Source organism: Ascaphus truei, chromosome 3 (genome assembly GCF_040206685.1).
Source record: "Ascaphus truei isolate aAscTru1 chromosome 3, aAscTru1.hap1, whole genome shotgun sequence".
Taxonomy (NCBI): Eukaryota; Metazoa; Chordata; class Amphibia; order Anura; family Ascaphidae; genus Ascaphus; species Ascaphus truei.
Window position 1 is genome coordinate 42,961,343 of NC_134485.1, and position 144,179 is coordinate 43,105,521.

The 144,179-nt window shown below is 42.9% G+C and overlaps 1 protein-coding gene across 2 annotated transcripts; it reads left to right on the forward strand.

Moving 5' to 3' along the window:
• The first annotated feature begins 24,785 nt into the window (after positions 1 to 24,785).
• Positions 24,786 to 95,170, forward strand: NRIP1 (nuclear receptor interacting protein 1). Of its 2 annotated transcripts, none has more exons than XM_075593966.1 (2): positions 24,786 to 25,113; positions 86,185 to 95,170. In XM_075593966.1, exon 2 carries the CDS (start codon positions 86,515 to 86,517, stop codon positions 89,908 to 89,910), a length of 3,396 nt encoding a protein of 1,131 aa, XP_075450081.1. In that variant the 5' UTR covers positions 24,786 to 25,113; positions 86,185 to 86,514; the 3' UTR covers positions 89,911 to 95,170. The 2 variants fall into 2 exon arrangements, with proteins under 2 accessions (XP_075450081.1, XP_075450082.1); XM_075593967.1 differs by lacking the exon at positions 24,786 to 25,113 and adding an exon at positions 80,131 to 80,605.
• The last annotated feature ends 49,009 nt before the right edge of the window (positions 95,171 to 144,179 follow it).

A 144,179-nucleotide genomic window follows, 5' to 3' on the forward strand; every position in this document is an offset into this window, starting at 1 on the left:
TATTTCTCTTACCTGCGGCATCTTCTCCCGATGCAAGGTCCAGTCAGCATGGCTCTGTGACGTCAAATTGTGCACGTTGCCATGACAACGTGATATCATGGCGTCACGAGGCATCAAGTTGCCATGACGAGATGCCTTATGGCGCTGAGGTATCACATTACACCCCGTTGTCATGGCAGGGATAAACCTCGTCACCGTGACATCACGTCCCATTGTCATGGCAACAGGTATCACGTGACATTGTGATGTCACGTAGCATCCCAATGTCATGGCAACGCAGCACCATTTGTGGTTGCGCAGCCATGTTGATGGGATTTACAGGGGGAGATGCCAGGAGAGTCGGCCGCCCATAAATTTTGCAGATAAACCTGTAGCCCGGAGATACGAGGCCGAAACCCGTAGTCTCCAGGTCAAACCTGGAGTGGCGCTACCCTGGGGAGAGTAAATAGGGAAGTATTCATAAAGTAATAGAACAGACCAGGCCCCCCTTATTTATTATGTTGTAGATAGGGACAGCACCCTTTAAGTTAGGATCCCAGAAGATGATTAGTGGAATCCAGTAGGTCCCAGACATGGGAAAGCGATACGCCATGGAGGGCCTCAGACAGATTGTTCCCAGGAGTCATAGGATCGGCTCTACCAGAAGATCCATAGCAGTTTTCGTTTCGACCTGTATGGAAGTGGCAGTTCTCAGACAGAACAAAGGAATAATCTTCACCTTCATAGGACCCGCCAGGATCGCAGTAAGGGCCCAGCTTAAATGGGTATAACATGGGGTATAACAGAAGTTACTGCGAAAGACAAGGGGGGCCAGGTCCAATACTACTAAAGCAACTAAGCAGACATACCTCCCTCTAAATGTTAAGAGTGGGCACTGAGAAAGCACAGTATTCATGAATAAGCATGAGAAAATAGTACAACGTTGTCATATATGTTTGGTGTGGCCCCATACATGGGGACATGAATAAAGACTGGTGCTGTACTACAAAAGTTCCTGGTGCCCATTATTTTCACCCTTGCTACAGTACCTCATCACCCAGCCCCCTGAATATAGCATCCTGAGCCAAGGAAACCTATACTGAGTAGCCAAATAATGTACACCGATGTTATCTCCCTAGAAGCCGAGCAGGGAGGGTTACATAACTATAACGGCTGTTAGTGATAATGACATGCAAAAAAAGAGTTATCATAACATCGCATATCCACAAATGTCTGCTAAGGCAGCAACCCCCAGAAACCTATACGAGTTGAACTCATACACTCTGAGTATCTTGCCCCCTGGGCATTTTTTTTTATAACAGTAAAAAACATGATTTTTTTAATCTCTAGCTTTTTGAGTTACCATGTAACCTTAAAACTGCAATGGACTCTGTGGAGCGCTTCATTTTAACCTCTGGGACACTTACAGTACAGTAGGCCCAGTTGCAATAAGTTCAATAGGGTATTTAAACTAACGCTAACCTAAATTAACGTTAGGTTAATAGTAGCACCTATCCACGAAAGGGAGTAACCCAACATTAACCCAGTGTAACTCCTTCCAATAGCATATGCTTACATTTGGCCGGCCGTTGGTGCTAATGATATGCGGAAGAGCTGTTCCCCCTAAAATTGCATATCCACCAAAGGTCATTTAGGTTAACACAGGGAATTAACATTAGCTTTAACATAAAAATGGTATTATTCCAAGAGAAATATGGGTTTGAAATATTAAGGGGGTAATTCATAATATAGTCTGTATCGGCCATTATCGGACAAAAATTTCCAATGACATTGATCGACCACTTCAGAAAAAATTGTGTAAAGATCAGATACACTAACCTCCTTTAAATTAGCAAACGTTAAGCTACCTACTGTACATTTGTAACGGACATTATTTTCCGTGAGTTATATATATATAACGGTTCCTATATGCAACAATAACAGCCTTTGTTTAACTCATTAGCATAGGCCTGTTGTCAGGTTAAATAAGTACTGCCTTGCGTTAGCTTCAAATAATGCCGTCTAACCTATAAGAGGTGTTATCCCCATCAAGACCCTGAAATATGGGTTTTACTGGCGAGAGGGAGGGACTATTTTACTAGAGTACCAAGTAACTTGTATACCTCCTCAAACACACCTATATCCAAACTGGCGATCAGGGCAGATTGCTGCTGTAAAGTTAACGCATGGACATACATTATGTTAGTTAGGTCTTCCCTAACTTGGTGTTCCTCCGATTCAAACCCTGAAAATGTAGTGTCACACTTGGGTTAACATGAGTAACAGTGTTATTTTCAGCATTATTTCCCTGTCCTCTCCTCTTCTTCTCCACTTCAGCTAAGGCTGCGGCCCCGCTGCCTGCGTTGCATGCGCGCCTGCGAGACAGGGGGAGCGTGTAGCCGAGTCGTCCCCCCGGTCTGCAGGGGGAAAGACAGGTGGGGGGGAGGGGGGGACGTGACGGGGGCACTGCCGTAACGTCACCCGGCAGGCTTGCACTCATTGGCCTAGTAGCCCTCCGTCGCGACTCTTGCTCTCAATTTTCTTGAGAGCAGGAGTTTCTGTCAGTGCGGCGGCCCCTCCTTGCAGCGGGCCCGGCCCCATTGTGGGGCGGCCTTACCCTGTATCGTCCGCCACAGCGGGCACTGCAGTAGCCAGTGGGGACCTGGCCTTAGACCCTATTTCAGGGACTGGATCAGGGTAACGCTTAGATGTACTTCACATCACGTTATTGGAAGATAACCTAACATTATGCTACAATAATGTGACTTTATTGCTAATGAGATGTACAACAGTCATTGCTTTTGAACATAGTTAGATTTGAAAATACTCGTTAAACTCAGGAAACATAACTTCCGTTCCTGTTTTAGTCCAGTAAATAAAAATACCACTTGTGGTGCATTTGCATGTCTCAGACAGGTCTGCGACCCTGTCTTTTGTCATAATCTCTTAGCAAACAGTGCTTCCACTGCAGCTAGGGATTCTGGGTAATGATCATTTTAGGTAACGTCACGTTATGAGCCCTGCTTTATTGGAGCTTTGTCGATCTAGCCCTATGAAAGGGGCAGTCTCACCAGATTGAACTAATGACAGTAATATGTTGTAGAAGTTGAAACTACATAATCAATGGTTAAAAAAACAAAAAAAAAAATCATAAATGAACCTGCAAATTCTAGGAAAAAATTATAAACTCAAATTACAATAAATCCAGAACAAACAAAAAAAAACCTTTTGTAGAGAATGTAACAATTGAATTGGCTTTTTCAGTTGCTGTTGCTTTTGTTCCCGTACAAAAAACACTGCTTCAGTTTATTCCATGAACTCTTCACTATGACCCTCTACACACTGCCGTCCTACATATTAGCTTTGTTTTACAACCAGTGAAATATTGATAACCGGTGAAATACTTTCTTTGTAATTTGGAGATGGGTTCACCGGCGGACAACATCCAAGCACCCTGAACCCCCCCGGCTTGACTATTCACCCCCCGAGTAGAATCTAAGGCTAGGCAGAGAGCAGAAAGGAAAAAAATAAATAATGAAGAATAAAAGTAAAATAAATGAACTTGAAGAAATAAAATATTATAATTGCCCCCAATTATTAACCCCATTTGTTTTTTTATCTACCCATGCTAAATATTAATCATACTATATATTTCATTATTATTTAAATAATTTGTTTTCAATTGGCCAGCAAGTGAAATTCTTTACTGGCACTGTAACCACAGCGCGCCTTTAAAGAGAGAGAGGAGATTGAGGAGGTATTTTAGGCACCGTTTAATAGTACTGGGAAATGGACGCTCTGACAAAATGTAAGGTTAGATCACCACATTGTATTACATTAGTACAATTAGTCATCCCAGGAAATAGAAACATGTCGTTTCAGTTGGCAAGTCAGTCATATGCAAATATAACTGACATTTTCATAAAATCTGAGACGCTGTTTTAAGTGGGAAAAAACCCCCAGTAAGTGACAGAGATGACCACATTAATTGCTGTAAGAATGTGCAGTTATTGCTCATTTTCATGATTTTTACCTACAAGTGAATGCTTTCTTGCACTGGACACAATTTTAATGATAGTATAATTGTTACTTGGGCATCGCTCTGTAGTAGTGCTTAATTTAATCCATTAAATCAAGAAAGTTTGTCTTAAAGCGTGTGGCACGGGTAAAATAAAATACGAAGGATGTGTCTTTGAAATACTGCAGCGTGCTTTTCAGAACCACTGTTGTGTCCTTCCATAGATAATTTGACCTCAAGCAGTTTTTCATATGTAAACGTGAAAGATCAATCAGCATGATAAAATGTTGACAAGAGCTGCATGTGGAAATTGCATTAGGAAATAAACCAGTATGTCAGTATCCATGGCTCTCATTGTCTGTTGTAACAGCCACTTCCTGTCTTTCCTCCTTCCATTCTTTAGTGAGCATTTACACAGCACAGTAACCAAATCACTGGAGCATATATGCGGTTGTCTGAGACGGAGAAAAAATAATAATATGGAGGTAGCCATCTTAACTTAAGCTACATAATGATCATATGACATATGATTGTTTGAAGACATACTTTTTTTGCCATGAAGATAACAGGGAAAGTTGTATTTTGCAGCTAGGCTATTGTAACATTGCTTTAAATGTTCCCAGCTGTGAAGACCTAAATGGCCAACTATATTGTACCTCTGATGAAGGACGGAAACAAGAGCCGCCAATGTTATATGCGGCTTAGAAAAAATGTATTGTTTTCCAAAATATTAGTGCCGACTCTCTTATTCTGCTCACTGATTATCTCACAGCCTGAGATTACTGTTGTGCCTGAGAACATCACTTTGTTCTTTAGGTTTTATATGTTCATAGGGATCCATGTTAAAATGGACATGAAGCAAAAAGGTGACACGGTGAGTGCTCATTTGCAAGAAATTTCCCAGATTCCCTGGCTGCAGTGGAAGCACGGTATGCTCACAGATAGTGGGGAGAAACAGGGTTGCAGACCTGTCTGAGGCATGTGAATATGCTCACAAGTATTTTATGATTTATCATATGTAACAGGTGTTCCCGCACCCTCTGGGAGGTTTCACTGTTACCTGTACTTTCATTGTGCTGTACCTGTGAGGCTTACAGGATTGCTGCATGTCCGCCGATGTTAGTGGGGAAGACAGGAAAGATATTCAGGAAATAGAGCTCTCGTCTGGGTGCAGCGCCTCCATTCCCCACAGGCCCCATCAGTGCTGGGTACAGTCCCTGCAGGAAAACCCTCTTGCATCCCCCCCGAATAAACTGCAGTCACAGACAGGAGTATAAAATCAGCAACTGGTCTTTATTTTTTATAGTACAACAGTACATTTCAGCATATTACAGGTACACGCGCGGCCGGCTTACAGCTAATGCGGCTGCCCCCGCAGTTTAAAAATAGCTGCGGGCGGCGCGCGGCTGTCTTCGGCCGTTTTCGGCCGTTTTTCCCGCGCCTCGGGCGCTTTCAATAGTAAGCGCCATTAGCGCTTATCTATTGAAGCGGCCGCCGCGCGGGAAACTGCGTTTTTAAACGGAGAACAGACCCGCGGCTAGCCCGCTATGCACCCGGCAAGCTTTATTCTAAAGCTTGCCGGGACAGTACACTCTTCTTGGGGTCCCTGGACTCAACCCCCAGGGCTTGAGGCCCCAAAGGTCTATCCTTTGCTTCCCTACTCCCTGGTGGAGTAAGGGTTGTATCCCACTCCCTTGCGGGAGGGGAAGGAAGGTGGCCAGAGCCCTGGATCCACACTTCCAACTTCTAAATTTAGCTCTGCAGTCCCTTTTGTACCCAGTGGGAGGGTCCCAGGTTTGAGCCCCTGATAGGGCAGCACGCAGGCCTTAGGTCCACCACCCTGTCACTCAAGGGAGTTGTTTACTGCAGTGGAACCCAGATTAACCATAACACTGCCTGCACTGGTACCAGGGTTTATGTGTTAGGCAGGGCAGATTAGTAGTCAATAGGATAAATGGCTACACATACAGTATATTCCTCATGTAATGTTGAGTGTGGTTATGCCCGCAGTATACAGACACACATTTGTCCTCATTTAAAACAGTTGCCCCAAAATGCTGGACTGCTAAACCAGTATCTTGCCTTAGCGTCAGCTTTCCAAATGTGCTCTATACCAATTAACACTAAAGTCACCAATCAGTCTGGTGTGCATACGTATTCTCTCACATCAAATACCTTGACAAGGTCTCTAATTTTGGATTAGTCACCATTTTTTGGGTAGGCTAAAAAAAATTACGGTACAATTTACTATACATACAATCGACTTCATATAAATTGATTCAATGGAAGTTGAAGAGAATCGAGGCAGTGTGAAGGTTGAGAAAAATATTAAAGTTTACTCCCTAACTATGTATTAAGGTCCTATAGTATGTGTAACACCCCTATCCCCCATAAGGGAGATTTGTGGTTACATGTAATGTTTGTGGTGCTGTGGTGCACACCTGTTGGTTCTCAGGAGAACTGAGTCTCTGCGATGGTATAGGGAGTGGAACAACAGGACAGTCTTTTACTGATGGTGCAGTACCTCCATCCTGCAGGGCTCTGCCAGGGGCAGAGATTCTCCCCACAGGAACACTCCGAATAATGCAGTCACAGGACAGGAGCAGTACAACTACATTTATTGGCATAGTAAACATCTTCATATTCCTCTCATGCAAGAGAGATACTTTCCCTGAACCCTGTCTCAATCCAGGTCACTGACACCTCGCAGCTTGCAATCCTTTCAATGAGCTGTGCTCGCAGGACCATTTCCTTTGACTAGGCCCCCAGGAGCTTGAGGCCCCTGGCCTAGTCTTAACCCCCTTTCCCCCTTTTGGGGCAAGGTGGACACCACCCCCTAAGGAGCAGGCTACACTGGGGAGATCCAAAACAGACTACATTTGGAAGGGAGCCATCTTTTATACGAGAGGAGGGTCCCACTCCTAAGCCCCAGTAACTGGGCAGTACCACAGGAATGAGGCCCCCCTTTCTTCCCCTCCCCCGGCACATGCTCCAACGGTTTCCAGACTAGCACCTGGAAATCGCAACAAAATAACTTCCCAGTGGGGAGACACATACAGGCCCATGTGAGAGGTGTTTAACTGCAGCACTGCATGCACCTACTAGGACTTATAATTCTGGGGCCAGGACTATGTACATAGACAGGGGCACATGGCTACATATGTTTACACTGAAATGTTTGTATTTTTCTCTGCATGCTTCCACGTCAAGTGTAAACATTTTGCATATGACGTTTCTTACCCTGCACTCAGGCGTGTTAGTCCGAGATCTTACATCATCTCAGGCCTGGTCATTCTTCTGTCCAGTCACAGTTATGGAAGTGGGGTAACTGATGATGGGTCGGTGTGGTCATGAAACCGTTTATTTAAGTCTGCTTGTTCTTATGATTCAAGTTTTTGAACTATAATCCATATGAACTAAATAGTACAATTCCCCAAGCCCCGTTCCGGCACCAGTTTACACATTATGGCCCAATACTGTGTCTTTGGGTGCTGGATGAAGAAAAACACTGATAAATAAATATGGCCCTATTTCCTATCCAATATTTGAATTGATTGTTTATAATTTGAGGGAGGAATGTTCTAGGTCCTGAACATCAGAACTACTTTGCTATAGACTAGTACAATGGTCCCCAACTCCAGTCCTCGAGGACAACTAACAGTGCAGGTTTAAAGGATACCCCTGCTTAAGCACAGGTGACTCAATCATTTTGACTGAACCACCTGTGCTCAAGCAGGGGTATCCTTAAAACCTGCACTGTTAGTGGTCCTTGAGGACTGACGTTGGGGACCACTGGACTAGTATATTATATTTGGAAGTGAATGGGTGCCATCCTTAAATGTTTATTTATTAGCCTAAAACTAGCTCCTATCAAAAGCAGTATATATTGTTTTGTCTTTAATGTTTGTTGCTGAGATTTTCTCCATTGCGCTTTCTGGTGTAAATCAAACATACCTTCAATTATTAAAACTTGGAAAGATGTAATCAAGGTGTTAGATAAGCAAGTACTTTCAGTATCCTCCAGATCCAGTGTATGTTGCAAAGTATAAACATAAACAGGGTCTCTGCATTATTTCCTTAGCGTTATTTGTGGGGAGTAATGACTTAACATGCTCCATTAACAGAGTCACTCCTTTCTAGGTTTTGGCAGAGTGGGATATATACTGTATCAGTACCTCTGACGATGAGTGAAATTAAACACTCTACTAAGATTAGATTTAGGGCCATATTTACTTGCTATGGGGCTATGCCATAAGACACCTTCCGAAGAGGGAAGACCCATTAAAGCAAGTTCACTTCATTGGGATCCAAGAGGTCTTCCGGAGCATGGAAGGTGCCTTAAAGCTGCAGTTCAAGCTGCCGTTTTTACAAAAAAATTTTTTATTTTTTTTCCATTCAATATGTTCATCAATTCAATCTGCACACTGACAAGTGATTAGCTTAATTGCAGATCGAGCCATTCTCCTATAATCGATCACTTGCTCCAGGTTATTTAGTTCAGTTCTTGCACAGCATTGTGGGCAATGTAGCCCAGCAATATCATGTAAGTGGGCAGTTACTAGATACATGCTAGAGAGGGCGGGGCTCACGAGCCAGAGCTCAGAAGGGGAAGGGTATGTGACTTTGGAAATGTTTTCTGTAGAAACAACAATTCTTTCTACATTAGAAACATTAAAATGTCTTTACATTTAAAAAAAAAATTTTTTTTTAATTCTACAAGTATTTTCTCATAGCACAGAACTGATTTATTAAATAAAAAAAAAACACATGTAGGACATTGCTTGAACTGCAGCTTTAAGAAGTAGTTTATAGAAAGCAAGCACTCACTAGAAATTGAGCTGTTAGAGCTGTATAGATTTCACCTCATGAATTGGTAGACCGTTCTGAATACACAAGTCACTTTGGTTGGAGTCAGTTTTCACATGGCCAAAAATGCCCTTTAACCTTATGTGTGTTCAAAAAACAGACATCTGTTATGTAAATTATGTAAACCCTGGGATTGATCCACAGGAGAGTTCTGTGAAGTGTCTCTAGGTAGGAGAACCTGGATGAGATTCTTTCTCTGTTAAAAGCAGAATCCAGGATGTCTGTTACATGGAGATGATCATTAGCATTTTTATCTATTAGCTTGTTGAAATTAAAAGCTTGTTGGCAGATTAGCAAACTAAGCACTTGATTCAATATTGTTCAAAGTGACCGATCGCATTTCCATTGAGTTAGATAGCAATATTCGGCCAATCGCAGCTTTAGACAATATTAATTCAGGCCAAAATAAATATTGCACACCAAAATATTAACGGAAACGTACAGTAACTTCACTAAGATAAAGGCAGAAATACCAAAACATTATCGTGTGGGAACCAACAGAAAAAGTTTTGGGGTCCTTGTTTGTTGATTGTACAATTTGTTATATTTGTTTTCAAGAATGTCCTAGGATATAGACCAGAGAGATATATTATAAAAGTATCAGCAAAATACATATGTGTTTAAGGTGATATGGTGCCGAGGAGCTGAGTTTTCTTAGCTGGTTTTGAAGTCAGGTGGTCCATTCCACTTGTTTGCTGGCACCAAGTTTGGAGTTCATAGGTGGCATTATACTGTAGATCTACAAAGAAGTAATGGGGTAACTGGGGTTATTAATGTTGAGGGACCCATTCACTTAGCAATGTGTTAAAACTGTGTGACAGTTGACCAAACAAATAATCTAAGTACATATAAAAACAACAAATAACTAGAAATTAGTCTGTACCTGTATTGTTAAGTAGAATGAGTATTGAGTATGATTTAAGTAGCCCAAATGTGGGTTGGCATAAGTTACTGCTGAACTAGATTTAAGGGAACTTCTTATACACTAAAAAATAAATGTGTATGTTAGTAACATGTAAGACCTAGCGTACGAGTTACAGCTGCAATACTTGTCAAATTGTATCCAATGTAGCATATGAATATATAAAAGCTATTATTTCTGCATAGAATTAATTTAGTTAATAATAAGTGCAAATTCTGTCAAGATATTATACACTATGGGGCATATTTCTTAAACTGAGAGAGTGCCCCAATCGGCACTATTAAAAGGAATCTCCTATTGAAGATCAGATTGGCTCACTAGGGGACAGACCTGACAAAGTGACCAATCAGGAGAACTAATTAAAATATAATAAGACTAAGGGTACCGTAAATGTCCATGTAACATGTGAAAAAGAAGAAAAACGTAATGATTGTAGCTAGTGATGTAGTGGGTCCCAAAATGACCAGGTACCCGGGATTTTTTTTTTTACCCGGAGGGGGGAGGGGGGTAATTTTGGCTTCCCTGCTTCCTGTGGCGGAGGGTGACGAGGTCCGCGGTGGGAGCAGCAGAAGACATCCTTCAGGTGGTGGCAACAGAGCACGTTATTCTTCAGCTGGTGGGAACAGCAGATGACATCCTTCACAGCCGGTGCTGGTGGGAGCAGAGGAACATAAGCAGGAGCATTACTATTGGACAACCAGGGAGGAGCTGCACTGGAAGTCGAACAATTTAATTTGAATGGACCGTAAAGAGCCTTTTACAGGTCAACCTTGTTTAGTAAATATGGCCCTATAACTGCAATTACTTTCCGTGCAAGCCAGAGGCCACAAGAACTTATTATCCATATAAAAATCATTTCTTTCAAAAAGCCTGTTGACAAAGTCTTTAAAACTCAAAAATCCCTGCTCATTTAGTAACTCCTGCAAGATTATGGAGGGGAGGATTAATAACTTCAAATTCATCTTTTAAGTTGACTCTCTTAGTAAAAAGATTGATGTTTTAAGATGTATGCACACCATAAACGACAGTACTGAAAACATAAGCAATATTACTATAAGGCTCTTAACAGACAGAGCAATTAACTTCTACCGTAGGATAGCCACAATACAGCCAAACCACAGAGTATCCGGGAACACAAAATAAAGAATATCAGTGTGAGTCAAAATGTTGCTTCCACTAATGGCTCCACAATAAACATCTACAAGTAGTGATATACTCCTATCCTAGTATAAAAAGGTATAACGCATATAAACTAGAAGACTGAAGAGTGTTGACTTACAGGAAAACAGAATAACTAAGATATGTTTCACATGTTTTCTGTGGTGTACCACTTTGCCCCTGATACATCCCAGAGCAAATGTAAAGCTTTTGTTTTATAATTGGTGCATCATTTCAGTTCCCCATTGATGATTATTAATTTGCAACACTTGTCTTCAGAAGATGTCTTATGGCAGAAGACTGTTTAGTAAATATGGCCATTTGAGTCGTGTGGTATTTGCTAGTGAGATTTTTACAGTTAGGCTTTCAGGCCTACGTTTAGAAATTAATTAAACTAGAGTAAACCTGTCTTAAACTATGAAACCACTGGTAAGTCATACTGTAGAAGGTATGACTTGCTGCTTCCAGTGTGTATTGTAAAGTGCCACTGGGTTTTAAGCAATGAGGATCTAAATGTCACAATATGTCTATTCAACCACTCAGTGTTGTTTATCTATCTATGTAGATACCATAGCTTGTGTTTTTTTATTTTATTATTATGTGCAAAAGTTATCTTTGAGTATTTGCATAGGAGATTGATACATTTAGTTCCCAATGGGAAGAAAAATGCAAATTGCTTTCAAATAAAAACAAAACAAAATGTATCCTTAAGAATGATTTAAAGTTGTTTCACTGAACTAATTAGTTGTTACAGCTCCATAATTGTTGCATAATAAAGTATGGCTCATATACACACACCTCCTAGCTACAACTGTTCTTATGTAAATATAGGTCAGAACAGGGTGTGCTCTGTACAAGTATCAAGGAGCAAGCAGTAGAGTTAAGAAAATATATTTCCTACTGTCATTCATACAATGGCTAAAAAGTACGAATCTGAAAAGTCTTCTGAGGAACACAAATATAAAACTGCTATGGATTTTAACTTTGCCATAATTTTATTTTAAAAATCAATTTCTTAAAGTGTCTGAAATGCCTAGCACACAATCTAGGACATCTAATTGAATTGCATGATAGAACGTAAAGGTTTTTATTTCAACAAAACTGAGCACAATATAATTAACCATTAAGTTGATGGTATTGTAATATTGTGACCTGACATGCCATCATCTAAAATGGTAGTTCCCGACTCCCATCTTGGAGTCCCACCAATAGGTCAGGTTTTAAGGATATCCCTGCTTAAGAACAGGTGGCGCAGTCGTTTTGATTGAGCCACCTGTACTGAGGCAGGGATATCCTTAAAACCTGACCTGTTGGTGGGTCTTGAGGACCGGAGGTAAGAACCCCTGCTCCATCAGAATTGGTCTTTGTTAATGTTGATCCTTAGTCCACCAGTCTATCTATCCAAGACAGCTGCTCCTCCTTTCCTATGTATTAGTTCTCCCTATGAATTTCCAGTCACTAGAGAAGAGACAGGAAAGATGAGCCATCCAACATGAACAGTAAACCTACTATGTCTATGCAGTTCTAATTACTCCTACAGGTACCCCAGAATCGGTATAGAGGTTCTGGGGGGTTTCTCCAACTGCATACTAAGTTGCGAGAAGTTTTATGAAAGTCCAAGTTTCAGTAAAGGAAAGAGATGCAGCCCTGGGAGTGTGCCTAAGCGTTTTTTGGTTCTAAAGAAAATTAGCTTTCCTTGTGTGAAGGAGCTACAGCTCTGAGATTGAAGCTAAGCATCTTTTCATTTCACTGTGGGACTTAGAAGAATAATGGGAAATATTTTTCATGTTTCATTAAATGTTTAATAGCCAATGTGGCTATAAGGTTTTTACAGTCTAACTCAGGTTTACAGTGTATGAGGAATATGGATAGTGGGAATAAAAGTATATAGTCCCGTTCTACCTCTCTTATCCCAAAAGACTTAGACAAGGTAAAAAGTGTAAAAGTATATTTTTATTCAACTGAGATGTTTGCAAATGCATTATACTTATAAGCTGGGACTTTCAAAGGCGGTACTCTGAGGGGGCTAGTGGGCTACCAATGTATGGTCCCACTGAGTCTGCCCTAAGTTTATACTTCAAAGTCACAGATGCTGTCAGAGGTGTTAAAGCCATTTGGGCAGGATGGTTAGGTGGAGTACCCATATCCGGAAAACAATGTCAGCCATCATTGCTAGCATTTGCCTTCCCAGACTTGGAGGCACCTAACCCAGCGGGTGGCTTCTGCATAACAAGTGGCTAAGGTGGCAAACTCGTGCATGCCCTTGTTACATTCAGAAGAACCGCTTGCCCGGCTTTGGAAGAATGGCAGTCCTCTGATTGGCTGCTTGTAAATTTCCCAGGCTCGGATTAGTTGTAGTATTTCATGAATTAATTTGAAATACTATTCAAACCAAGCAGCCAATCCGGACCTGAGATTCACACAGATCCTAAGCGCCAACACACAAGCGGCAAATTTGAACTCACCAAAAGATGCTCTTGGAGAAATAGACATAAGCCGGCTTAAGAAATTTCAAGGCTGAAAATTTTCTGTCCCACTTTTCGGGGCTAAGTTCTGAGAAAAGAACGTAGCGGTCACGGCTGGAACTACACGCCGAAAAGAGTACCAGGACGTTTGGTACTATCAAGGGATTTTGGCATCTCCGGAAGAGATACAGCGGTGGCGTCAGGAACTTCCTGCCAATTTGAGTTCCAAGACTTTACCGGCTAAGTCCCGGTCAACCTAAAGACTTTGTTTTATGGACTACTAGCTGATATACCCGGCATTGCCCGGGATTAAATGTTCTGGCTCCCCCTCTCTCTCCGCTCCCCCTCTCTCTCTCCCTTCCACTCTCTCCCCCCTCTCTTTCTCCCCCGTTCACAGTAATACGCCCCCCCCTTCACAGCTCCGTTACCCCCCTGTTCACAGCTCTGGTCCCCCCCCGTTCAGAGCTGCGCTCCCCCCCCATTCAACATTGTGTCCCCTCCCCTGTTCACAGCTCCGTTCCCCCCTCCCTCCTGTTCACAGCTCCGTTCCCCCCCCCCCTGTTGACAGCTGGGATTCCCCCTGTGTGTTTGGCAGCTGAGCTGACTGAGGGGGAGGGTGTGTGAGTCAGTCAGTGTGTGTGTGTGTGTGTGTGTGTGTGTGTCAGTCTGTGTGTGTATGAGTCAGTCAGTGTGTGTGTGTGTGTGTGTGTCAGTCAGTGTGTGTGTGATGTGTGTGTGTCGGCGGGTGTGAGGTATGTGCTGCTTGGTGAGGGTGGTGTGAGCGGAGGAGGCTGATCACGGTGTGCGGTGACGGTCAGAGGCGCACACGGTGTGAGGGTGCGCGTGTGTCTCTCCTCCCTGGCTGGCTCCTCCCTGCCTGGCCCCGCAGACCAATGAGCTGTGGCCATCCACCAGCCAATCACAGAGGGGGCACAAATACACACACAAACATTATTTCAGTCTTATATATAGATTACAACTAGGAAAGTTTAGTTTTGTAGCCCAAACCCCCAGTAAGTGTGTTTTCTTCTGTATATTGTAATCCATTGTGTGTACATCTGTTTCTAAGGAATAAATAGCAATTTGTTTTGCTCAGTGATATGATCCCGGTATAAAGGTGTAAATACCTGGTCTCCCGTGACAAACGGGCCCCTGAGGTGTCACCAGAGACCATGTGTACCTTAATCTCTATGGACTGTGCTATGTTCTCTATAATGGAGTCTATTGCATGGACTGTACTTCCAAAATGGCGCTCCCGCCAGAAAATCGGGACTGCATGGGCTTGTTGCGGAAATGCAAGCTCTTTGCAAAAATCAGTTGCAAGCTTTCGGCGGCAATTCTTGGCACTACCCTCTCTATGACTGGCTCAGCCGGAGCCATGTCACACTCTCCTCAGCACCGTCCTGCCCCAAATTCCATCCAGGGGAGGGGCAAAACCTAACCAGCCAATTGGAGCTTGCCCTTGATCGGGGAGGAGCCAACAACTGCTGCACCTACATCAGTTATACGGAACCAGAGAGTGAGAGAAGAGCTACAAAACCTTGCTGCTTACACTCACTATCTATTCCATGGCTACCAGTTCGGTATGGTTGACCTGGAAATTGCCAACTACCATCTCCCTGGCGGTTATCTAGTTGTCCGAGTGAATAGCCAGACACATCTGTGATGTGTCGGCTCCCTGGAGGCAATGCCAGCCTCAGCGCGCAGTGTCAGCACTGCAAGGCCTCCTACCTGTGGCCTGCCAGCCCTGTGCCATCAGATCTGTTCATACCTATCAATCGGGCCTCCACACCAACTGGTGCGGCCCCTACCAGCTTCCCTGTCGCGGATGATATTGTGGGCCCGTGTGCCCTGACCGTCGTGCCCGGATGCCCAAATGGTCCGGTGCCAACCGTATCTGCCTCCGCTGACAGCCAGGCCCTCCTTTCTGTATGGTACGGCCTACCCTGAACTGTACGCCATGGGGCCACTCGTGGGCCCATGTGCCCTGAACAACACTCCCGCAACGTGATGCCTGATAGGTCCGGTACTGGTATCAACTGTGCCCGACGACCGGGAGAGTGAGTCAACTATCCTGGGGGTGTTGGGTGCGCTTCCCCTGGCGGCGCGGGGGTGGGCAAGCCCCATGCCGATAGCTACCAGGGAAGGTGTGGTGCCCCGACATCGCGGCCCGGTTGAGGTGTCCTCCCCATCTCCAGAAGAAGATGTGCCCAGCTGCGCAAGACCTGCGGAGAAAAGAACCTCTCCTACCGGTATCCTGTGATAACGTTCCAGCTCCAGAAGGCTGTGGTGCTGCCGGGGACCCGGAGAAGCCCCGCGCCCGCGGAAGGCATCGCTGTGAAAGATCTGCCCGGAGAGGAACCTGTGGAGACGTCCCCTACCTTTGGACAGGTGAGGCTCCTACCTCTTACTTCCAGCAGTATCCAGTGGTGGCCTATCCAGATGGGGAGCCTGGCGGGGCCTTGTTTGATGTGCTGCCACCGAACTCGGACCTGCCGGGCACTCTCGCGAGACTGTCTCTGGATAATGACACCTGCAAGATGGCATCGCTGGCACTAGCGGAACCCCCACTAGCTCCATCAGCGGTGAGTGCTGGCGCGATCAGCGAAGATGTTCCCTGCTATGTGGCCGATGCAAGTGAAGGGGTCACCGGACCCCTGAAGTCACATCACCACGGGGCTGTGGTAAGCCCGCACCATATGGACTTGCCATGGACACTGCTATGCCCCAATCTCTGTCCGTAACTACCCATGTCCCTTCCCATGCTACCCCTGTGTTACGATGGTGCTGCCCGCAGACCAGACCCGTCTCTTATACTGAGGTGGGGACGTATATGTGCACACACCCGCTGCAGAAGGAGCGTGTCTGTAGTGTGGTGGTTTGTGGTTGCCAGGCCAGGTGGTAATAGTTGAAGCAATACTTGCCGGTACCGGTACAAGAAGAGACGTAGTCGTTGCCGTTAACCAAGGTCAGGGAGTGGTCCAGAGGGTAGGGGTCCAAGCTGAGGTCGAGGGGCGAGAGAAGCAGCAAGGTCAAGTGGGAGCCGGGGTCCGGAGCCAGAGAGGGAAGTACGCCAAGCCGGGTCGTCACCTGAATAAACGAAGACAAAGGAGAGAGCCAGAAAGGACACCCGTAAGGAGAAACTATGTCGAGCGATGTGGGAATGGCAAGACAGGCATTATGTAGTGCGGCTGGCGAATAGGAAGAGGAGGCAGACCTGGAGGAGTGCATGGAACTGTCCTGGATAGGCTGCCTTCAGAAGAATGCAGGTGAGCAGTTTCAGGGCATGATTGTAGGCTGTGTGTGAGTTTGGGGCGTGGCCTCACTGCAGGAGCAGTGAATAAATTAACTTGATCCGCTGCGTGCTCCGTAACGAGGAGGAGCGCGCACCCATGAGCAGCAGCAGCCGCCATAGCCCCAGCCGCCTGCGAAACAGCGGCCGCCCGCCAGGGACGAGGAGGGAGTCCCCCAACCACGGGGACCAGATGGGACCGGCGTGGGTGACGCCCTGCAGCAGCAGGCGCAATAAGAGGTGAGGGGAGGTCACGCTGTGGCCTTCGTGACCCTCGAATCCTCACAGTACCCCCCCTTCAGGGTCGGTCTCAGGATGATCCTCCCACGGTTTGGATGGGAACTTCTTACGGAAGCGTTTAAGAAGTCCTGGTGCGTGAATATCTTTGAGAGGAACCCAAGACCTTTCTTCGGGTCCAAAACCCTTCCAATGGACCAAAAACTGAACCTTACCCCTCGAGAGACGGGAGTCTGTATAGCTTGGACCTCGTACTCTTTGTTGCCCTGTATGATCACTGGATCCGGAAAGAGGGGACTGAAGATGAACGGCTTGAGAAGTGATGAGTGAAAAACATTAGGAATTCTCATGCTGAAGGCGGAAGGCCACCGGGTTTACCTGCTCCATGATGGCAAATGGGCCCAGAAACTCAGCCTGGAGTTTCGAAGTCTGGGAGGCCTTTTGGAGTGCCGATTAAATTCTAGCCCAAGAGTCTTGTAAGCGGGAGATGTGTTCATCCACGGCTGGTACTCCAGAGGAGATATTGGAAATGGGCAGGCGAGCCGGGTGGAATCCGTAATTAATAAAGAAAGGCGTCTCACGAGTGGATTCATTCCTGGAGGAATTAAAGGCATACTCAGCCCAGGGGAGTAATTTCGACCAGTCGTCCTGGGAGTCTGAGACGAAACACCTCAAGTACTTCTTGAGAGATTGATTAACCCTCTCAGTCTGCCCATTGGATTGAGGGTGATATCCTGAGGAAAAGGAGGAAGAAATACCCAATCTTTCGGTGAAGGTTCTCCAGAATCTGGAAACAAATTGAGAGCCTCTGTCCGATACGATGGATGTTGGAATGCCATGGATCCGGAAAATCTCTCTAGAGAAAATATCGGCTAGGGCGGGTAAGGAGGGTAATACTTTGAGAGGAACAAAATGTGCCATCTTGGAAAACCGATCCACCACTACTAGAATGGTGTTCATGCCATTCGACCTAGGCAATTCGACAATAAAGTCCATGGATATGTGGGACTAGGGGTGCTCTGGGATGGGTAAAGGCAAAAGAAGACCATGGTGTCTCTGATGAGGAATCTTATTGCATGCACATACCGGACAGACCCGAGTAAAGGCAAGGATGGACTTGGCCATATTGGGCCACCAGAAAGTGCGACGGATAAGGTCCAAAGTTTTTTTGTATCCCGGATGTCCTGCCGAACGGGAATCGTGCCCCCAATCCAGAATCTCAGGAATGAACGTGGGCTCCACGTACAAGGTGTCCTTCGGTACCTTGAGATCCCTAGGAAGATGTTTTTGAGATTTGGTGAGCCTTTACAGATTCTTGAAAGCAGCGACCACGAGGATCTTTTGCTTGGGAAGGATGGACTGGTAGTTTTCTCTGGTTTCTTTTCAGAAGAATATTGTCTAGAGAGGGCATCCGCCTTGACGTTCTTGGTGCTGGGAATGTAAGACAAGATACAATTAAACCAGCGGGCTTGGCGTGGGCCTAAGGGGCGGGCATTCTCGATGTATAAAAGATTTTTATGGTCCGTGAGAATCGTGAACGGCTCTTTTGACCCCTCCAGAAGATGCCTCCATTCTTGAAGGGCCAACTTGACGGCCAAAAGTTCCCTATTGCCCACGTCATAGTTCCTCTCAGCTGGAGAAAACTTCTTAGAGAAAAAACCGCAAGGGTGACGTTTATCCTGGGGAGAAAATCTCTGGGATAGGACTGCACCGGCCCAGCAGACCGAAGCGTCTACCTCTAGGGTGAATGAAAAATTGATGTTCGGGTGTCGGAGGATGGGAGCAGAGACAAATGCTTGTTTCAATGCTTTGAAAGCCGTGACTGCCTCAGGTGACCAAGACGAAGGATCAGCTCCTTTTTGGGTCAGAGCCGTGATCGGAGCGATGATGGTGGAAAAGTTACGAATAAATTTTCGGTAATAATTGGAAAACCCAAGAAACCGCTGAATAGACTTGAGGGAATCGAGTTGCGGCCAATCCACTACGGCTTTGAGTTTCTCTGGGTCCATGGCCAATCCCCTGTTGGAAATAATATACCCAAGAAAGGAGGTGGTAGACTGGTGAAAAAGGCACTTCTCCATCTTGGGAAACAAGTGGTTCTCTCGGAGGCGGGAGAGCACAAACTTTGTATGGAGGATATGATCCTGTAGATTCTTGGAAAAAATAAGAATGTCGTCCAGATAAACAATTACAAAACGGTTAAGGACACCCCGAAAGATGTCGTTGATAAAGTCCTGAAAGACCCCCGGGGCATTGCATAAGCCGAAGGGCATCACGAGATATTCGTAGTGGCCGCTACGGGGGTTGAAGGCGGTCTTCTATTCGTCGCCCTCACGGATGTGAATGCGATTATATGCCCCGCGAAGGTCTAGCTTGGAAGACAGGTTAGCACCCTGAAGTCTGTCGAAGAGTTCAGAAATGAGTGGGAGTGGGTAACGGTTCTTCACCGTAATGCGATTCAGAACCCGGTAGTCAATACACGGTCTGAGAGTACCGTCTTTTTTCTTAACGAAAAATAATTCAGCCCCAGCGGGTGAATTGGAATGCTGTATAAAGCCCCGCTTCAAGTTCTCGTGAATGTATTCGGCCATGGCCTCTGTCTCAGGCAGAGAGAGGGGATAGGATTTGGGCAATGTGTATCCAGGTACCAAGTCTATCGGACAATTGTATGATCTGTGAGGGGGTAGTAGCTCGGATTGAGTCTTGCTGAAGACATCCAGAAAATCTGCGTATGGGGCGGGTAACTCTCCCTTAGGGTTGGATGTATCGGCCAGCAGTTGAGACGGAAGTACAGCTGGTGGAGAAGATTCCTCTGACCTTGACCTCCAGACAATGGGATCTTGGGAAGTCTAATTGATGTGCGGATTATGCTTCTGCAACCAAGGTAAGCCAAGGGTGACCGGTGTTCCAGGAGCATAGATAACATCAAAGACCAGGGTCTCCTTGTGGGAATGAGAAGAAAGGGTGAGGGGACAAGTCTCCAAGGAGATGTATGCCGGGGTGAGCGGATGACCGTCGATCCCGACCAAGGCAACGGGAATTTCTTCCTAATGAGTGGAATCTGGTACTGTTCAGAGAAGGTCTGGTCCACGAAATTTCCTCCCGCGTCGGAATCGATAAATGCCGCTGTGGAGGTGCGGAAGGTGGGACCAGATAGGGAGACGGGAATGGTCAACTTTTTGGGAAGTTCCTTCCTGGAAAGGGGACAAGGAGATTTAGCACCCAGGGAGAACCCCTTCGTACTCACTGGGCCTGGTCATTTCCCAGACGTAGTGGACATTCGCGGACCAGATGTTCGGAAGATCCGCAGTAGTAACATAACCCACCAGCTTGGCGAAATTGTCGTATCGGTGCCTGAGGACGCTGGACTCCTAGTTGCATCAGCTCCGGCGCCTCCAGAGCGGGCCGTAGGGAGGAGACAGGTCCGGTGGATGAAGAGAACCTAGGAATAGGGGCACGAAAGGGCATAAATCAGGGGTGCTTGCGCTGAGCACGGCGTACCTGAAGACGCTGATCCACTCGAATGGCTTGGAAGATGAGTTTCTCCAGAAGTCCTGGCCGGGGTTGTGAGGCGAGTTCGTCCTTCACAGAATCCGATAAGCCTCGCCAGAAGACTGAGACTAAGGCCTCCTGGTCCCATCGTGTCTCAGCTGCAATGGTCCTGAACTCCAAGGCGTACTGGGCCATGGACCGACGTCCCTGTGAAAGCTGAAGCAAAGAGTCAGAGGCAGTTTCTTGGCGTGCAGCGGTATCGAATACCTGTTAAAAGTCTTGTCTAAAGGCCGTGTAATCTCGGGTCATTTCGGGACGTAGTTCCCAAATCGGAGAGGCCCATGCCAGTGCATTACCTGTGAGCAGGCTGTAAACATATGCCACCTTCTTACGACCAGTGGAATACTGCTGCGGGGCCATCTCAAACTGGATCTCGCATTGATTGAGAAAACCACGACAGGCGTGCGGATCCCCCGCGTATGGCTTAGGTGCCGGAATCTTCGGGCCTGGGGTCGCGGCGGATACCGGTTCTACCTGCGCCCGCGGTGCGGCCACAGGTGGTGCCTGAAAAGACAGGTCCTGAACCTGTTGAGAGAGGAGAGCCATCTGATCCGTTAAGGCCTGGATTTGTTGATATATGGCCGTCATCATAGAAGCCGGATCAGTCTGGTCTGCGTCGTGGGCTCGACATAATGTTACGCCGGTGCTGCCCGCAGTCCAGACCCGTCCCTTATACTGAGGTGGGGATGTATATGTGCACGCACCCGCAGCAGAAGGAGCGTATCCGGAGTAGTTGGTTTGGCGTTGCCAGGCCAGGTGGTAATAGTTGAAGCAATACTTGCCGGTACCGGTACAAGAAGAGACGTAGTCGGTGCCGTTAGCCAAGGTCAGGGAGAGGAGAGGTCCGGAGGGTAGGGGTCCAAGCTGAGGTCGAGGGGCGAGAGAAACAGCAAGGTCAAATGGGAGCCGGTGTTCGGAGCCAGAGAGTGAAGTATGCCAAGCCGGGTCGTCACCTGAATAAACGAAGACAAAGGAGAGAGCCAGAATAGACAACCGTAAGGAGGGACTATGTCGAGCGATGTGGGAATGGCAAGACAGGCATTTTATAGTGCGGCTGGCGAATAGGAAGAGGAGGCAGACCTGGAGGAGTGCATGGAGCTGTCCAAGATAGGCTGCCCTGAGAAGAATGCAGGTGAGCAGTTTTAGGGCATGATTGTAGGCTGTGTGTGAGTTGGGGGCGTGGCCTCACTGCAGGAGCAGTGAATAAATTAACTTGATCCGGTGCTCGCTCCGTAACGAGGGGGAGCGCGCGCCCATGAGCAGCAGCAGCCGCCATAGCCCCAGCCTCCTGCGGAAAAGCGGCCGGCCGCCCGATGGGGACGAGGAGGGAGTCCCCCAACCATGGGGACCAGACGGGACCGGCGAGGGGGGCGCCCTGCAGCAGCGGGCACAACAAGAGGTGAGGGGAGGTCACGCTGTGGCCGTCGTGACCCCCGAATCCTCACACCCTGTGCAGGACTGTGCCTCAACCCTTTCCCTTCCAACTGTCCCCCAGTAATCAAATTGAATAAAATAGAAAACAGGCTCCAGGGCACTCCTAATACGATCTGATTCTCTTTTGAGTATAGTGAAAAAACTGTGGTCCCAAATTTGGCACCATAGTTTTTTCACTGTACTCAGAAGAGAATCAGATCGTATTAGGAGTGCCCTGGAGCTTGTTTTCTATTTTGTCTGCATTTGGCCTTCGGAGGCACCCATACAGGGGGAGAAGGGGGAGTTCACAGTGTAGATGTGCAGTGCAGCCTGATTGTGGAGGATGGCAGTGGAAGCTCGGTGTGGAGCGTGTGAGAAGCGGTGAGAGGTGATTTCCCTACTGCTCAGGCCGTGAGAGACAACCATTCCGTCAGGACTGACACACTTCATTCCTGTGAGGGAGGATACTAGAGGGTCAATCCCAAGGGGTAAGAGGATACTCATTGGTTTACTCTTTCCCCACCCCACCTCCTCTCCTTGGACATTGCTGCTATTCGTTCATACTCCCCCCCTTTCGATCGCCGAGGATTCTACGGAGCGTTTCCATCCACTTGCCTTTGAGCGCATGGCAGTATTTTTTCTGTTGTGTGGTAATCAAATTGAGTACATTTGTTCTATTCCGGTTTACTTGTGATGATGTGTCCCCTGGGTTATTCTCTGACTTGGGGGATTGGTCTTTTGGGAGGTTGGATAATAGATCTGATGATTCGGAAGGAGAACCACCCACACCCATTCGCAAATCTGTATCTAAATCACCGGGGTCTTTCAGAGTCCTCACAATCTCGGCAATATAACACATCGGGAGTATCCTCCCAGGAGGTGTGTACTAGGCCAAGTAGTCCGAGGCCTGAACCTTTCCGAGGAACCCTTTAAGTGGTGGGACCCTATGTTCCAAGGCTATCTCACCAGCAAGGATAGGACCAGGTTCGTACTAGTCGCTGGGTCCATAGTGGCTTATTGGTGGGAGGAAGGCTCATTCTCCCCGGAGGACACCGCTGAAGCCATCCGTAAGCGGTTGGGAGAAATAAATTTAGGAGTTAGGACACCCAAGGGCCCCTCCATTTTGTACAAGGAGGTGGATCCTAATGAACCTACATTTTGGTCTTACCCGGCCAAGGAGCTGGCCGAAAGATATTAAGGCTTAGCCGAGCTGACAGGGCAATAAGAAATCGGTACCGTCAATCTCGCAGGTACGTACCCTTACGTACCCGAGCCGATCATGCAAGAAATAGATGACTACCAGCATGATTGGCTCAAGTTGGCCGTTACAGTTTATCTTCACGCCTAGTGTCAAGGAATTTATTACTGATTCCCGTATATCTTCCATCATGAGAGAGTGGCTGGTGGAGACTTGCATATTCATGGATAGAGTAGAGCTCCGACAGCAGCCTGGTGTCCCTAAGGTGTATTCTTTGTGGGTAAAGGATTTTGAGGGATGGGTTATTCAAAAGCCTGATCCCAAGTATTATAAGTAGACCCCATACTCTTCATGTTGGAAGAGTTAGAAATATTATCGCTGTAACCAGTGGATGATTTGGGTTCTTGCTGTCTGTATATGTATTTTGGTTAACGATGTACCATCTCTTATGTGTTAGCTGTTATTGCATTGCAGGCCCAGGGTAATGGATGGTGCTCCAAATTTGTCCCAGTGAGGACATGGGATTTGCCACCCAGGGGAGAGTGTAGCCTTTGCTGGTCCAGACTGCCTCTCTGCCCCGTCAAGTAAGTACTTAGTAGCTTCAGGCTGTGGCAGGCTATCCTAGGGGTATTGACCTCCCCCTCATTCTGACTCTCTGAGTGGCAGGAGTGATGGTGAAACAGGGTCTGTGTATAGCCAATAATGGTGCAGACCTTGTGCCCTTCCCTTCTGGTGTCTCAGAGAGGAAGTGCTAAAGTATAGAGAGTTCTCTTCCACCCCTCCTAGGGAGACGAGGTGTGCAGTTTCCTTTCGGCTGGGGGTGAGACATGCCAGTCAGTCCCTCCTAGACTGAGTGTGAGAAATCAGGACTGAGAGCATGGCCTCAATATTATCTGAGGGCCAAGCACCATCCAGAGGCCTGGGACCCATCTCAATCTATCCTGCATCCACTGTATGGCAATCACAGTGAATGTCCAGATAAAGCATCCCTTATATATTTATTTATTTATAAAATATTTTACCAGGAAGTAATACATTGAGAGTTACCTCTCGTTTTCAAGTATGTCCTGGGCACAGAGTAAATCCCTGCCTGAGTCTACAGTCTATTGGGTAGGGGTATACTCTGAAGTCTGCCATGATGGGGGCTGTCTCCGGGAACCCTGGAGCCCGCTATGGCTGGATGCGCTAACTACCTGAGTGAGCTCTAAGGATTGCCGAAAGCCTGTCCTGTTACTCCACAACACCTTGGACAGTCAGCTCTCCTGGACCCTCACAGGTATGAGGCACCACAGACAGCAGTAGCAGCAACATCTTCCAAAGAGGGGGAGAGGGGGGGGGGGGAGACAGGGCAACATCCTGCACAACACAAAGTTTAATTCTGTGTAAAATGCACATCAAAGTTTATATTTAGATGCATTTCCCCCCCATTATTATTTATGTTACCAGTTACAGAAATCATGTCCCTAAATCGGATGCTGGCCCCTGTGGCATAAAAGGCGTGAAACAAGTTTTCGGTCTTTATCAGACACATTGAGCTGCAGTGCTTGCAGTGACAGTGGGAGTCTGCTGCGTGGGTGGAAGGGTTAAGAAACCTGACTAAGTAGATGAATGACACAGAAGTGGGAGGGGGCTGTGCAGTGCCGGGTAGAGGAGGAGGAGCAGCACTGCTGCTGCGGGCAGGCTGTGACACTCAGGCATTGCAGCAGAGCTCCGAATTACAGACAGGGGGAAGGAAGCAGCTGCATGAGCAGCAGGAAGGAGGGCAGAGAGACTCGCATGCAGCAGGAAGGAGGGCAGAGAGACTCGCATGCAGCAGGAAGGAGGGCAGAGAGGATCGTATGCAGCCTGCACTGTGAAGAAGACCCACCTCGCTCAGAAATCTTCACATCCAGGTTCCTTCACATCACATCTGTGGGATTTTGGGAGATCTGCAGCCTTTTTTTTTTTTTTAAACCCTTCTGTGTGTATCCGGAGAAGGAGCCGAGTGGATAAACCCCCCTGTGCTTCCCCGGGGTAAGTGTGCTGTAGCATTGTAGGAAGAAATGGCCACGACTGTGGTGCTTCAGTCCCTACCCTGTGTCTGGCTTAGCCAGGTTGGGGGTGGGGGGGGGGAGGGAGAAATAATTTATTAGGAAACACAACATGATTTAATAGCAAGGGGGGGGGGGGGGATTCCGCACCGAACACGGGGGGATTCCGCACCGAACACGGGGGGATTCCGCACCGAACACGGGGGGATTCCGCACCGAACACGGGAGGATTCAATAGCAAACACAGGCTTCTCTAGGTAGCATTATTTCCCCTCTGTGATGTCGGGTGCCCGGGATCAGGGTTGTGATGGGGGGTGTCTGGGATCAGGGCTGTGATGGGGGGTGTCTGGGATCAGGGCTGTGATGGGGGGTGTCTGGGATCAGGGCTGTGATGGGGGGTGTCTGGGATCAGGGCTGTGATGGGGGGTGTCTGGGATCAGGGCTGTGATGGGGGGTGTCTGGGATCAGGGCTGTGATGGGGGGAGTCTGGGATCAGGGGGGTGTCTGGGATCAGGGGGGTGTCTGGGATCAGGTCTGTGGTGGGGGGTGTCTGGGATCAGGGCTGAGGTGGGTGGGGGGTGTCTGGGATCAGGGCTGTGGTGGGGGGTGTCTGGGAAATGAGGTCATGCTTTTTGTGCCTGGGGAATCTGGCAAAGTGACATTACACCCGGGGGGGCGATGTTCCCAAACCGGCACAGGGTGGGAGGAGGGTAACTAATGTGTAACCAGCGGTGGGGAGGGAGTCTCTCTACCAGTGACTCGCAGAGACTGTGGGGAGGGGGTGATAACACCGCACAAGTTGTAGGCAAGAGAGGATGTCACCAGTTTCTGCCCTGAGGGAGAGTGTTGCTGCCCCCGAGGGGTTGGCAGAGAGTGGTATTTATTGGCAGGGGAGGGGATGCATAGGCTGAGAATGGTGGCTCAGTTCATGCTCTTCATGAGAGGTTGTGTGTGAGAGATGTGTGCTGTACTTACCATCACATGGGAGGTGTGTGGGTGAGTAGGGGATATAGAGGAAAACCATGAGGTGCAAAGATGAGCACTTTCATTAGCAGAAAGGATACAGCGGGCTAGTTATAAATGTTATATATAGAAAATAAATGTGTTGCGTAACCATTTCACAGCAATGACACCCCCCCCCCCTATGTCAGAGGTGGCCAACTCCCAGTCCTCAAAGGCCACCAACCGGTCAGGTTTTCAGGGTATCCCTGATCCGGCATAGGTGACTGAACCACCGATTTTAGCCACCTGTGCTGAAACAGGGATATCCTGAAAACCTGACCTGTTTGTGGCTTTTGAGGATTGGCGTTGGCCACCCCTGCGTTTATGTAGTTGCAAGAAGGATAGAAAATGACTGCTGCTGGTTCAGTGACTCGCACTGACGGCCACTAACAGGCAGCACTCACAGCTTGTGAGCAAGACAGGAGTGTGAGTTAACTATAACTGACTGCTCCTGCAATGTGCTCCCTTCATATACCAATGTGAGGTGTCACTTTTGATGCAACAAAGCAGGAGGAGGCAGAATGATTGGTTGAAATGATGATGCACAACATGTAATCTCCCCTGGGAAGGGACCTCCTTATCTTTTATGTCAATGGTTCTGAACTAGGTAGTATTGTGACTGCTATGTTGTTATGTGTCTTTTCCCTTCATACTCTGCGGAATGTTGGCCTCTTTCAACACGTTCATAGCAATGATATATTTTGGAAAATTGTTCAATTACTGAAGCTATAGATGTAGCAGCCATTACTGGACCCGTTGACACAGTTTGTTGTGTAACGCTGACACGCTGTTTAATAATAATGCTATTGACAACAATATTTATTTAACGTGTTATGTGCGTTAAGTTGTTGTTAAAACGTTATTTCATTTAGTGCTTTTCTCCTAATGGGACTGGGGGGGGGGGGGGAATATGTGTCACATCTGTACTTACTGACGGAAATCTTATTTTAATTCTCAGAACCGTGATCCCTTAGTACTGTGCCCTACCTGTAGCGTTTTAGAGAACTTCAGTTTCATATTGGTACAATTTTCGTTACTTCAAAAGTGCTACCAGCTTTGTGTACTATCCTGTACATCAATATTTTTTTACTCTGAATGTATTTTTTCAAAGGAAATATTTATCACAACTGGATACCTACTCTCGGCAATTCTACAGTTGCTCGGGCTAAGTATCACATGGGGTGTATAAATAAATTGCATATATATATTCCCATCTAGATGAGTAGAACAGAAGGTTTGCTCTTGAATGTGTTTTGATGCTTGTGGAAATCCTATTTGATTTATCTATTTTTAATATAATGGACATTGCACCTCCTTTTAGCATGGCACACTTAAGTTCATACACACACACACACACACACACACTAAAAATTCCTAATTAATTCATGCAGTATCTTACCAAAAATAAGTAGAGTTATTGGCAGTGGTTGACAAATCACAAAAAAATCTACTCGCCACACAAAAAAATCTACTCGCCACCTAGTACCAAACGTGTGCTGCTTGGGCCAATATTTACTCGCCCGGGGGTTAAATCCACTCGCCCGGGGCGAGCAAATGTATAGGTTTGTCGAACACTGGTTATTGGTATTCATTACCTGTAGTACCATCCCAAGCTTCATTTTGTTACTGTGATACTTGGTTACTTGGCTATTCTTACTAATGACAAGAAAACAGGGTTGCAGACCTGTCTGAGAAATGTGAATTTGCTCATAAGTGTTGTTTTCATTTACTGTAAGCTATTACTAGCTCCTCCTTCTTTAAACCCCCCCCCCCCCCCCCCCCCCACTTTCTGGGTGAATATGTAAAATTGTTGAGATTTATGAATTTCTGAAATGTGTACCATTTACCTGGACTAAAACTGAGATGATTTCCTCATTTCTAAAACCATGTCTCTAGAACATCTATTTCAAGCATTCTCTTGCCTTGATGGAGATCGAATCACAGAATCGTCATCACATTTTACTCTCGGTTTGTCAGTCTCAAAATAGAGGCCAGCAATGTAATGGGGAGGGAGCTTGTATTGTCCTCTGCGCAGTAATGTTTACGCTGTCAGGACAATGGTCTGTTTCTCAACTTGAACTTCCATGTGAAAGCCAATGACATTTAAAAAAAAAAAAAAAAAAAATTCTATCTTGGTATATAGCTTTTGTAGTTGGTGAGCTATGTTTTACAGTGGAATTTGTGGACAAAGATTACTGCTGATGGACTGATGTTTGTTATTTTAAAGTTGCAGTGCATTACTTCTACTACTTTTTGTATCTTGGTTTGAACATCACATGATGGGTTTGCAAGCCTTTCTGATCTGTGGTTGCATACATTGCAAAGTATGGTTTACTATATTCTCTGATTGTAACCAGACTGAACACACAGGATAGACTCAGGGTTTAGCTTCATAAATCTTTTACTGCTCTTAGATCTGTATATTTATATATTTTTTTTGTTTTCGCTTCTGGGTAAGCAGTAGAGGAGTGCTGGGAAAATCTGGAAGCAGTCAGTATCCAAGTACGGATAGAAAGTTCCTTGGAATCTGGGCTCCAAAATATTCCTAGGAATAAGAGACTGTTGAGGTCTCCTTAGACTTGATCAACTTCTTATAGAATTGGATAAGATCAGGCCCATAAATGTGTGGAGTATATATTCGGGGGGGTCCAGTAAAGTAACAAAATAGGATAACGCCTACCTAGCCCAACTCGTATCAGAGCATGCAGCATCCAGGGAGATGAATGGCGTAAAATAATCCCATATATCCTTAAGATTCTGACTTGTAAACGCTCCCCTTTACATCGATGTCTTCTCCATCAAGGCAAATGGCTATTACTGTACAAAGTCAATATACCTTATGATTTCTTGAGTTCTGGGCCTGACCGATGTCCTCCGGTGTGCTGTCCACGGGTATGGATGAACAAAAACGAAGAGGTTGCGACGCACCACCAAAAATGGAGGTTAGCTTGGATACAAAAATAGCTTTAATAGCATAGGCAATTAGACCGACATGTTTCGCGTTTACGGCGCTTTCTCAAGGTCCCAGAACCTTGAGAAAACGTCGTAAGCGCGAAACATGTCGTCTACATGCCTTATGATCTATTAAAGCTATTTTTGTATCCAAGCTACCCTCCTTCTTCATTTTTGGTGCTGCGTCGCTACCACTTCGTTTTTAATATCCAAGTCCGGGCCAGTAAATGAGTTGCATATTAAAATACCATAAATACATCTGCTTTCCCCTGCAGCCAGGTTAATTCGTTAGGTTGGTTTACTCCTCCTTTTCAATAACCGTTTTATCAACTCCCACCCAAAATATAAATTAGCTGGTACTTATGTACTAAAACGTTATTCAGTACATTGTCTGAGTTTAGTTAGCAGCACACAAATATAGGTTACGTTTTTATTTTATGTACAGTATTAGAAGTTTATATTGGTCATTTAATTATCCTATATTAAAGATCTGGTATTGTAGCCCATGAAAATGGTAGGAAGTGCAAGTGTTTACAATAGGTGCAGCTGATGCTAGTAGAACATTGAAAAGCATATTTGCAATAATTTGCTTTTCTTTTAGGAAAGATGCTACTAAAAATGATGATGATCTGAAGATTTGACAGTGCAAATCATTACTCCGTATTTGACGTGATTGGGTTTATGTTAAATGCAGTTTAGCTTAACACTTGCAACAGCATAAAATGTGTTGCAGATTTCCTAACAAGTATTTTTCTTATTTGTACTTTAGTTTTTACCCTCCACTAAATAGTACAGTACTACAAAAAAAAATAGTACCATAGCGATAATGAATGTAAGCATTATTATTTAAGTAAGACTGTTCAGAAACTTGAGCCGCAGTATTAATACACATTGATCAATACAAATACACCACACTTGTTCTGATTTTAAGTGTTTTATAGAATAATTAATAAATAGGAAAACAAAAAATGTACATATACACACACACTGTATGTTTAGCTTTTCCTTCAGTTATTGTTTTTAGGTGTTACACTGTTTGTGCGTTAAGAAGATATTTGTGATTGCTATCTATAGGATCATATATGGACGGAATACTGTAAATGAACACCCTTAAGCCTGATGTTTTGGATCTTTTTCCGTTGGACATAATGTTTAGGTGTAGTTGGTTAAAAGGCCAAAATTTATAATCTCTACACAAAAAGAAAGCATGAAGCCTTAGGCAAAGTGTGACATGACCCCAAGGCCCAGGCTCCCTCAACCCCCGCCTTTTCCTCCTGCCCCTTCCCTCCCCTCTTGGTCACTGGTGACACCCCGGAGCGGGCAGGCTCGAGGAGTTAAAGGCAGGCACTGAGGGGCAGGACATCATGCTGCGCCCCTCACTGTGTTTTCCCTCCCCCTTTTGGTTAAATTCTGTTTTGTTGCGTTCCTCTTGTATTGAATATATTTTATATTTGAGGTGTTTGGGGTTATATTGCCTTGGTCGGGGCTGCTGTTTTGGGGGGAAGTGTAGGGTAAACCTGCCAGACAGGGCCCCGTTACAGTAATGGTTGGTGAGTGGGCATGCCTCATTGTTCTTTGAGCACCTGGGGCCCATCACACGGCTGACGGGTAAGCTGAACGACTGGGACTTGGGACTGTCCCAGCTAACAGGCCATGATTTAAGAGTCATTGGCCTTAACTGTTGGTGGAGCACTCTGGCTGAGTTAGAACCTCCCATTTTGTGTGTGTGTGTGTGTCAACATTGCGGGCTCTGAGGTCATGTGTTTGTTTTCTATTGCCATCTACCAAATAGGTTTTATTTAACCAAATAAAATTAACATTTGTTCTGATCTTACCAAATTTATATTTTATTCAGTTGTAGAATCAGTATATTCTCCTATTACAAACATATTTTTGGTCATTTGACAATAATGATGGATGTGTTGGGCTTTTCAGACCAATTCTACATTTTAAACTGCTATCTTAAACACAAAATATAAATAGAGCATTGTGGTTATAATTTCAGATGCTTAATGCAGTTATTAAATGACAAGTGCTTATTTAAAATAAGTCTTTTTCTTTAGTGGATCAAGTCCTGGCTGTTTGTTAAATCACAAGTAAATGTTTTTGTTGTCACAGATGGCCAACAATCGATATATTTTCATACGTTCTTGCTGTATTTACGGGCATTAATATATGCAAAAATATTGATTGAAAAAAAAAAAAACTCGTTAGCAAAGGACTTGCCAGCGATGGTTAACTGAATCTTGTCACATGTATTCGTTTGGTTGATTGTTTAGGAAATCACAAATAATAATCTAGTTAGAGGTTTCAAGCTTTCCTGAAGTCTGGCTTTTCATCACTACCAGAATATCCTTTCTAAACGTTGTTCTGCCGGAGGCTTCATTCTTGGGTAGCTTCTAATATACTTTGAATGCATATTCTATTTAAATATACTATGGAACAGAGCTGTTGTCCTTATACATATTGACTCTGTAGTGCTCTATGATAATGACATGTTTTAGAACCCCTGCCTTTTTAGAGGACTTTCAAAATGGCCGTCTCGGTCACAGAATTACAGTATTTTGCCATCTCCCAACTAGCAAGCTAGTAAAACGAGATTCTGAAATTGGCGACTATTATTGTAGGGTCTCCGCTTGGAAAAGGGTTTTGGGCTGTTCTATACTGCGTGCGCATGCCATGCCGTGCGCGCGGCAGTTTTAGTTGGCTGAGGTCAGTTAGCCTTTCTATAATGGTGCCGCGCACGGCAGTGAGCAGGGAAGATGAAGAAAATAATGAATTTGCGCCGCTGAAGTGTGTGTGTGTGTGTGTGTGTGTGTGTGTGTCTATACAATGCTAATAAACTATTAAAGTATTTCTTTATTTCAAAACTTATTTAACACATACACACACATGCACACATACAGTACCTCACTCGCTCACAGCATACACACAAAATGCGTGCGGCACACGTGTTTGCACAGGCACACGCACAGCCGCACACTAGAGAACGGCCCTTAGTCTGGCGGTGGGGAACTGCAGTGCTCAAGGGCAACCAACAGCAGGGATATCATTAAAACCTTACATGCTGGTGGCCCTTGAGCACTGCTGTTCCCCACCCCTGCTTTAGTCGGTACAGTGATGTTAACTATGGGTATCGATGGATATCCATCGTTAAACCTATTTTTAAGAGTTGTTCATGGATATATTGTGCTCCATTCCATAGACATTATACTACTAATAGTCGAAAGGAATAAAGTAGTAGCATTAACAAATACAATAAGGCGGAAATGAATGCAGATTTAATCTAGTATTACAAGTGCTAGTACATTGTAGAGATCATCAGTCTCTTTAGTTGCAAATATCAGAATACATTTTTTTCTTCTTCAGACGTATAAGTTTATTGGCTGGCAAAGTTGGCCAATCCACAACCAACAGAGCATTAGTTCCCTCTTCTGCAGGTGGCCCAAATAATAAGGTTTAACAGTCTGAAAGCTAAAATAAAAAACTATTTAACAGTGCAAAGTAGTTGTGAAAAATGCTTTGTCCCTACCATTAATGTTACTGTTACGGCTTTACCATAAATGTTGAAGTGAGCTGTCATGGATACATCACTTAGCACTGCACCCTGCGCCTGTGATTGTGTAAGTTACATATTTGTGTATTTATCATCTATCGCTTAAGTGTTGGGTTCATGTCCTGATTTCATTCTGTCTGCTGCTTACTTTCAAAACAAGTGATTTTTCTATCCCTGTTTACAATGCATTTTTGTCTTTGTATTTAGCTATGCAGAGTGTGTGATTCGGCTAACCCGCAGCACTGCCGCTTATTATCATTATAGTATAGGAGTCATTTAATGATTGGTGCACATTTGCAGTGCTAAGCAAGCCAAAGCAAATGAGCTGTTGTGCTGAGAATAGGCTATCTGGTGATAATTGGGTCCTTATATGCAACAAGAATTGTGTGTGTGTGTGTGTGTGTGTGTGTGTGTGTGTGTGTGTGTGTGTGTGTGTGTGTGTGTGTGTGTGTGTGTGTGTGTGTGTGTGTGTGTCAGTCCTCCTGACTCTGTAACTGTTTGTTAAATGTGTGCTTCTGGTTGGATATCTTTGCCTTGAGCCTCAAACACAGCAAGTATGTTTTGTGTATCTTGGACATAGGACTTTGACTCTAAATATGAAGTTGTACTAAACATATCTTGCATTATAAACCATTCAGAGGTAGAGTAGAGATCAGTGTAGGTATTGCATGGTGGAGTGCTGCTGTTTAAGAGAGCAATGCTACAGCTCTTATTTAATATGCTGCAAAGTCATCGCTACGTGGTAGGGGAGCCTGAGTTCCATTCACTTCAATGTCATTACCCAGAATCCCAGGCTGCAGTAGAAGCATTGCATGCTACGAGATAATGAGGAAAGGCAGGGTTGTGGACCTGTTTTGAGACATCTTAAAATGGATAAGAAGCAAAAAGTGAAACACTAAAAGTGGTCATTTGCATGTCATTTGCACGTCATTACACAAAATCCCTGGCTGCAGTGGAAGCATTGCGTGCTAAGAGATTTATTTATTTATTTATAAAATATTTTACCAGGAAGTAATACATTGAGAGTTACCTCTCGTTTTCAAGTATGTCCTGGGCACAGAGTAAAACAAATAATACATGGTTACAAGTACAGTTACATAAATGAACAAGGTGTACATTTATATACAAGACATTGCGTGGACAGTTAAAGAAAATATATATTATGAGCGTATGAAACAGTTACAGACCAGATTAAAGTGTGAGACAGCCTTAGATTTGAAAGAACGTAAGCTGGTGGTGGATATGAGAGTCTCTGGTAGGTTGTTCCAGTTTTGGGGTGCACGGAAGGAGAAGGAGGAACGTCCGGATACTTTGTTGAGCATTGGGACCATGAATAGTCTTTTGGAGTCTGATCTCAGGTGATAGGTGCTGCATGTGGTAGGGGTGAGGAGCTTGTTCAGGTAGCTGGGTAGCTTGCCCAGAAAGTATTTGAGGGTGAGACAGGAAAGGTGAATAATGATTTGTGGATCTGTCTGAGCCGTGAATGTGCTCACAAGTGGTATTTTTATTTGCTGTAAACTTCAATTAAATAGTAGAAAGTAGTGGGACTGCTTAGCACCACCAATGATGGCAAAGATAAAAATAATGATCAAGAGAGGAATCCCATAAAAATATATACTTTTTGGTGATACTACGCAGTCCCACTACTTTCTACTATTGATTTTCACCTCAGCGGATTTTGCACACCTTGGGACCTCCACGAATCACCAGGATGGCAATGGACACTCAGGAATAAAAGTGAGTTAATCCCTTCTGCTTCTATCCTGGGCAATGTGATTCATTTTTATCATTTCAATTTGGGAGTTGTTCATTGTGTCAGTTAAAAACAATATTTATATTTATTTATTTCATGTTTGGTGATCTATTGCAGACACCGTTAGGCACTATTCGTCCCATGAAATTGTTACTTATTTGTATTACAATTAGTCCTGGAAAAGGAGGTTCCGGAATTGGTTACTTATTCATATGACTAATTGGACATGTCTGACTGAGCACAGGACCCACTTGAATATTAACTTCTATTGAACTCTGAGGCTTCTCATTATATTAAACAAGGGCCTAAGTGGAACTTTCTTTTTAAAATGATATATATATATATTTTTTTTTAACTGAGTTCCGGCCTGGAACCAGCCTTAAGAACTCTGAGTTATAGCCCTTCTCAGACATATTTTCAATGTGTTGGAAAGATGCGCTTTCAGCGTTGGAGGATCTTTAAAAAGTGTAAGGCTGAGTTTATAGTGGTGCTTGCTGAGGCGCGCTGAGGAGCGCTTAGCATATATTCAGAGACCCATTATATGTTATGGTGCCATTCTGAGTGAAAGCTTCCGCTTGCTTGCTCGCGCTTGCTGAACCTCGCTCAGCTTCCAGCTACAGGCAAATCTGTGTTTCTGTGCTTGCTGGAGAGGAGGTGTGGTCACGTGACCCACTGCCGTCCAATCAGAGCGCAGCACAGAAATGAACTTGCACCCGAGAGCAGCCATTTTCAAGCATATGCAGAGAGGTAGCTTGGGGCAAACGGTCTACTGCTGCTGTGGGGTGGGGGGGGCAAACCGGCTGCTGCCGCTGTGGGGTGGGGGGGGCAAATGGGCTGCTGCTGCTGTGGGGTGGGGGTGGGGGGGCAAATGGACTGCTGTGGGGTGGTGGGGGCAAACGGGCTGGTGGGGGGTGGGGGGTCAAACGGACTGCTGTGGGGTGGGGGGCAAACGGGCTGGTGGGGGGCAAACGGACTGCTGTGGGGTGTGGGGGCAAACGGACCCTTCAGGGGAACGAGGGGGGGGGGTTGTTTGTACGGTTTATTTTTTACACAGTTTTGCACTTTAAAATAAAATTTATATTCTGTTTAAGAACATTGTAATGTTTTGTTGTTCAATGTATGTTCTTTTTATATAGAAACTTCAGGGACACACACATAAAAACAGGACACAATATGTTTGTGAAAAATGAGCATAGCTGCTTCTTGGTCTTTCTTGACAATGGACACACACACACGCACGCACGCGCGCTAGCTAGCTAGCTAGCTGCCTGGCTCTTTGCCTCACTTTCTTTGTGCCTCGCTGGTCCCTCGTGGTCGCTGCTCTGTGGAGACGTCGCTGCACAATGACATCTGTCAAGTACGCCTCCCGACCCGCCTCTGCCCCACAAGCCCCGCCTACTAGAGCAGACGCTCTGTCTGATGGGCAAGAACATGAAAAGCAGCCGCTTGGTAAAGCGAGAGGTGAGCATCAGCAAGCATCAGTGCTGGAGAGCACAGCCACTCTCCACTATAAATTCAGCCTAAGGCTAAGGCCCCGGTAATGCCGCTGTAACGCGCGCCCGCGAGATTGGCGGCGCGTTCAGCCGATTCCCCGGTATGCAGCTCACTGCAGGCAGAGACCGGGGGGGGGGGGGGGGGCGTGGCGGGGGAGTGACGGGGGCCCGGCCATGACGTCACCCGGCCCGGCAGGTTCGCTTTCATTGGCTGAACCGCCGGGGGGCGTGCCTATGGAGAGCAGGAGCAACTCTCGCCCGAGCGCTGCGGCCCCCCCTCGCAGCGGGTCCGGCGCCATTGTGGGGAGGGCTCTCATCCGTGTGGCGGACGCTGTAGTAGGCAGCGGGGGCAAGGCCTAAGGCTGCGCTTATAGTGCCAGTGGTGTGGCGACAGCGGCGCAACGGTGACGTCACGCTGCGGCTGCTGGAAAAATCAAATTGACTTCCAGCGATCGCGACCAATCCATCGCGTTGCTTCTACTATAAGCACACGCGACGGCGGCAATACATTTGTTTTGCGTCGCCGTCACTATAAGCGCAGCCTAAGGGCTGTTATATACTGTGTGCGCGAGGCCGTGCCTGTGCGAAGGCGCGTGCACGTGCCACACACGTGTGTTTTCAAATAAATCCTTTAATAATTTTTTTTTAATAACATTATACACACACACAAATTAATTATTTTACTCCTTTTCCTCCCTGTCGGCCGGTTCCACTCTCCCTGCCGTGCGCGCGCGGCACCATTATAAAATGGCTGACTAACCTCAGCCAACTAAAACTAGCGCGCGCCCGCACTATAGAACCAGCCTAAGAATGATAGACCAACAGTTGTGGTATTCCTGTACAGCTTGATATGTAGCTAAAAGTTGTTGCGAAACCTGGACTTTTCATAGTGACCAGCGACATGTTTCGTGCAGAGCTGTCAAGGTTCATTGGAGCGTAACGGGTTTATTCTATATCCGCCAAAGTTTTGAAGTCTATGGGGAATTCCAGCCAGAAATGCGCCGCTCGTCTGCTTCGGAGGATAAAGGATAAGCCCCTAAGTATCAGTTAGAGCAGGGGTTCTCAAATCCAGTCCTGAAGCCCACCAACCCCCCAGCAGATCAGGTTTTTAGAAAATACCTGCTTCAGCACAGGTGGTTCAATCGGAGAAACAGGGATATCCTGACAACCTGACCTGTTGGGCGGGGGGCGGGGGGATGGGGGGTGTTAGAGGGTGATTTGAGGACTGGAGTTGAGTGCCCCTGAGTTAGAGGGACAGGGCCTGGTATTTCTTTAATGTAATAGAGGTGGGAGTGAAATTGAGGTGCTCTGGGTCAGGTTACTGAAGGGAAGAGTTTCTACTCTAACTAAACAATGCAGTCACATTTCCAAAGAGATTGACTAAATACCTGTCACTCTATATTAGCTGGTTGTTGTATCTTGAAATAAAAACTCTGAAAGTATTCTGGAAAATGTATACTTCTGCCTTGCTATGTTCTCTGACCATGCTTATGTGCGTTCTTAAGAACACGTGAAGCGGGTGGGTACTTGCGAGAAGCCCCTATTAAAACTATGGGGACTCCTTGCTTTAAAAAAAAAATAAAAAATAAAAAGTAAAGCAAAGTTAAAGTGATTTTGTAATTTAGGGGATTATTGCAGAGTCTCGCCTACTCCTCCCTATTTACGGTTTCTAATTTCTATTTAATTTTATGTTGCACAAAGGTTGAATATGTCAAGATTGCATTTAGAAGTAAGAGCTAGAGCCTGCTGCAAGCATGCGATGATATACAAAATATATGTACGCAAGAAGCTTTGGCTTAGACTGGCATTCTTTGTAATCCGATTTGGTGATGAACTGTCCTGTAACCTACATCACTTGGCAAACCACTCCTTTCATATATCCCTTTCCTATATCCCTTTCCAACGGAGGCATGTTCCATTTCCCAATGAGAGTTTATTTTTCTTAAGTATTTGAACTTGAGCTTCATAGGAATAACAATGCAGAACGTGAAGACGTTGCGTTAATTAGGTGAGCGCAGGGGAGTCTTGTATTTGTAGCGGTTAAGTAATTTTACAGTGCAATCACTTTTTCAAAGCGGGGTTTATGCGCAAAAGGGCAACAAAGTAGCGTTTTGACTTGCCAAGCATTTTTAGCCACTCCTATACGTTTTTAGGTTAAGAAAGTACCTTTCTAGGTTTTTTTAATTGATTGGTGCACTTTTATGTTAACGAATGTAGCTCCAAGCCATCCACAATAGGTTGGTGTTTAGTGTTTTTGTTTTTGGTCTGACCACTTTTGTGTGCAATGTTCTCATACGTGTAACTCCTTCTGTGTAAGACAGAACTGCAACAATTTATTTCGACTCCATTATAAACCTTTCTCACAATGCAAACCGTGTCGCATAAGCCAGGACATCCAATACCTGCACCCCCACTCAACAAAAGCTTTGCTCCTAAAAATTCTAGCTGGCTCCTAAGATTGTAACATTCTTGTCCACCCCTGTAAATATTCATATATTTGTGATGCATATTCAGAATTGGGCTTTTGGACCTAATGTTTTAAACGCCCCCAAATTGAGTGCTTTTAATTTGTTGTTTTTTATATGATGGTTGGTGTGACTGGGGCTTCAATGCAGGGCGCTATGTTGAATAAGGGGAGGATATTGTTGGCTGGAATCAATACTGTCAAAATAAAAATGACATTTGTGATCACTCTGGTAAGGTGGTAAAATAATTAGCTTAAAATGATTTATTTTCAAAGGAACCGTATTTTACATCTGATGTATGCAAAAACATAACTGCTGCATAAGTGCAGTTTGGACTTGTAACATAAGGCTTGTTGGGTATAGATTAAAATAGGGACATATTGACCTGGTGCAATAGACGCCCTATAAACGTATACCTTACCACGAGGTGTTTTTGTCAACTGCATGACTTTGTGAAGTCAGAATTGAAGTATCGCTGGTAATATGACACTATTGATAAAATGTTGATGAGCGTAAAAGCTGCTGGGGATAATGTTCAAGGTTCATTTACAGTTCAAGGTTGTTATCCAATTTAATGTCAAGCAGAGGTCACGCTGCATTGTCTAGTTACAGTACTAATGTGGGCTCAGAGACGCGTGATTGACTGGGCATCCAGAAAAAAATATGTTGACTGGGCACCAGACAAAGGCTGCACTTGTAATGGCGGCGACGCAATGTCGCGTCAAAACAAATGCATTGTCGCCGTCGTTGCTTATAGTGCACGCGATGGCTTTACCAAGCGACAGTGCTATAAAAAATCAGGTAGTCACTGTTTGATTTTTTTTTTTTCAGCGACGGTCTCTACGTATGGCCAATCGAAGAGCTTCTCGGTCCCTCTGCCTTCCCCCTTTCTGACGTCACTGGCCTTGTAGCCAGCAACGTCGCCTAAACTTGAATTACAACTATCGCGACGGGTGACATCATCGGTCGTGTCGCCGGCACTATAAGCGCAGCCTAATGTTTCTTTCTCTTGCATTGTGTATTTCAAATATCCCACCTGTTCTGAAGACATTTAGCTTTTGGGCCATTGCCCTGTACTTTTTTTTTTTTTTTAATTTATTTTTTTATTTATGTAAGGTGTGTTGTGCTTTGTTCAATCTAAAAAAAAAAAAAACCATTTATATTTGTTACTTAAAACATAGCTTACTTTTTGATTTTCAACAATTTTCATTAATAGGCCTTGATACCTCTGCTTGACTTGGTAATACAGTAAATACTAAAGGGATTTGTTGCTTGTGTAAATTGCCATCTTTCCCTACGTAATGTTGGACCATCATAATCTAGCTGTCTTCTACCACTGGTCGAAAACTAAAATGTGACACTCCCTTTAATGGAGCCACTAAACACAAAGTATAGTAACATGTAGAGATGTGTACAAAAGAAACGGCAATTAAAGTTCTCTAACTTCAAATATTCCATAGACTGACTCCTTGGATCCCTATGCGGCCCTTAGAAAAATACTAAGCAGACGAGAATTGAAGGCCTAAAAGGTGATCTCCAATGTGACATACAATGCATGCTGCTTTTGTTTAGGTCTCCTATCCTAGGAGGAAAGCTTTGCTTCTGTGAAGGATGGCGTTATATAGTTGTTTCTTTAAAAATAGCAATGTGTGCCATTTTAAGAATGATTGTCAATATTGTCATTGTGACCAACAGCAAGTGTGCTGTATGTCAAAAGGACTGCAAGAAACAAGAACCCCCTGAATGCTGAGTAGAAGTGTGGGGTGACTTTTCACTGTAGTAACTGTGATCTGTTTCACTTGCCTGGCTGGAAGTAGTGGGAAGGGAGTGGCTAAGAATATTGGGGTTTAGCTTTGGTAGACAAAAGGTGACTTCTGGATTTCAGCACTAATCCGTAGTAAAATTGCCTTAGAAGTGGCGGGTGTTCCAGTGGCAGATCGGCTGTGGTGGAGGATCCTTCTGCGGCCAAACGCTGGAGGTGATTTTGGTCGGGGCGAAACGGCCGTGAACAAATGTTCCATTCCGTGATTTGTAATGGTGGTAGTAATTTAATAGATCAGGCTATAGAATTACTTGGAACCCATGAGGAGATATGTTGAGAAGGCAATATGTTTGGTGTTGGTGGTGGAAGTGGGCTGCTTCCCTGGATACCTGTTATGACAGACATTGGACTGGTGTGCAGAGGCTGGTATAGTAGGCTTTCAACATTTATGTAACTGTGTTTTGAAGAATAATTGTTTGTTTATTCATACACATGTGGTTGTGTACCTGAGTCTGGGCACAGGCTGATTTGGAAGCTGTGAGGCAGGAACACAGACAAATGTGAGAGAATAGACCTCTTTTGCATACTGCACAGAAACGCAGTCCTGTTATATACCTTCAAGACCAGGTTAGAAGGTTGTGTAAGGTTTTTGCATTTTGTGTTTTCATTTTTCTGGCACTGCTGTCTCAGTGCAGCAGTTTTCTCTCAAGTATAGTGGGTGTCAGCATTTGGTAGAATTGCCTGATTAGCAGCCAGGCTGAAATCGTACATGACCTGTACATTGCTAATCAGTGATTTTTTTTTTTTTTTTTTTTTTTAAATGCTTGCAAAAGTCTGTGACCATGCTTACTGCAACCATAGATGTCATGCATACCAAGGCTTTTTTTTTGGCATTTTCTCCTGTCCTATTTTATTCATGTTGTTATTTTATCTTGGAATTTATGGTATTAATATAATTAGATCACAACAACTTTTGTTTTATTGGTTACAACTGCTGTTTAATAGTATATACAGTATTGTTAATAATTAATGGTTCTGTTACTATGTCCAGCAGTAACCTGTAATGAGGTTATATCAACAAAATACATTTTAATTCCATAATGATGATTCTTTTACCTCAAATGTATCTTTTCTAAAAAAAAATTGGCTTCAAAACCATTCGTGTAACAGTAGTCCCTCCTGTGTATATGCAATTGTCAAATGTTTCTGTAGTATTAATATTTGATACTTCAGATAAGTGACACTGGTTAAATAGTAGTCTGTAGATCATTTTTAATCAAAGCGCATATTTTTTGTGGGTGGAGACTGGAGAGGCTGATAGGTTTCAATTACCACTTCTAAGTGTAAGGGGGCACCACCGGTTCCCCAGATATTCCTTTGCCCCCTGCCTTACCCCTGTGACAGTGGGGGAAGGGGACGGCGACTTCTCCCGGATGGCGGCGCCGTCGGGGTCCTGATACTCGCGCATGCACCAAGAGTTGCCAAGAGTAACCGATGGACAAAAAAAATTACTTGCCCGTGGCTACTGCATTACTTTACTACTGGCCGGAAACTCCAGTCTGACGGGGGGTTAACAAAGGTTATTAGAGGTTGGATTCCTCCCTCCTATATACGCTTTCAATTCTTGAGGTCATGGGAACTGAGAGTGGGAGATTAGGGAGTAAATTGACCTCCATTAAGGGATGCGTTATCTACATATGTATGCAGCAGAAACTATAGTCTTAGTCATGGCCAAAGTACAGATCTCTTTTATATATGAAAGTTTATTACACAGTACATGAACATGTAATACATTTTTTTTTGCCAAAAAAAAAACATTTAGTATCTGAACTCAAAGTAATCTCCGGCTGCTTTCCAGTAGGCAGAGTAGGGCTTTCTTTTAGTTGTGCTGGTTTCAGGATGGGGATTTCCCTGCACTTAAAATAAAACACTTCTGTTTTTTTTTTTTCCTACCCCAAGGAGTACGCGAGTAAGTACATATCGCCCAATAGGCAAACGGCAGCTCGCACATGCGCCGGTCAGCACGTCCTGAACAGCAATACCGTCTCCCTACCTGTACTGAAGCTGTGCGCAAGCGGGGAGACTATATAGCCTGTTAAAAATGTGTTATTTACATCAGTTATGCACGTATATGATGATTCCAGTACAGTACATGCATCTATCTATAAGTGGAAAAAGGTAGTGCTTCACTTTAAGTACATTTTCGCTTTACATACATGCTCCGGTATATAATTTTAAACAATTCAATTTTATCCCGTTGTCCGTATTCCGATTTATGATGGTTGGACATGTCACGTAGGATAATGTGCAGGTAAATAATTTCTACTGACTAGACTAGATGACTTTTCTTGCTGATAGAATTATCCTCAAGTAGAAACTAAAGTTTAAAAATCTTGCTTAACTGGTTTATGCTTTATTTGAGTTCATGATTGGGTGGATTGCTCAATCAATTTTATGTGGTTCACTTAATCTAATGGATCTTTATGGATGGTCAAACATAAAAAGAAGTACTCGTCATCAATGAGTAGCGTGCTAATTTTGTAGCGGTGTAAAGAAGCACTGCGGCTATAAGCAGATTGTTTCCCCCCCTGCCATTGACTATATATTTAAGTCAGATTTGTATGAAGGACATAGGTTCTGCAAAGTGAAGGTTATTAATAGGTTATGTTTCAATCTATGGAGACATTTTACACCCTGAAAGATTTTCAAGACCTTGGATTCACTCTGTTCTCCTTGCCGAATAACATTTAAGCTATGGCTTTGGATATATTTCATCAACCTTGCCAGAAGCAAATTGTTGCAATATCTCTTAAAAACAAAAGCAGTTGGTCTTAACTTAGATCTTGGCTTACAGTGTTATTTGAAGCGTTAACTGTATGTGTTCTACCTATGTATTCTTATATACAGATACTTCACTGTTCTGGACAAAGTGCAGTTATACAAAGACGTAAGGCTAGATGCATTGAGCGCCATTAGCTTGTTTAAAGCTGCAGTTCAGTCAATATCCTGCATGTGTGTTTTTTTTAATAAATTAAGTTCTGTAGTAACAAAAAATACTTTTAGCATTTTCTGTTTTTAAAAAAACAACTTTGAAAGACCAATTTTCTTGTATTCTATTTTAACAGCCATTTGCTAAGGCACTGCCCCTTCATGTCCTGTCACAAGCCCTGGCACACCCCTTTGTCAGCCCTGCCCTCCCTCTGCACATGTCAGTGCAGGAGTGCTCATGAATATTCATGAGCTTCCACTAAGTGACAGAAGCAGAAGAAAAACAGATCCCTTCACTAATTATGTCACCAAATTTCGCCGATCAATACATGGAGAACGAATTGACCGGCAGCTGTACAGTTCTTTAGGTAAGTAAAGATTGCCCACATGAAACTATTGAAGTAAAAAAAATAATAAAAAAAATAAAAAAGACTGAACTGCAGCTTTAACATGTTAACCTAAGTTGACGCCCATTAATCGTAACATGGTGTTCATGGCATCAAAAGTGTATTTTCTTCCATAAAAAAGTATGGTGTTATTATACATTGCCTACACATGAGCTAATTCTAGTTCAAATAATATCCATTCCATATTCTCAAAGTATTATTTCCTGGCCTCAACGGACCTGTGTTATTACGTGATATCCAACTTGGGACATTACTCCTCCATTCCAGAGCCCGATATGGGACTTTTGCTGGAGAGGAGAGAAACACCTGGGAAATAGAGAGCAATGTTCTCACAGGTATCTAACCTCCTTATGCATTCATTTATTTGGCGACATAAGTCAGTGGGCCCACTCTTACATTTCTCTCTCCTCTCTCACATATAGATCTCTATATCACGTAGTTTGATGATAACACTGCATTTTCCTTCAATAATGTGACTTTAACCCTACACAAATAGCTCCATTGCGTTTGTCATTTGTATGGTTACCGACCGGTATGAATAAACCGTTAACTCTGAAAAAGGAATTTATTTTTATTTTTTAGTGTACGTGCCTCTATTTACCATGATTTTACAAACTTGAGTGCATCTAGTCCTTGGCTTTAACGAGTCCTGATTTGAAGGGGTAGCCTCACACCGTTCAAACATGTTGAGCAAATTACATTTCACTTTTTACCTTCATTAATCATTGGGAAAAAATCCTTGTATTTGTGTGGTTTTTTTTTTTCTTTCTTTGCGTACACTTGGTGTGTACAGTAACTCTACACTGCAGCTTTGAAATTGGTCAAAAGAAAGAAGCAATTGCGATGGTCGGCCACGTCGGGGTATATTGAATTACCCCCTTAGGCTTCTACTGAACGTACAGAGAAGCCACTTCCTAATGCTGTACAGTTTTCTCTGCTCAAATGAATGGGCACAAATCTTTTCCAGCATGGAACAATATTTCTTTATGTAATGTAAGTCTATATATAGCGCCATTAATGTACATAGCGCTTCACAGTAGTAATATACGTGACAATCATCTAAATGACAAATAATACAAATAACAGATCATGGGAATAAGTGCTTCAGACATAAAAGTAACATTTCGGAAGAGGAGTCCCTGCTCCGAAGAGCTTACAATCTAATTGGTAGGTAGGAAGAACGCACAGAGACAGTAGGAGGGCATTCAGGTAAGTGTGTCTGCAAGGGCTCAAGCTTTATGTATCGTGTATAGTATTAGCCACGGTGCTACTCATATGCTTCTTTAAGCAGGTGTGTCTTAAAGGTGGATAGAGAGGATGCTAGTCTGGCAATCAGTGGGAGAGGTTTAAGGCAGGAGAGGGCTTTAGATAGAAATGGGGTAGAGCGAAGACATCCTTGAGCAGAACGCAAAAGTCTGGATGGTACATAGCGAGAAATTAGGGCTGAGATGTAAGGAGGAGCAGAAGAGTGTTAAAAAGCTTTAAAAGTGAGGAGGAGAATTGAGTGCGTGATGCGGGATGTGGGATTTTATAGGAAGCCAGGAGAGTGATTTCAGCAGAGGAGCTGCGGAGACAGATTTAGGAAAGAGTAGAGTGATTCTGGCAACAGCGTTTAGGATAGATTGTAGGGGGAGACAGGTGAGTGGCAGGAAGGCCGGACAGCAGGAGGTTACAGTATCAAGACGGGAGAGAATGAGGGCCTGAGTCAGAGTTTTAGCAGTCGAGCAACAGAGGAAAGGACGTATCTTTGTAATATTGCGGAGGAAAAAGCGACCGGTTTTAGGAACGTTTTGAATGTGAGAAGGAAATGTGAGAGAGGAGTCGAGTGTGACCCCTGGGCAGCGTGCTTGGGCTACTGGGTGAATGATAGTACTTCCAACAGTAATGTGGAAGGAGGTAGTAGGGCCAGGTTTGGGAGGGAGTATAAGGAGCTCTGTTTTTGCCATGTTAAGTTTTGTGAAAGTGAGCCTCTAAGTAGCCCCCTAGTAAAATAATAATTTTATATCTTAGTGTTTTCTCCCAATGGGACTCAAAACACTTTACAATTACAGTATAGTGTACAGTACACAGCACATTAGGAAGTTTACGCACACAGTCCTTGCTTAGATGAACTTACAATCTATTTTTCTGCTATCTGAGGCACATGGCGATAAAGTGACTTGCCCAAGTTCACAAGGAGCGGACACCGGGGATGGATTCCAACAGTGTCGTTGCCAGTGTCTGCACTCCTTGAACCACTGCTTCTCCTTCATGTTATACATATTCTGGTATTATTTTTGCTTTTGAATAATCCAACTCTTTGGTGTGTGTTGTGTATTCCAAATATTGAACATAAATTAGGGGGGGGGGGAGCCTTTAACAGACTGAGATTTATATTGAAAACGGAAGCAATGAATGTATGTACATGACTTGCACATGTTCCGAAAATGTGACCGTGGGGTAATGGAAGCACTTTCAGGGGACCTGTCAGAAGACCTGCAGAGGCACCCCATGAGTTGTCTTATCTTTTCTGTATCTGGCGTGGGGAGGCTTTTTATCCCCTTATTGTTTCAGACATTTGTAAAACAAACTCTGCAAGGCTTTCCTGCTTCCTTTTTGTGTTGACTGATACATGATCATCTTTGAATTTATAATCGAACATGTTCTTTGTTTTGAAAACAAAAAATGGCAAGTAATGTAGAGGTTTTGTTGAATTTTATATAAAAGAAAAACCTCATATGTTCTTCAGAAGGAAGCGTGCTTGTTTAGCATTCTGTATAAGCTCCTTTTCTGTTGCAAGTGGAATAGTTTCAAGCCCCTTCAGCACTGAATGGGGTTAATAAATTACTTATTGTATGTCTGACCCTTTTGTGACAGGCAATAAGCTCTACAGTAAAAATACAGGCAATTAGTTCTTAAGTAAAATGCGGTGTATATATTTTTCTGGGTTTTTTTTGTTTTTTTTTTATATATATGAATCACTTCCTTGCAAGTCTTCGGATATTTTGAAAACGCATACGATGCATTTCTTTTAATTCCTTCACTGTCAAAGAACACTGCAATCAATTGCTAATGACAGTTGTGTCTTGTCATTGTTAATCACCATCTTGCTATGGCCTTCCTCTGGTCAAATTGAAACAGTGACATAATGAAGGGTTTATGGGACACAGTGACCTGGCTCTGGTGCTCCATCAGAAACCTTCCAGCACAGCTTGGTAAATGTTCCATTCAAGTGGATGGGCACCGCTAGGTGTTTCCAGAAGTGACACTGCTGACTAAATATGACCGTTTTTAGCCCTTCACGTGAATGGGGTCGTGTGAGAAGTGTCTTATGGAGTTGCACCTCATTGGAAATATGGTCCATAATGTGGTTGGTTAACACATTTTAACAAAAAGCAGACCTCTTTACATGTTTTCAAATAGATTGACTGAAGGAAACACTTGGTTAACTTTCAGTCGGCATTGACAAAGTTCGATAAGGGGTATTGGGTGGATCGGTATTAATGCTCGATCAAGCTCCAATGTACCTAATCTAAGTTTTTATTTAATCCAAGCTATTCGTTCTGTTTAGGGTGCCCATCAAAATGAATATCTTTAATTTCTGTGAGAAACCAAATGTAATAAGTGTTTGCTGCAGGAATTGTTACATTTAATCAAGAATAACACGTTATTGTTTTACAAACTTTTTTGTTGTTGTTGAGCAAATGTCTAGCAAAATTGACTTTCTTACATGTGACTTGGACATTGACAGAACATTGTTGCTGCTCCCATGCCTGATCTCAATTTGGGTACACCTGTATTTCATGTTTACTCTTTCCAGAGAAGGGAAGTGCTATGCTCTGTGTGAATGAACGGTGTGGCCGTCAACCCCCTTTTTTTTTTTTTTAATTGTAGGCTTCCATGTTCTATGACCTTGCAGTCATTGACTTCAGCTTTGAACAATGCTATGAGTCATATACATAAATGTAATAAAGACATTTTCTTATCCAAAGGTATCTTCTTTTCTCCCAAGTGGGAGAGGGCTTCTGGAGACGGGGAGCTGTCACCTACCCTTTGAGCGAGGAAAGACTATCTTGACGGCTAGTTTTCGTTTTGGTTAACAGGCAATTGCTATTTAAATCTACAATCACAATTGCATTTTATGTTTTAATGGGATGCTGTAAAAATTCTGTCCCATCTAGGCTCAAAATGAACATTGTTGATGGATTTGAATCTGCATGATTGATGCCTTGTTTATGAAACCTGATGATGGTTTGCTTTCCTGTTGAGCAGGACATATCTTTTACAGGGTGCAACAGTATAGAGACGGGGTAGACTGAGGTTAGTGACGACACTTGACAAGTACCACCTTCAACAAAGAATGCTGAAATTTAAAAGCTCTTTCATTTCCAAAGAACCCAAGCAGCCAAATGTTTGCATATACTTAATTTGCGTAATCAAAGTGCAGCTGTGCAAAGACGTAGGGCTAGAATTCACTAAGCCTAGTTGGCCTACTTAACATGTTAACCTAACTTGACACCCATTAAGCATAACACAGGATTTACTTCCATAAGTAGCGTGGCATTATTTGTAATGTCTGTTGTAAATTACATGCAAGTGAGCTAATTCTAGCATCACGTCTTACTATTTGTTTATGCAATCCAATTTTATAAAGTTGTTTTCAAAATATTGTTTGTGAGCTAAGAGGAACTGTTCCTATAAATGAGAGAACTACTCCATGTATCTGTAATATCAGCTTGCAGAGGACTTTGTATTAGCCAGTAAGTTTTAATTTTTTTTTTATTCTTGTATTCATTTAGCACCGGATGTGAGTAGAAGGTGACTTACCTTCCTCAACAGGCTCATTACTTCAGAATGGGAGACACAAGGCCAAGAAAATCCACAGCAATGAGCTGCAAAAGTGTTTTGTGCTGAATGTGGCTTTCTCCAGCTCAGATTCTCCTTTCTCTGCAATGCGTGTCTTCAAATGTTACATTTTGTGTTAGATGTGCAAACACAGGAACTACAACGAATGTAAAGTGCACTCCTATACCCAACTACCGCTTGTGGAAAAAGGATCAGTCGGGTCCCACGCAGCGGGACCTCCGACATCAATCCTCTCACTTCTTAGGATTCTGATCAGCTGGAGCTCACCCACGAGGCGGGAGTGTCTCGCCTAAATGTCTGTGGCCTGGTCCTAGACCGCAGGGCATCGCGTGGCTGTCCGGTCACTGATGCAATAACACTACTAACATTAAGGGGAAGAGTCCCTATCTGGGGCCTTCCCTACACACTCTCCTACAATGGCTCAGGGCCTAGGGGAAGGTTAGGGGCAAGATCTAGGCCTAGCCCAGGGAAGCACTGCTCCATGGACACTACCTACTCCGTTGCCTCCTCTGCGGCTCTCAGCCTGCAGAGGATATCCTGTTTTTCCTGCTGCTCGAGCCCTATTGGCTCAGACTACTATTGTGGTATTTCCTCCAGAGGATCCTGGGCTTGTAGACCCGCGCTGTCTCTGGAGCCACCTAAGATGGCCACTGCACTTCTCACTGCGCATGCGCACCTTGCCGTTCTGCGCATGCGTGACACCCACAATGGCCGCCCCCACACTCCCGATCTGCACGGAGCTCCGGCGGCCTCCGATCAGCCTGGCAGCTTCCCCCAACACACACCGGAGGTAAGAAGGGGGACTGGCTACATCCGTTTTGCACGCTAAGGGCCGTTCTATATAGTGTGTGTGTGTGTGTGTGTACACACTAAGTTTTGAAATAAATAAAGAAATATTTTAATTGTTTAACATTGTATACACACACATATACATACACACATACATACACACATACACACACATACATACACACACACACATATACATACACACACATATACATACACACACACACACACATACATACACACACACACATATACACACACATACACACATACACACACATACACACACACACACACACACACACACACAGATATACATACACACACACACAGATATACACACAAACACAGATATATACACGCACACACACACAGATATATACACACACACACAGATATATATACACACACACACACACACACAGATATACACACACATATACATACACACACATACACATACATGCACACACATACATACACACATATAGATATACACACATATAGATATATACACACACACATATAGATATACACACACACATAGATATACACACACACACACACACACAGATATACACACACACACACACACACACACACACAGATATACATACACACACACAGATATACATACACACACAGATATATATACATACACACACACACACACACACACACACAGATATACATACATACATACATACACACCACACACACACACACACACACATATATATACACACACCACACACACCACACACCACACACCACACACCACACACCACACACCACACACCACACACCACACACCACACACCACACACCACACACACACACACACATATACACACACACACAGATATACATACACACACACAGATATGCACACGCGCACACACACACATACATACACACACGTATACATACATACACACACGTATACATACATACACACATGTATACATACACATACATGCACACACATATAGATATATATACACACACACACACATAGATATATACACACACACACACAGATATACATACACACACACACACACACACACACACACACACACACACAGATATACATACACACACACACACACACACACAGATATACATACACACACAGATATATATATATACATACACACACACACATATACACACACACACAGATATACATACATGCATACACACCACACACACACACACACACATATATACATACACACACACAGATATACATACATACATACCACACACACACACATATACACATACACACACACACACACACATACACACATACACACACATACACACACATACACACACATACATACACACATACATACATACATACATACACACATACACACATACACACACACATACACACACATATATACACATATACATACATATACACACATATACACACACACTTCATCTTTCCCCCCCTGTCGCCTGGTTACACGCACACTACTGTGTGCGCGCGGCATCATTATAGAAAGGCTGACTAACCTCAGCCAACTAAAACTGCTGCACGTGCACACGGCATAGCAAGCGCACGCAGTATAGAACAGCCCTAAGTGAACAGGCGAAATGTAACCCTTTTCCAGTTCTTTTGAAAAAGTTGGCTTGAATTGTCAAGAATCTAATGCTGTCCTCATGGATGCAGTACTACTAGTGTCCACCAGGCTTGAGACACAGGTTGAAAACTACAACTCCCACACGCATTGCAACGTAGACTCTCCTACTTCTTGGTTGAGCCCATTTAAAGTCCAGGAAGTTCTTCAGTTCCTGACGTTGTAACACTGCTCCGAGCTTATGTTCACGTCCCTGTTTCCTGTCTCCTACCGTGCTAAGTATTTTGACTTCTCTGTGTGTGACCTCTGATTGCTTTGGACTTCGCTTTTGCCTAACCCCTCAAACTATTTTGCTCTACCTGTGTATGACCTCGGATAGTACTGGACTTTGTTTTTTTGCTCAACCCCTCAAGTATACTACCTGCTTACCTGTGAATGACCTCGAATAGTTTTGACTCTGCTCTGATTAAACTCCTTTTTCATCAATCTTCCTTCTTGAGCCTCTGTCATACCCAACGTTCTCTGACCCCCCCCCCTTTTTTTTTGAACAAAAGGCTGCCCCTTTTTGCTGTTTTTGATATGGCCTTAAAGAAGCAAACTGTTTTTTCTATTGACATTTTTTTTTTTTTTTATCCGTACCAAAACTGGGTCAGCTCTGTAAAATGGACAAAATGTTAGTACATGTGACATACTGTCAGCCTTATACAGTTGATGGGTATTAGTGGAGGATTTTGTTGCTAACGTCACTGTAATAACTTCACTGGCACCTGTGTGTACAGAATGACCATTCTGTTCTTATTTCCTGTACCGTACATGCCATAGCAATGGTCTCACTGCGTTTTTGATCATTGAAGTGGTTTCACAGTATTCTTATTTTATCCATCGTTCTGAGCTTGTCGGAATCTTCCTGTACTCTGACGCACACAGTCTCCTCCCCCCCTAGCCTCCTGGCGCCTAAGTATTTTTACTTGTTGGAAAACCTTTTTTTGTTTTAGCACATCTTGAACTGTAATATTGTACTGTGTAATAATAATTTGCAGCCGTGCTATTTTTTTATTCAGTCAAGTCCTACAGAATCAAGTCAATTGTTTTAAAGATTTCTAAGCATATTTGTTCAAACCAGTGTTTTTTGGCTTGACTTTAGTTATTCGTATGGGAGTATTTACCTCAACATTTTACCACGTACTCCTTGGATTTTAGGCAGGTACTTTTAAAGAGGAATGTAGGCAGTGGGACCGCCCTGGGTCACGGAGTGCCGGAAAGTCCAGTAGAACCTCTTCACAGGAAAACCGTGTGGCGGCCGTCCACAGCTAGTCATCGGATCAGGGGAATCAAATTCAGCTGGGCAGTTTCTCACAGTACTGCTGCTCCACACACTCCTTCGCCTGTTGTATCGCCCTACGTGTTGCGTCTGTATAGGACTTCCTCAAGGGGCATAATAATTATGCCCCTTTGATAAATTCCTATACGGACGAAACGCGTGGTCCCATTGCCTACATTCTCTTTCTGCTTGTGAGTGTTACTGTTTTTATGACTATGTCTATATAAAGCAATCTGTACTATCCTGTGTCCACCTTTACTTTTTGAGAGTTTCCTGCCCACCTTGCTTACAATCTACGACCCGAGTTGGTGACTCATAACCGAAAGGCTTCTAATACTCATGTAAAATGGTATTCGGATTACTGCTTTTTATTATTGGGGTTTTTTTTTTCTTTTTACCCCCTTCTTTTTGCTATATTGCACAATTGTATTTTTTCTCTTTTTTGAAATATACGCCTACCTGGATGTGGGTTCGCTCTTAATCCTTTTGCTCTTCATCCCTGTGGACTTGGACTGAATCCACCTCTGAAGCAGCACCCATTCATTACAGGACAGTATTTATTTGTTTTATTTGCTATTTTTATACTTTATCTAATATTAATTATTAATATAAATATTAATTACGGTATTTCCGTTCTATTCTCATCTACTACAGACAATCAAACCACAATTTAAGAATCCAATTCCCGCTTTAGATTGAGATTTATCTGTAGTCCGGCAGGCTCCAGGAGCTCCATTTGAACCGCTTCGGCAAGCATCAGATTCAGATTTGACCAATAAAAGTGACAGCAGCTGTTGACAGCAGTAACATCTACATGCAAGCTTGGTGAGCTACGGGCTCTATCCATAAGAACCATCTTTGTTTTTCATCAGGGCAAAGTCGAAAAATTTGTCAAGTCATCTCTGCCTTTCATCTCAATCAAGAGCTAATTTTACCTTCATTCTGTGCGAATCCTTTCAACAATAAGAAACGGGTCTTAAAATTTCTCTGGATGTAGTAAGGTGTTTGAAACATTCTCTCCAGAATGGCGTGTTTCAGGAAGTCAGACAGGCTGTTTGTGCCCCGAAGTGAGGATGAAGGGGCCAGGCTGCCTCAAAGTCAACAATTAAACCATTGGATTATAACGACTCAAGCGTACATGATCCAAAAATAAATAAATAATAGCTTTGGCACTGGTTCAAGCCCATTCCACAAGATCCTTGGCCACATTCTGGGTGGCACAGGTTTCACCAGCAGAGTTATACAGGGCTGCTGCTTGGACTTCTATTAACCCTTGTATAAAATGGACGTCCCTCTCGCGGCAGACATGTTTTGGCAGGAAAGTCCTTAAATCTGCTTATTAAATAAATCGAAATGTCTTCTGTTGTAGTTATCTTGCGAGCCCCCTTTGTTTCGGGCACTGCTTCTGCAAGTCCCATTGGTGCCCACTGCCATGGGACAACCAGGAAAGAGAGAGAACTTACCTATCTTATATTTTTATTTTCCTGGAGGGTACATCCATGACTGAATTTGCCAATCCCCTCTCGGGAACTATTGTTTGTACGATAATGTCTAGATTATATTTTTCTGCGAGGTGAAGGTTGTTATGGTTCTCTCAAATGTAGAAGTTTTCTGTCCTATCTCCGCTATTGGGTCGAGCTAAACCCATTGGTGGGCACTGTCACGGCTGAACTCCATAGATAACAATTTTCAACTTTCTACCTGAGACTCCTGTACTAATGCACGTTGAAATGTATGGTGTTAATCTCTGGTCCGGGGACCCCCTGCTCCCTGAGATACTTGCATGTTCATACGTTACCGGTATATCAGCTGTTTAAAGGTCCTGGGTCACGCAGGGCAATAGGAAGACTCAAGCTAGAACTGGTGCTTTATTGGTCCACGGGACCTTTTTAAACCGTGATATTGTGTGCACAGCTGAGGTATGCATTTTGGGAAGCAGGGGGTTCTCAGCTGAAATCAATAAGTTTTAGCTTTGGGGGACCCCCTTGCTCTTCCTGCCTCTCTCAAATATGTGAGCCTGCCCAGTTCTGGAAAATGTGTAGGTTTTTGTTCCCCTCCCACACATGCTTGCTAGTATTGATAACAAAAAAAGACATATGGTCATGAATAGAAAGTTGCAACTTTGCTACCTTTTATTGGCCTGAGAGTGAGCCCTGACCGAGCATCCACTTTGTGGGAAAGTATTCTTGTACAGGTAAATAAACTGCTTGCCTATTGTATTGTATGTCTTTATTTATATAGCGCCATTAATGTACATAGCGCTTCACAGTAGTAATACACGTGGTAATCAAATAAATAACAGATAATATAAATAACAGATCATGGGAATAAGTGCTTTAGACATAAAAGTAACATTAGGGAAGAGGAGTCCCTGCCCCGAGGAGCTTACAGTCTAATTGATTGGGGACTGGTAGGTGGTGGGGGAGCGGGAGGGGTGACACCAAGATGACTATGTATTGGCTAATTGGGATCATCTTGTAATCTTAAAAATTTTTTTAAAATGAAGAACTAATCTTAATGCTTTTTAAATTAAAAGAATATCGGTGAATATCATACAATGATATTGGCAAATCATGTAGTAACAGCACTGTTATTCATGCAATTTAATTTTTGTACTCATTAAGGTAAAATGCTAAAGCAAAAGTAATACCTATTGGGAAAAAAAAGTATGTCTGTTTTGCTCTGTGTAGTTAACAATACAAGGTTCTGGTGAATGGAGTCTGATTTCACTTTTCATTCTGTATTATCCAGGACAGAATGACTGGTCAAACTGACCCGCTTATCTCGTTCTTTTTCCAGTTCTGTTTCACATGCAATTGTTTATATAAAACAATCTTCTGAAATATTGGTATTTAAGTAAAGATGCCGGATCGGTGTATATTGCTTAGAAAGCGACGTGGTATATGGAACAGTAATCCTTTGACCACTTCTTGAACAAATTGTAAGGGTAACTAATGTACTACAAATATTTAGTTATGATAATTTTGTGTTTATTATTGCACTTCATTTAATATGCCCCCACCCCACGCCAATGTTGTAGAACCTAGCAACGTATAAACTGGCTACATTTAATTTCACACATTTTAGATTAGTTGCAGGTTTTGATACCTTTTACTGGACCAGTATTACAGTTCTTAATGAGCTTAAAGGGTACAGTGCTTTCGAAACCTCATATGTTTCTTCTTCCAAGAATGCACCGAGGACATGGTAATGTCCAATCCAAATCTGTCTTTTTACTTAGAACTTTTGCCTCCATTGGATTATGAAGTCGTCGAGTGTCTGAAGCTGTTAACGATATGTTACAGAAGAAAAACGGGGTATTTGAAAATAAAAAAACATAATTCAAGCAGAAGTTGTAGCGTTTAAACTATAGTGAAGACCTACCTGCTCACTTAATGTAACTATGTATTTGTCATCATAACTCTGTGCCCAGGACATACTTGAAAACGAGAGGTAACTCTCAATGTATTCTTCCTGGTAAAATATTTTAAAATTAAATACTGGATGACCACCGCATATTGTAACCACTATATTGTGTGTCTACATACAGTATGTAATATTTCCCCCTTTCTTTAGCAAATAAAAATACCACTGTGAGTACAATTGCATGTCTCAGACAGGTCTGTAACCCTGTCTTTCTTCATTATCGCTTAGCATACACTGCAGCCATGGATTCTGGGTAATGACATACAAATGAGCATTGTCACCTTTTTGCTTTTTGTCCATTTAGCCTGCGATATTGTAACTTTTTTACTCTCCATAACTTGTTTTGTCTGGTTCTACTCCTTTCTTTAAAAATACTTGAGCTTTAAAAACCTCCCGTTTCTTCTCTACACTAAAAACACATACATCTCTGAAGAACTCCAAAGTTGGTCTGCTAATATATATTAGAACTTAAAGCAAATCTGCTTTTCTCTAGGACCATTACAGCTACTAGAACTTTGAACTGCATGTTCAATACAAATGTGTTTTCTTTGTGTATGATCCACCTGTAAAACATCACGTTTTATTTTATGACTTGCCTTTCGCGTTTTAAATTCGACAATAAATTGGTCTACTAGTGATTTGTATTAGAATTTAAAACACAAAAATGGTCTACTTCCTTATTTTAGGAGTACTGCCTACAGTAAGTAATGCTAAATCTGATCGGGAGACAGAGCACACCGCTCACACAATTATTTTGTTTAGTCTAACTTTTTATTTTATTTTTGAGTCTTAATTTTGACAAAAGTGGGTGCTACCTATGTACTATGCGTTAATAGTTTTAACAAATAAATGGACGTTATGACTAAGTCACACAAATCATTTACAAAGAGTAATATACAGTATTTTTACTGTATGTATTCACATAAAAATTAAACAAAATTAGTGTGGTGTGCACCACAAATGTACTCTTTGTAAATGATTGTGTGACTTAGGCTAAGGCCCCGGTCACGGCGCTGTAATGCGCGCCCGCGCTTTTGGCTGCGCGTTCCGGCGATTCCCCGGTCTGCAGCTCACTGCAGGAGCAGAGACCGGGGGGGCGTGGCGGAGGAGTGACGGGGGCGCTGCCTTGACGTCACCGGCAGGTTCGCCCTCATTGGCTGAACCGCCGGGGGGCGTGCCTAGCCGCTCGACGCGAGTTCCTGCTCTCAATTCTATTGAGAGCAGGAGTAGCTCTCGCGCGAGCGCTGCGGCCCCCCCTCGCAGCGGGCCCGGCGCCATTGCGGGGAGGGCTCTCGTGAGCGCAGCGTCCGCCACAGCGGACGCTGTAGCAGGCAGCGGGGGGCAAGGCCTTAGGGGCTTATGCAGAGACGTTAGAGAATGGAAATAGCGCCATCTTTTGGCGAAAATACACATCAGAGAAGCTTGTCCTCCCGAGAACATGGCGAGATTCACAAAATCCGCCACAACAGGTTTCGTTACTTTAAAATTCGCCAAACACGTGGCGAGAACATTAAATTCGCCATGTTTAGATAGGGTGGTATGTCAGTAGCATCGATGCGCTTGAACGCGCCATTATGCCCCATAATATGGCGAGTTCCATGTCGCCAGCAAAACTTGGCAATTTGCTGCAGTTCGCCGCGGTACTGGTCACACGTCAGAATTGCATAGAGGAAAATTGGCTATACAGCTTGCGCCACGGCATGGCGAGTTTAACACGAATGGAAACTCGCCAACACTATCAACAAGTCTACAAGAAGGTAACGCCGTTTCCTGCATCCTCCCATATTTAACGCCAATTCTGTGGCTATTTTATTGCCGTTTTCCCTTTCACTAACGTTGATCTCTGCATAAGCCCCTTAGTCATAACGTTTATTTATTTGTTAAAACTAAATCTGATCGGGCATTTAAATGTGACTTGTCTTTTGGCAATGAAATCGTGTGTTGATAGGTCATTTTCAGAGAGGGGTTCCTGGAAAACACTGTTTATTTTGAGTCTGCTGTCAAGTTGGACACTGTACAGTACAATAGGGACAAAATTGCTTTGAGAAGCAGAGTGCATTCACGCAGTCTTAAAGTTTTAAAAATAGTGCTTTATTCACCTATCAATGTTTCTTAAAGTTAACTGCCGGTTGAGTGAATATATACAGAACCAGACCCAATAAGACTAAAATAATAAAAAAAAAACAAGACAATCTAATGCCAGAACCTCGCAACAACAAAAATAGGAAAAGAGAACCACTAATATTCTGAATTGTCCAATGAGAACAAAAAAACAAGCACCACAAAATGTGTGACAATATACCGTAAGAAAATGATACAATGAAGGTGGGCTAGGTTTCGAGCACCAAGGCTCTTCCAAACCATTCCCACTCGTTTTTGTGATACTTCCCCAATAAAAAGTAATCTGGCGCGTACATTGTCTTATATTGTTTCACTTTTTGGGGCGATGATTTATTATTTTTTTCTTCATAGACAATTCAGAATATTTGTGTTCTTTCTGGGGACCTTTTAATTGGGGGGGAGAGGGGGTTAGGTTCTAGTATTAGATTATTTCTTATCTGGTGTCCTATTTATGTATATAGTATTATCTAGCTTTCTTAGAAGTTCTAACGGAGTATTGAGACACTGTCTGTACAATATTACCCTTGAGTTGTGCCATAGCAACGTGACGCCACGTGACCTCGTGGCGTCTAAGGCCTCGTTCAGGGTGCCGGAGGCAGGAGTTGGGGGGCGGGCGTTCGCGAGGGCGGGCAGCAGTCTGCTGGGCGATGTGTGCTCATTCTCCCCAGCAGACTTTTTCAGGAGTTGAGGAGGCGGGGAGGGGGCGGGGCTCCAGACGTGAGGTTAGGGATCCAAGTTGCAGTCTTGAAATCATTCTCAAGAATGATTTCATTGGCTGTCTAGGTCCCAGTGACGCTGCTGCAGCTTCAAAAAACGAATTTTTTGTTTATTGAAACTGTAGCCAGCGTCAACTCCGTACTTCGGAGACAGTGCAGCTGCTACCCTGACAACCAGTATTGAATTTGAATACATTGTGTCCCACGGCAGCTCGCACGTCAGCACGCCCTCCCTCCCTCCGAAGCCTGCACCCTGAACGAGGCCTAAGAAGCCGCCGAGCCAAAGTCAGGTTTACAGAGGCCCTGCACCTCCCCAGTCACTTAATTTAAGTGCATTTTGGAAGCACGCCGGGCCTCGTAAACCCTGCACGCCCCGCAGTCAGTCTTGTGCTCCACACTATGCGCACCGCTGTATTAGAAGATAACAAACTACTATACAGTGAGTTGTGCACTTTTCTTGTTTTATTTTTTTGGGGGGGGGTTATTCCCTTAGATTTGTGACGTGGATCCATCCTAGATTGAGACGCGGCAGACCCACAGAATTCCTTTAACTATTGAATTGTCTCTAAAGAGAGAGGATTCATTTTTTTTATTCCCACCCAACTTTTTCTTCACTTTCCAGGGGTTGTTTTAAGTCATTTGTCTTGTCTCACGACTCTAGAATGAATTATTTTGTATATGATATCTTTTCACTTATTAATCATGATTGCCACTTACGCAAGTGCTTCCACAATTTGCACATGATGCGCTACATTGTTTCTCACCATATATATTATATTTACTTTAAAACTAATTTATTATGAGAAACTAAAATCTCAACATAACTATATTTTTTATAGCCATAATATGTATATAATGCAATATATGTGCTGCGTCATACATTTTTCCGTATTACATAACAATCTAAGTTAAAGTATGCACCAATATTTTAAATTGGCAGCCCAAATTTTTTTTTTTTTAAATAACCTGGATGGTAAGCAAAGGTATCCAGAGCTGAACGGTGGAAATTTCAGCTATGTGGACCCCCTTCTTTCAGAGATGCATACCGGGAAAGGTGGTTCCACTATCGTATCCTTCAGGGCAGGGGTGCTCAACCCCAGTCCTCAAGACCTCCCAACAGGTCAGGTTTTAAGGATATCCCTGTTTCAGCACAGGTGGCTCAGTCTTTGACTGCGCCTCTGATTGAGCCACCTGTGCTGAATCTAGGATATCCCTAAAACCTGACCTGTTGGGGTTGGAGGGGCTTGAGGACTGGGGTTTAACACCCCTGCTCCAGGGCAATCAGATTGGTAGTTTGTCTGCCGCTCACATATCATCCATTGTAGCTTTCTGTTGGCCCGCGTGATGTTAGGGATTTAAATATGCGGCAGTACTAGCGGCACCTTTTACAGGTGTGCGTCTCATAAGGCAGCGAGTCCCCAGGGACCCCCCTCCCCTGTTAGGGGGGGAGGGTGGGGTGGGTGAACTGCACTGTAAACTGAATTTCTAGGGCTTGCACCAGGAAAATCTTGGCGTAGACTAACAAGGCAGTTCCAACAAAATTTGACACATATACCGACTATAAAAAATAGTGTGTGTGTGTGTGTGTCTCACATCACAAAAATCACATAGATCCGACGTTTCGAACCCACAGGGGGCTCTTTATCAAGGGGATGTGATAATGCAACACTCTCACATTTCCACACCATTGATATACACTCCCACTCCACACACACCTTTTGTAAAGCGCTGTATTATACACTGTGGGCTCTTCATTCATTTATATTTACATACACACACACACTCTTACATCACTAACATTCAGGGACTAGTCATAAATCGCATCTACAGACGGGGGGGAGGGATAAGCACAGATAACATTCCAACAGACACTGTTTTTAAGTAAAACCCTTGCTTGCTTTATTCATTTTAACACCGCCGGAAGAAGAGATCAGTGTATCTCGAAAGCTCGCACAAATAAAAGCATTTCGTTAGCCACAGAATGGTATCATCTATTTATTTTTTATATATTAATTAGGAAATCTCACCTGTATTTTTCATTTTGTGGAATAGCGATTTAACAGGTGATCATGCAAAAAATAGAGGCATTTGGTAACTCAATAATATAGCTCTAAAAAAATTATTAATGTATAAATTGAAGTTTAGGGTGAGAGAACAGAACTTTAAAATGTAATAAAACTAATGATTTATTATTTTATTTTGTATTTATACTGTAAATAATTTGACGCTATTGTTGGTGATGTACACCTGCATGTTAGCCTTTTAAGTTGAAATATTGTATTAATATTAAGGATAAAGAAAATGCCTACTAAAGGTAGTTGTCTAGAAGTGATTTCACGGTTGAATGATTGAACTGTAACCCCAGCAATATTTAATTAGCCCAGTGAAGTTCAGTGTTTAACTTTTAAGCAAATATATATATATTTATCCTTCCCATATAATTATATCTAAAAGAAGTATTTTTTTGTAATTCAGTTAAATAGAATTGCTATGTAATAAGTCATTCATTCTGTTTCTTTAATTTACAAAGTATATTCTTTGGTGCTTAGAAGTTTTTATCAGTAACCTGGAAAATAGATTTGTAACAGGAGAAAGTGAAGAAAAACTGTATTGAGTGAGCGTTTGATTTGCTGAGCTTTTATCACCATGAAATTTGAGCATTTCCCTGTAATCAGAACTCTTCCAGAGCAATTTAGTATACTCCGAAGTGGCCAATAGCAATAGAAAATTGCCATTGAATTACATGGGGGGGGGGGGGGGGGGAGTTGACCAATCGCAGGGGCCCGCTTTGGAATTTAATTTACCACCTTCCCTGTAAGAAGGCGACACTTGAAAAGCACAGGATCTGCCAGTGACCAGGCAAAAGGTCAAGGGGAAAAAATGTGGATGTGGACCATATTTGTATCTGATTCATTATCTGTAGGAACCATATTGACTGAGATCCTTGACGTTGCCCAAGACCTTCAACACTGGCGCCACATGCTTATATTATTTGAGCTTTCTGAAGATAAATACTTAATTTGGACTATCTTCTTGGTGTTTCCTTTATTCCAAAGTAGAGTAAGATTAAATACAAAGGTATTGACAAACACATTCTGCAACTCCTCTTTAATTTTCTTCATGTTTTGTAAGGTCCTTTTTTTTAAATAAAATTTTCTAAGCCTTGGAAAAATGGGCACATTTTTGTAGACCTCTCCCCCCTTTTCCAAATTTAACAAATTTGAAATAGATTAGATTTGTTTCTATCATTTTGATAAATATCGAAAACCAAAACAAATATTGAGTTTTGGCAAAACCAATACGAGTGCATGACGTTTTGTTCTGAACCACGACTAAAGCACAAACCCCCGTAACTGTGCCCATCTGTTTGTGGCAGGGTGGGAGGCCATAATTCTACACTATACATTCTCATTAAGATAATTATTTCAGATGATTAAATAGGGTGTCTTGTCATAGAAACTGTTAAAGTTGAACCCTAGTGTCCGAAGTAGCCCAATATTAAAAATGTGCCGTTATTCTGAAAATCTCAAATGATTACACACATACTAGCAGGAAACCTTTTATGTATCTTTTATTTTCTTTCTATTCTGATCTCAAACTTTATTCTTCAACTATACCGTTGCATTCTGCTTTAATAAATATCTGTGTTTTTCTCAGTCTGTCTTTTGTGGTAAAATATCTTATAAGTAAATATTGATGTACGTAAGCATTTATGCAGATGTAGTGTTCAGGGTTTTTTTTTTCTAAATAAAAGGAATTCAGTTTTTAGATTTATTGAAGTGAAACTTCCTTAGTGGCACCTCATTCGTGATGGGGCAAAAAAGAATTGTGGAGACAGAAATGAAACGGATGTGACGTCAGTGCTGGCAGTTGAGGCCGGGCTGTTTTCTGGCTCAGCCCGACCCCAACACTGACATCACACCCATCGCCGCCGGCGCCGCTCCTAATCACCCCCCCCCCCGAGCCCCACACACCGTGACATATGCGGCGGCGATAGCCGCCGCTCCTAACGGCCGCTGCCATGCCGCGCAGCCTCTCTCCTCCCTACCTCCGCTTTCCTGCGTCCCGCTGAGCGCCGCCGGGGTCGGAGGAGGAGAGGAGCCCCACAGCACCATCAGAAGGGGATCGCTGCAGCGCTCCCCTCGAAGCCAGCTCCCGCTGACGATGACGCGCTGCCCCCCTTCCCCGCCGACACTGCCTCTGCCCACGCAGCACTTCCGGAGGGGGGGGGGCTTTATTAAGGTATCTGCCCGGTGCCCGGTGCGGCCGCGTCTCGCCGGAGGGGGGGTGGGGGGGGGGAGGAGAGACTCAGGCAGAGCCGCCGCGGGTCTGCAGCTCTGCCTGTCTGTGAGGGGGGGGGGGGGTGAGGAGAGACTCAGGCAGAGCCGCCGCGGGTCCGCAGCTCTGCCTGTCTGTGGGAGGGGGGGGAGGAGAGTCTCAGGCAGAGCCGCCGCGGGTCCGCAGCTCTGCCTGCCTTTGAGGGGGGGGGGGGGGGGAGTCAGGAGAGAGGGGGCAGGACACAGAAAGAGAGACACACATACAGTGACAGACACACACACACACACACATACATATACACACACACACACACACACACTGACTGACACACAAACACACACACACACTGACTGACACACACACACACACACACACACGCACACACACTGACACATACACACACACTGACACATACACACACACTGACTGACACACACACACACACACACACACACACACACACACACACACACACACACACTGACTGACACACACACACACACACTGACTGTGAATAGGTTAGGGGAATGTGTGAGGTCTCAGGCAGAGCCGCCGCGGGTCCGCAGCTCTGCCTGCCTTTGAGGGGGGGGGGGGGAGTCAGGAGAGAGGGGGCAGGACACAGAAAGAGAGACACACATACAGTGACAGACACACACACACACACATACATATACACACACACACACACACACACTGACTGACACACACACACACACACTGACTGACACACACACACACACACACGCACACACACTGACACATACACACACACTGACACATACACACACACTGACTGACACACACACACACACACACACACACACACACACACACACACTGACTGACACATACACACACACACTGACTGTGAATAGGTTAGGGGAATGTGTGAGGTGCAGGGGGGCTGCGCATATGTCACACGGTCACACGCACGCACACACAGTCACACGCACACACACACAGTCAGTCGCGCACAAAGTCAGTCGTGCGCACACGCACTGTCACGTGCACCGTGCACTGTCACGCGCACACGCACTGTCACGCGCACAGTCACACACAGTCACACAGTAACACTCACACGCACAGTCACACAGTCACACGCACAGTCACACAGTCACACGCACAGTCACACAGTCACACGCACAGTCACACAGTCACACGCACAGTCACACAGTCACACGCACAGTCACACGCACAGTCACACGCACACACACAGTCACACGCACACACACAGTCACGCACACACACAGTCACGCACACACACACAGTCACGCACACACACACACGAGGAATTCACGCTTAGTGCAAATACAAGGGATGTGTACGCATGTTCTAAGTCAAATTTATTTGCGTTTTGTCAATGAAATTGTATTTTGATTTTTAATTAAAACATCACGAATACAAATACAATTTCTGTGACAAAAGTCAAAGAAGTTTCACTTACTATGCGCGTGCACAGCACACACAGCTTTTTTTTTTATACCGTGTGACGGGAGGGACCACCAACAGGTCAGGATTTCCATGCTTCTGCGCAGGTTGCCCAGTCTATGACGGAGCCACTGATTGAACCACCTGAAGCTGGGATAGCCTGAGAGCCTGTTGGTGGTCCTTGAGGACTGGAGTTTGCCACCCCTGCCACATTGGTATGAGCGTCCCGATGGACGGCTACTTGTCATGCTTTTAATCGTTTTTGGGTTTTGGGCTTCGTCAGTTGACTTTAAAAAAAATAGTAAAGAAGGCCTTTTTCATTTATTAAATTCACATTATTCTTACTGATTCTTTGCTACTATTTAAAATGTCAAAATGAAAGACCTCACAGTGGCAGTCTGCTCCGATAGTCATTGTTTTTGCATTTTACTTTGCGCCCTTTTCAAGGCTGTTTTTTTATTTATTTTTAAACCAATGTTCCTTTTTAGGCTATGTAAGCCAGGGAAGCGCAAACGTTTTGTGCTGCCCCCCCCCCCTCGCCCCCTCCTGTCTTCCCTGCCGCGTTGCCCGCGCGCCCCCCCATCCTACCTTAGAGCTGCATGAAATTAAGCTGCGGGGTCATGTGACGTCACGTGGCCGCTGGGTCATTTGATGCGTGTCACGTCATGACCCCGTGGCGTCATTTGAAGCCGCGTTGCCATGGTGACGTGTCACAGAGCGGCTGAAGCTGGGCAAGTAAAGTGTTGCAGAGGCCTCGTGTGATCACCCCCGGCATTTAAGTTAAATGCTGTGGGGAATAGCGCGGGGCCTCTGCAACGGCCTGCACCCCCCCCCCCAGCAAAATCTCCCAGCACCCCCCCCCAAGCAAAATCTCCCGCCCCCTAGTTTGCGCACCCCTTATGTAAGCGTTTGAAATATGAAATGTCTGGGGAGGTTAAAATGGAGCTCTACCCTGAGCTGTCTAAAAGTTACTGTGGTAACATCAGAAGATTGAGATTTAAGAAATTCATTATTTTGTAACACACATAAAGAAGAGCAGAGTAAGATACTAAAATGATAGGTGTTAAACTCTTTTATAGCAGGGCCTGATTAGATTTCAGTGTACTTCATTTGGGCCATGGATTTTCAAAATACGCAAGTAATACATGGTAGTATGCTTGCATGCTAGAAATCAGCATTAAGCAATCATATCCCAACAACATGCACCCTCATCACCGCCTTCTTTCACTCTTCCACATCCCCATCCCTTTCGTTCACTTTTCCAACTCCCCCCCGCCCCTCTCTCTTGCTCCCCCCCCTGCCCCTCTCTCTTGCTCCCCCCCTGCCCCTCTCTCTTGCTCCCCCCCTCCCTCTCTTGCTCCCCCCCCCGCCCCTCTCTCTTGCTCCCCCCCGCCCCTCTCTCTTGCTCCCCCCTCCGCCCCTCTCTTGCTCCCCCCTCCGCCCCTCTCTCTTGCTCCCCCCCGCCCCTCTCTTGCTCCCCCCCGCCCCTCTCTCTTGCTCCCCCCGCCCCTCTCTCTTGCTCCCCCCGCCCCTCTCTTGCTCCCCCCGCCCCTCTCTTGCTCCCCCCGCCCCTCTCTCTTGCTCCCCCCCGCCCCTCTCTCTTGCTCCCCCCCGCCCCCTCTCTCTTGCTCCCCCCCGCCCCTCTCTCTTGCTCCCCCCCGCCCCTCTCTCTTGCTCCCCCCCGCCCCTCTCTCTTGCTCCCGCCGCCCCTCTCTCTTGCTCCCCCCGCCCCTCTCTTGCTCCCCCCGCCCCTCTCTTGCTCCCCCCGTCCCTCTCTCTTGCTCCCCCCTCCCCTCTCTCTTGCTCCCCCCTCCCCTCTCTCTTGCTCCCCCCCTCCCCTCTCTCTTGCTCCCCCCTCCCCTCTCTCTTGCTCCCCCCCGCCCCTCTCTCTTGCTTCCCCCCCGCCCCTCTCTCTTGCTCCCACCCCCCGCCCCTCTCTCTTGCTCCCACCCCCCGCCCCTCTCTCTTGCTCCCACCCCCCGCCCCTCTCTCTTGCTCCCACCCCCCGCCCCTCTCTCTTGCTCCCACCCCCCGCCCCTCTCTCTTGCTCCCACCCCCCGCCCCTCTCTCTTGCTCCGCCCCCCCGCCCCTCTCTCTTGCTCCCCCCCGCCCCTCTCTCTTGCTCCCCCCCGCCCCTCTCTCTTGCTCCCCCCCGCCCCTCTCTCTTGCTCCCCCCCGCCCCTCTCTCTTGCTCCCCCCCGCCCCTCTCTCTTGCTCCCCCCCGCCCCTCTCTCTTGCTCCCCCCCGCCCCTCTCTCTTGCTCCCCCCCGCCCCTCTCTCTTGCTCCCCCCCCGCCCCTCTCTCTTGCTCCCCCCCGCCCCTCTCTCTTGCTCCCCCCGCCCCTCTCTCTTGCTCCCCCCGCCCCTCTCTCTTGCTCCCCCCCGCCCCTCTCTCTTGCTCCCCCCCGCCCCTCTCTCTTGCTCCCCCCCGCCCCTCTCTCTTGCTCCCCCCCGCCCCTCTCTCTTGCTCCCCCCCCGCCCCTCTCTCTTGCTCCCCCCCCTCCCCTCTCTCTTGCTCCCCCCGCCCCTCTCTCTTGCTCCCCCCCGCCCTCTCTTGCTCCCCCCCGCCCCTCTCTCTTGCTCCCCCCCGCCCCTCTCTCTTGCTCCCCCCCGCCCCTCTCTCATGCTCCCCCCGCCCCTCTCTCATGCTCCCCCCGCCCCTCTCTCTTGCTCCCCCCGCCCCTCTCTCTTGCTCCCCCCCCCGCCCCTCTCTCTTGCTCCCCCCCGCCCCTCTCTCTTCCGCTCCCCCCCCGCCCCTCTCTCTTGCTCCCCCCCCCTGCCCCCCCCCTCTCTCTTGCTCCCCCCCGCCCCTCTCTCTTGCTCCCCCCCGCCCCTCTCTCTTGCTCCCCCCCGCCCCTCTCTCTTGCTCCCCCCCGCCCCTCTCTCTTGCTCCCCCCCCGCCCCTCTCTCTTGCTCCCCCCCGCCCCTCTCTCTTGCTCCCCCCCGCCCCTCTCTCTTGCTCCCCCCCTCTCACTTGCTCGCTCCCCCCCTCTCACTTGCTCGCTCCCCCCCCCCTCTCACTTGCTCGCTCCCCCCCCTCTCACTTGCTCGCTCCGCCCCTCTCACTTGCTCCCCCCCGCCCCTCTCTTGCTCACCCCTCTCCCCCCTCTCTCTTGCTCACCCTCTCCCCCCTCTCTCTTGCTCACCCTCTCCCCCCTCTCTCTTGCTCACCCTCTCCCCCCTCTCTCTTGCTCACCCTCTCCCCCCTCTCTCTTGCTCTCTCCTCTTTCACAGCTTGTGTGTTGCATTGTGTGAATCATTGTTTGAGTTTTGACTCCTTGTACTTTCATACTTGATCTTGTTTTATGTGTAATCACCTCAGTATAGCTCAATTGTGCTGTACATGCTAATGTATCTACTGTTGGGCACTGTGTTTTTTTTTTATGTTATTTTGTATTTTTTTACTAAGCAAGAGTTTTAAAATAGACTGCATGGCACATAGCAAATATGTCTGACCAACCTCTACATGCATTATTGGTCTTTTTCACCTCTCCTTCCTCTTCCCCACCACCCCACCCCCCAGGACATTTCCAGGACATTTCTGGACAGAGATGCTTCAAGGCATTGTCGTACGGATCTTAACCAGCTAGACAAGCCACGAGAGCAAAATTTAACTGCTGATCTGTGTTCATACTATGTGGAATTTTTGTTAAACTGAGACTGGTGATATCAGACTATTTCCCCCCCCAACCCCCCCTGAAATTCTGTAGCATTAATGGTTTACTTTATAACTATATTATATGTTGAGGTAGAACTGTTGCTCGAACGCTTTTGATCAAATCTGTCAATACTGTGCAGGTTAAAGATTTAAAGGTAATAAATGCATCTAATACGTTTCTGCTTTCCATGCCACCTGTATTCTCATTTCCAGTCAATTGGTTAAAATATAAAACAGCAAACACCTGGAAGAATAGATTCTACATTACTGTGGTCCCACTACTTTCCCCCCTCTCCCTATACTGAAAATAAATAGTAGGCAGCAAATCCTTTACTTCCGTGAGAGGCAATCAGCAAATGTTTAATACTTGCAAAATATCTGGCAGTGTGACCGGGATTCATCTCGCCGCGGTGCGAGATTCTTGTAAGGCATTTACCACCTGATTGGGGTGTGATACCCTTCGCATAGAAGATAAAGGCTAAAGCTACAGTATTGTTGCTGGTCAAACAATAATAATCTACTTGCTAGTGTTAAACTGCTTTGTTTGTGAATGAGAGGAATTGCTGTAAAATCACATTGTCAAGATTTGTTGGTGTTTAAAAAAATAAATATACACACACACACACACACACACACACACACTTCTGTTTCCATTTAGCAGTTTCTTTGGCATCTCATCTGCACACAAGGGGTTAAGAGGAGACAACATCCTGTCAAAGACCTTGTTTTTCATTTTGCCTTTCATACTGGCACAGATCCGGCTAAGAGCAGCCCAGATTAGTTCAGAAAACCTTTGAAGAGATTTAAGATGTCCTTCAGCCAGTTTGAAGGTTTTTGTCTTGCAAATCCAGTACAAGGGCGCCTGCAGGCATCTCGACCCTTGCTGTGCTGCTGATGCAGCTCAAGGTCATACTAACCCGCCCTGTGACATTCAACACACAAAACATTATGCGGTGTAACTACTTCAGCATTCAGCCAACCAAAACTTTTCAGTTCATCCCTAAATTAGGTGCGTTCAAATATTTTTCCTTTTTTTTTTTAAACGTGGATTTTTACTGCAGGAAATAATCCAGGATTTCTGCTGCGTGTGATGACAAGGTCATTTCTTACTTAATTAGAACACATGTAAAGAACAAAGCCAAACGGCTTCAAAACAGCTTTGTAGTTGATGGGGAGGATTTAAATTATTTAACGAGAGTCACCCATGGCATGATGGAAACTGAATTATTATAAACACATTTTTACTCTGAATCCCAGAGATTGCTTCAGTGCCATGTTTCAATAGCGATATACTGGATGTAATGAAATCATAGGGATGTGCAGATATAATAAAGACTTTAGCAGCGTCTATTGCATTTTAAATACTAATACCCACACTGTAGCTGTTCTGTATTGTAGCGGTTGTATAAATGTGCATTTTAATGTCGGTGTTCACAAACATGCCCAGACATATGCTTTTGTAAGCACCGCAATTATATTAAAAAAAGTGATTGTCAGTTTAACGGGAATTTAAGAGGCCATTTCAAAATATAAATGGATACCCATAGTTTCCCATGCATAAACAAGATTGAAACTGAAAGGTAGTGTTAAGACACTTTTAATACATTAAGAAACCAAATGTATCGGACCTTGTAGGGCTGCGGTATGTTTCACATGGTTTTGGGTTTTTGAAAAGTATAATAAAGAACTCTGCCTTCTTTCTGGGATTGGGATGTTTATGGTAGCTTTGTGGGGGGGGGGGGGGTTGTTAAGTGTTTTGCATTACTAATCCTACACACTTAGATTGTGAGCTTTTCAGGGCAGGAATTTCCTTTCCTATTGTCTGATTGTGTTTGTTGTGCTTATAGTATTCTAATTTCCTGCACTGTCCCTTTTGAAGTGCTGAGTATATTGTGGGCGCAATATAAATAGACATGCTTACATACTAATGATAAGACAAGGTGTGGTTTATCTCAGTTCTTTCACTGACTGCTTTGTAACCATCTTAACAAACATTAGGTGAGGTTGCATCTGATCTCCCATAGGGACACCTCAGATATCCACTAGTAGAAGAGGTGTGTTGTCTCCTCGGGTGGTGTATGTGCACCTATTCCCCTCACAGTCTCATTTCCTTCTCATCCTCGATTTTCTGAATCCCTTGCTGCCCCTTCCGTTTCACTACTGTCAAACTAAAACGCATATGGAACTATCAAAGCCAAATTGTGGTTATCTCCACCCCTGGGATGTCTCTGTGCCAACAATGGCGTCCAAACTTTTAAAAGAAAACGGTGTCGTTAGCATCTCGCCGCTGTTGCGAAATGAGCAACCAGTTTATTTTCTACTTTGGCTAGGCCTGGTCGGTTCGTCTATTTAGAAGGAATCCAATGGAATTGCGAGGTTGAAAATCCTCTATAGCCAATCTCTCATTTTCTCCCATAGCGGGACGGTCCGTGGGCAGTAACAGGTCAGCGGATTCTCCACATTGTCTTGGACACAATGGGAGTATCCCGTCAGAAATGTAGATAGTTTGAGTGGGGTGAGATACCATCTCATTAATATTTTATATGCGTTCTTTTAATGTTGTGCATATATCGAACTTTTGGCTGCCGCTGTGACGATCGCCTTCCACTTTTCTGCTTTCAGCACCTCTCCCAGGTCTGCTTCCCACTTCGTCATGTAACTTTTAGTTTTTGTGTCACTTTAGGGTCTGAACCGGTCACTTCTCTATACATTTGCGATGTGAGTCCGCAGGTGTCAGTCTCTAAAAGAGCATTTCAAAAGTGGTCAAAGGGGGGCAGTGATTGTGTGTATTGTAAAATGCTCTAATCTGGAGATATCTATAGAATTCGGAGTGGGGAATGTTTTTATCAGATTATTGCCCTCCAGATCTCGAAGTCTCTCGAAGCCTTTTTGTTTCCAGATTGGAAAATTGGTGCTATTGATACCTGGAGCAAATTGTCCCAAATAGGGGTCATCAACTAATTCTTAGTAGTCGGGGTGCATTTAAGTTTGGAGGCCTCCCAGATTGACAACGAGTTGGTCATTGAGGATAGCGGCGTTTTAACAGCCTTCCGTGCTATTTTAGGGAGCCAAATTAGGTTGTGGGGAGCAAACATCTGTCTTCTCTCTCTGTCTCTCCACTTTTTAATAGGACAACATGCAAAGTACCGACCGCCAGCCCCACCGCAGAGGTTTGTTTCAGTAGAATCTGCTTTTTTACTCACTTTTTTTTACCACCCCCAATAAACCTGGAGATCACAGACTGAAGTGAGAGTATATCCTTCAGTCTCAGTGGCACCAGTAGAGTTTGGAATAAATATAGGATACGTGGGAGGAGGTTAATTTTAATGCTATAGATTTACCCGATCCAAGAGATGTTGTGGGTTGACCATTTTCGAAAGTCCTCTCTCAATTACTGGCTATGTCTGGGGAAGTTCGCCCTATAGATGGTCTTATATTCTTTGGTAATGTGTATCCCTAAGTATTTGATAACTTTGTATTGCCAATTAAAGTTGAGCGCTACTAATTTTTCTGTCTCCTTTAGTAGGTTTATATTGGCGCTTCTGATTTTGTCTTAAAACCTTAAATCTTAAAACCTGTTATCTTATTGAATTTCTCCAACAGATTTGTTAGCGAGGTGAGGGGTTTGGATAATGTTAGGAAGACGTCATCCGCGTACAGTGCAACTTTGTGTGGTTGGTTATTAATTTCAATTCCTGATATATCTGGGCGTTTATGTATCTGGGCCGCTAGTGGTTACATGCATAAGGCAAACAGGAGATGTGCAATTTTAAAGGAATCTGCAGGGAAGCCCTGGTGAATCACCTTAGCGGTCAGACCAGCGAATAGTGATAGGTTAGCACAAGCAATATTATCTCTGAAACCAAACGCTCCAAGCATGGCCCCTAAGTATGGCCAGTCAATCCTGCTGAAGGCTTTTTCTGCATCTAGACGGCACCATAACCTGGATTTTTTTATTTATTTTTTTATTGGCTATCTCTATCAGATCAATGATTCGTCGTGTGTTATCTGCTGCTTGTCAATCCTTAATAAATCCGACTTGATCTGGGTGAATTAGTCTTACTTAATCTGTCGGCTAGTAATTTAGCATAGATTTTGATATCCATATTTATTAGGGAAATTGGTCTGTAACTTTTACAGTCTAAAGGATCTTTCCCTGTTTATAGATTAAGGAGATGACGCTTGGAGCATGTGTTCCAGGAATGGTGTCCCCGCCAACACCGTGTTTAAACATTCGGAGGAGGCAAGGGGCCACGAGTTTGATACATTTTTTGTAGTACAGATTTGAGAATCCATCTGGACCCAGAGCTTTAAAGGGCTTTAGGTTTATGATCACCTGTGAGAGTTCTTCCAAAGTGAAATCTTTCCCCTGTATTTCTCTCTCCAAACCGCTCAATCTCGGTAGGTTTGAGCTTGTCAGAAAATTCCTCAAAGCTCGTTTTGTGCTGACGTTGTGTGCCACTTTCTCTCCATTATATAAATCTTTATAGAAACTTTTTAATTCTTCTACTTTTAATTTTAGGTTGACTGTGGTGGCTCCCTATTTTAGTCTTACAAGCCTAAAGGTTGTAATTTGGGCGTTTAGTCCTTAATTTATTCGCTAGCTTGGTATCTGGCTTGTTTGCTTTCTCGAAAAACTTCCTTTTTGACCAACTCAGTGAGTTATCCACCTGGGAGGTTAAGTGTAAGTTTAATTCAATTTTGACATATTTCAATTGTTTAAGGGTATCTGGGCTGGCTCCTTGTTTGTTTACTTGAGAGGTCTTTCAGTTTGGCCTGTAAGTTTATTATTTTTAAGTTCCTCTCTCATTTTCTTTTGGCCACAGTACTGAGCAGTGTTGCTTTGTGCGCTTCCCATAGTGTCAATTGGGAGTTAACGCTACCGTTATTTAATCTAAAGATTTGGTTTATCTCGTTATTTCAGGGATTTTCAGGACAAATTCATCGTTTCCAATTTACTCCCGGTCTGCCTTGGTTAATTTGGGTGCACCTTAGCTCAATTGGCATGATCTGACCAAGAAATATCATGGATCCCAGCATAGGAGATCTTCCGGACCAGTCTGCTTGATATGATGAAGTAATTCATTCTGCTATAAGTAGTATGAGGGTGTGAGAAGAAGGTGTAATCCCTTTCAAATGGATGGGGCTCCCTCCAAATGTCAACTAGATGGTTTCCCCGAAGGCCTTTGTCCAGCGTGGCCAGGTTGTCTCTACTGTTAACTCTGAGGGCCTGACCTGTCTAGCTTAGGATTCAAGGCTAAGTTGAAGTCGCCTGCGACTATTAAGTATCCCTTTGCTACTTTATTCAGTGTATTGAAGACTGATGTAAAGAAAGAGGGGTCATGCTCACAGGGAGCGTAGATGGTGGCTATCGTTATGGGTTGACTATTAACCGTACCCACAAGTATCAGATATCTACCCTCTCTATCCTTCCTGTTTAAGTATACCACAAATGGAATCTATGAGGCAAGAGTATCGACACTCCTCCTTTTATTTAGCGGAAGACCAAAAGAACTGTCTGAAATGTTTGTCCATGTACTTAGGGAAGCTTTTGTTACTGAAATGTGTCTCTTGCAGCATGACTATGTCCACGTGTTTTCTATTATATTTTGCCAACGCTATACAACGTTTCTCCTGGGCTATTTAGATCTTTTACATTATGGGACATTATGGTCACTGTAATTTGAGCCCGTCTGACCAACTTTTTACCAAAAGCGACTAAAAACTCAAACCGCGCAAGATTCCTCTTGCTTGAAGGTGTCGAACACAACCCTTTGTGTACTTGATACGACATTCTTGGTATGGCTGACAGAGGAAGGGCACAACCTTGGGGGAGGGGAGGGGAGAAAAACAGAAAAAGGGAACAAATTAGGTGAACCAGATTTGGTCTGGGACGAAACTGGTTCTCTTGCCCTTAGGATGGGATTGACAGCTGGTACACCCAAAAGGTGTCCAACGGTCCAGAAAATCTGGAATCTCAGCAGTCCAAGGGTCTTGATCGTGAGCCTGGATAAATTCCAGGTCACTCATGACGAGGCGCAGGCAAACAGCTGGGGTTGTCCCACCTCCGGCACGCCAATATACATTTGTCATTATAACATGAAACAGCATCTTATACAGGCATAACCAACGAACCTCCAAACTTTAATAACCAGCTTGATATTAATTATTTCCCCTAGTAAGACATTAGACTCCCGGGCTCCACCTCGAACTGTTATCTAATTCATCAGTGGGTCAGCTAAATGTGTGTAGTGTATTGGACCCCCGTAGCTGTACTCTAGGACTTTGGTTGTAGCCCCACATTTGTCTGTACCAGGGCCCATGCCAAGGAACCCCCCAAGATCAGCCCCCTCTCACCCAGGATTAGTGGAGGTCCAGGTATTTTTAGCTGAATCTCCCCACTAGCCTCCCCGCTCTCCCAAGATTTCCTCAAGATCCCTGGGTTCCGGCCTCAGATAGATCATAATCTCCTTTCGGGGTAACTTGGGTGTCCTGAACTTCTTCCCCCCCCCCCAATACTTCTGGACTACTAACTATACACTTTAATGTGAACAGTCATCTCTGAATTGAGATCAATTACTTGAAGATTTCTTAAGACCTCACACTACCTCTCTCCATCTCTCTCTAGACTGCAGCTTTCAGGTGTGGCGCAATGTCATGTAACTTTCTTTCTTATGCCCGCTTATTCCTCTATGGAGGGTATCAGTTGTGGGCGGCCTCCACTCCCTATCTTTGTAGCCTTACTGCGGACCACCATGCTTCTCGCCACCCGCGTCCAAGCCCGTCCCAACTCTGCCTTCCCCTGGGAGCACTGGGCAGCGTCCAGCATCAAAGGCAGACCCGTACCACCCAACCGCACATATACAGGGCAGCACATGCAGCGGAGGCTCCCTCCCCATCCGATCGCTCCATTAAAGGTCCATCTCGCTTCTGCCACGGCTGGCAGAGAACCACAGGTCGGACAGGCCACCCACCGAAGGCCGCCAATCCTCTGCCCCCGCCGCTCACCTCGGCCTGAGGTTCTGTTATGGTATACAGCTGGTCAACCCATTGTCCAGCACTGGGCCTCCCTTGCCAGATACCCGTCCCCCCTGAGATTATCGCTGGGGTACTTTACTCATGAAGCATGCTCACCCAATTTTTCTTCTTGCTGGCTTTGCTCTGTCCCGGGTCGGTTGAGTGCCACATCGAACCTAGGGCACCTGTGATGCTCATCCAGCCCCCCCCCCCCCCTCCGCCCATTACTCTTTCCTCTCCCGCCTCACTCTATACCGCTTCCCTGCTTAAGGTGCTGTCGCCTCGTCGGGGTCGCTGGTGGGGCTTCTTGGGCAAATGAATCTAACGTGAATGCTCCGGGTACAGCTGCTCCATAAGCACTCCAGGCGCGCTCCGATCTCTGTGGGCTTCTACGTAGTTCGATAGGATCCAAGATGGCTGTCGTTCCTTTTGCTGCCAAGTCCGGTAGAGAGTGTGCCACTTTAATTCAGAAACTATAGAAAACTGTCAAAATATAACAAGTCTCCTTTAAGGGCGTAATGGCCATCACTTAGCAGACTTATCCTTCTGAACACGTACTGAGGTTCCCACTTCCTTCTGCACCGGTCGGGTGCGGACTCCTCTGCTGATCCAAGGTTAGTGGAGTCAGTAGAACTTGTTTTCAGGCCAAGGTTTGTAAGAAAAACATCCCCTTCCTCCAAGTGTCTCCAAGTGACTACCGATCCATTTTTAATTACCAACAATCCGAAGGAGCAGATCCAGCGGTACCTGATCCCCTTAAAGCCCTGGTGATGGGGAAGGGATTCTTTCTCTTGGATAGCTTGGTGGGGTACAGGTCTTGGAACGCCTGCATCTTGATCCCTTAGAATTCAATGGAGTTTGTAGCCCTGGTGATCTGGTATAGTGCGTCTTTTACCCAAAAGTAGTGCAGGCGCATTATGATATCCCTAGGGGGGTCTCCTGGCTGTGGTTTGGACAGAAAGGTCTGTGGCAGCCATCCAGCTGCAAGTCTGTCTCCGTTCTGTCAGGTAGTGTACGTGTCAGCCATTTTGCGACAAATTCTTCAGGGTCTGTAATGGCCTCCGGGACTCGCCGCTACCTTATGTTGTTGCATCTATCCCTGTTTTCTGAATCCTCCTATTTGTCCGCAATGTCAGAGATTAGGGATCTAAGGTGGGCAGTAGTCTCTTCCGTTTTTTTGCAGGGCTCTAACGGTTGAGTCCTGGCGGTTTTTCTAAATTGTCAGTTCTGTCCCCGATGTTATCAATATCTTTTCTTAGCTCTGCCAGTTTTTTCTGGAAAAAAGATTTTATTTCTCTGCAAAATTCCTTTAGGTCACATCTGGTCACCAGATGCTGATCCCATCTCTCGTTCCTATCCTCCGACCTATCTCCGTCAGATTCGGATACCCCCCCCGTTGAGTTGGCGATCTGGAGCTCCCCGCCTGAGCCATATCGTTCTTTTGAAAATAATCTGTTAAAACAGAGGATGTCTTTCTGGATTGTGATCTGGTGGGCATTCTGTGAGGTTCCGATGCCTGTTGCCCGCTTTGTCCACTTATTTGCCTAATTGGTGCCAGTAGGTACAGAGCTCGATCTCTAAGCTACCATTCACTCAGCTGCTGCGCATGCGCCTCCTGATTTTTTTTATTTCATTTTTAAGGGGCAGTATTATATATGCCTCTATTAGTTAAAGGTGGTGCTGCCTCTTTAAAAAAAAAAAAAATAGTTTCACTAGACCGCAACGGAAGTGATAGTGTAGTGAGATGTCGCCAAAGTGCTCAACAGTTATTCAGCAGGACCTTTAGGTTAATGAGAGAACTTTGTCCTTGGTTGGCTTTCTTCTTTATGCCGAGATTGCCAACTAGGGTGTCAGTTGTGTTGCTAATTTAACTGGCCGTTAATAGCATGTAAATCCATTGACCTATTTACGCAAGTATTATGATTACATCTTTCCCCCCCAAGTAAACAAAAACATATTTGTTGGGGACAAAATCCTGGCTACAGATTTGTAACTGCAATATAAGCTATGACAAATATGCACGAATATCCTTCCAAGACAAACATATGATATCCCTGTTGAATAGCATCAAAAGTTTTTTTTGCCACCAGCTACATGCACTTTCTAATAAACCTCACATTGATTCCTGGAGTGTTGTTTTCCAATAAATCGGCTAAAACAAATAGTTGGTGCATAGTAATATATTTATATCTTACAGAGTGTTTATATATTCTCTCTGGTAAAAAACGTTCTACACCTATTGTATACATTTCGTCATATCTGCATATAGTTATAGCTGTCCTAATTTCCATGAACATAGTCCTTGTCACTTCACTTGTTGATGTACCAAAATACATGTAAGTTGCATCCAATGCACGTGCACAAGTATTTTGATTTGTGCACAGTTCACTTACTGTATATATGTGAGCAATATCCATCATTTATCTCAAACTTGTGCTACTATAAAGTGCATACATGGTTTTCTTCAAATGTATCCCCTAAGTAGGTGATAAGTGACTTCACATACAAATGCTCACTTGTCAGATTCTTCAATCTGCCAATATACTTTACCTACCCAGCCTCACCGGCAAAATTAAAGTTTCCAATTATTTAGAGACCTCTCACCTCCCCCCTCCCCTTCTCCCCTTCTCCCCCCCTCCCCTTCTCTCCCCCTCCCCTTCTCTCCCCCCTCCCCTTCTCTCCCCCTCCCCTTCTCTCCCCCTCACCTTCTCTCCCCCTCACCTTCTCTCCCCTTCTCACCCCCCCTCCCCTTCTCTCCCCCCCCTCCCCTTCTCTCCCCCCCCCTCCCCTTCTCTCCCCCCCCCCTCCCCTTCTCTCCCCCCCCCTCCCCTTCTCTCCCCCCCCTCCCCTTCTCTCCCCCCCCCTCCCCTTCTCTCCGCCCCCCTCCCCTTCTCTCCCCCCCCCTCCCCTTCTCTCCCCCCCCTCCCCTTCTCTCCCCCCCCCTCCCCTTCTCTCCCCCCCCTCCCCTTCTCTCCCCCCCCTCCCCTTCTCTCCCCCCCCTCCCCTTCTCTCCCCCCCCCTCCCCTTCTCTCCCCCCCCTCCCCCCCCCCCTCCCCTCCCCCCCCTCCCCTTCTCTCCCCCCATCCCCTTCTCCCCCATCCTTTAAATTGCAAACCTGTTGAGGCATATTTATCAAACATCAAATTTAAAATAAATTGAAAAGGTGCTAAGTAATGGAGTGCTCTCATCTTCTTATAATGCCAATATATTTTGCTAAATGGGGCTGGCACTTTAAGGCATAGGAAGAAAGCCTGCAGCAGCCATACAGCCTCTGCCTTATTTTAAACGTTATTTTTATAAGGAAAATAATTAGCATTAAAGTCATGTCACAAGGGCATGTCAGGTTATTTAACTTGGATGCCAAGAGAAAATGCAGCAGGTGACAATGTTCCTGCAAAGGGCAATGATAAGACCCCACTTTGCGTGAGCCACACGCAGGTATGGAAACAGCACATTATTTTTAACAATTAACCCCCTCAGTGGCGAAACTGCAGCTATTCCCTACGTACTGCAATTTGTACCAAAAAAATGACGAGTTCAGGAATATCATATATACAAGTAGCAGGAAGCTGTAAACATGCAATGTCCTTTAGTATTATATGTGACCCAAGTAATCTGGTGGCAATTTAACATTAGCAGTCCTAACGCAGCGATGTGTTGTTACTAATTGTTGTTCATTCATTTCTGTGTAGTTTCCAGTATCTAAAGGGTGGAAAGGTTGCTGTAATTGGCACCCGCAGCTGCTCTTTCTTTTGACAGGGGATAATTTTGCATCCAATGCTTTGTGTGACAGCTGCCTAATTGGGCATTCTCTCCTTGTAGCAAGCCTGCCTCCTTCAGCCTCCCTGCTGACAAATGGTGGTGGATTATAGATGAGGACATGCTGACCCATTCGACCTTGCTGAGACAGCAGGGAGGAGCCTCCTGCATCATGCGGGAGGCTTTGGGTCATTTAAAGGACAAGGTCATGAGCCAGGTGGGCAAACGACTTGATATCACATGACAACAGTCCAATGTCAGTATGTCAAGGGCAATCGCTACATTATTGATTATGCTACTGTTTCTTTTATATGATCTCTCATTGCAGCTGCATATATATATATATATATATTAGATGTCGGTGATTATAGTACCGTGGAATGAACAAGCAATAGAACATTTAATTTCACAATATTTCCATTTCTAACTATGATAAACATCAAGCCCAATAAATGAGTTTGGTTTATTTAAGAGGTGTTATGTTGTTAAGGGGAAATTAAATAGCCATGCTTTGTATAACAAGTACTTTCCTAATGTAGAAAGTAAGGCTTTTAAAAGTGTTTTTTTTATTTTTTGCCTTTTTTAAATACTGTAGTGTATGAACGATGTTATAAACAAATGACTCTTCTATTTTTGGTTGTTTATCCTCCATGTAAGAGGTTGTATAAACCTCTGTGTATGATATCATCTTTGGGTGGCAGCAATGTGCCCTTTGACCTTATGGTCACAGCTGCAGGTGTAATCATTTTCATGTCCTCATATTTTATTTGTAGTAATACTTATCCAGTCTCAAACAAAATCAAAACACTGGCAGATTATCTTTCCACTCCCTCTTCATCCTGATCACATACTTGTTGGTGACATTATCCAGTTTTCTAATTTTGAGATATACTATTGTATACAATTATTTTGAGAGGATGTTTAAAAATGTCTTACCATTGCGATTTGTAAAACTGTACCAGATGTATTCAATGCCCTTTTGGTACCTTGGTATCTCTTAGCAACAACCCTGTAATAAAAGTGCTTTGTATTGTACATGGACATGTGAAAATAGTGAATATGATTATGATATGGGACCTAAATGTACAAAACTTGTAACCCTCTTAGTGCCGTCTGATGATTTGCTGGGTTAAGTTGTGAAGAATCTGTTGAGAGGGTTAAATAAGCTGTTACATAACAGAGTGCTTTCACTTTATTACATCCCTGTTGTATGTCAGTAAATTAGACCTTGCCCTCAAGTGTTCAGTGACAATGTATTGTTCAACAGAAATGTATTTTTCACATTAGCAGACTCAATCCGTCCCTTCTTCAGCACAGGTGGCTCAATCAGTCCCTGCTTCAGCACAGGCGGCTCAGGCTTTGACTGTCCTCTTTGAGCCACCTATGCTGAAGCCGTGATAGCCTAAAAATCTGACCTATTGGGGGGCCTGAGGACTGGAGTTGAGCACCCCTGCCTTACACCATGAGGTTACCCATTGTTTGATGCCAGGGTAGAAAAGCAAACACCAAGCAGAAAATGAAAAAAAAAAATTTTTACTGACTGAGTAGGCGCACAAACCGCATAAAAATGAATACTTTTTTTTCAAACTGACCTTTAGCAGAGTATCTGCAATTGAAGCAAAATATAGGATATCTTTTCAACTGTAGTGAAACAAAAGAAAAACATATTTTACCAGAAGTGCACTAGACTCTGTTTCTGGGAAAACGCAAATGTTGTTGTCTGATGCTCTTTTGTCTATCTTATCTGTACACTAGGATGTAATTTTACTCCCGGGAGGTATGAGGCAGTCAGTGGTAAAGAGTGATGAATTAGTTCACTCAAGTAGACAAGTCCGTGTGTTGGTGGGGTGTGTGTTAAATACTGACCTTGTTTTGCATACGCTTAGCTACTCTGAGTGAAGCTTGGTAGAGGTTTAATCCTATGCCCTTGCACGCATACACTTGATTAGTACCAGTGGTTGTCTTAAAAGAGATTCCATTCTCCTCTTCATATTGGTCAGGACCTGGGCATTGGGGAGTCAAGTCGAAGGAGAAAGAAGAAGAAAAAAAAATGTACATTAGTATTCTATGAAAGCCTTGCTGTCTGCAGAACAAATTGATTGCTACACTGTACCTGTGCTTGGCACCACTGCTGTGAGAAAGGTACGCTTGTAATCTGTTTCACTCTATCGCAAATTGTGGAACTTCAGGATTTTTTATTTTTTTTTAAATGGAGTTTGATCTGTAACACGTAGACTAAGGGAATAGCAGATGCATCCAGTACAAGTAAATAGTATGTGGCATATGCTCGCAATATTGATTTGACTTAGGTCTGTGTATGTGTACGGTTACTTAGAAATGTGTTCCCTTGTTTCTTTTTTTTTTTTAGTTTTTTTCAGTCCTCTGTCACCGAAACATGAAAAACGGCTAATACTCTATTCCTTTAATAACTGTTGTTGTCTAGTTTTATGAGGGACTCCTTTTCTTTTTAACTAAACATCATTTTTTGCACAGAATAATTTTTCACGTGGTCTTTGTATGTACACTATTTGCAGAACTCCTGCTTATATTATATATCAATATATGAAGTATTATATAGCTCTTTGTGCAAAACTCTGTTCTGCAGTATCAACTTACAGCTTTAACTGTATACCAGGACATTGTTGACATGTGTACGGGATGCCGCTTTGTACAGAGAATTCGTTGACTTTTAATGTTTTCCTCTTTGGATAATGCAGTGTTTTAGATGAGCGATAGGGAGCCACTTTGACAGAAATATCTGGGCAGGTGGCATACATACCGTATACAAGTTTTAAATCTGTATGTAAGCTTGTAACGTGATGGGAGAAGGTAAATCCACCACGAGAGGTCTTTTAAGGTACCTGTTACACAAGTAACCACGGTCGAGGTTTAACCTGTTGCTTGCAGAAAAGCAGTTAATTTAAAAAAAAAAAAAAAAAACGTTTTATTTATGTATTTAGATTTTGCTACAGGGTTTTAATTCCCACCCTTTTTATGCGAAAGTGGTCCATTTTCTAACCTTAAAAAGGCAACCACACGGACGTTTGTTTTACGAGGCATAATTATGCCTTAAAATGCCGGTGCTTGTGTTTGTCTATAAAACATGCCAGACATCGTCGCAGCGTAAGCGTGATAGGTGTTGCATAGAAAGTAAATAAACGTTTGTGCAGACCTTGATATAACATAATTCTGCCGGTAGTTAGAATGCCTCTAAAATCAAAAATTAACAGTAGGTGGTGCAATACCAGATTTTGACCAATTTCATGCCCCTTATTAATGTTTAAGAAACCTGTTTTGACCTTTATTTTAGAAAGGCTTATAATCAGCGGTTCTCAATTCCAGTCCAAAAAATCTCTCTCCTCACACCTCCTAACAGGTCAGGCTTTCAGGATATCCCTGCTTCAGTCTTCGACTGAGCCACTGATTGAGCCACCTGTGCTGAAGCAGGGATATCCTGAAAACCTGACCTGTTGGGAGCGTCTTGAGGACTGGAGTTAAGAACCCCTAGCTTATTCAATATAAATGTGTAAATGTGCCAAAATCAGGATAAGTTGGAAGCTTTTTAACAGTAAAGCCCATTGGAAGTGGAATTCTTTCCATCCATCAAACCTCGGTCACTGAATGTAGCAATCTGATTCCGAGTCTTTTCTCTGCAAGATGGGCAATCGTGTAATGTTGTTTGTCACTTGAAGCAAGTTTAAAACTGAAAGCCATTTGAATGCATAGTCCAGAAGTTATTGCACAGCAGGTTTTCTTAACAGTCACATGCTGTCAGATGTTTGCAATCTTTAAGCACTGCCCCGTAACAGGTGGTTAGTCAGGATTGTGACATGTCTATCCTGTGACCTCTGTACCCTGGCTGTGATAAGGTTTAGTGTAATAGAGCTTGTAGGATGGTGCTCAGCTACGACAATTCTCGATGCTGTATACATTGTATGTAATCAGATGTCCACTGTATCAAGAGATATGTCAAGTATTGACTGTATGAGACCGACCTCCACTTCTTCTACATGTCCAGTCCCCATCCTTTGAGATTTATTATTATTATTATTATTATTATTATTATTATTATTATTATTTAGGCGGTGTGTACCTTCAGGTGTCTCCACCATGCTGAATGTTGCCAGGTCTGCGATGCAGGTTTTGTGGGATTTCTGCCCAACAGAAACTTGAAGGAGTTTTTTTTAACATTTATTTGCAGCGGGTCAGTAGGAGAGAACAATATGAGCGGGTAGCTTTAATTATTAAAGGGAGCCAATAATGTTTGAGGAGGGGCTCTGTTAACTTGGTAAAAAAAAAACATTTGGACAGCTTTGATGTTTGTTAGGAACGTTTTTTTTCACAGTTTTTTTTTTTTTATTGGCTATTGGGCTTTTTTCCCCATTTGTGAAATAGGCCCCAAAAGAGCTCCTATTGGCTCAATGTAATATCACAACCAGCACAAACTATTAATAAGCAGCAATCTTTTTCACAGACTGCTTTTTATTTGAAGACCCCAGCAAGAACACCTGTATCTCCGGTGAGCTCTGGAGGACGCCCAGTTTGAATCGTGGGGGGTTGGGTGTAGGGCCTGCATTTCTATGTAAAAATTACTGCTTAAAGCTCATAGGATGGTAATCTCTAATGGTGATACTATGCTACACTCTGTGATTGAATGTAGAAGAAACACAATGTCGGTGTCTTTAAAACCTGTTACTTGGTTAGAAAGATTGTATCGTGCTTGAAATACAAAGATCACGCTTCTGGGTATGGAGATACACATATACCCCCTTTATTTTCTCCTCCTTTTAGTGAGACCCCTACAGGTTTAGTTTGGTGCTTTACACAGCTTGCATAGCAAAGCCTTTAAGGATGCAGAAATCCATTCACAGAATGTAATTTCATCTTTTATGCCCATGTGGGATGTGAGTTGCTGAGTTTTCATTGAGACTCAATAAGGTTCTGGTTCGAGCAGGTGGGCAAATGTGTCAACAAAATTTAAAAAAATTGCAATAGTTTCAGGGTAAAAAAAAAAAAAAATTGTGTGAAATTGTCCAACTGTGCTGTACAAACCATTTCGCAGCAAAAGTTACCCAGTTTTTATTTTATTTTTTCGATTTCATACAATTTTTTACGTCTAGCTTTATCAATTTTCTCACATTATCCAATCTTGAATAAAAAAAAAAACCGTATCGTTGGTTATTTTTCAATACCATTACCATAAAAAAAAGGCGAAAAAAGTAATGTTTTTATAGCGAATTTGAGCTTTGCTGAAAATGTGCCCATCTCTATGCGTAGTGAGAAAAATATGGTCAAGTAAAGTTCATGAATTTAATTATTGTGTGATTATTTTAAACAAGTCATGTTGTGCATTGTCTTTTTCTTTTATTTTGTACATGTTGAATAAAAATAAGACACAGGGATACAAATTTGAAGTGTATTTTTTTTTTCTTTTTCCCCTGGATATATTATATAGTGAAGAAATATAACATATATTTATAATTTTGTTTGTTATACAGTTAAAACATTTGTACCTTACCCAGCATGACATTGTGCATTTAATGAACAGCATATATAGAAGGGTAGCTTTGTACAAAAGACAAAAGTTGTTGTTAATTCACTGACATATTTAGTACAATGAACTTATTGTTAAGAATAGTCCGGGAATTATTTTACCAGGTCATTTAATGTGTGCTTGTAGAAGGTGCAACTTTTCAATACATTAATTTGTATTACCATACATTCGCTCAAAAACACAAGTTTAACTTGAGGTCACAGGCCACATAAATGTATGTTTAGTTTGTCATTAGGGCAGCATGTCATGTATATGAGAGATTTCAAACAAACACTATAATATGTTTGTTTGCACCATATAATGATCGTTTCTGTTTCTCTGCATTTCAATTTCCCTAATGCTAATTAATCCTTGAATAGACTGAAAACATACACACCTAGAGTATGAATGGATTGCTCCTTAAGCCAAAGTAATAACACCAGCAAAGTCTTTTCTCACAGAAAGAGATCTTGAGTTTGTGCTTGGAGAGGTACAGGGGGCTTCATGTGTGGAATGCTAGGGTTGACATCTGCAATCAAATCAGTGCTTTACATACTGTATACTGCTGCTGTGTTAAAATGATTACTGGAACCTGCCTTAAACACTACTCTGGGAGGTGAGAGGAAAATCAGAGCTGCTGCTACTTCCCGAATCTCTTAAGTGAAGCATCACTTACTGTGCAATGATGTGCCACTAACTTTATTCTGCTGTTATCAGTCAATCTACTGTACAAAAGTTGTTGTTAAGGACACAGCTGCTCTTAACTTCTCAAAAGTAAATCAGAGACTGAAATATTTTTTGACCTATTCAGTACATTTGTATTATTTGCTACTGGTACATTGTTATGAATCCATTCATTTTATATGGGGTTTGATGCCCTGGTTGGAGGCTTCTATATTATATAGATAAATATTATGTAGATTAAATAAATTTAAAAAAAATGTTTTTAATTTGTTTTTGTTTTTAAATGTCGACCTCAAAAAATAAATCTGATAAGAAGTGCAGGAGTAGGTAAAACTGGGGATCATGGCCCTGAATACCCCCCGTATCAGACAGGGTTAACAAAATGCAAAATGTGCTGGTTTAATACATGCTTCGTTATGATCGCAATTGTCTGTGCATGTCATGTAAGGCCAAGTTGTTTAGTTCTTAGGGGTGATAAACATTTGAAACACAATGTACAGTATTAGTAAGTAGAGAACGTGTATGTTAAGTGTACTCTAAACCCCCAGGAGCTTGGATCAAATGCCACCTGTTACATCAGTCCTGTTTGTAATCTTACATACTGCTGTATGACCTTGACCTTGTGCTTGTATGTTCAATCTATTTTAGGGTGGGACAAAAATGTGTTTTTCTTACATTTCAAGGGCTATAGAACAGGATCAGATCACATTAACTTAAATGAATAAAATGGTTTGTTTAGAAACACCTGAAAAGTAAAAAATTATTTGAGAATAATTGTTGACAGAAAATCATCAAAAATGAAAGCAATAATCCCACCCTCTTGGCCCACCTCACCCTCCCACCCCCTCTATCTGTTTATTTTATACGGGATGGGAACCAGGGAAGGTGTCCTGCAGAACTGAACCATTCTATTTTCAGCTCTGGGGCCCCCCCCTGGTATACAAGATGCTGATCGGCGGTACTTCTAGGGATTTAAATGGTGATCCAATAGGAAGCCACAACAGATTTATGTTGCATCTTCCTGTTGGCCACCGGGACTCAAGATTTAAAACTGGTAACTTTATTGAATAACTTTAACTAGTGGAGTCTCTGCTTAAAAAAAGTAGTGCCGGGGGGGTGGTAAACCTTTTACATGTAACGTCTGAACACTATTGCAATCATAATTGCGTGGTACTCCTTACCATTATAGAAATAAGGGTGTACTGTAGTTGGCATAAGCATTTTGGTTACTGAAGGGGATTTAGGTTGCTGTTTTTTATGATTTTAAAGCAATTGCTTTACACTGAAATTTTTCTATTTTAAAATGCGGTGGGTTCATTGACTACAGTAAAGTACATTACTGCTTCAGGAGCATGTCATACTTCTAAAAAGCACACAAAGGCAACACTAACTGACAAGTAGATTTATCAGTCAAGAAAAAAAAAAGTAAGTTTTTTTGTGACTTTGCCATTTGTTAACATTTTTCCTAAACCTTGCTTTCTTTTCTTCTTTTTTTTTCTTCTAGGATTTTTGATGCGTCCATCAATTCTGCATCTGAAATGAGAATGGAAAAGTTATTTTCCTGGATGAGCTTTAAAGACTATTTGGTCTGAGTAAAATTCTGAGGAATTACATCATAAATCTCAATTTCAACATGCTCCATCAACAGTAATTCTATTGAACATTTTACTTTGGGAAATGATCCACGAAAGCACATCTGTTGGGAATGGCACATTGACTTGCAGTGTCCACTTTAAAAGAATATAGATCTATTTTACATACCAACATTTGCGTACCTTCTCAGTAGTTCTTTTACTAGGTAAAGACATAGCTTCTACGCATACGTTTGTTGAACATGACTCATGGAGAAGAGCTTAGCTCTGAGATGCAACAGGATTCCATTGTTTTAACTTATCTAGAAGGATTACTAATGCATCAAGCAGCGGGCAGTTCAGGGACTGCAGTTGACAAACTGTCTGTTGATCGTGTTGAAGCGGATCAAAACTTTAAGATTTCTGGAAATGTATTTTCTAGCTGTCAAAGTAATGTCCCTGTTCACAGTAACAGTCCATGTCAAGGATCTGGCATGTTGCATCTGAAAAAAGCAAGATTATTGCAATCTTCGGAAGATTGGAATGCAGCAAAGAGACGTCGATTGTCTGATTCTATTGTTGGTTTAAATGGGAAAAACGAAGCTCTGTTGGCTGGAATGGTTGAAAATGTGCCCAAAGGCAAACAGGATAGCACATTACTTGCCTCTCTGCTTCAGTCGTTCAGCTCTAGGCTGCAGAGTGTTGCTCTGTCACAACAGATTAAACAGAGCCTCAAGGACCAAGGGTTTTCCCTCAGCCAAGAGACTGTACACGAGGAAAAAGATAACCGGTGCTTTGGTGTTGCATCAAATCACCTTAAGACTCTCTTAAACAAAAGCAAATCAAAAGATAAAACGACCAACAACAACATGACTGGTTTAGCTAAAAACGCTATTCAGGAAAAATTCGTTGAATCTTCTCATTCTGGACAAAATGGCACAAACGGCGCTGGTGAACCAATTTCATGTGCTGCAAGACTTCAGGCTGTTGCAAGTATGGTGGACAAAAGGTCTAGCCCCACTGCGTCCCCGAAACCAAGTGTGGCGTGCAGTCAGTTAGCCTTGCTTCTGTCTAGTGAAGCTCATTTGCAGCAGTACTCCAGAGAACATGCTCTAAAAGCACAGAATGCAAATCAGTTGGCAAGTGAAAGGCTGGCTGCAATGGCCAGGTTAAAAGAGAGCTCAGAGAAAGACCTCAGTCATTTCCAGATGGCAAAAAACTTGCCAGGTAATCCCAACAGTCCACCAAGAACGATATCTAATGCAATAGTTAATGTAAGTAATATGTCTCCTTTTCCAAATCAACTGGGAGTTCCAATTTCTCCACTCAAAACCGTAGGGTATAAAAATCATACAGAAAGAAACCATGTGAAGCCCTCCCCAAATAACAGTTTGCTTCTGCATCTTCTTAAAAGCCAGAATGCTACGGGTGCAAGCCAAAATCATTTAACCAGTGAGAAATGCTCTGTGTTTGAAGAAAGTGCTACACCAACAACTACAGATGACTTTTCAGACAACAATCCTAGTTTCACAGAGGATGAAAGCAGTGATGATGAAAGTACTCATTCAAATTGTGTCCCTATAGATTTGTCATTTAAAAACAGAGTAGACAAGCCAGAGCCTTTGCATACTGCCAATATAGACAATTTAACTGAATCATTACTTCATAACTGGGATCCAAACGTTGATGGACTGGAGCTCAATAAAGACGGCAAAGATTCCACACTGAAACCACATCAGAAAGTAACATTGTTGCAGCTACTACTTGGCCATAAAATTGAAGAAAACCACGAGGCAATGGCAGATATACGGGGACCACAAAAGGCGGCTGACTCGACAAAATTCAACTTGCCAACACATGGGCATGTTCCTGAAAACACAAACATACATTCTACTCCATTAAACACGATACCGTTGCACAATTCTGCAAAAGCAGATTCTCCTATAAATCTGACTCACCAGCCATTTACAGTTAAACATAATTCCTCCTCATACATCGGTAACATCCAAACAGAAAGGCTGATGAATCCAGCATCAAAACATTTGATGGAGCTTACTAGAAACAAAACACTGCAAGTACCTAGTCCAGTAACAGATGATAATTCACAAAAGAGTGCTGCTTTCAGTGCAAGTAAGCTTCTGCAGAATTTGGCTCAATGTGGAATGCAAACAACTGCATCTGATGAACAGAGACTACAAAAACCATTGATAAGTGCAAGTAAAGATAAAACTTTAGGAGTAACTGATATGTTAAGTAGTCCTATTCTTTCAAACCACTCGCAAACCTTTGAAGAAAGCAATGTTTTCAGCAGTCCATCTACTCCTGTGGACTCTGGGTTTTCTGGCTCAGAAATAGAAAACCTTCTAGAAAGACGCACTGTGCTTCAACTACTTCTTGGTACTCCTACCAAAACCAAGAGTGACAAGAAAACGGTTATTAAAGAGGAAAGTCCACAGGACAGGGGTGAAAAGATTTCAAATGAACAAATAGTAACGGTTCAAGTTAAAACTGAACCTGATGATGACTTAAATGCCCAGTACTTAAGAGAGACAGTAGTTGCCAGTCCACTAAGGGTATCCCCACACAGAATTGTCAGACAAGCTCAGGAGGACTTGAAACCTCTGCACCATTCACCACAGGATTTTTCTGTTTCAAGAAATGGACTACTAAGTCGTTTGTTGCGACAAAACCAAGATGTATACGATACCAATGATATGGATATTAACAGAAACTGTGACTCTAGACAGGCAGAATCCAAAATGACCTGTGTTGTTCCAAAAAAAAGGAAAATGCATCAAAATGAGCCTTCAGAAAGCCACGTAAAAATTGCAAAACACCTTTCACCTGAAAGTGGAAATAAACCATTCTTCTCTGCACAATCGTTATGTGGACCAATGTTTCCTCCGCAAGAATTCAATGTCAATAAAAATGATCTTGGTCAGAGTTCGTTTAATGAAAGTAAAAATGGAAGTTGGTCGAGAGAAAGCAAAGGTTTCAATGTGTTGAAACAACTGTTGCTTTCAGAAAATTGTGTCAGAGACTTTTCTCAGCATAGGAATAATACAGCAGTTGAAGAGATGATGATGTCTGGGAACAGAAGTAACTTGGCATGCAATTCTGAATTTGTTGTTCCTTCGTTAAATGTATTGATGGGGAAACATGCGCATCAAGCTAATAGTGTAGGCCAAATGACATTTCAGTATCCATCTTCTATAAAAAGCCCCCCTCATGCTCCTCCAGAGGTTATGGGAAATAAAACATCTTGGACAGATTCAGGAAGATTAAATATGTGTCCCATGCCTAATGATAAAGGTCCCATTAAATGGGTTATCACCGGTATGGACAAAAATGATTTTGGAAAGGATTCCCCAAGACTGACTAAAACCAACCCAATATTGTATTATATGTTGCAAAAAGGAGGACACTCTGCCGCTAGTCAAGAGCTACGAGATCGAAACAGTTGGACAGAATCTTTGATCGGAAATGCAACAGAGATGACCAATAGGGAATCAATCGCTAATAGAGGCGCCAACACTAACTATATTGGTTTGAGAAAACCTTCCAATCATATTGGCAATAAGACATGGCATCATAATTCCAATGGTGATAAGTATGGACGTTTTGACAATATGTTCACAATCAAGAAAGAGCCTGAATGAAAGTACTGGAAACGCAGCATTTGCATCAGATTGTTTTAAATACAAAAATGTATGATTTTCAGTGCATCGGGCATGATTACAAGAAAAAGAAGCATGGTCTTAATGACATGTTTTTCATTTCATGTATTTCGATTTGACTATTTTGGTTGTGACTAGTTTATTAGAAAATGTACATGTTGCTATTAAGTTTTTTTTACTTTTTGTGTTCCCCTATATATTTTTTATTTTTCAATCAAGTTTTTTTTTTCCTTCAGTTTTGTAAAATCCTATATAAATCCTAAAGTAATCAACAAAAAAAGTTATGAATATTTTCTGTACTTTTCTTTGTCTTGATATGCTAAGCATTTCAACACAGCTTAAAACAGCATTTCATTAAAAAAAAAAAAAAAACCCTGATTTAAATGTCTGCTGAAAAAACACACATTTTTATGTATCCTTTCCTGCCTAAAGAGCTGTAGCAGAACGCTGTAATCTGTATTTTACATAGGCAGAAAGATATCTTCCGATTCATTACAATATTTACCCCTTTTGGTAAGGGGATCAGACCTGGCCCAAGACCTGTAAAAGAGCATTATCCACAGAGCAAGTGATATGATCTGGCCTTAGTAGGCCACGTGGCATTTTAATTAAACAAGACAGCTATACAGGCATACCCCGCTTTAAGTACACTCACGAGTAAGTACATTTCGCTCAATAGGCAAACGGCAGCTCACGCATGTGCCTGTCAGCACGTCCTGAACAGCAATACCGGCTCCCTGCCTGTACCGAAGCTGTACGCAAGCGGGGAGACTATAGAGCCTGTTACAAATGCGTTATTTACATCAGTTATGCACGTATATGACAATTGCAGTACGGTACATGCATCAAAAGTGGGAAAAAGGGAGTGCTTCACTTTAAGTACATTTTCGCTTTACATACATGCTCCGGTCCCATTGCGTACGTTAATGCGGGGTATGCCTGTACTGTTGTTTTGAGGTCTATTTTTCAAATGTGTTCCCCTTTTTAAAAATCTGTAGCTTGCCATTTTATAGGCACTGCCATAAATTGGTGTTTTTACTGTGTAATTAAACAAAAAAAGTCACTGCACTCAAATGTTCCAAAACCAATTCATATATTAAATAAAGCAATAACCAGCAGAACTAATAGTTCCAGCATGCTCTGACTATAGGAAAAGTATGCAACAAGTGGGAATGCCAAATCAAATAAGTATTTAATAAATGCACAAGTTATATACAAGGAGAAAAGTGACACCAACACAATAGAATAAAGCACACTAAAAAATAGGGGGGGGGGGTACAAAATAGGGGATAAACAGGGGGGCAACGTTTCGGGGACAAGCCCCTTCCTCAGGCCCGTTCCCCCTTGTCCTAAAAGGAACAAGAGGTACTTCCCTTACCCTAATACCCCTAAAACAATCAACAAAATAAGCCCTAGATAACCAAGCAAAAAAAGATAATCTAACAAGCAAAGAATGCTAAGGTACACTGTAATGGCAGCGGAACAAGAGAATATGAGGTGAGTACAACAAAATAATTCAAGATCAAACCACAGGGTATGGAATAGCAATAGTAGTCTCTAACTCTCTCCTGCAGCAAATGGGGCTGCTGTGTGGGTCTGTCTGGAGTATGGTATAACTTATTACACCCTATTTTTTTTACCCCCCCAGGCCCCCCTCTCCCCCTTTTTTCTCCCATTTTTGCTATTTTTTAGTGTGCTTTATTCTATTGTGTTGGTGTCACTTTGCTCCTTGTATATAACTTGTGCATTTATTAAATACTTATTTGATTTGGCATTTCCCACTTGTTGCATACTTTTCCTATAGTCAGAGTGTGCTGGAACTTAGTTCTGTTGGTTATTGATTTAGGAGGATATTGGGTCCTTATGCTCCTGTGCACCCTGCATTCAACATTTATTATTTTATTTGACCGTGAGTGCTGTCTATCATTTCTGTTCTTATTAAATAAAGCAATGCATATAATGCAAAAAGCAAATCTATTTGATCTATATAGCAGAATTTAATGAGGGGGTTTATACCTCAAAAAGTAATTCTGTCTTACTAAGGCTGCGCTTATAGTGCCGGCGACGTCGCTCCAAAACAAAACAATTGACTACGTCGCGAGCGCTTATAGTAAGAGCGACGGAGCGACCTAAAATTTGGAAGCCGGGTAAATTTGATTTTTCAGAGACTGTCGCACATGTGACTGAACCAATCAATGACCCCGTCGCCGAAAGTTAAATGATAACTTTCACGGGTGACGTCATCGGTTGCGTTATCGTCGCCAGCACTATAAGCGCGGCCTAAGGGAGTACGTCACTCTTCATTACATCTTTGTTATTGTATATTTGATTTTTGATTTTTGCATCTTTTTGTATTCTATAGCTTTTAATTATGCAAAATGAATAGATTTTGGACCAATGTTTTGAGTGCATTGTATTTTCTTTGTTTAATTATTGGGTCACTTTTTGAGTAGGTTTGGAGGTTTCCCTGTCGCACGATCGCCGATTTTTACAATATTTTATTTATAGATTTTTTTTTTTTAATTCTTCCCTCCTATAATTTTCTATTATATGGTTACTGTATATACATTTTTTTTTTCCCTGTAATGAACCATGGATATTTTAAATGGTCTCCTTTATACTTTTTGTTGCAATGTATGTTGGATCTTTTTTTTTTTTTTAACAATCTGATTGGTCTTAATTTTTAAGAAATACCCATAAGAGTGGGTTTTGCTGCAGTGATTGCACATAGGATATGGTTATCAAGAACACAATGGAGTTGTTGTGGGTTTTTTTTTAAAGCAATGGGTGCATTTTTAATGATCTAGCCTACCACAAAATTGTTAGTACATTGGTTAATTGTTAGCGTTTGACACAGGCTTTCTGATTTAACTTCTGATTTTGTCAATAAAACATGGTCCTTGTAAACGGGGCATACATCGATGTACATGGCGCTAGATCATTTTATATTTTTTTATGCTGAATGTTCTTTAACGTCTAATAGATACATTTACTACATTCAGAGGTTTAACACCAAATAAATATCTAATAATTGAGCTGCAGCACTAATTTCTTTTTTTGGTAGAAAACGAACAGCATACGTTGCATTGTGTTAAATGTACACCCCCTAATAGTTTTTAAATATTAGAATAGTTGCCAATATCTTCTAGCAAAACATCACTAACATAACATTTTAAGAATCTTACTGAATATTTTATCAAGCACTCAAATTGTGGCTAAAAAAACTGTCTGAAACTACACTAAACATGTTTTCTGGTTATAATTAGTATTCAAATAATTATAGTTTGGATTGTTTTGTTGATGTTTTTGGCAGCATCTCTTTAATGTCAAATCAATGCTGCAAGAGCAGGGGGCCCATAGTTAGCACAAGGTCAGGGTGGTATAACCTAGTGGTAACGTAAATTCGAAGTGTCTTTTGCCTTTTTATCGACTTATACTGTAGCAAGAATGCTCACTGTTCTCCTGTCCACTGACCACAAGGGGGGGGGGGGGGGAGAATTGTCACACCCGCTATTATGGGTGAATATCTACACTGTCAAGATGTTAATGACAGACACAATACCATATTCCTGGCCATTTGTGTTGATGCCAAACAGTGAGAAATAGCTTTTTAAGTAAATTGAAAATGAAGACCGGAGAAATGGCAAATTGAAGCTTTGCAGTTTGATATTTTGAACAATGGTCTTTCCAGAAGGAATACATTTGGTTCACTGGGTTTGAAAGAATCAATTCGGAATGTAAACCATTGCATTCAAAATACCGAAATACACATTGCTTCAATGTATTACCATTTGCAGACATCAATGTAAACTGTAAGCTGCACATTTGGCTCTGGAACTGCAAATTACAAATGAGCCATACAACTGCTCAGTAACCATTGTAGAAGTGTATGGTGCTGTACATCTGGGCAGGGCATGGACTGCTACTTGGCACAGCTGTATGACATACACTTTTACAATGTTGGTTCAAAGCAGTTGTAGCTCGTCATGTGTATTTTTTTTTTTTTAATATACATGCTGGGGATGCAGAGGTCCCCAAAGCTGAACCGCATTCATTTCAGCCATTCAGCAGTTCCGGATTTTGTTGTGATGTCTCCTAAATAGACCATGTTTGCTACACCATAAGACGCCACCTATCCTGTTCAAGACAAATGGGCCTTAATGTGTCTAAACACTTAGCACTTTTATTTAATTACTAATGCAATACAGCTTGCCAGGTGGGATGAACCTTTAAACACATGCTCTGGGAACAAGAGAGATGAAAGCTTCTGTATCTTCAGTGAGTAAAAAAAACAGGGTGCCTGTTCTTTCCTCCTTCAGTGCTGGAGGGTTTTGCACCTGATTGCTCTGTAGCACATTGCTAGAACCTCCCCACACAGCAGGGTGGTACTGTAAGGTTAGTTTCAAAAAAGTTTGTCATCTGTTTTAAGCTTCACGGTCATCCAAAATAAGGCTTTCTGCTGTTCCCTGTTTTACTACTTGTTCTGTTATTACTCTGCATAACTCTCAATTTCGTTATCCGATCCCAAAACAGTGGATCATTTTAGTCAGCACAGTTTAGGCTAGTCTTCTTTCTCAATCTCTTCTGTGTAGGACACAACTCTCCTGGTGTGCTTGACAATGCATTTGACTAATATATTCATGCATACAATTGGCAGTTTAGTATGGTGAGCAACAGGGTAATACACTGTTAATAATTGGTATCATGTCCCATTCAAATAGGTAGATACTATAGTAACCAGAAAACTGTAATGATAGTTTGTATAGTCTTGGTTTTACTATATGGACTTTCATTACTATGGTCAGATTACATTATCCCATGTCTCACTAAGTTAAATAGGAAGGAAGCTTTCAGAAACGACAAAAATCCCAAATAATTTAGGAAAATTCTTACAACTTGCTGTTCAAATGTCAAACGCCAAACTAATAACCTGGGTCATGTCATGTACTGAAAGCATTTGGTTACAAAATGTTTAGCATTGAGACTTTTAATAAGTCTCCTATTTTATTGGCATTTGGTGGTAAGAACAGTTTGACGTGATGCCAATTTACCCCAATATTAAATAATATATTTATTAAATTGTGGCAAAATTCAGTTTAAAATGTGTCCTGTACGCAATGCATCGCTAAAATAGCTCGTGGCATGCCAATTAAACTTATTGGGAATCCTCCTCTCCCACGCCCCCACTTTGTATGTGCCCTTCTTCCGGTATCCACTAGTCCAGGAGTGGCCAACTCCAATCCTCAAGGGCCACAAACCGGTCAGGTTTTAAGTATATCCTTGCTTCAGCACTCTGCTGAAGCAGGGATATCCTGAAAACTTGACCTGTTGGTGGCCCTTGAGGACTGGAGTTGGCCACTCCTGGACTAGTCCAATGTTATATTTGTTGATCGTCAACTGTTGGGTTTACAGGAAAGGGTGTTAAACGTAATGAGGGTTGGTGTCTTTATTTATTCCCACTATGTTATGTAAAAATTATTTAAAAAAAAAAAACATTTTAAATAAAAAAAATAAAGTTTGCAAAAGAGGGATTTTGTTATTAAAGTTGATAAACATTGATCTATTATAACTTATCTTCCGTAAAACAGTCACGTGACACTATAACATGTCTGCTTCACAATTTGCTTCACAATTTGCAGTGCAGATCAGCGTACTCCAGTCCCATTAAATGGTATGTATTTTTAAACTGTTACTTGCAGTATAGCTTGAACCCTTGGCCAGTAAGCAAAAAGCTAATACTGTGCCAGTGTACAGTCGTTTGTGCTTCAAGTAAGTATCATGCAACTCTAGCATTTTCTTAGGTAATATATTCTGTATTTGAGGCACTGAAAATCTGGTATAATTCTACCATTTAAAAGGAGGCAGCTACCAAGGTTTACTAAAAGTAAAGGAATTTAAATATAAAAATTAATCCTATGGAAATAGGACTATATTAACAACAAAAAATTAATTCCGATTATAAAAACGTCTTGTATGGTTTTGGTCTTTGTAATCCATATTGTTAGCTTTGTTTGCCTTGCAATATTAGCATTTTATTTGTGTGTAAACCCGTGTAATGTACCTTTCACTAGTTTAAAAAAAAAATGTAATTTGAGCAGATTGTTTCTAAACTGTTAAATATTTTTTTATAGTCTTGATTTAGTCTTGAGGTTAATGTTGGAAATGATGCTGTATTTTTTAACATTTACCTACAAAAAGTATGTCTTGGGCAACTACTTTTCTTGATAAGATGTAAATAAATGACGATGCATAAATACTATGTAAATAAGTATACTGTATATCAATCAGTTATGCATTGATATGTTAAAAAGTTTTTAAAGACGTTGATGTAAATAGTGTTTTCCATAAAAAGTCAAATAACTTTTTTTGTATTGTTTAAAAAAATAATATTAATTTGGGGTTACATAAATTCTATGTATACATGTAAATGGGAGAAATGGATTTGTCTTCTTTTGCATGTATGCATATAGTTGCAACTTGTATGGGAGAATGTATAGAATATAATTTTTATTTAAAGTGTGATTACCTTTTGCATGTGAAATGCATGGGAATCCCAGTGCATTTGTTAATGTCTTAAAAAAAAAAAACAGGTTAGATGCTAATCAGAAACGAATAGTCTCTTGTATTCACACAGTCTCTCTCTGTTACGGTATGTTCATTTTGTGAAGGAATGTCCTACCTATCAACGGGTCTGAGATAAAGCTAGTTTTAAATGAAAAAAAAAACAAACAACAAAAAAACAAACAAACTGTAATGTTTTGTGATTTGATAGTTTATATTTTATTTTATAAAAAATAAATATGGTAAATGAAGTAATATAGCATTGCAAGATAATAATAAAATATCATTCATTGCCATTCATGTATGAATTCTGAGGTTTACAAAGGCAGTTTAATTGTGATGTATTCTTATGAAGCTCTTTTTCATGTGGTGTCATAAACCTTGTACATAATAATGGTGTGATTTTTTTTAAAAAAAACCAAAAATATCTTTTAGTGTTCACTTCCTGATGAGGATTTGAATAAATAAAGAAATTAAATTGTATTATGGTTTATTTTTTTATTGTTTGGGGGGGCCCTATACCAGATGTTTAAATCACACGCACGTCCACTACATTGTTTTTTTTTTTGTTTTTTTACTTAAATGGAAGTTTTCACTTCTGGGCTTATTAATAAGCATTTAATTAATTGTCATTGGAACACTAAAACTACACAGCATCTAAAAGCAGTTTTACAGTCCAATTTAAGAGATCCATTATCTTTTTGCAAACATATTCGGTGTTACCTCAAAGGGGGTATAGATGAGACCTGACCTCACTCAGTAAAGTCTTTAAAGGTTATTAATTAAACTGCTGTAGTGCCGATTGGGGAACGATCACACTGAAACTCCCATTGAAGTTGCTAGTAGTTACTGTATGATTTTCAGTGCCCAGATAGGAACTGGAACAGCTTAATTAATCAGCCCCTTTAATAGCTACATACAATTATCTTTCATAATAAAGGGAAAGTGTTTAAATTGTGTGGTTACAAAAATATTTATTTTGGTTCTTTCCTAAAGCAAAAAGTATGCGTGTTAAACCACAGAAGTGAAACCGCAGAGCGCATATTAAGCCAGAACTCGGTCACTGTAGATTTTCTCTCTCCATGCACCCAATACAACCAATACTTGTTACCACATTGTGCAATGTGTTCAATGCTACGTGCATGTACAGTGCCGCTCCAGTACAACAACTCCCCTAGTGTAAATTGGCTTCCTATTTCACTGCTTTACTGGAAACCTGCCACAGAGCAAGAATAAAGTACGATGACCAGCTAAGTTGTCAACATGGAAAATAAATGTTTGAATTTGTCATATCTGATGTTTGACAATATGGCATTCTCTAGGGATTGTTCACAAGCGGAGAGAGTGTCCTTAAATCTGTCTATAGATTTCTCGTGTTTATTAAGCCCTTGCCTATATCTGTCAAGTTCAGAGATCTGTCATGTCAGTAGAATTTTATCTCAGAGGTTCATACTGGATTAGTTTACCCCTGAAAATATGACACACACATTACATATCGGATATTGAAGCAGAGGATTATGCAGCAGGTCAGCTACCTACCGAAAGGAATCTGAATAGTCTTAAAATCGTCCTGGTTTAATTTGCATAGCAGACACTACTCTAAGCAGTAGCCAAAAGCTGGTATATTTTGGCTTTTTTTTTAATATAGGGGCCTATTCATTAAACTCAAATTATCAATGCAAAATTGCTGATTGCAATTCGATGTGAAAAAAAAGTCATTAAGGAATGTTTGTTTAAAAAAACAACCCTCAAGGTGCATCTCATTTGCATGCAGTTTTTTCCCACAATTTCCTGCAATATCGTCTGGAAACTGACAATTGGCAATCACACCTCCTGCAGGTAGGTCAGATAGGGCATGAGACTGAGATCTGTCCCATTTACGGAGATGCATGTGAACACACCTGAGATACCTGGGTAATATGCATAAAGAGAGAGGTGCACTCTATATCACTTGTGATATATAGTGGCAAAACAATGTGAATAGGTGTGTGGATATTTACTAGTTCAAAAAGTAGAAAAAAAAGGGAGCACTACTCGCTAGTACCAAAATATGCTCCAACCACGTGAATATGCCGCTTGTCCGTGATGATGGCTCAAAGCACCAGAGAGGGAGATTGAAAGACAAAACCAGCGCAAAATTCTCATGAAAATAAGATTTTAGTAATGGTAAATGTATCAAAAATGCACATAATAAAAAAAAAAAACACATAGTGAGTCAATGATACAATAGTACCGGACTCCCTAGGTAATATGCTAATTTGAATATATTTTATATATTTAAGTTGACCCATTTCCCAGGTGTGTTCACGGCGATCTCCCTATGTGGAGTATTTCCACATTTATTTCCTCTTGCTTGGGTTCTCTCCCACCCCCCCCCCCTGTATTTAATAAATGCAGCATTTTATTTGCCTTTAAGGTAGTGCAGTTATCTAAGCTGCTGATCGAGCTGTTCTCCCGTGATCAATGGACGAAGATCCTGCTTCCCAGGGCACCCAATATGGCCGCCTATTTCAAAAGAGGAAGTGGTGGGGCTTTCAAAAATGGTTGATAGGATGTTTAATACTGTACATTAAAAATAATTAAAAAGGACAGAATGGGAAACAAATACAATAACGACAGTATTATATAATGCTACACAACTGATTTTAAGTAATCTATTTTTTTTATTTATTTTTTTATTTTTGTGCTTTATTTTTTTTTCGTGAGTTTTTTTTTTTTTTAGTTCTGTGTAATAAAATTATTAGTTTCTGTAAAGGCTGTGTTTATTGCTTTGTCGCCTCCTGTACAGGACCCGGTAGCTATCCAGCCTCTCCCCATAAGTACATCCCATTAGGTAGGTCAGGGTCACTGGAAGGAAGGTAGGTGTGTTATAGAGCTTGTGCGGGCCCCAGCATTTAATTAAAATGTCTGGGGGGAGAGCGCGGGACCTCAACTACTGTGCCCCCCATTTTGCGCACCCCTGAAGTAGATGATGGAAAATATTTGGTTGGATAACGGTAGGGTTGTTGTAGGTCACACCTCTGGGTTCCAGTGGCACTGAGGTTAATGAAACTCTAGTATTGCCAATGCAAAATCACACACAAATGGACTACAGTTTTCTTCAATATGAATCCGGCATTTTCACCATATTTATGGATGATCTCTGCTGAAAACTCGCACCGTTTGACTTCTCATTTGCATGCACATTTTGCCGAATATGTGAATTATTGGTCAGAAGGTTGCAGTCACACGTCTTGCCTACCTGAAACATTCAAATTTGGAGGAGAGTTTCATTTAGGAGTATACCTATTTGCTTATATGCCCCCAAACAGAATAACCTATACTTTTTTCTTCTGTCTCGCAAAAGCTCAAATTTGCTTACCTTGGGTAGGCAGGATCTTTTGATCTGAAACTTTTTTTTTTTTGGCGTATTTCCTCATGCATACAGACTGAGTATCACACATGAGCATAGCTGAAAACAAATAGCATAAAACAATGACATTATTGCATAGCTTGGACAGTAAGAATTGTTAAATACAGTGAGAGGTGTTGCAAAGCAAAATGGCCGATATAACAGTTTAATAGTGCCCTAAAGGAGCCTTATTTAGTGGTCCCTCATCCTTTAGTTGCAGTGTAATTGATTATATACTGTTATTTCTTGTCACCAAAGATCCCTGTGTCACTCGGGAATTAAACAATTTTACCATAAAGCTGCTGCTCTTTGTTGGTGAGACTGTTAAGTTTTGGTATTTTTCCTTTCAGTAACTTCTCTCACCAGCTGTGAATTCTGAAAAGTTAGGCAAGAGGATTCCTTGATTAATTAAGAGTAATATGTCCAAGTACAGGGGTGCGCAAACTAGAGGGGGGTGCAAGATTTGCTGGGGGGGGGGAGTGGCAGTTAGAGGCCCGCGCCCTTCCCCCAGGCATTTAAATTAAATGCTGGGGGAGGCATGAGGCCTTTGTAACATTACTTACCTGCTGCAAGCAGGATCTTCGGCGACGTGTCACCTTGGCAAAGCGGCGTCAAATGATGCCTCGTGGTCATGACGTAACGCGTCACCATGACAATGCGCATTGAAGGACGCGGTGGGGTCACGTGACGTCACATGACCCGTGATGACATTTGACCCGGGTTCTTACCGCGGGGGGGCTCGAAAGCTGGGACTCCCAGCACCCCTATCCTAGTATCACACAACACGTGTTATTTTAATGAGCAGTATGGTGGTAGAGCTCGGTAGTAACCATCTACTTTTGTTGCATATTTTAGAATACTGTACTGTATGTTTAAAGCAGCAGTCCAAACTGCTGTTTCACCCCCACCCCACCCCCCTATAATATGTGCATCAATACAATCCACACAATAAGTAATTAGCTATGTTGCTGATCGATCCGTTCTCCTGTGATCAATTAACGACGGTCCGGCTCGGAGGTTCATTCATTGGCTGTCAGTGCAGCAGAAGAGGACCAAAGATACAAAGTTCTAGTGGTATGTGTTTTTTTTTTTTCAGGTGTTCTCGTGGAGTAGTTGAGATTGTTGTGACAATAGTCTTTGGCTTGCATCCCATATGTCTGAATGATTCAGTCAGTGTTGTGAGGTGTCTACATATTTTATTTATTAATTTTATAAAAATGTTTTACCAGGAAGTAATACATTGAGTTACCTCTCATTTTCGAGTGATGACACATGGTTACAAATACATAGTTACAATGAGTGAAAAGGGTTATACAGTACATTATATACAAGACATTGTATGCACAGTTGAAGATAATATATATTATAGGCATATACAGTATAACAGGTACAGACCAGATTAAAATGTGAGACGGCTTTAGTTTTGAAAGAACTTAGACTGGTGGAGACTGAGAGTCTTCGGTAGACTGTCCCAGTTGTGGGGTGCACAGTAAGAGGAGGACCGGCTGGATACTTTGAACCTTGGGACCATGAACAGTCTTTTGGAGTCTGAGCTCACATAAGTGCTGCATGTGGTAGGCGGGAGGAGCTTGTTCAGATAGGCGAGTTGCTTGCCCAGAAAATATTTGAAGGAGAGATGAACTTTGCGCCTAGACTCGTGATGGCCAATCTAGTTCTTTGAGCATTTCGCAGTGATGTATGTTGTAATTGCATTGGAGGACTGTAAGAGGTGTGTGCGGAGGTATACAAATGGAGACCGTTTAGGGTTAAATTAACATATGGCTTTATTAAGCCTGTCCCTTTTAAACAGCACAGCAGACAAAAACAACAAACACCTATCCCTTTGTAAGGGCTAACTTACTTCCCCAGTCCCTCTCTTACAAGACTGGGAGGATAAGCCCCTTTCCGGCCTACCACCCCAAAGTCTCCACGCTACCTTAAAGTAGGTTCCTGGGTCCTCTGTGTCCAGGAAAAGAGGTCTGGTCCCCTTGTCTTGCTGTCAATATACAATCAATATATATTCAAGACCCTCTCCACACTGTTGTGTGCTGAGGAAAATCTCTTGTGGCATTTTACAGAGCTCTCATGAGTCCAGGTTGAGACTGGCAAATTGAGTGGCTGCAATTAACGAGCGCCATTCTGGATTCATAGCTCTGAGGCAGCTTAATCTAAACAGGGATAAGTCCCTGTTAAAAGAACAACGTGGCATATCTAGCTGTACAGGGTATCAAGTTTGCCAAGGTGACTTTGGGGTGCCGTGCCATATACTATGTCCCCATAGTCTATAATTGACATCAGCATCTGCTGTGCGATGCGCTTTCTGACCAGCAGACTTAAGGAGGATTTGTTCCTAATATAGGACACCTAGTTTGGCATAGGTTTTGGATGTCAGGGTATGAATGTGCAACCCAAATGTTAAATTGGAGTCACCATATGCCCAAATATTTGAAACTAGTAACAGGGGCTAGGATAGTATTAGAGTTGGTTCTGATCTGTAGCTCCTTCATTGGAAGCTTTAGAAATTTAGCCTTGGTCCGAAATACCATTGTTGGTCTTGTCAGTGTTTAGAAACTGGTTATTTTGGAAAATCCAATTTTCAGGTCTCAAAGTCAGATTGAAGTACGTGTTCAAGGTCAGAGAGGTTAGGGCTGTGTGCATATAAGATTGTCATCCGCATACATGTGTATTGAGGCTCCCTTACAATCTGTAGGAAGATCATTAATGAACACTGAGAAGCGTAGATCCCCAGAATAGAACCAAGGGGTTGGAGTTAGGGCCCGAGAGACACATGTTGGGATCTATCTGATAGATAGGAATGAAACCAGTTTAGCAAGATAACATGATCAACCGTATCAAAAGCCTTTGCAAAATCTAGAAATATTGCACCAGTAAGTTGTCCCACAGTGGATCCCATTCCAAACTTTAAGGAGAGTAGTTACCGTGGAGTGTTTGGGGCGAAAACCAGATTTGTCTTGGTATAGTAATCGCTTAATTGGGAATGAACACATTTTCCCATGACTGGCTAGTATTGGGAGAAGGTCTGTAGTTTGAGACAGTGTTTTTGTCCCCACTATTGAAGATTGGGAAAACTCTGGCAGTTTTCCAGGTCTTAGGGATATGGCCTGAAGACAAGATAGAGTTGATAAGGGAAGCAAGCGGATTGGCAATGGCTGGGGCACCAAGTCATAGAAACTTAGATTGCAGCAGGTCAGGTCCACATTGGCTGCTCCGTTTTAATTTGATAAGCGTTGTGTACTCTCCAGATACTGTGACAAATTGAAAACTGTGGGCAGTATTAGGAGAGGGTGGGGCTATTGAGGTACTCCCAGAAAGAGGTTCAGGTATGTAGTTTGGGTTGCGTTTCACTAATACTGCTGCGACACACTTTATTCGAGCAAATACCCAGTATGTACCTGGCAGATACCTGGAATGCGCCGCTCCTCACCTCAGACAAGCCCCGTTGCGTTTGCCTTCCCAGCCATGGTTCATGATCTGTTAAATGATAATGATTAGGATTTAATAGGCTGCAATGCTTCGCGTGTCTAACAGATGGCATAAATTCATGAATTGTAATGCAGTATATATATATATATATATATATATATATATATATATATATATATATATATATATATACTGTGCAGTATTGCAGCCAGCGGGAATAAAATGCTTCAATCCCTGCCTGGAAAATAACGCAATGCACACGGGCAGAAAACAGTCACAAACCTCAATACACCCGAGTATACCCGAATTCGTGGGACTAGCCGAGCTCGAATAAAGTGTGTCGCCAGTGTAAGTTAGTAGCACACCCCTCAAAGAATTCATTGAATGCATTTGCTATGTCGGTGGGATTTGCCAGGGTAATATCATCCTTAATGATATTATATGGTTGTTGATAGCCAGAAGACTGGAATATATTGTTGATAACTTTCCAGAAGTTAGCTGGATTTGATGCATTCTGATGAAGATTGTCAGAGTAATATTGTGTTTTTGCATGTCTTGTTTGCCTTGTGCACATATTCCGCAGGCATCTGTAGTTATTAAGATCCTTAGTATTGCTAGTTACTTTGTAACTTTTCCACAAGGCATCCCTAATACGATAGAGCGTTATAAGGTCAGTTATAACCCATGGAAGGTGCCCCTCCCCCCTTACTCTTATTCTGCGTATGGAGCATAGGTGTCACAGAGTTTAAAGAACTCTGATTGAAAATACTCGAATGCAGAATCAGGGTCAGGAATTGTCTATTCTGTACCAAGGGCAGCTGGTAAGATCAGTCAAACTGTTGTTGTGTGCTAAAGTTTCTACATGTTCTAGTGAGGAGAACTTTAGGGCTTGATTGGAGTGATCTGATTTTCCTTACACACTATTGCATGGTCACCAAAAAATGTCAGGTAGGATGCCAGAGGATTGGATTCTGCTGGGACTAGAGGAGAGAATCCAATATAGCAACGAATGGTAGTGAAAGGAAAAAAGAGTGGTGTGAATAGCGCTAAAAACTGATCAAAACAAATATAATAGTGATTGTAAGGACAACAGTTTGAATATTAAATAATAAACAAGGCTGCCAGGAACATCTAACCCAAACACAGTTAGTGAGACACAGAAAAAAAACAGATACAGACCGGCGCCTTAGAGTCCAATTTGGTGGTGAATATAGTCCAATAGATGGCTTGAAATGTCCAATATTTGGTGTTTTAGTCCAGTGGACAGCAGATTCCTCAGCAGCAAAAGTATTATGCCATGCAGGGGAGACAAGAGAACAAAATCATAGTGTAACACAGGAACCCCTGAAGAAGTGCGCATGCGCACGAAACGCGTTGGGCCTTTGAGAGTTCATTACCAGTATCACTGATAGAGGAGCAGAGCCTTGCAGCAGTTTCTGGAGTTGAGATCATAAGGAGCTGGCATTTGGAGTGCGATCCGGTATCCATGTCCCGCCCGCTGTGACGCAGTTCCGGGCGAAAACGGAAGGCATCTTGTGGAGTAGAGGGCAGAGTCGCCATTTTCGGCATCAACACGAGGAGTGACCTGCAGGACTCCACATGCGGCACGCGCTAACAAGCATCTACCGACGGATGATCGATTCACTACCTATTTGCCTATATCCTGTGGTCTTGCTGTAAGTAGTATTCCGGTTTTAAAACACCGGAACCTGAACCCGCTCGTCACCAGTGTGCTGGATTTTACTGTGTTCATTAAAACCCTTAATATTAGTCAGCCTATTGTTTAGAGTTGTTTAAGTGTTGTTTGGGTTTGTCTGTGTATGTCTATATGTGTAGAGTTTTAACCAACTGTGTTACACTATGATTTTGTTCTCTTGTCTCCCCTGCATGGCATAATACTTTTGCTGCTGAGGAATCTGCTGTCCACTGGACTAAAACACCAAATATTGGACATTTCAAGCCATCTATTGGACTATATTCACCACCAAATTGGACTCTAAGGCGCCGGTCTGTATCTGTTTTTTTTAACGAATGGTAGTGAGATTTCAGGTTTGTCCGTGTGGGTTGGAAATTAGTTGGGTTAGGTTAAGTGACGAGTTGTATCTGAATTTTGTTGTTTTTAGGGTCGAGCCAATTGTAGTTGATATCCCCAAGAACTAGCAGCTCACTCTTCTCGTTCTGAGAAGAAATTGAGTCTAGGAACTGGGTGATATCAGTCAGGGATTGTAGTGGGGGGAGTTTAGGGGGCCGGTAGATGCCAGCAGTAAGAACAGGCTTAGAAAAGGGGAGGCAGATTTTAACAAGAAGGATTTCAAGAGGGTGGGCTTGGGAGCAATTTAGGAGCTTAAATTTTAAGGTTCCTGCAATATAAAATAACACCCCTCCTCTCTTTGACCTGTTGTTACTCGAAATGGAGTATCCCTGAATGGCAATAGTTGCATCGAGGGTTTTAGGAGTTAGCCATGTTTTTGTGATGATGATAACTTTGGGTTTATGTATATGGCACCATGCCCTTAGTTCATCCAGTTTGGGCAGCAGGCTCCGGATATTTATATGGGTGACAGACTTTTTTTGAATTTGAAGGCTGTATTCTCAGGGGTATAGTTGAAAAGGGAGGGCCTGGGTTACGTTCAATATCACTTGCTAAAGAGAGTAACAGTATGAATAGAAATTTGAGTCGTTTGCAAGTTGTACATTTGTGATGTTTGCCATTGGGATGAGTAGAGGTTGGTGTGCTGGTTTTCAGAGTTCTCCACCAACATTCAGTAGATACTGCAAGGCTTTTGAGTAATCCAGGGTGTATGGTGATATTGGGTGTGGACCAGGAGGGAGGAGTTTGTATTGGATAGAGTATCTGTTCCATGAGGCCACAAGAAAGAAAAGAGTTGACATAACAGCAGGTTCATTATCACAGAGGTAGGTAATGTTGCATGAAGCTGTTGTGAGCCAAGTGAGTGTGTGCAGAGTAAAGAGCAGAGGTGTGCCTTTTCCTTGGCAAAAAGTTCTGCTGTATTTGTAATGCTAAGGTCTGTAGAGGGATTGGGGGCGGGAGAGGCAGTCAAGTGTTGGGAGAGGCTGCAGTAAATAAAGTGTATAGAGGGGTTTATTATGCAGACTAACCAGCATGCGATAATTGTGTGGTCAAATAGCTCACCATTTGTTTCCTTGTGTAGAAGAATTTGCCAAAAGACACTAGACAGAACCAGTGATATCTTATAGCCTGGCCGTATATGTTGGCTTGTTTTGTATTAGTGGGATGGAAGCTGGGGTTATGGAGGCAACTACATCTATCTGTGGGTTCCTTGTATACAGATGGGTGTAGTTTTCCATTCTTCAGTGTTACTGTGGTATCTATAAAGTTCACTACAATTGCTTAATAATCTATTTTGAGCTTAATTGATGGGTGGAATAAATTCAAGGACTCATAAAATTGCTTTCGATTTTCTTCACCCTCTGTCCATATAGACAGATCATCAGTGTATCTGTAATATTTGTAAGGTGTGCGTGTAAACATGTTGTCAGGAATCTCTGTTAAAGATTGGGCATATAAATATTGGCACATTGCAATGCCATCCTGGTACTCATTGTAGGTACATTTCTTTGACATTTCTTTGTAACTGAAGTAGTGTGTGTGAAGATGTATTGTATTAGTTTGATAATTACTTCAGCACTTTATTTTTGATCCAGGGGTGATATTGCAAGCATGCCACAGTGCCATCCTTGTGGGGGAGGTTTCTGTACAGGGATTCTACATCCATAGTAATTGGTATTCTGTTGCATGATGGTAGTTAAGTTTGAGTAAATCTGTGGTATCTTGTATGAAGCTGTTGGTGTTTGTGACCTAGTGGTTTTAGGATCTTCTCCGCTATGCCTGATTATTTGTTCAATGAGTGTATCCATACCTATTGGTCTAAAAGTGTTTCCTGGTTTGTAGATTCTGTAAGTATGTACGAGATACCAACTCCTTGATTGTTGAGTAGTTCCAACTCTGGTTGCAGGTGATTAGGGAATGACTTGATGAGATTCTCGAGTTGCTTTGTATATTCCTGAGTTGGATCATGGGTCAGTTTCTTGTAGTGGATGTCTGTGAGTTGTCTATTGTGTCCATAACCACCACTGCACTTCCTCTATCTGCTGGTTTGATGGAGTATTGGGGTTGGGTCGCAGTTTCTTGATTGCAGATCTCCATGAGGGAAAGATTGTACATTATTTTTTTTCTCTGCTGTGCTGCTATTGAGGATGTGAAATTTCATTCTGAAAGTCCAACTTCAAAACAACAAGTGTACCATAAAATATATTGTATACGTACCATCTTCATTTTTACCAATCCCCTGCTCTTTTAATTATTACCTGTTTTTTGCACCTCTTGATTGTTTTCTGATTTCTCCTTTCCTTTTTTTACATTCTGACTGTCCCATATCATGTTCCAGCCACTCGCACTGATGGTTCTCTTCCTCCAATTGAACAGCCTGCAGTCATCCACTTATCTTTCTAGCAGTGATTGAAGAGCTTGTTTCAGGCTTCAAAGGTCAATATTTTACTGTTGCAACTTCTCTCTTTCCTGCTTTAATTAGGAGTTATTGCATTCCTAGTTTTGCTTATAAAGTGTTTTTTTTTTTAAAACATGGGAAGTTTAAAAAAAAAAAAAAAAAAAAAAGTAACAAAAACCCTTCAGTCTACAGCAAATTAAAATGCCACTTGAGCACATTCTAGTGTCTAACAGGTCCACAAACATGCATTTCCCCATTATCTCTTGGCATATAATGCTTCCACTGCTGTCAGGGATTCTGGGCAACAACATGTACTGCGTGCCACTTTGTGCTCCTTATCCATGGTTTTTAGCAGAAGACCCACTTACTCCTAGGGTTTGTAGTTCTGATGCTACTTTTACACATGCCTTCCAAGAAATCCTGTGTCCATCAAGCCTCTAAAATATGACTTGGAAAAGGGGGACAAATTGGTTTTACCTTCTTTCCTAAGGCTCTCCATCATTGCTTTGAACTACAGAGCTTTTAAAAGACTGTAAGTATCTTAATTAGATTCAGATGCAGCTCATTTAACGTTTTACCCCCTCCTTTCAGAAAGCTTTCATCACCGTTCTTCTGTGATTTAAGTCAACGATTTTGTTAGCTACAGTATGTGAGTCTCATGACAATCACACAGTTGCTGGCCTTTTCACGGCTTTCCTGGCGAACACAGAAAACACATGTAGGTCTAAATAGAGTAGATTCATTTGTGGTTGTCAGGTGTTTCGAGAAGGCCTTGTTGAGATCCTATTTTACGAAAAATAACACACTCCACTTGATTTTTCCTATAAATGTTCTTGTTCACGGATTCTGTACATGCCCAACTTATCAAAAACTGTATGAATCCACTAAAACAAGTAATAAAAAGGTCACATTTTAGTTTATCGGTTTCTCTTCTAGACTTTTATTTAAATATTCCAAGTTTAGACATGCATCAATTCCCCACAGAGCCGCTTAGGGAGTTGTGATGTCAGTTAAAGAACAGCTGTACTGTCAGTTCAATCTGTTGAGATTCTGTCTGCATTATTTGCATTCTTGTGTAGCTATAATACTGTAGTTTGAGCTGAGAAAATCTGATTACATAGAGGGAGGCAAGAATGAGTATTGGCATTGCACATAATAAAACTGGGAAATGCCATTTTTAACTGGATTCAAAGGAAACACGGTTAGTTGATTGAGAACAGAATCATATTGTTCACTTTTTTGTTTTTTCATGTGATGCATTATTTTAACTATATTTTTGCCCTTGGGTGTCTATATGAAAAGTTCATTTTAGTGAAAGTTTATTCATTTTTTCACGTGCCATAACGATGCCTTGAAATATCCCTGTACTAATATAGGACCGAATACAGCTATAACTCTGATTCATGGAACATCCTTGCAAGACAATTGGTAGGAGCAAATAGTCACACATTTAAGAATGCGTTGGTTGATAAGCAGTGATTTTGTAGCGAGTAGAGAAAATGTTAATTATCTGAGCCACATGGCCATTATCATCCTTCATCTTTAAATGGCAAGGAATCTAGAAATATGTACAATGTTGGCTATAAATGATTCAGTATATTGACATAACCTTGTTAACTTAACTGAGGCTAAAGCCTACATGATGTATGCATGTCTATGATTATTTTTTATATAGAGGAATCATGAGTGCATTGTGCACAATTAGAAAAACAGTACAAGGAGATTAGTAGTGTATTAAAACACTTATATATTCGCTCAAGGGACTCCATTGTAAGGGGTATAGATTTGGTAGAAGGTAGTGAGTAAAAGAGGAAGGTAATGTATCTGTCCTACTGTAGTACTACAGCTCAGAGCGATAGATTCTGGGAATGAAGGCAGCAGGACAAGTGGGAGAGGTAAGTCATTGTCCACTAAGGGACTATTGGTCTGGCTAGGGATCAAGTTAGGGGAGTGCTGACGGAATTTAGTAAATTAGGGACTGCTCCAAAGTAAGTGGCAACTTCCGTGTGGGGAAAGTTATGGTGCTTCCAACCAGATGTGTTGTTGAGACAGGGGTGTGAAAAGGAGGGATTAAGATATATTGGACATCATAGTTAACTCATGCCTGTCTCCGTACACCCACCCAGACACTTTAAAACCCTTACTTGAGGGTCTGGATAGGAGTAATGCTAAGTTTAGGTATAACCTAAGTAACGTAAAATATTAAGTTCCTGCATTAACCCTAACCCACCTTTTGTGCATGTGCACAGTTATGGTAACACCTAATTTGCATACCTGTAGATGGGAAAATATATTGGTGATTCATTGGCAGGGTGGAGGAAATTGAGTGTAGTGTAGCAGTACTGGGAAAAGCCGAAGGATGCAATACTGAAAGCGGCAGACTTCCATGTCGAGAAAGTTAGCAAAAGCACAAGTGATGGGAAAAAAATAAAAGTAGGCATAGGCAGACTGCATAACCCTCATCTGCTGTTATTAAAGTGTTACCACGATATAGCAGCAGACCACTTTAATATGTATTTGTGCTCCGTCTTCACAGCAGAAGGTGAATAGGAGGACACGGTTGGGGAACAAGAATATAAATGGAAAGGTGGTGGATACAAGACCATTTACAGAGGAGGTCATTTTGGAACTTTGATTTAAAAAAAGGGTGGGGGACAATTCAATGATATTAGAGGAGATACATCCAATGATACTAAAATAATGTAGGGTGTTGCTGGCTATTAACAGGTAAAGTTCCAAAAGACTGGAAAAGAGCAAATGAAGTCCCACTTCACAAAAATGGAAGTGGGGAATAGGCTGGTAACTACAGGCCAGTAAGCCATTAGTGGTGGAGAAATGAATGGAAACTGCAGCTGAAAGAAAAAAATTGTTGAATAACAAAAATCCAGCATCTTGTGAGATCCCAAGCAGAATGGGTTTACTGGGGAGATCACATTTCATTGATTCTTTTGATTGGGTGATTAAGGTAAAAAGATCAAGGTAGAGCGTTGATGTTCAGATATAGCAGGCGATACTGCACCCGCTGGTGTTTGACAGCAGGTGCAGTGATTGCTCCCACTGGTGTATTTTTTATGTCCTGCTGTTACACGACAGCGGGAGTAATAATGGCTGCTACAGCTGTAGCTTGCTGAGATTTCAGTAAGGCCTTTTGACACTGTTCCACATGGACTGAAAAACAAGTTACAATGCTTGGGATTGGATTCCAAGGTGGTTAAATGGACATTGGTTATCATTTATTTGTGAAGTGACAACATATTCCACAGCGCAGTACAATAGGGTAGAGGCTTATGTAATTATCAAATATTTCCATACAAATAAGAACAAACATGGTATTGAAAGGGAGGGTAGACAAAATGATTAAAATTTAAGTAGTTTAGAGTATCAAGAGTGTGGCAACTGCAGTTTTATGCCATCAATTGAAAAATGTTGCCCTTTAGCCACCAAAATCCAAAGACAGAATACAGAATTAATGGCACTGTCAACATTTTATGTTCCTTATTAACAAAATAAAACAGATTTTATGGCTTTCAATTCTGTCTCCTTGCAAATAACACGTATAGAATCTTGACTTTTTTTTTTCTTTACATACAGTATACTGCATCATTTTATAAATAACCAAGCAACTAATTCATCTGAATCCTAAACAAAGTAGCTGGAAGCAGTTCATTTACAGCATCAGACAATTTTAGTATTTTACCGCTTGTGAAGACACGAGGTAGATTAACAAAGTTTCAAAACACAGTGCTTAAGTTACTACTTAATGTATTTAACAGGCTTTAACCTAAAAATACAACTTAAGACGGGTGCATTTTTCTAGGTTAACTCTGCCTTATTTAGACGGCTTCATTAAATGTTCAATGACATAAAACCAGGTGGCAGTTGACACACTAAACCAGTCTAAGCAGGTCACAGTCTGCTTCAATGTTAGTCATTTGCCTTGGGTCAGGAAGCAAAACTAGGTCATGACATCATTTTTCAAACCGTAAGACGAGTTTTGTGTCTTGCTGGTTACAGTACATGTAATTCTAGTGTTAAAGTGGGGCACCAACATTATCTCTGCACAACAAACCGCTCAACTTAAAACACTTCCTGCATTTGTGTGATTTTGCTGCTGCTGTGTTCATGAATGGCTGCTTTTTAATGTATACACTGCTAAAATAAGATAGAAAAAAAAATATTCAGAACAGTCACTCTGCACTAAAGACATTTTGGCAAATGACTGTGGTGGTTTCATGTCCATAAATGCAGACTACGCGGTTATTAAAATATTTATGGTTAGGGCTAAAGGAAAAGCTGTACATTGGATTGACACTGTGAGGCATTTTGAATATGATTCTCTAATTTTCAATTGCAACAATGTATTTTGTCACGTGAATCGGTTCGGGATTTAGGGAGTCGTTACAAGGATAAAATGGTAGTGTTTGGAAGAAGTGTGACCCATTATAATGGGATCTGTCAACTAAGTTGAGCATCTTTGTTCTGTCATTTGTTTCTTTGCATCAAAAATTATGCAAGTTCTGAGGCTGCATAAACATCTCTCATCGCATTGGTGTCATCTACACTTCTCAAATCATGGTGAGAGAACGGCTTCTGATTGGGTAACCCACAGCCACCTTGGCATGGAAAAACAAGTACTTGCAAAAGTAAGAAAACAAAACTTTGAATTCTGCAATTGGGGGGACCCTATAGTTCATACAATTTTTCTTTAAAAGTTGTATTGAGACGAGGGAGGGTTGCTACTTTTAAGATATAGATCCCTCTTATATTTAAATTTCCATTTTGGTGGCAGTCTTAACATATGCTATTGCACCAATCACTGAATAGATGTTATGAACCATCCTTGAGTGGTACGGAAATATATGCAAGGAAATCCCAGTCTTTCCGGAATTTTACCTCAGCCAATCAACAACTGAAAATAGGTCTAGTAAGGTTGTAGAATAATATAATTAAAATAAACCATGTAGCATGTCAGAAACTAACATAACATACTGTATACAAAAAGAAAACAACAGCTTAAAGGCTTATTGTGAATCCGGAATCAGTATCAATTGGATAAAGATTTTTTGTTTTCAAGAAATTTTTGAACACAAGTACATTTGTTGTTGTCAAGACCAGGTTCTTTTTATAATGTAAATGGAGAGACTAACGAGCTATATTAATAGCACATGACCTACATTTTATAAAATCTGTTGTTATGAGTAAAAACATGGAACCTTAATGGGGATATCTAGGCATCTGGATCTTTTATAAAACTGGGAGGCTCTTGGAAGCTCTTGTTAATATGATATGATATAAAGGCCAATTGCATGTTACTATGTATGTATCCCACCCCCTTTTTTTCTTTTGTATACTCCTCCCCTCACCATGTGTGGTGTTTTCCCACCCCCTCCAGGTGGAAGATAACCTGAATGGATCAAGGGGAACCATCCTGGTAGGCAATTGTACAACAAACCCCCGTTCAGAGGCCATACCCTACCTCAAATACCTGCCTGACTCTGCTCCTCGTGGCACCAGGGGAGTGCAGTTACAGTAGGCCTGCACAGCACCCTGTCATCATGCCAAAAACATACCTCATAATACAAATGGTGCATCCAACCCTGCGACTCACACCCTCTCTTAGGTGGTCTGGGGAGGTACAGTAAAAAAAAGGCCTAAGAGTGCTACTGAGCCAAATGTTTCCTCAAAAGTATTACGTTTAATAAAAAAATAAAAAAACGCAACTTATTGAAGTTACAGAGCAAAGTGAATAGCTGCAAATACAATTGTAGCGCACTTTCCCCAACTCCCTGGGAGATATGGTGGCGACTGTGTGTGTGGGGTGCGTTACCTGTGGCTCACAGGAGGTCTAAGCCTCCGCTGCTGGGAACCTGTGGTGTATCTGATCCCAGCGCCTCCACCTGTGCGAAATCCTAACAGAGTTGGATAACCCGTTGCAGGACAATGTACCCAGTAAAAAGTCAGCTAGATCACAACTGTAGAATTACAGACCTGTAAGCCTGACATCAATAGTGGGGAAGCTTCTTAAAGATTTAGTACGGGATAATATTCAGGAATACATAATGGAAAACAAAATTATTAGTAATAGTCAGCATGGATTTTGGAATGAAAACATATTAAATGGAGATAAATTAGGAGACGCCTTGATGGAGAAGGATTTAGGAGGGCTTGTAGACTGCAGGCTTAGCAATAGTGCCCAAATCCATGCAATAGCTGCAAAGGCAAACAAGTTCTTATTTTGCATTAAACGGGCAATGGATAGAAGGGAGTTAAACATTATTACCTCTATAAAGCATTAGTAAGACCACACCTTGAATATGGAGTATAATTTTGGGCACCACTCCTTAGAAAAGATATTATGGAACTAGAGAGAGTGCAGAGAAGAGCCACCAAATTAATAAAGAGGATGGATAATCTGATTTAGGGTGAGAAGCTAGCTAAATTAAATTTGTTTACATTAGAAAAGAGGTGTTTAAGAGGGGACGTGATAACTATATACAAATATATTCGGGGACAATACAAAGAGCTTTCGGAAAAACTATTCATCCCAAGGGTAGTACAAACGACCCAGGGTCATCCCTTAATGTTGGAAGAAAGGAGATTTCACCAGCAACAAAGGAAAGGGTTCTTTACAGGAAGTACAGTTAAAATGTGTAATTTATTATCCATGGAGACTGTGATAGCAGATACAATAGATCTATCTTAAAAAAAAGGTTGGGCATATTTTTTTACAAAGAAAGTGTATACAGGGATATACCAAATAATTAAACATGGGAAGGATGTTGATCCACGGAGTCAGGAAGGAATTTATCTTTCAACTTAAGAGATATCAATAGAAGATATTTCACTGGGGTTTTTTTTTGCTTTCCTCTGGATCAATATACTGTAAGAACAAATAGAGGATACCATATCTGCCAGCTAAATTTAGCATAGGTTGAACTTGATAGACATATGTCTTTTTTCAACCTCATCTACTATGCAACTATGACTCTTAAGAGTCAGTAATATCCTTATTCATGGGAATGTTCCCTATTTTGCTTCACTGCAATCCAACCATACCATTCTCTCCTCCTGAATGTTATTAATTCCTACAAATATATATATATATTACATATATTTTGATCATGCCCTAAAATGCAGCCCTTATGGAAAGCAGAGCTCACCCACATAAATAGTATTTTGCAGGTCAACATACCTCATGACCCATTGTATACAATATTAGAGAAGCCCATCGACAATTCAAATAAAAACGAATCAACGAATCGAAAATCATTGCACAAATTTTCAATGCCTCCAGATGCTAAGATATGGAAACAACCCATTCCACCCTATCTCCATCAGATAAATTACACCATTTGGTCTATGGTATATATAGTGGGGGAGCTACTTGAAGGTTTAGTATGAGATAACATTCAGGAACACCTAATGGAAAAACAAAATTAATTGTAATACATTGGATTTATGATGGATAGGTCGTGCCAAACTAACCTTATTACTTTGAGGCGGTAAGTAGGAATTTAGATTAGGGTAGGTTAATGCCTCGCCTACTATGTAACTATATATATATCTCTGATGGAGATAGGGTGGAATGGGTTGTTTCCATATCTTAGCATCTGGAGGCATTGAAAATTTGTGCAATGATTTTCGATTCGTTGATTCGTTTTTATTTGAATTGTCGATGGGCTTCTCTAATATTGTATACAATGGGTCATGAGGGATGTTGACCTGCAAAATACTATTTATGTGGGTTATTTATATAAACTAAAGATTATATATATATATATATATATATATATATATATATATATATATATATATATATATATATATATAATCTTCAGTTTTGCTAGCATTTCTGTGGTCTTTTCCTCACAGCACACACTTCATTTTTTGGCCTATCATCTGTTCTTCTGCTACTTCTTAGATTATATATTGATCACTTTGAAGCCAAGTATACAGCTAAAAAAACACTATTAATTGTATAATTGTAGCATTTTATATTAGATTTTTTGGCCAGATCATGAAGTGTTTACACATTCATATACATTGTTGTATGGTATTATATTTATTGTCTGATCATCTTTATATCTGTATTTCCTATTATTATCCCATTTTAATTTCATTATTTAATGTCTATTAACACCTTGGGATTCCCTATAATCACACACTGACAGTTTGCAGCCTGTTTGCACTTGAGAGAGCCTATCATGGCACTATATAAACTGGCATCCACTGATACGGTCTATCCTTGAGAAAGTCACTGATTGTGACGAAACGCGTTGGTGTGTGACGTCAGCACGCGGTGACGCGCAACGACAGGCGGAGTCAGGCTTGGATCTGTGTTGTATTGCTATTCGGAGACTTTACACGATCACAGTTGCCCTATTCCCTATCGCTCATGGTGCCGCCATTGCTGTGAAGTTATTTGATTCACAGCAGGTTCATCATCCGGCTGCTACCACTGAGTGTCCAGTGTGGTATATTCCTCACCACTACAGGAGGACACTGTACCTTATGCTCCACTGGCTGGTGGGATTATCTTGGTGTATTTATCATCTTTACATCTCAGAGGCATTATGTGGACTGTTTTTCTCCATTGATTAACCACTTCATCACCTATTGGTCCTGGCCACCTGTCTGTCATATCCATCTGCGCTGACCCGCTGCTGTTTACAGATTGTCTCAACTGATTGTGTTTTTACCCACATTGTGAGTATAGGTCCTGGTGACCATTCTCTGTTTTATTAAAGAACCCTTCCTTATTACAGTATTATGCTATGGAGCTGGAGCTTCTGTCTTTTTGTTTTTTGTAGATTTCTGTGATCTGGCAAGATCATATCAAGAAGCTTTGCCTCCCCATACAGACTGGTTCCTGATCTGGACTTTTAATCTTCATTTCACGTGTTTGGTTTATATATATATATTTTTATATATTCACTTTGGTGTTACACTCATTATTTGATTTATTTAAAATCATTGTTATTGATTATATTTATGCACATATGCTTATTAACACCTTATTTCACTAAACACTTCAGCGCTACTCTTTGTTTGTATGTATATATATATACACGAAAAGAAAGAAAGCGCCCGATCCTAGTGTGATATGAAAAAATACACAATTTTAATAATCCCAGTGAAAAAGTCCAACAAATTTAAACTCACAAACGACAAAAATATATAAGCATGTAATGAGTAATACTCATTCACCAGACGCCGGACATCACCGCTCCGCTTGCACGCCTCACTCCCACGTGTAGTTTCGGCACCTCTGAGCCACCGTCCAGCAGGGGCCTCAGAGAATGCGCAACTCCTCCAGATATCACCCGGAAGCAAACCGAATCCACCAGCAGCTCCGGATATGAGGATTGATGGTATGACCTTAGGGCAGATTGTCAGTGCATGGCGGCATATACAGAGTCTATAGCAATGTCCCAAGGATGGATAGGTAGGGTGTGATGGCTATCACTTGCTCACACTGCAACTCCCTACGCGTTTCCTCACACTTAGGTGATTTCATCAGGGGACAAATGACGGACATACGTCATGACTATTTATATTTGCATATTGAGGGGAGGGGGAGAGAGTGTCATATTGAGGGGAGGGGGAGAGAGTGTCATATTGAGAGGAGGGGGAGAGAGTGTCATATTGAGAGGAGGGAGAGAGAGTGTCATGTTGAGGGGAGGGGGAGAGAGTGTCATATTGAGGGGAGGGGGAGAGAGTGTCATATTGAGAGGAGGGGGAGAGAGTGTCATATTGAGAGGAGGGGGAGAGAGTGTCATATTGAGAGGAGGGGGAGAGAGTGTCATATTGAGTGGAGGGGGAGAGAGTCATATTGAGGGGAGGGGGAGAGAGTGTCATATTGAGAGGAGGGGGAGAGAGTGTCATATTGAGAGGAGGGAGAGAGAGTGTCATGTTGAGGGGAGGGGGAAAGACTGTCATATTGAGAGGAGGGGGAGAGAGTGTCATATTGAGGGGAGAGGGGAGTGTGTCATATTAGGGGATTGGGAGAGAGTGTCATATTGAGGGGAGGGGGATGATGATGATAATGATGATGATGATGATGATGATTTAACCCGTGCGGCTCAAATTTTTTTCCTTGGAGCAGTTCTGCCCTTCTCACTTTACGAGTTGGGCAGGCCTGATATAGACACTGATGAATATGTAACAGACCAAGTGAAAACTACTGTATATATATATATATATATATATATATATATATATATATATATATATATATATATATATATATATAGAGAAAGAGAGAGAGAGAAAGAGAGAGAGAGAAAGAGAGAGAGAGAGAGAGAGAGAGAGAGAGAGAGAAAAAAAAGGTGTATGGAAACTGACCCACATCATGTACAGTCCACAATTTAGATCATGAATGTATATAATTCATGAATGTATATAATTCATGAATGTATATAAATCTTATTTAATTGTGTATAGATATCTGGTTGAACTATATCATTATTTACAGAAAAGAAAGAAGAATTATATATGTAGCCCTGTGTAATTTTGGAGTTACATGCCTCTCTCCTTTTGTGCAGTAATTCCTGTTTAGAGGGCAGGTTTGCCAGAAGTTATCATGAGGATTGGCCTCACCCCCTTGTGAGGTGTAATATGTAGCAAATGAAGTGACAGCATGCCCTGTGTCCACTAACAGTGACATAGGGGTGGGTTCTCTGGAGCTATATAATACGCATCACTTCCTAAAGTTAGTGTTCTTCTGGGTCAAGTGTCTGGTGCAAGAGCTGTGAGTCTGTGCAGCTCAAGTGTCAGTAGTTGCAGAGTGACAAGCTGTCCCCACACTGTGTCAGGGCTCTGGGACAGATGGTGGCCCTCCCTTAGGGGAGAGGTGGCAGAGATATCCCTGTCTCTATTGCAGAGTCAGGAGGGAACTTCCTGAGGTGGGCAACTATGCTGATGTGTGGCTAAGTACCGGCCGCTATGATGGGCAGTCTGCCGTGGATGATGTCAATAAAGATGCCCATGATTCAAAGAGCCTTCTTGCCTGAGACTGGAGTTAATCAGGGAGGAGTTGCACCAAGGGGTTCTCTTCCAGATACTCCTCCCTGCTGACGTGGGGACCTGGATGAGATGGAGGCGCTGTACCAACTGTGAGTAGAACTCAGCACTACCTCCCAAGCCAGTCCTGGTGACATCCCCAATACCATCGAGCGGGAGACTCAGGAGTCCTGTGAGCCAGCAGGTGTACCACATGACACGTAACGGGGGGCAGTTTTCTCGCATAGGGGTCAGGATCAGAAGGGCCCTGAGAAACACTGTTACATGTATATAAAAACTCATGGTTTCTACATGCTGGAATATCTCTATACTTAAAGTAAAAAATACTTTGAATGCTATGATACTCACTAGGCTGGATCTGACATACTCTCTAATATGTATGTACAAATACTTTGCTTCCCCTTGACCCTTCCCAAATGCATTGATGTACTCCCTTTTTCTATTCAATACACCCCAGTCAATCTGCTGAGAAGCTGAGAAGGGGTTGGATCCTCTCAGCTATTTATGTGTTTGTTTTAATAAAATACTGTTATTAATTCCATCTCTTGTGCGCTTCTGTGCAATTTTTCTTTCTTTGTCTTTAATCAAGGTCATCTTTATTGCTTGTGATGGTATGGGCCAGCTGCCCCTTGCAGCGGTTAGCTCAGCCACACATCTTGCCGTGCTGTCCCTTAGAAAGGTACGCCCTCCCAATGGAGTGGCATCCCCTCTCCCCTCAGGGAGATCACCCCTGTGCCAGGTCCCTGGATACAGTGTGGCCTTGTCAGGCTTGATGCTACTTGGCGTAGAAACGGGCCACTAGTTACTGCACTAGTGGGCCCTTCACTCACCAGTCTCAACCCAGACTTATTCCTTCCTCCAACAACTAACTTTTTGGCAGTGCTGTGCCTTATATACTTCAGGAACTGGCACAGCTCTGATGTCACTAACGATGGACTCAGAGTATGCAGCCACTCCCCTCCATGTATATGACACCTCACCAGGGTGTGAGGGCAAACCTCCATGATTACTGCTGGCAACCCTGTAACTTACCAGGCTTACTGCCAGCAGGAGAGGAAACTGCAGATCATTTTACAGTATGGCTACATATATATATATATATATATATACACACACACACACACAAAAACAAAAATACAGTGCCCAAATGAAATAAAATACTATAACATAGTAACCTTAACCTTGCTGCACCAATATTAATTATAGAAGTTAAATGACAGTAAAAATAGCAAAAATTAACCAAACAGACAAACCAACATATAAAACAAGAGGGGTAGACAAGGGTGAAGGGAAAGGGAAAGGGAAATGACAGACACGATGGGATATAAACCAATAAGCAGAAGATGTGGCCGATAAAAAATAAAAATAAAATGTGTGCAACTTCAGAAAACGCAACTAAAATCCAAAAAGGACAGAGCGGCTCCCATAGAGCATAAATGTATATAACGTTTAATACAAATAACAACCAAAATGAGGATTACAACCACTCAAAAGATAAAAATCAAAATTGCGCATAGGACATATAATACGGTACACCGATATCACCGTGAATTCATTGAAGACACCGGAACAGCTTGCAGTCCTGTGTTGCAAGAGCGCCTTCCTGCCACCGATACCAGGCGCGCTCCGGGAGTGCACATCCGCACCAAGCTCCCTCCACACATGTGCAGTATTGCCATAGGTTCCTGTGTAGCAGGGACGCACTTGTGCTTCTAATAGCGGGCACGCTCCGGGAGTGCACGTCCGCACTAGACTCTCTCCACACACGTGTACTGCAATACCGGTACTTCAACTGTTCGGTGTCACAGTGTTGTAATATTGACCACACTGTACACAGTTCGGCTCTAGAATAAAGGACAGTCCTATAGCGCAGCCCACCCTACGCATTTCGTCGCTAGGGGCTTGCGACCATCAGGGGATAGCTGACGAAGTCGCAAGCCCCTAGCTTGTTCGACGGGTTTTCAGTAATAGGAAAAAAAACTGAATCAGCCTTTTTGAGACTGATTCATGGAAATCCGTCGGATTTGGATTTAGGTAGAAAATTTGCCCATCTCTATGCTTTAGCCTCTTTTTCCATACTTTGTAACCTACCTTCTATTTTTGTGATTCTTGGAAAATTTAACAATGTGAGAAAGATGATGTAACAATATGTGCTGCTTACACTTAGTAAAAATTGATTAATAAAAAATCGCTGCGAATTCAGTACTGCCAAATGTTAGAAATGTATACAAAAAAACTACTGTACATGCCTACAACTTTTATTACATAAACAGAACCAAAAAAGTACATGTTTTGTTTATCATGATTGTCATCCTCAATTTCTATCACATTTTTACTAAACTCAAAAGGTTTGACAATTTTTGCCAGGACTCTCGGCTTTTAAGCAGATCTCATTTGTGAGTCAAAATGTCAAGGTTCAGGCTACAACCCCGCTGCCTGCGCTGCACGTGCGTCTGAGGCAGGCGACCCGTGCAGCCGAGTCCCCTGGTCTGCAGTGAGCTGCATGGGAAAAGACGGGGGGGGGGGCGTGATGGGGGTGCGGCCGTGACATCACCTGGCAGGTTCGCCCTCATTGGCTGAACCACCGGGGGCGTGGCCTAGCACTCTGTCGCGAGTCCTGCTCTCAATTTTCTTGAGAGCAGGAGTTTCTGTCAACGCAGCGCGGCGGCTCCCCCTCGCAGCAGGCCCGGTCCCATTGTGGGGTGGCTCTTGTCCCTGCAGCGTCCACCAGAGCGGGCACTGCAGTAGCCTGCGGGGACTTGGCCTTAGACATAATAAATAGAAAGTGGAAAATGTGTATATGTGGCCCTGAGATTGCACTTGGTATTGCAATTTCATTTTCCTCTGAATAAAGTTCCCTCAACCCAATGAAGCCTATAGTTATGAACAGATCTCCCTTCTGAATACATTTAAGCTAAGAACTTCCGTTTTACTGTTGGTGTTTAGACACACTGTTGCATATATCACATAACCATTAAGCATAGTCAGCATAGTAAAATTAGGCAGCGATGTTGGAGCTGCGCTGTCTAGGTACAGCATTTATATGTCAGTTTTGTTATTATTAGGGCTGCAGTCATACGGTCACTCTTCCTGGGAACAAATAATGGACAACACTGTTTATTTTTCATCAGTTTACAGTAAAATGAGGCAGTGATGTTGGAGCTGCGCTGTTTAATAAACAGCATTTATATAACAGTTTCGTGTATTCAGTGTCGTCTGATTTATAATATATGAGTAGCCTTTACACCAGCATTATAATTGAAGGAACCATTGTGTAATATGCTGCACTTGGATGTCATTACATGATTCATCTAAATTGTAAATATATTATTTGTAAGGTCAAGTAGCATTTAAGTAAAGTAAATAGAGACTGACACCTCTTATAGCAAGTTTAAATAAGAGCCAACAGCACCACGTGTTTGTATTTTTATATAAATATTTTATTCACTTATCACCTGAGCACTTCATATCATCACATAAGCATATAAAATGTAAAAAATTGATTAGTTTGGTGTGCAACAAGGTAGTGTACTTTCTGTAGAGGACTTGCTGACTCTGCATCAGTCAATCCTTTCATTTGGAAATATTAACTCAACAGTACATAAGTGCAATGCACCCATTGTCATTCAGAGTGAAAAAGACATTGTAAAATTGAGATTACTTATATAATTGAGAGCGGTGTATAAACTGTTTGTGTAGCATGGTATTCTATCCCATGTGTTCCAGGACTCTGTCCCCTGGCTCTGGTCGGTGATCATCTATCCCTACCTTATCTTTGTGAGTACACTTCCTGTCAGAGATGAGCATCTTTGTATAATGCTCGGGCCATACATGGACCCCGCTGAGGTAGGGAGGCTCGTGTCCATCCGGGACCTAATCCTGCTGACTCACTCCAATCATCTAGCTTTACTGGAAATATTTTGAAATAACCCATTTGTTTTGCCTATAATGTTGTATTTTTTCCAGATCGGCATTTGATGACTAAATATGACTCACAAAAATATATTTGTGTCATTTGTGTCACTCAATTACAGTACTCACTTTAGAATTTTAAAACAACATTTAAAAAAAGTTCAACGTTAACTGCATTGCAAAAGAATTACACAGAAAAATTCTTTAGATTTCTAAATGTAGCCCCCTTTCCCCTGTGTCTAGGGTGACTACATGTGGTGCGCTTTACCTGATAGGCTCACAGGAGGCCTGATCTTCCGCTGCAGGGAGCCTGGGCTGTACCTGATTCGTTCCGGTGACGGCGCCTTCACCTGTGAAGGATCCTAGCACGGCTGGATACGCCTTGCACAGGACCCAATACAATAAATACACACTCGTATAGGATAACAGGTTTACTGAACGCATACAGTATAATACTATAACGGAATAACATATATTAGGTAGGCCTCGCACGACTGTAACCACAGTGTCCCAACCGCCTTGTCCACACCCTGGTGAGGTTTTCCCCCAACGTACTGAGGTGCCCTGGGCACCTAAACACCCGGTGCCCACAGGAGCCACAACCCACCCCAAAGTGTGCGGTAGCGCTACCCACAGGAAGTGTGTGTTATAGTTGGTGCACTTGATGATCTCGATACCTGCCAAGTGCTCCTATACCCGGTACCGCGACTGATGAAAGGGGCCCGTCTGTCCCGAAACCATTTTACATTATAATTTGTGATTTGAATTGGTATTTTGGCAGAAACGGTTGCAATACTTTCTGATAAGATCAACAAGTATCCAGCAACCTTTTTATTTGATTCAGCAAAGTTTAAATGTTATAGTAAAAATAAAATAATAACCCATTTGATCACCTAGGCATCTTCATATAGTTATTGGATTGAAGTATTGAGAAATTACAAGGATTACATTTCTGTATTAACAGAAGCTTTTCAATGACACAAACTAATATAGACTTCTTACTCGCCAGTAGATGGTGGTATGGAACTATTTACTATGTTCTTGCTGTGACAGTTTGATTTATTCTGTGTATATTTTTTTTTACATAATTTAATTGTTATATTTTTACTGCAATATACAAATACCATTATTATATGAGTAAAAAGTTATGTTTATTAACGCTACAGCACTTTATCGGACTATCTTAAATATGTCTAGTCCTGTAGCTAAGAAAGTTTGATTCATTACAGTTGCAACAAAAAGGTGCATAGTCATATTATATAAAAGTCATATCATCTAAATGTTGATTTAAATAATGGGTTCACTTCTTAAAATTGTTACAATTTGGACAATGGTGGCCATGCACTAAACAGCTCCTTTTTTGCGCCCGATTATGAATTTTTGACTCGCCCGATACAAAGTGAAGCCAAACACGGTATTCACTAACAAGTGAAGCGCATTTTGGTCCGGGCAAAACTCTGCCCGATCGCGCAAGTTGCTTTTTTTTCCCCCCAGCTATCGTGCTTAAAGTTCTACAGCGCGATAGCTGATAGAAAAAAAAGCAGCATGTATGAGCTGCATGGAGATGCTGCGTCTCCATGCACGGCTCTTACAGGCGATCGTGAAGCATAAATATACATTTTAATAATAGTGTACATGTGCAAGAGTCTCCTGAGCTGCATTGGTTTCAGCCTCGGGGATCCTCTACTTCATGAGATACAGGCCCCGTTATGGGGTACCAGTATCCCCTGTGCTTTTAAAGTTCCCACGTCATGTGATCGGGGGTTTTAAATCCTGCAGGGGGATAACGGCACCCCATAACGGGGCCTGTATCTCATGAAGTAGGGGGTCCCTGAAGCTGAAACCAATGCGGTTCAGCTCAGGAAACCCCCTGCTCATCTTCACTAGTATCAAAACACACATCACAATAAAAAATTATGAATTACTGTAGCGGATAGCCGCTATGGTAATGAAGCTGCTTTAATATAATTTGTATTAATAGTGTGCGGGAGCGGGGGGTCTCCTGAGCTGAACCGCATTGATTTCAGCCTTGGGGACTCCCTGCTTCCTGAGTTACAGGCCCAGATATGGGGTGCCGGTATCTCCATTATTTACATGTCACACATCATGCGACGTAGACGCTTTAAAAATGGCGGCGACACTGGCATTGAGCAGCATAAATAAAGTAAATAAATCTTGAACTCACCCTGTATATTAGCTACACAAGTTATAGGGTTCCAATTTAATTCAATAGAGAGAATGGGCCAAAAAGACAACAACTCCTATGAATATTTGCTTCACTCTCTGCTAGTCTCAATATTGTACAATTAGAAAGGTATGTAATGCTGAAACAGTTAAACCAATAGGAATCTATTGTATTGCATGGTGCAAGGTGAATCAGCGGTATAAACCCTTGTACAAAGATCCATATCTGTTCCTGATATGAATACGGAATACTCCAGGAGTCCAGTGTACCAGAGCAGTGTACATACAGTACCTGGGGGTTCCATAGAGACACCAGAGTCTCACAACAGCAGAGATGCTGGAAACGGATCCGGTAATCTCCAGAGTGCTGAAGTAGAATAGTAATTGAAAGCCATAGAAATAAATCCTGTAAACCAAGACTCTTTAACTAGTGATCCAAAGGGGCCAGATCAGAAAACATTCAGGAGTAGAAGGTCCACAGGCTTATTGTAATGTAATTTTACATACATTTAAAAACTAAAAAAAAAATACTATTTCAACATTGTGCAAGCATGTATTACATATGTACCATATATTATATTACCTTAATTTACAAGTGAGTTTGTGTGAAAATGTGCATTTTTCTGCCAAAGCAACTAGTAAGAGATTAGCTGAAGCTAGGGGCGTAGCTATAACCCGGGCAGCCCGCGATCTTGGGGGGCCCGCTCTCCCCCCACCCCATGTGGCGACGGAAGCAGAAGCGGCATTAAACAGAGGAGCCGGCAGAAACATCAGCAGCTTTGACACGGCAGAGCAGGAAAGCAGGAGAGGAGCACGCTCTGGTAGCAGAGGTGATGATGGTGTGTGGGGGGGGGGACGACACGGGACAGAGAGGTAATGATGGTGGGGGGAGAAAGAGAGCTGATGGTGGTTGGGGAAGAGGGAGAGGTGATGATGATGATGATGGTGGGGGGAGAGGTCATGATGGTGGGAGAGAGATGTGATGAGGGTGGGGGAGATGTGATGATGGTGGGGAGAGAGGGGGAGAGTTGATAAGGAGAATGATGGGAAGGGGGAGTGAATGGGAGGGGGAGAGATGGGGATGACGGGGAGAGATGATGAGGAGGAGAGATGAAGAGAGGAGGAGGGGGAGAGATGATGAGGAGAGGGAGAGATGATTATATGGGGGAGAGATGATGAGCAGGGATGATGAGAGAATCAGGGAGAGAATGGGGGAGGAAGAAACAAATTGCAGTCAGTATTAATATTAATGGGGTCCTGAAATTTTTTTGTCCGGGGACCCGTCCATGTCTAGCTACGCCACTGGCTGAAGTACAGAGTCCAAGGGCCACATGAAGGCTCTTCGCAGACTGCATTTGTCCCTGGGGCTGCCAGTTGAAGAGCCTTGCTATAAACTGTGAGCTCCTGTTCCATGCATCCTGAGTGCGTGAGAGGCTGTTGCAGCTGGCATCTCTCATTTGCTGAATTATATCTCTACTTCTGGATAACCAAGGACTTGATCCTGAATGCAAGTCCCCTGAGTCAAGTCTTACAGTATGTCCATGTTAAGTTCAGGACGTTTTAAAAATAATGAGTTAGCTTTAGGAGCCAGGGCAGACAGCCACAAACACACACACATACACACCAGGGCACACACACACACACACACACACACACACACACACACACACACACACACACACACACACACACACACACACACACACACACACACACACACACACACACACACACACACACACACACACACACACACACACTCACACTCATACACCAGGGCAGACAGCTACACACACACAACAGGATAAATAGCTACACATACCCGGCAGACAGCTACACACACAGCTACACACACATACACATCAGGACAGACCACTACATACACCACTACCCACACACACACCAGGGCAGACAGCAACACATACACACATATAGACCATGGTAGACAGCTACACACACCCACAACAGGATAAATAGCTACACATACCCGGACAGACAGCTACACACACAGCTACACACACAAATACACACCAGAGCAGACAGCAACACACACACGCAGCCAGCTGTGCACACACCAGGGCAAGCAGCAACAAACACACGTAGCCAGCTGTGCAAACACCACTGCAGACAGCTACACACAAACACACACCAGGGCAGACAGAAATACACAACAGAGCAGACAGCTATACTGTACACACACACACCAGGGCAGACTGCTACAAACACACTCACACACAACAAGGCAGACAGCTACACACACCAGGGCAGACTGCTATACACACCAGGGCAGACAGCTACACGCACACACAACAGGATAAATAGCTACACACACACATCAGGACAGACCACGACACACACACTACATACACCACAACACACACCAGGGCAGATAGCTACATACACACTCACACGCAACAAGGCAGACAGCTATGCACACACACACCAGGGCAGACTGCTACAAACACACACACACAACAAGTCAGACAGCTACACACACCAGGGCAGACTGCTATACATACAAGGACAGACATACACACATACACCAGGTCAGACAGCTACACATACACACACAACAGGATATATAGCTACACATACTTGGACAGACAGCTACACATACACACATCTACATCTCAAGGATTTCTTCTTTTTACCCCCTTTGTATCTAAAGCCCTGTCCCGCCTTAAACCTTTTTCACTGACTGCCCCACACCTCTGGAATGCCCTTCCCCTCAGTACCCGACTTGCACCCTCTCTATCCACCTTTAAGACCCACCTTAAGACACACTTGCTTAAAGAAGCATATGAATAGCACAGTGGATATTCTGAACACATGTTACATAAGCTTGGCCCCCTGCAGACGCACTTACCAGAACTCCCTCCTACTGTCTCTGTACGTTCTCCCTACCTAACAATTAGACTGTAAGCTCCTCGGGGCAGGGACTCCTCTTCCTTAATGTTACTTTTATGTCTAAAGGACTTATTCCCATGACCTGTTATTTATATTATCTGTTATTTATTTGATTACCCCATGTATTACTACTGTGAAGCGCTATGTACATTAATGGCGCTATATAAATAAAGACATACAATACAATACAATACACACACAAATACACAGCAGAGCAGACAGCAACACACACATGCAGCCAGCTGTGCACACACCAGGGCAGACCGCTACATACAAACACACAAACACACACCAGGGCAGACAGAAATACACAACAGAGCAGACAGTTATACACGCACACACCAGGGCAGACAGAAATACACTCACACACAATAAGGCAGACAGCTCCACACACCAGGGCAGACTGCTCTACACACGAGGGCAGACATACACACATACAACAAGGCAGACAGCTATACAGACACACACACCAGGGCAGACCACTACATAATCAATCACAGTGCCGCCGAGGAGGGGGAGAGTCAAGACAACATCCGCAACCTGCTGCCAGGCCCCAGCTTTCCCCCCCTGTAGCGGCCTATCTCTTCTGCTTGCAGCCCAGTCTACAGCATAAGCCCCACCAATGCATGCCAGAAGTTCCGCATCTGCCCGCGGCACTGGAGGCCTCCCCCCAGGTAAGGTATGTGGTGGGGGGGGGGAGATATTGTGTGTATTTAGGGGGGTGTTGTGTGCATTGGAGGGGGGAGTTATTATGTATTGGGGTGGGGGGTTATTGTGTATTGGGGTGGGGGGAGGCGGTGTGGAAACCCTAGTCCTGGTGACCAGGAAAGCTGTCTGTGGCCCTGCACTCTCACATCAGGGCAGACACACACACACACACACACACACACACACACACACACACACACACACACACACACACACACGACAGACAGACACACACACACACCAGGACAGACAGACACACACATGCAGAAAACACAGTGCAGACAGATATACTGAGACACGCCTAGCAGACCACTACATACACCCACAACAGAATAGACCGCTACACACACACCAGGGCAGACACCAACACATGCACACCAGGGCAGACAGACACACACTCTAGGGATGACAGCTACACATACACACACACACCAGGGCTGACAGCCACACACATACACACACCAGGGAAGATAGGTATACACATACACACCGGGGCATACAGCTACAGACACACACACCGGGTCATACAGCTATACACACACTCGCACACAGCAGGGCAGACAGCAACACCCACATGCACACACCTGGGCAGACTGCTACATATACATATACATATACACACACACACACACACACACACACACACACACACACACACCATACAGCTACATACACACACACACACACACACACACACACACACACACACACACACACACACACACACACACACACACACACACACACACACACACAAATACACTAGACTGCTGTACTCACCAGGGCAGACACACACATACACAAACAACAGGGCAGAGAGCTACATACACACACACACAACATGGCAGACAGCTACACATACACACACACACACACAACATGGCAGGGCAGAAAGCTACATAGAAGGAAAACTTCTCACTGGCGAGAGAGAAGAAACAGCGGGCACTGCTCGGCAATTATTGAGGCTGGACTGCGCTGGAGTAAAAAGTTATTTATTGACCATATGCAAAATGGATAAAAAGGGAAGGTTCCCCGCAGTAACTCTAACGCGTTTCACCCCTACGGGGCTTTGTCAAAGAGTGATTACTCTCGGTACACAACACATTCAAGTATCAGATCTAACCGGAAGTGACGTCACCACGCCGGATGTGTGGAATCCCCACAATGATCAGCTGAGGAGATCCCAACCACCGGCATGCAGAACAGCCACCCCAATCAGAACCCTGCCACTTGGACAAAAATGACAAAAAAGACATGGATAATATAAAGAACATGAACAAACATATAAGTGATACTATAACAATGATTATATTAAAAAGAAATTGTACTATGCTAGTGACTATAAAAAAAAATTAAAAACCAAGTGGGGGACCGGGGACAAGAACACAGCTGATATACATTCAAAATTAATTCCATAAATGTTTATGTTGAATTTTACTAAATACATTGTAGAGGATGTCAAAAATAATATTACTGACATATATACAATGGAAGACCCTAAGTGTAAGTCAATAGTATCAATAGGAAAATATGCATGTGTATCATTTCTTATCATTGGACTTACATTGAACTCCGTTCCTAATCTGGCTATACAGTTGCATTTTGGATATATTTCTACCATGGAAACATCCTTACTCTGTAGCACACGTTTTTGAGGGGGTCATTCACCTCATTCATCTCCAGAAAGCTACATACATGCACACACCACGGCAGATGGATACACACACATATACACACACACATATACACACACACATACACAGAGGGCAAACAGCAAAACAGAGTACTTAGCGCCAATATACTTCTCAAATTGTGAGCTTTCCTAAAAATTACTCTCAATTAAGTTATCCTTTAAAACGGGATCCAACTTCAAATCTTTTGGTTTTAATAATAAACCTTCAGATCTTACAACCACCACAGGGGTAATTGCCATTCATTGTCTATCTCAACCAGGGTGTGGGTTTCAGATTCCCACTGGGAATAAAATTAATTCGCAACAGAAGGTTTTTAAGATTTCAAGACCGTATAGCAGTCATTTTGGCACACATTTCCAAATGTAGAATTACCACTAAAATCAGTAAGTACCAATATCATTGTATGTCAATTAGGAATTGCAGCCCTATTGATAGTGATTACTTATTGTTTAGTTCTTGATGTAGTAGCAGTTAAAATGCCCCTGATCTACATAGGAATAATAAAGCATAAAATATAATCAAAAAGCAATATAATGCTCAGGCAACCTCAGCGAATACAGTACAACTGTAATGACAGAATGTTCTCTACATTACAAACACTTCACATGTACTTTATGCTGCTAAAGTAAAACCATATTTTACTCCCACCGCAGATCCATATACCCGTAGCGAGAAAAAACTACCCATCTTTGTGCCCTGGGTCAATAACACTTTATGGCCATTTAGTAAAATTAGAATGTGGTGTGGGGTGTAATTTACACTTAATTGTGTCAAGCGCGAAAGGCTTAATCCTTTTTTGGAATCTTTGCAAAACTTGCAGGAATCTGTAATTCATCCAATGCTTGATGATCTTAAAACTCAAAAGCAAACTATTTCTAGTCCTCGCACCAGGGTGCATTTATTCTCGGTCCTTCCCTGAAAACCTTCAGATGTGTTCAACAGATGATTCAGCATGATTGTGTACTCACAGGTCCCGATACATCAAGCTGCAGATCACAAAAAATGCGGTATTATCACCAACAAAAATTGCGTTACTTCTATAGTGCAGTACATCAATGTTCCACCTCCAAAAATAATGTACTTTATTATCGGATCCCATAAAAATATCGAATCCGATAAACAAGAGGCCTTGAAATGCATTATTAATGGCTACTCATCACATTCTAATATTTATCGGGATGGGATTAACGCCAGAAATACTACAACTATTTTATCACCTACTCCAGGCTGGCATTAGCCCTATCTTTCCTATGCATATAACGGGCAATGTATTGGTCATTCTATACATAGCGGTGTCTTCCAGGTAAGGGGAGCACAGGATTTTCATGACGGGGATCTATAAAAGGAACAAAATATATGATGGCGTAGCCAGTTAAATGATAATTCAATAATAATGTAGGGGTAAATGTTACACTCACAATTTTTTCTTTAATTGTATGGCATATCAGAGATCCAATTTCTCTCTGATGGGAGCATCAGAATCGATGCAGCCACTTCCCTCCAGTGTATCTCAAAATTTAGAGAGACTCAAGATGGTGTAGTATGTCTACAATATGTATTAGAGGATAAAAGATATACAAATGTGCACTCACATTTTGCACAATAAAAATGCACATTGGAACAGTGGGAGAGGGAGATCCCAGGTGTTTCTCTGCCAGTTCCTGCTTGCTTGATCACCGCTTTGTATTCTGATGTCACTTCCGGTGACGTTTGGTCTACTGTATGCGCGTAAGAAGCTTGGCTAGAATCTCTCGGCTGCCAGGACTCTAAACTTCAGTACTCTAGCGCAGACTGTCGATTCAACGCATTTCACCGGAGCTCCGTCGGGAATCATCATAGGTATACCTACACATAGGTAAGATCAGATAACCTGAAATAGATTATACAATATTACTTTAAATACATTGCAATATATATTAACCCCTTAGTAGCCCACAAGTCAACCAGTCATGGGTTTTCATTACAGATGGGTTAATCAGCCCAAATCCGTTTCCCAGATTTTATCGCATTTTGCCACCAAATCCATTTCACAATGTAACATCCGCAAATGGATTTTGTCAGTTTTAATCTGCACGGATTAATCAAAAAGCACCATTGGTCATTGGACTTTGATTAAAAAAAATTGTCTTGGTTCGGCATCAGCATTGGCATTGGATGAATCTTTGGGTGCCCCTGAGGATTAGGATGAGGAGGAGACCTTCATCCTGGTTGGGGTAAGTAATACATTTATTTATTTAGGGTCTACATTTTTTGCCAATGTGGCTATCTAGGTCCCCATTGAGGGCCTAGTTAGCCACAGTGACAACCAATGGAGTTAATGGCTTAGTTTTGATTTTGTTATTACTTATTGTAATTATTTTGTTAATGTATTTGTGTTATGCTTTTCAATGGCCAAAAGCCCCATTATCCATATTTGGAGGGGAGGGGCTGATAGGGGTAGTGGCCCTGGGGTGGGTAGTTAGCCCATCTAGGGGGTATCGGTGGTGGTGGGAAGTAATGTATTTTAATATTGATAATTAAAAAAAAATGTTTTACACAATTTACCATTGATTGTCAATGTGTCTAGGCCCCCATTGGAAGGGCCTAGGTAGCCACAGTGACAATCAATTGGTTTATGGTAAAAAATGTTATCGCATATTTTTAATGCAGTGGTGTATTTTTTTTATACATGTGTATTATTGTTTTTGCAATGACCAAAAGCACTATTAGCCACATTTGACAAATAGTGATATTGGGCGTTAGTTTAGAGGGGGGGGGGAGGGGAGAGTAGGTTTATTTGGGGGTTGGAGGGTGATGGGGATAGATAACTCAGAGAGGGTGATTAGGCCACCCGGGGGGTGGCAGCAGGGTCTGAACCCTTGGTGTCCTTAGCAGTTAGTAAAGCAATGCATGGCAATTCTACATTAGCCACTAAGATGGGCAAGGGGCTATGTAGTGTATTTTTTTTAAATGCATTAACTCCGTTGGTGCCTGTGGTATACCTTGGTAACCATAGGCATGACATGGGTTAATTTAATTTGATCATAGGCTTCTGTAATAATAGTTATTGCAGAAGCCTATGACAAAAATAGTATTACTATTAACGCATTATCAGTCGCGTTGATTTCCATATTACAATTTTGGCACGCATATTGAATCTGGTAAATTATTACTGCAATCTTGATGAATCCCATCTTAAAATTGCAGTAATAAAACCAGTAAAAAAAATTTTTTATATACTTGGTGCGATATTACAGTAACTCCACTTTAACAGAGTTTGATGTATCTGGGTCACAGTCTCTGCAGGTCTCATAGGTAATCACAGCAGCTCTTTGCAGATGTTAGCTATGCTCCACTCTGCTGTCATGCAGTGGCTGCACCCTCTGGTGGAGCAGGCATGTAGTCTATGTTCCCTCAATTATAAATCGCTGCAATATAGCCTTGTGTCACTTGTATAGTGACACAGTATCAGTTCTTCAGATGGCTCAAGTTCATCAGTGAGAGGTGCAAATAGAAAAAAGGGAAGAACTTTTTCATTAGCTTTTTTTTTAGGCTTGTTAATAATTCAAACTTCTGATTAGTCAATGCAGGCTGCAGGCTGCAGAGTTACAGATAGAAGGGCACAAAACAGCATCATGTCACTGTTGCACGGCATGCTGACAGCAGCAGATTTCAAAATCTGCTGTTTCTAGGCACTTGCCTGTGTGGCCGCCTCCTTTCGGCCGCCCTCCTGCTCCTTTGGCATCCCAGTGTCAAAAGATGCCGCGAATGGCACGAACGTGACATTGCACGGTGGCACGTTGCAATGGAAACGCGACCTATAGGCCAGAGAGTGTAGTAAAAGCATATTGCCGCCCCCACATTTTGCCACCCTAGACCCAGGCCTAATGGGAAATCTGACACTGTATGCTGGTAAGTGCAGTTTCCATGAAGTACTTTTTCACATAGTAGTGCAATCAGGGGGCTGCAAGGACCCATTTTCATCCCCCTAGGACCCAAAGATTTTCATATATTTGAGTGGAGCAGGGGACAGATGAGGCTGATAGCGGGAGCAGAGAAGGGGGCAGAGGAGGAGGAGGAGGACGGTTGGGGAGGAGCAGGTCCCAGCAGTCTTCACTGACGTCCGGTGTCTGCCGCCGCTACAGCTACAGTGTGCTCCTCCCCGGCCCTCCTCTACCTCTACCACTTTCTCCGTTCCCACCATCCAACTCTGCTGCTCTGCTCCTTTCCCGGGTCCTCCGTCGTCCTCTTCTCCCGCCCTGCTCCACTCGGCGCTTACTGTACATAGGTGAGAAAATTAAGTTACAAATGTATTGAATTAGAAAAAATTTGGCTATTCTAACTTTACATACCATAGTATCTGCAGGACTGAGAACAGAACGGAGAAGGGGGAGTATTGGATGGTGCATTGAATTCTGCTTTTTCTAGGTATCAAATGAGGCTATTTTGATAGGCATCGATCCGTTTATTAATTATCCTGCAGCAGCCAGGCAGAATTAAAGCCGGATAGGAATTGCATTTAAAGGAATTGCTTTCAGGAAGATTACGAACATATATTTCAATACATTCATATTTGATTGTTTGTGCATGCAGCCAGATCTTTTTCTGAAGGTCCATGTTAAAGTATAGGTTATCTTAAGGGAGGCTAAAGCAAAGATAATAAGGGTCATTTTCTATACATACTTACGTTTCACACACTGAAGTGGACTAAGGATTTAATACCAAAATCTGTGATTGACTGTTTGCGACTGTGTAACAACATATTCCAAAATATCTACGTACTTTTGAAAATCCTGGCAACGTTACCTGTGACGCCCGGCACTGCAGAAAGGTCATTCACAACTTTAAAGTACTTAAAAAAACTATTTAAGAAATACCATGGATCAAAACAGATTAAATGGACTAACATTATTTTATATTTATGTAACACCTTTCCCCCCCCCCTATCGCAGATGGGGACCATGTGGGGAAATCTACACTTATGTTACCTGGTGTGGTGCATTACCTGATAGGCTCAAAGAAGACCTGAACCTTCGCCACTGGGAGCCTGGGGTTACCTGATTCGTCGTACACAGCGCCTCCACCTGTAAGGGTTCCCACCTGAGTGGGATGGTCCTCTTACAGGAACCACAATAATAAGACACGCACACAGTGTATGCTAATAACTGTTTACTATTGTAACTACTAATAATAACTCCGGTACCTGTACCACACAGAATAATGCATATAGCCGTACACATAGAAGTGCACCGGGTGCACACATCAACATAAGTATTCCCCAGAGTACCTTATGTCCAAACCCACCCACGTGTGATGGAGATAGCGCTATCCCTGGACGTGTTGGTGCACTATTTATAGATACCTGCCCGGGGCTCCAGCCCGCGGGTGCCGCTATACAACCGGTATGGATCTGTCGGATCCGACGTGATGTCCTCCTACGCGTGGGGTGACTTCCAGCGTGGATAATATCACCACAGCTCCACACCATCTGTACCTTGACTGGGATCTACCTGTAGCCGGCAGGCCACAGTCACTGCTTGGCTGGGCCTCCACGAATATAGTCTCTATGTAACTGAGGGGTCTGAACCCAGACCCAGCAATCAGGCTGCTCGACACTGAGGGTGTCCTAACTTAACCAAATAGCTAAAGGGGCAGATCTCCTTATGTAGGGCCTGTCCCTGAAGCAACCACAAACTGGGGAATTGTAACTTATCTGGGACCTCTGGGGGTAACTAGGCCTAGTGCTAGTGGCTACTGCTCCCTGCACACACACCCTAACTCCCCCAGCTCCCAGCTCCAACTCCCAACTGCTAACTCTTTTTAAAAGCTGTCTAAACTCTCATCTCTCACAGCTTCACTGGTTGCCTAGCAACATGTAACTGCAGCCTTAACTGTCTCTATTCAGAACTATTCAGAACTGCCAGCGCAGGCTCCCTTGCACTGAAAAGGCCTTAATTGCAAATGCAGCCGCCCTATTGACTAAGCCGCAGCATGTGGCAATCCCCTGAGGGATACGGGGGCTATATACTCCCCCTGGTAAAATCCCAACGGCCTCGCTTGGGTAGCAGACATATAACAGAGATTTATATAATGAAAAATGCATTGCATAAGTTATACAGCAAATCACATGCACTTGATCAACAGTACCCAACATCATCACGTTGATACCCGAGGCCAGCTGAGTCTCATAGTGGGGTACCCCTGACTGATTGAGTGACTGGCTCCTGGGAGTCTTTTGGAGCTCATGATCGGGGGCTAAAGTCTCTAATCCCAAACCCTCTCCTCCCCCTGGTAGAAGGAATAGTAAGGGATCTTGGTGCCAGACATTTGCCCGGCCATCCGCAGCATGGATGATACAGGCCAGGGGGTCTCGCCCTTTGCCTCGGTCCACCACATGGTGAATGAAGAGCTCCATAGTGCGCTTGAAGGAGGCAATAATTACCAGAGCGGTCTCAGCACAGTCTTGGTTCGCTCCAATAATCTCTTGAGCGGCGACGTCTTCTGGGGACATCACAATATCTACGGGCAGGTCCATGTCTTGGGATGAAAGAGCATGAAGCTTCCTCTGGTAGGAGTAAGCACCGCGCATGGCCGCTGTACTGGATATCTTGATGGGGTCAAATCTGCTCTCTGGTCTGCAGAGATATTCTAGGGGGGACACCTCCACCAGGACGCGATGACACGGTGAGCCCATCGCACGGTTGACCCTACCTTTGGAGCCACCATGCTCCATGATCACTGGGGAGCTCACACCCAACACCCCTGGGGCAGTCAACTCACCCCTGTCGTCATTGGCAGGTACTGCTGCGGCCGAGTTTATTCGAGCATTTGCCCGTTCTCGGCCGCAGCAGTAACCTGGCACGCGCCGGAGGGTGCCGGGCGCGCGCCGAAGCAGCGGAAGAGCGCCCTCCGATCGGGGCGCTCTCCCTCCCGCTGCCGGGTCCGCCGGGTCCCCCGGAACACCCTGCCGCCGTCCCATAGATCACGGCACACCAGGGCTCCCTCGGGGAGCCCTGGGTATGCGCGCAGAGGGCGCAGGCACCCGATGAAGCGTGACCGCGCATCGGTGACGCGCGGCACGCCGAGGGAGTGGGGCTAGCAAGCCGGGGCATCCCCCGGCTTGCGGAACTAGCCCTGCTTGAATAAATCGTGTCGGTAGTGTACTGATCCCAAGCATGGGACCGATGGTACCATCGTTGAAGGCTGGACAGGCCGTGGCAGGGCACACGGGCCCACAGCAGAGTCCGCAGTAGGTGAGTCAATCAGCCCGTTGTCCTCAGCGTCACTTGAGTGATCCGCCAGCAGGTGCATCACCACAGCTGATTGGATACTGTTGTCAGTAGAAGAGAATGGGGGTAGGGACGCCTTACCCTTCATTGTTCGAACATCTGTGGTTCCGTCATTGGAACCGAATCTGGCACCGATTCTGGAGTTGAGTCTGGAACCACTGTTAGGGCGCACGGGCCCTCCAAAACCGCAGCTCTTGAGGTAGGTAGATTAGCAGCATTGACCGGCCCAGTAGAGAGGTTCGTCGCATCTTTCTCTGCGGAATCCGTAGGCCTCAGCAGCATGGACTGCAGGAACTGTGCTCCGCAGCAAGCACTCTTGGGTTCCCAGGTTATTTTTTCACCTGGGAAGTTACACTGGGCACAAACACATCGTATGTACTCCTGCTTGTCCACTTTTACAACCAGCAGTTCTATTGGTAGAGGATAGGGGTCAAAGTCCATACCACCATACTTACTCAACTCCTTTTGTAAGCACGGGCACAGAAGATAGGGCATTCTTGCTCCTCTTACTCGCCAAACTCTGTATAACTGAGGGTGCAGTTCGCTGCATCCTATTCCTCCCGGCTGGGGAACAGAAGTTGTGGACTGAGACTCACTATTAGCCTCCCCGGATGAGGGAGCCAAAGAAACTGCTAGGTCAGGATAAATAATTGGGCACCCATTGATCGGACCCTCGGGCAGAGTTAGGAATTGGGGCCCATCTTCCTCGCTTATGGCATGGCCTGCCTTGATTATCATGGCACTCCACTGACGGAGGGAATCATACCTTCGCCCTATGACCCATGCTTGCGCCAATCCAGGGAGTTTGCGAACATGCGCCTGGATGTCAGACACGAATGAGTGAGCAGGAACTCCCCCCACAACGACCAGGCGGTTCGGGGTTGGGCTAAGCTTTGCGGCCCATGTGTGGACCTCCTGCCTTGAGGGCACCCACATAGTGGAAAAGTAAATTGGACAATTTGCATGAAAAATAGGACAGGGCACCCCAGGTCTGAGATCACAGAAGCGCCTCCAAAATGTAACAACATTCCCCCCCCCCTATCGCAGATGGGGACCATGTGGGGAAATCTACACTTATGTTACCTGGTGTGGTGCATTACCTGATAGGCTCACAGAAGACCTGAACCTCCGCCACTGGGAGCCTGGGGTTACCTGATTCGTCGTACACAGCGCCTCCACCTGTAAGGGTTCCCACCTGAGTGGGATGGTCCTCTTACAGGAACCACAATAATAAGACACGCACACAGTGTATGCTAATAACTGTTTACTATTGCTAATACTAATAACTTCGGTACCTGTACCACACAGAATAATGCATATAGCCGTACACATAGAAGTGCACCGGGTGCACACATCAACATAAGTATTCCCCAGAGTACCTTATGTCCAAACCAACCCACGTGTGATGGAGATAGCGCTATCCCTGGACGTGTTGGTACACTATTTATAGATACCTGCCCGGGGCTCCAGCCCGCGGGTACCGCTATACAACCGGTATGGATCTGTCAGATCCGACGTGATGTCCTCCTACGCGTGGGGTGACTTCCAGCGTGGATAATATCACCACAGCTCCACACCCTCTGTACCTTGACGGGGATCCGCCTGTAGCCGGCAGGCCACAGTTACTGCTTGGCTGGGCCTCCACGAAGATAGTCTCTATGTAACTGAGGGGTCTGAACCCAAACCCAGCAATCAGGCTGCTCGACACTGAGGGTGCCCTAACTTAACCAAATAGCTAAAGGGGCAGATCTCCTTACGTAGGGCCTGTCCCTGAAGCAACCACAAACTGGGGAATGGTAACTTATCTGGGACCTCTGGGGGTAACTAGGCCTAGTGCTAGGGGCTACTGCTCCCTGCACACACATCCTAACTCCCCCAGCTCCCAGCTCCAACTCCCAACTGCTAACTCTTTTTAAAAGCTGTCTAAACTCTCATCTCTCACAGCTTCACTGGTTGCCTAGCAACATGTAACTGCAGCCTTAACTGTCTCTATTCAGAACTATTCAGAACTGCCAGCGCAGGCTCCCTTGCACTGAAAAGGCCGTAATTGCAAATGCAGCCGCCCTATTGACTAAGCCGCAGCATGTGACAATCCCCTGAGGGATACGGGGGCTATATTTATAAAAACATAAAGAGTAGATGAGGATGAAGTTTTTAAGATACTATCAAAAAATAAAAGGGAATATAGACTTAGTTTTGTAAGTTCAAGTAGTAGTTTATTCTGTTGTGTGAAATAATAAATACATTAATATAGTAGAAATGCTGCACATTTATTTATTTATAAAAGAAAAACTTTGCACCCCAAGTAGGAATTTCTTGTTGTTTGCTGCTGCCACGAGTTCAAATATTACATGAGGTACTCAGACCAACATTTTCATCAGACATGATTGATCTCTCCAAAATACCATCTCGAGGAATCAAACATTCATCATTTTGCAAACATTTTATTTCTTTTTTACTCGTCTTCAGTGAGTGAACTGTCCGAACAATGAAGGTAAGCCAGTCAGTAAGACTTCTTTTAGATGAGAGCATGAATACAATTTGTGTTTCAGGCAAAATAGGATGTTCATATACATAATATATTTCTATTGGATAATTTAAACTATGCCTTAACGTAGTAAATGTACTAAATTTATTCGAATAACTTTAATTTTCAACTTCTCCCAATGGGACTCAAAGTGCTTGACAATTATAAAATAACGCACGCATCAAAGCAATGTACATAGAATTTTACAGGGATTGTCCCAGTGGCGATGAGTTTGCAGTTGATGTTTTTGTGCCTGATGTACTGGGAGATAAGGTGACTTGACTAGGCTACCCTGCTTCAAGGTCAGCATCAGTCAGCATATCTGTTTTCAGAGTCACCCATCCAATCCTTTAGCCTTGAAGTAGAACTCACCTGTACAGTGAGATCTAACCAGTTATGTCATGATGGCTTTGTGCTGTCCTCAGTAAGACTTTTATGGTTCAGTTGATGCTATCTTTTTTGGAGCATGATATTTTTGAAGAGGCGGACCTACAAGATATAAAAACATGATCAATGTCTACAATCTCAATGTTCCAAAACAGATCATTGATATTTCGAAATGTGTTTCCTAGCATGGAAAAAGATAAGTAGAATGATCAGCATTGGTCAAATATCTAATTTAGATGCTACTGTATGGTTCTTAAAATATATATGCTATAGGCTCTGGGCTCTGTACCTCAACTAATTTAGAAGAAAGGGCACTTTCTAGATGTTTTGGTCATTCGTTATTCATCAGAGTGAAACAGAATATGTGTATATAGATGCATATGTTCAGGTAAAATACGGAGATGAAAACACACCTTTTTTTCAATACTGATTAATAATGTAACAACATTCATATTCTATCATTTTCACATCAGCTATTGGTACATATTCAAAAAAGTTTGTCTTAAATCAAAACTGTTATTACCTGTAACCCAATAAGTAATTCAAACACCAGCACTTGATATGCCTTTCCTAGTTATTTTCTGCTTAAGGACGTTAGTTAAAGATGTTAAATCTTACCATCTTGTGGTCATGTATCCAAACACAACCCGACTTACATTGTATGCTATTAAAAAAAAAATAATCATGAGCAGTGCGGTTTTTTTGCTTTAGGAGACAATGTTTTGGCCAAGTTCAGTAATTAGTATTAATTAGTCTATAATTTTCAGCATACAGTATTTCGCATTAGGCATCTTATTTTATTCAGATTTATTATATTATACTATACTCTGTCAGATGATTAAAAAGTTGGAAAGTCTATTCACAAATGGGACTTTTAATAAAAAAATGTAAAGTCCACAAGCATAAAAATTATTTCAACATAGAACATTTTCATAAAATGCTTCTATACATTCCTGAAAATACAATGGACCCTCATCCTTACAAATTGTGGGGAATAGTTTGACAATGCAGTGTGATTATATTTATGGATTTATAAAGCAGTGAAGCATCTGAATGGGAGACAAAAGTTTTAATAACAAGTAATAGCCATCTTGGGGAGCACTACTTCTTCCTAGTTGTAATACGACCACTTGTCCTATATCCGTGCCAGGGACCCTTGTTACATTTCTTTATCAATAACACTGATCTATATAATGCATCATCAATAAATGATACTACCATTGTGGTAGTGGTTGTGGGTCAATGGATCAATGCTGTGGAGTGTCCAATTCAGGAGCATGGACCCCTTCTGCTCCATCACGGCAGACAAGCACCACCGACTTTTACTTGTTCGTCTGTGGCACCGAGGACAGTAAGTCTGGCTACAGCTGTATATCCACATACTTTTTCTTAATTTACTTGAGTTTATTGTAATTTTCAACATTTTCAAAGAGTATCGAGATACAGAAGGAAAAAAAAAGGTGATCGCACCACAATGGTACAGTGCAAAATGGGTTGAATGAACATCAACTCAATCCATACAGAGCAAAATATAAAGTACAATATGATGAATACTCGGGTAATGAGAAGGCGATGGATTGCTTTACTAAAACCAAGTGTGAGACTATTGTGAAGTTTCTGTTTTATTCATGTACCATATGCAGAGTTTAAATGGGTTTATCAGGTAGTTTGTCAGTTTAACAAGATATCTGAAGTTCGACCTGTATCGCCCTCCTTCCTGACCAAGGGATCCCATAACCTATAGCTATACACTGATTCCTGTATAGAAGTCAGCCTTTATCCACTACATTGCTTGAGGTTACATCATTAATACCCTTACAATAAAATCAGGTCTGTAACCTAAACTGGCACTCCTATGCGCTGCTTGCCTATTTAATTTGTAATGATATATGTTAGAGTGGTATACAGTATGTCTTCATTTATTAGTATTAAATGTTAAGTTTTAATTAAGTTTGGTGTGCTTCCAAGAGAGCTTCTTTCTTTTAGTGGAATTTTCTTTTTTCACTTCTTGTTTGGTGCATTTAACTATAAGTTCTCAGTGACTTACTGTCAATCACTGTTCTATGATCATCACATCCAAATACAATATGGACCTACTGGTAGGGATATGAGTTGATCATTTTTGCAGTTTGTTTATTTCTTAGTGTTTTTTGCGAGACATATTGAGCCCATCTGAAATCGATCCTCATAGCCCCTACTCACCATGGCTGGCTTTTTGATCAACAAATTGATAATACACAATGACTAGATGAATCACAAATGTTTTGTCGACAGGGTGTATGTCTACTGCAGCCACATCCTAATATAATGGAATATTTTCATAACACATCCAAACTATTACGTTCAGAGACATTGATTTTTTTTAGAACTACAAAATCAAAGAGACAAATTCCGCAGAGGGAAGAAAACTAAGACCATGAAGAGGAAAGGGTCGCAGTCGATGGGAATTGAAGGAGATATGAGGACAAACGCATTACAAATGTTTTACCTAGGCACTGGCTTTAATCCTTAGCAGTTGTCCCTCCTGCAGTCCCTCCTTCTAGCCATCAACAACCAAGTAATATCACTAAGGAGGATATTACTCTGACAAATCCCACTGACATTGCAAATGCATTCAATGATTACTTTGTGGGGTGTGCTACTAACTTATTAGCAAAACGCAACACAAACCCCAAACATGAACCTCATTCTGAGAGTACCCCTGTAGCCCCTCTCTCTCCCAATACTGCTCACATTTTTCAATTTGTCCCAGAATCTGAAGAGGAGATTACACAAGCGCTCCTCAAATGAAAACTAAGCAGCCAATGTGGACCTGACTTACTGCAATCTAGGTTCCTAAGACTTGGTGCCCCAAACATTGCCAAACCAATTGCTTCCATAGTCAACTCGATTCTGTCTGCAGGCTATATCCCAAAGACCTGGAAAACTGCCAAATTTGTACCAGTCTTCAAAAGTGGGGACAAAAATACTGTCTCAAACTACAGGCCAATCTATCTTCTCCCAATACTATCCAAAGTCATGTGTTCACTCCCAATTAAGCGATTACTATACCAAGACAAATTTCCCTAGCCAAATCTGGATTTCGCCTCAAACACTCCACGGTAACTACCCTGCTAAAAGTTTGCAATGGGATCCAGTGTGGAATGAAACTGGGACAAGTCACTCGTGCAATATTTCTAGATTTTGCAAAGGCTTTTGAAACAGTTGATCATGTTATCTTGCTTAACAAACTCCAGTGCTCTGGAATAGAGAAGCATGTTTTAAACTGGTTTCATTCCTACCTATCAGGTAGATCCCAACATGTGTCTATCTCAGGCACTAACTCAACCCTGCTGGTCAGAAAGCATATCGCACAGCAGATGCTAATGCCAATTATCGACTATGGGGACATAGTATACAGCTCGGCACCCCAAATCCACCTTAGCAAACTTGATACCCAACTACAACACATATCACTGCGAAATGCTCAAAGAACTAGATTGGTCATCACATGAGTTTAGACACAAAGTTCATCTTTCCTGTCTTGCCTTCAAATACTTTCTGGGCAAGATACCTGTCTATCTGAACAAGCTCCTCACCCCTACCACATGCAGCACGTATCACCTGAGATCTGACTCCAAAAGACTGTTCATGGTCCCAAGATTCAGAAATGTATCCGGCCACTCCTCCTTCTCTTACCGTGCACCCCAAAACTGGAACAATCTACCGGAGACTCTCACAGCCACCACCAGTCTAAGTTATTTCAAAACTAAAGCT

What these genes read in the sequence shown, in the direction of transcription:
- NRIP1 (XM_075593966.1), top strand. Translation starts at nt 86,515, where the DNA reads ATGACTCATGGAGAAGAGCTTAGCTCTGAGATGCAACAGGATTCCATT.